This window comes from Gigantopelta aegis, chromosome 1 (assembly GCF_016097555.1).
Source record: "Gigantopelta aegis isolate Gae_Host chromosome 1, Gae_host_genome, whole genome shotgun sequence".
NCBI classification, from domain to species: Eukaryota; Metazoa; Mollusca; class Gastropoda; order Neomphalida; family Peltospiridae; genus Gigantopelta; species Gigantopelta aegis.
The window spans coordinates 7,313,347-7,457,525 of record NC_054699.1 but is presented as its reverse complement, the minus strand read 5'-3'; the positions used below and the strand labels follow the sequence as shown (position 1 = coordinate 7,457,525).

The window sequence follows — 144,179 nt, the reverse complement described above, 5'->3', positions numbered from 1 at the left end:
ATTTCCTTCATCAAAATGGGCACCCATTTCCCTTTGACTTAATCCTACGGGACATTCCAAATTACATAGCACCATACCACCTTGGTCCCTCCTCCACCCACACCAACCCTTTCCTGTTGTGGACGGAAGAATCAGTTGAGGCCGGTACCTGTGCGTGCACTAAAACAGCTTGCTCTGAATATGCACGTTAAACAATTTTCCAAGTTCCAAGTCCCGGCCCTCCCTATGGGCAACCTTGGGAGACATGTCAGCACCACATAGGTCCAATTAACGAGCTACTCTCGGCCTACTAATTTCCAAACATATACGTAGCTCCCTACCTTTCCATTTGGATCGACCGTTCAAAATTGCGCCTAAATTCCTTCATCAAAAATGCGCCACCATTCTCTTTGGCTTAATCCTACGGGACATTCCGAATTCCATAGCACCATACTACCCTCCGCCTGTTACCGGCTACGTTCGGACTGCTGGTTCTCCCTTGCACCTGCCAGTGCAGGCGGTCACCCCTCCTATCCACCCCACCTTCCCGGTGCCCAGGATAGGCGTACGCTACAGCAGCTTGCTCTGAGTGTGGACGTAAAACAATCATTCCATTCCATTGGAACTTCCTGTCTTATTCTGCCTCTTTTGGTTGTGGGAGCCAGGCCATCACCAGTGGGACTGTCCCAAAAGGCAAGCGTCCTTCTCGGATATAATGGGGGGGGGGGGGGGCCTAGAAAAGGCCCTGGGTGAAAAACAACACCACCCCACCCCAAGCCACCACCGCCGCTGACGAGTGTGACCCAGGTCTGGTCATAGACACAGATTCGACCCCCCACCACCCCCGACGAAGAATCAGACAAAGAGGAGACGAAAGAGAAGGCAAGGAAAGAAAAGAAGAAAGAAAGAAGGAAAAAGGAAGGAAGAGAGAGAGAGAGAGAGAGAGAGAGAGAGAGAGAGAGAGAGAGAGAGAGAGAGAGAGACACCTGTCCTCCTCAGAGGACGCATCGCCCGAAAAGGCATGCCACGTGCTCCCCCAGGCGGCTCCCTCCAGATCTAAGAGCTAAAAGGTCCACACAACTTTTGTGTACTTTTCCCGTTTTGCTTTCCAACCTATCTCGACACGGATTTTGAGCCTGACGACGATTTGAACCTTGCCTATGGACAACGATATGGACCCGGATCTTTTCTTCGCAATGAGACCAGGATTTAAAGTGTGTGTTTTCCTTCTGAGCTTGTTCAGTGTGTGTCTTCCTGTGTCTGTCACCAATTGTGGAATGTTTTGTGTTTTCGTGTTTTTTTGTGGATTTGTGATTTTCTGTGTTTCTGTAATATTCTGTGGATTTGTGATGTGTGCTTCTGTGCTTTTTTTATTTTATTTATATGTATTTGTTTCATGTGGACCCATGTTAACTGTTTTCGTCTTAGTGATGTGTGTAATCCGTACGTCTCGTCTTTATACGTGTAATCTGTGCCACCATGGAGAAGACTCAGGCCAACCCCACACTCTGCCGCCTATGAGATCAGGGTTACTAACAGACTTGGTGTGTTCTGAGGTCCCCGAGACAAGAACTGTATATAAATGTACTGTATATTATGTTTCATTATGTGTTGTTTATTTATGTGTTTGTGTATTATTGGTATATTTTTAAATGTCAGCACTCAAACCCACCATGAAAGTTGGCACACTAAACGTTAACGGCTTTGTGGCTTTAAATGATAAAGATAACATTAAAGATTTGCTTAAAGATTTTAAAGGGAAAGTTTTTCTAAATTCATGTAATATAAGTCGAAAATGGGTGGGTGGGGGGGGGGGGGGGGGGTAGATATTTTATTCAGAGAAGGGTTAGAAATGAAAGAGATTAACACTCTTAAAGATACAGAAGGGAAAGTTATAAGTTTACTTTGCCAATTTAAGAGCCAGGTATTTAACATAGTTAATCTGTATTGTCCGGAGAACATAGGCCACAGGGCTGAGTTTATTGCAAGCTGTGTAGATTACGTTTTCACGACATATGACCAACGAACCGTGATCAACCGCCTTCTGTGGGGCGACTTTAATTGTGTGGACAACGCTCCGCTCGACCGGACAGGATCGACTACCCCCACCCCCAATAGCTTTGGGGTAAAAGGGGTAATCACTGTAGGGGTAAAAGAACTCTACACAATAATAGACGAACATGCATTACATGACGCTTACATACATTTATACCCAGACAAGACCTCCTAAACATACCACAGTAAAACATACAAAACATATTCACGCATTGATCGCATCCTATTGCCCCTGGATCGGCCACTGGTGAAGTCAGAGACTGAACCCTGGGTGGGAGTGCCTGAACACTAGGGACATGGGCACGTGAAAAGAGTTCCCGATTCCCGATCGCATTCTACGGATACGGCGACGCTGAGGGACAGATTTCCCAATCAAGACTGGAAGCCACTGCCGGACGGGAGCTCTTGCGTCCGAGCTCCACACACTCAGGATACTTAACAACCGATCGGGACGCCAAGGGGACTTCCGCCAAGCAATCCTGCTTGTAGAGATGGGTAGCCACACCATACACAGGATTGTGAAGACCATCTGCGGCGCCGGTCACCATGTCGTCATCGCAGACTTGTTGACCAAGAGGAATCAAGTCCCGAACCTGAATGCCAGTTCGCTCCTCAGCTCGCCGTAGGCGTCAACCGTACCTAGGACAGGTAACCTCCTTTTTGGGGCTTGTCGGACTTTAAAATTTTGGGTTTTCATTCAAAATTTTAAGTTTATTTTTTTGTAAACAGTCCGCGCACTTTACTTTGGTAGCCCGTCCCAATTGCTCAAATCACCTTAAAATCATTTTGGCCGAACATTCTAATTTATTTTTGGAATTTTAGTTTTTTTGTTCAGACATGAGCAGAATCGAGCAAGCTTATTTTGGTCTTAGGTCTCAGACCTAACTTCTAAATTTTTATTGCAAATTCCGTCCACCTCAAACTCACCCCCACCCCTGGTCCGGACTTAGTCACTGACAATGTCAGAGGCTAAGCCCGTGACAGGCGTGTGCGAAACCTTCGTGGTACATGCGCACGTTAAAACTACATTCCATGGAATATTTTTATTATTTAAGCATATAGAACAGAAAATCAAATTACGTTTGGTGCATATATGACGCCGCACTCCGCATTGGTTTCACTACGCTGGCTTATCCAGGTCAAAAACAAAGCCATGATTTTGAAAGTGGAACTCTTTTGACGGGCTCGTACCGATCTCGGTTTTCATTGGCTTATCACAAGTATAGAATTCCCCAACAAGAGATCACGTGAGATTTCGCAATTTTTGAACAAATTTAACTGTCTTGATTGAGGGGTCGTCTCATATCTCCAAAACATATTTATATCCATAGAGGTATGGTACAACGCCTTTCCAGGGGTCGGTGGGTGGGGGATTTGCCTTGAAATTTTGACAGTGGCCAGCTGTTGGCATACGCGTTACATGTAAGAGGGTGTTACTAATTATGTAACGCTCTAGAGGTAGAGGAAGAGTGTACTGTGTTCGATTTACGTAACATTTTTCAAGACTATATGTTATTTTTATTCATTACTTAGACCTGAAAAGGTGCTTTTTTTGGAAATGCGCAGTCAGTCTAGGATCGATCCCCATCAGCGGGTATATAAAATACCATGGTATGTTATATCCTGTCTGTGGGATGGTACATATAAACGATCCATTGCTAAAAAAAATGTAGCGGGTTTCCAAGGCGCGTGTGCAGGGATTTCAGCGGGATTGGGGTTATAGACATGCCATGCTCCCCCAAAAAATACATTTCAATTTATTTTTTTTAAGCTTGGGCAAGTAAGGGTTTCGACCTCCAATACCCTCCCCCAGGACATGCACCCGATTCCTCTCTAAGATTATATGTCAAAATTACCAAATGTTAGCCATCCAACAGCAGATGGAAGGAAGGATAGGATGTTTTCTTTTAACGACGCACTCAACACATTTTATTTACGGTTGTATGGGGTCGGATGATTATTAAATCAATATGCTTTATCTTTGATTTCGTTAAACAACACCCCCCCCCCCCCAACTTTACCCTTTCCAAACGAAATGATATTTATTTGAATTTGTTGATTTTAACACGTAAAAATAAGAAGTGAAAACATTTTATAAAATGATATAACACTGATATGAAAACACTTTATAAAATATCAATTCTGAAATAGGAAGGTACGACTGTCGATAATATGTTGTCAAGATCAAACCGGTTTTAACTACAGCGCAAGATTTCTTTTTAAAAATTTTGAGATCGATTTGAAATCGGCAAACGCACGTGTTAACTGAAACTGACAACAGGCTGTGTCGTTTGTGCTTTTCCGAGCTATGGCGGCACAGGCGACGAATCAAGCGTATACGTTTGACAATATCCGTTCATAGCGAACACACACGACTTTTTTAAAAAGTGCATTTGAGCTTGTATTTCACATTTGTACATGATGCTATAATATGGTAACCAGATAATGTAATTTTAAATATTATCCGCTCCGCATTCTAATCTCAGGGCAGTTTATTTCTGGCCTGACAGAAACTGGTGTCTCTTAGTGTTTTTATACCGACCACACGTTTGTATGGACAGACTTTACCTTTGACAAGAATAACAAAGGACCGAAACTGTGGACATTTAACAATAGTGTTTTGAAAGACACAAATTACGTAAATTTAGTTAATGAATTTTGGCATACATGGCAATCGAAAAAAGGGAATTATATATATTTTTTTTTTTGGTGGGATTTGGGTAAAACATCAATCAAAACACTGACCACTGACTATTGTAAACAAAAACGTAGGACAGAAAGGACTTACATTAATAATTTAAAACAAGAAGAAATATTTCTAAACCAGCTAGATAAACTTGGACATTTGGGCGATTACTCAGAATTAATTATTTACAAAATAAGATTAAAGATTATGAACAGTTACAATTACAAGGGGCTAGAATTAGGGCCAGGGATAATGAAATTGAACAAGGTGAAAGATGCACAGCGTATTCCGTTAATCTTAAAAAACAAAAAAAAACTATAATAACTTCATTACTTCTTTAATAACTGAAGACGAAACTGTAGTTGACACACAAGACGAAATATTAAATGAAACTACACATTTTTACAAAACATTACACACATCTGAAGGGACGGACGTTTCAGCACAAAATTATTTATTAAATAAAATGACAAAGACGTAAAGTGATAAAAAGAAAGAAATGTTTTATTTAACGACGCTCTCAACACATTTCTTTTACGGTTATATGGCGTCAGCCATATGGTTAAGGACCACACAGATTTTGAGAGGAAACCCGCTGTCGCCACTACATGGGCTACTCTTTCCGATTAGCAGCAAGGGATCTTTTATTTGCGCTTCCCACAGGCAGGATAGCACAAACCATGGCCTTTGTTGAACCAGTTAAGGATCACTGGTCGGTGCAAGTGGTTTACACCTACCCATTGAGCCTTGCGGAGCACTCACTCAGGGTTTGGAGTCGGTATCTGGATAAAAATCTCATGTCTCGACTAGGATCCGAACCCAGTACCTACCAGCCTGTAGACCGATGGCCTAACCACGACGCCACCGATGCCGGTTTTAAGTGATGAAGACAGGGACATATGTGAAGGGAAAATAACTCTTGATAAAGTTTCATCCGCAATTAAATGTTTTGCCAATGATAAATCACCGGGCTGTGGTGGCTTGACTGCCGAATTCTAACAGAATTGTTTCGGCTTAGTTGGTAGTGAACTGGTAGAAGTAATTAACGATGCTTTTAATAAGGACAAACTAACTTTTACCATGCGCCGTGGTGTAATTGTATTCATTTGGAAAGGTAATGAAAAACAACTTCTCAATTTTACAAATGAAAGCTCAACATATCTAAACAAATACTACTACAACAGACCTAACACTTTCAAATTTTATCAGCTATTTAATTCTAGAAAGTTATCAACCACAAAGAAATTATGTATGTTCCTGATTGCTATTGACACTGTATAAACATGTACTCGTATATGCTATAATTATATCCAGTGTATTGTTATGTCATATGTATCACGTCTAGAGTACAGTTCTGTCTTTAAAATTATCTTTATATAATAATTATACCCATTTATGTATTATTGCTATTATTATATACCATAATTAATTATTATACAACATAAATTGTTAATAGTACACTGCACCTCAATGTATCCCCGTTTGGTGATGTGAAAGAAATAAAGTTCTGTTCTGTTAAAAAACTGGCGACCCATCTCTTTATTAAATCGTGATTATAATAACATATGGGGTTTAACTGTAAATAAAACAAACACTAAAATTATGATTTTTAGAAAAAGTCGTAAGTTACTAGATGATGAAAAATGGTCTTATGATGGTGACTCGGTCAAAGTAGTTGACCAATTTAACTATCGTGGTATCGTCCTACATTTTACCTGCAAATTCTCACCTGCTATACAATGTATATCTGAACAGGGAAGAAAGGCATGTTTTGCAATGAAGAAAAGTTCCAAGCCCTTGTTTTTAAATCAAAGTTCATTGTTGGCGTTATTTGATACGTATGTAGCTAGCGTACTGTTCTATGGTTGTGAAATTTGGGTTTTTCAAAATGCAGATTTAATTGAAAAAAATCATCTTGATTTTTGTAAAAATGTTCTAAAAGTTAAAGGATATACAACCAATATTATGAGTTATTTTGAATTAGGTAGATATCCATTAACAGAAAATTAACATTACATGGTAAAGTAGTTGCTGTAAATTCACTCGCCACTAGTGGTATTTGGTATTTATCAAACGTTTTGGAAATTCCAGCAAAATAAGCAAAACAAATTGGTACAATGATTTTTATTTTATTTGGAGATACAGAAAACATTTATTCTAAAAGAGCAAATTGAACTACCTAAGGAATTAGGTGGATTGGGAGTTGTGTAAATATTCGGCTAAAAATTAAAGCACAAAGAATTAAATTTGTAAGTAGACTTTTGAGTTTAGTGGGTGAGGGGAATTGGAAATCCTTAGCGGATTACCTTTTAGGCCAATACAAAAATTTAAACATTGAAAGACACATTTTAAAATGTAATATTATTAACAAAAAAGACAATTTTAACTTAATGACGAACATTTACAAAGATATATTACTAATTGGGGACGAACTCGACATTACATGCGGCACGGAGAGCTATCAACAGATTCTGTATGAACCTCTCCATGACAACCCGACGATAAGTAACAAACGATACAAAAATATACGTAGCGAAGGGCTAAATTTAGTCAGATATATATGGGACTTGGGAACTAACGACTTTATGGACTTCGCTGGTTGCTCGACTAGCGCGGCTTTCTATAGCCAAATAAAAGACCTACAGAACAACTTTCCGCGACCTTTCTTGTGGACGTTAAAAAACGTAACGTAAGCGATACGAACAAAGACGTGAGAGTCGCGAAAACTAGGGTCATATATGCAGTTTTGCTACTAAGAACTCACAAAGACGCATCGTTTAAGTCCAAATGGGAAACCATTTTTACTGAAAACATAAATTGGAAAAATGTTTGGTAAACACTAAATTCCGGATTAATTGAAAATCATGATTTTGACTTAATTTATAAAATGATTAGAAATGACATTGTAATTGCAGCTAGGAAAAACCTACATGTTTGGAAGCGTGCCTTGTGTGCAATGGACTGGACTCAGTCTTACGTGCCTTCTACCACTGCAATAAAACAAGAAACAATTTTCAAAAAACGTTTTGGCCACAAATTCAGATTAAACCCCTACACAATGATTTTTGGAGTCAAACATAAAATTGGCAACTATGTGTCGAACTTGGAAATTGTTCTCTGGAGTAAAGCATTAAGGGTAATTTGGACTACACGAATTTTTTTTAGAGGGAAATAATAATGAAATGGCACTTTTCAAATACTTAGTATATTCAAGGGTTGAAACAGAATATTTTGCCGCATTAGAACGGCCTAATAGAGGAAAAATATTCTTCAAACACTGGTGCTTCGTGCAATAACGCCTTCCGAGTTCGACATTACATATGAGTTGTGATAATTATTGGTCAAATATGCACAAAAATGTTGAACAATAGGCCTGGACCTCCCGACTTGTAGCTTTCGAGGCCAGGCCCGCAAACCAGATTAGAGTTTTGTAAATAATTTTTAATCAATTAAGAATTTAAAAGAAAACAAAAACACAAGCATACACTAAATAATTTATAATACAAGCACAAACACTTCTATATGTATATTAACATTCAACAAGAACCTTTTTTATTATTTTTTAAATTATTATTATTATTTGTTTTGTTTTTTATTATTGTCCCCAGTGCAATATGGCCATGCCAAGGTTGGGGTGCCTTGAGATTATGACCTTACAATGTCAAAATATCATCACATATACATTATATGGAAATAGTAATAATAATATCTTGATATATATTATTAACATAATGCAATATTGTTGAATATCTATAATATGTGAAGTTGAATGCTCTGAGTTCAACGTGAAAATGAAGAAAAGAAGAAAGAAAGAAAGCAAAAGGAGTAAGGATTAAAAGGAAAGGGAAAGAGGAATGGAAGAATCTAGCTAAAGGAATATAATGTGTACTGTATCTGTATTTCCAAGCAAGCTGTGTATATATATATATATAGATAAAAGATATAAAAGGAATATAATGTGTACTGTATCTGTATTTCCAAGCAAGCTGTGTATATATATATATATAGATAAAAGATATAAAAGGAATATAATGTGTACTGTATCTGTATTTCCAAGCAAGCCGTGTTTATATATATATATAGATAAAAGATATAAAAGGAATATAATGTGTACTGTATCTGTATTTCCAAGCAAGCTGTGTTTATATATATATAGATAAAAGATATAAAAGGAATATAATGTGTACTGTATCTGTATTTCCAAGCAAGATGTGTTTATATATATAGATAAAAGATATAAAAGGAATATAATGTGTACTGTATCTGTATTTCCAAGCAAGCTGTGTTTATATATATATAGATAAAAGATATAAAAGGAATATAATGTGTACTGTATCTGTATTTCCAAGCAAGCTGTGTTTATATATATATAGATAAAAGATATAAAAGGAATATAATGTGTACTGTATCTGTATTTCCAAGCAAGATGTGTTTATATATATATAGATAAAAGATATAAAAGGAATATAATGTGTACTGTATCTGTATTTCCAAGCAAGCTGTGTTTATATATATATAGATAAAAGATATAAAAGGAATATAATGTGTACTGTATCTGTATTTCCAAGCAAGCTGTGTTTATATATATATAGATAAAAGATATAAAAGGAATATAATGTGTACTGTATCTGTATTTCCAAGCAAGATGTGTTTATATATATATAGATAAAAGATATAAAAGGAATATAACTTGTACTGTATCTGTATTTCCAAGCAAGATGTGTTTATATATATATAGATAAAAGAGATAAAAGGAATATAATGTGTACTGTATCTGTATTTCCAAGCAAGCCGTGTTTATATATATATATAGATAAAAGATATAAAAGGAATATAATGTGTACTGTATCTGTATTTCCAAGCAAGATGTGTTTATATATATATATAGATAAAAGATATAAAAGGAATATAATGTGTACTGTATCTGTATTTCCAAGCAAGCTGTGTTTATATATATATAGATAAAAGATATAAAAGGAATATAATGTGTACTGTATCTGTATTTCCAAGCAAGATGTGTTTATATATATATAGATAAAAGATATAAAAGGAATATAACTTGTACTGTATCTGTATTTCCAAGCAAGCTGTGTTTATATATATATAGATAAAAGATATAAAAGGAATATAATGTGTACTGTATCTGTATTTCCAAGCAAGCTGTGTATATATATATATATAGATAAAAGATATAAAAGGAATATAATGTGTACTGTATCTGTATTTCCAAGCAAGCCGTGTTTATATATATATATAGATAAAAGATATAAAAGGAATATAATGTGTACTGTATCTGTATTTCCAAGCAAGCTGTGTTTATATATATATAGATAAAAGATATAAAAGGAATATAATGTGTACTGTATCTGTATTTCCAAGCAAGATGTGTTTATATATATATAGATAAAAGATATAAAAGGAATATAATGTGTACTGTATCTGTATTTCCAAGCAAGCTGTGTTTATATATATATAGATAAAAGATATAAAAGGAATATAATGTGTACTGTATCTGTATTTCCAAGCAAGCTGTGTTTATATATATATAGATAAAAGATATAAAAGGAATATAATGTGTACTGTATCTGTATTTCCAAGCAAGCTGTGTTTATATATATATAGATAAAAGATATAAAAGGAATATAATGTGTACTGTATCTGTATTTCCAAGCAAGATGTGTTTATATATATATAGATAAAAGATATAAAAGGAATATAATGTGTACTGTATCTGTATTTCCAAGCAAGATGTGTTTATATATATATAGATAAAAGATATAAAAGGAATATAATGTGTACTGTATCTGTATTTCCAAGCAAGCTGTGTTTATATATATATAGATAAAAGATATAAAAGGAATATAATGTGTACTGTATCTGTATTTCCAAGCAAGCTGTGTTTATATATATATAGATAAAAGATATAAAAGGAATATAATGTGTACTGTATCTGTATTTCCAAGCAAGCTGTGTTTATATATATATGGATAAAAGATATAAAAGGAATATAATGTGTACTGTATCTGTATTTCCAAGCAAGATGTGTTTATATATATATAGATAAAAGATATAAAAGGAATAATGTGTACTGATATTTCCAAAAGGAATATAATGATGTACTGTATCTGTATTTCCAAGCAAGCTGTGTTTATATATATATAGATAAAAGATATAAAAGGAATATAATGTGTACTGTATCTGTCTTTCCAAGCAAGATGTGTTTATATAAAAACAAAATCACTCATTGATATTTATTATAAATACTTTAATTAAAAAGGTCAAGCCAGGGGGTCCATTGTTTGATAAATAATTCATAGTTACAATTTTTAAAAATAATATATTTTTCTATATCAAATTTTGTTTGTAATATGTTAACGCTGTTAAAATGTAACAATTTTTTTCTGTACTTTCAAACTAAAAATATTATATTTGACGTTAATTGTTAACCAATTTACATTCAACAAGAACCTGGTTAACTGTGTATAGGTAGGGTTTTGATAAATACATGGGGAGCCCGGCTGAAAAGATAGATAGAGAGAGAGAGAGAGAGAGAGAGAGAGAGAGAGAGAGAGAGAGAGAGAGAGAGAGAGAGAGAGATGGGGAGAAAGAGAGAGAGAGAGAGAGAGAGAGAGAGAGAGAGAGAGAGAGAGAGAGAGAGAGAGAGAGAGAGAGAGAGAAATAGAGAGATGGGGAGAGAGAGAGAGAGAGAGAGAGAGAGAGAGAGAGAGAGAGAGAGAGAGAGAGAGAGAGAGAGAGAGAGAGAGAGAGAGAGAGAGAGAGAGAGAGAGATTCTGCCTCTTTTCCTTCTGCTGTGTTTATCTTTTGGGGAAATGTTTACCACACAGGCCGAGCACCTTAGTTGCTATCTGTGTTCTAGACTACTTTATTCTCTTGGCAGCCAAGCAATTTAAAGCGCTGCTTGCATCTTTTTACTTCCAAATCGTTTCACTGCCGAGCATTATTTGCTGCTTATTTGTTTCCTCTTTTGTGTTTGTAATGTTTGACCTGTTTGTGATTTTGTTCTGTAATAAATTAATTGTTACTTGTTCATCATTGTTCTTCTTCTGTGATAGCCAGTTGCTAATGGTTCATTCGGTACCTACGTCAAAAGAACCTGAGAAACGATCGAAGGTCAGGTCAGGTCAGGTCAGGTCAGAGGGTTTTACGTGCACATTCAGAACAAGCTGTTGTAGCGCACGCCTGTCCTGGGCGCAAGAGCCGGCCTCGGCCTGCTCCTCCGTCCAGGACAGGAAAGATCGAAAAAATGAAGGGAATGTTTTATTTAACGCCTTACTCAACACATTTTATTTACGGTTATATGGCGTAAGACATATGGTTAAGGACAACACAGATATTGAGAGATGAAACCCGCTGTCGCCACTACTCTTTTCGATTAGCAGCAAGGAATCTTTTATATGCACCATCCCACAGACAGGATAGCAGATACCACGGCCTGTGATATACCAGTCGTGGTGCACTGGCTGGAGCGAGAAATAGCCCAATGGGCCCACCGACGGGGGTCGATCCCAGACCGACCACGCATCAAGCGAACGCTTTACCACTGAGCTACGTCCCGCCCCAACTATATGTTGATGACCCGGTCACTATAGCCATATCAACCAATAAATTAAGGACGTCTGAAATTGATTATTCTGTGACGTTAATCTGGACTGCGTTCAACCAGACCGAGCGGAAAGAAACGTCCGCTAGACTGGTATATGCGTTGCACGGTAAACCAAATGGCTATGTTGAGAACCAATGAAACAGCTCGCGAACGTTAGCGAAACGTTTGGTGACTGAACTTGGGGCTGGATCTGTTTACTAGAAGTATTTACTGTGTGGCGCATATAAGTTAACTGCCAAATGAGTGCCGCAAATGTTGGAAAAGTCATTTAAATTTATTTTAAATCTGGTGTTGAAAGATATATAAGAAACAGAATATAACATTCGTGTCCGTTAGATACCATTTATCTTACAACTCGTTAAATAACGTATCCAACTCACTTTCACTCGTTAGGTCCTTTTAACCCCCCCCCCCCCCCCCCACCTCGTTCTAAGATAAATGGTATCCAACGACCACTCATACAGTATTCTTTATTGCTGAGGGCATGACAAACGGATATTGTCAAGGCCAGTTGTTCCCTTAAGGCAAAGACACACGATACGAGTACATCGTATGAGAATAGTCGATTGCATGGCATACCAGGCACTTATGGCGTGTGACAGCGCCTTTAGGGACAATTGAGGTTGCATTTCCATTAATGAGTCCCACACCCGAATTATTATTGTTTCGGATTTGAGTGGAAATTTTATATGCAACTAATGCCAAATTCTATTATTTTATTACTGATGGAAGGTGATATATACCTCATTATGATTGACACTACATGTATATTATAAACAAGAATGTTTTAGTGAATAATTTAGGTTACTGAAAGCCTATCCCCCATGTTATTAGTTAAGAAAACAAAAGGTCACTTGAAGAGTTTTGGACTGTTCATAGTTTTGTTATACCATACTGGCCTTGTAAAACAATATGTTGGATAAAGTAAAGTTTTTTTTAACGACACCACTAGAGCACATGGACATATTAATCATCGGCTATTGGATGCTAAAATACGTTGGATAAGAGACAGTGCTACAGTTATTACCAATGGCAGGACTTTGACTCAGCCGGATGTTATTTGATACGCTGCTAACCGAGTGTTCTGGTGTGTTGGTGATTGTGGACCGGCTTCGGTGGTGTCGTGGTTACGTCATCAGACATAAGGCTGGTACGTACTGGGTTCACAGCCCGGTACCGGTGTAGTATTTAATTTGCACTCTCCAATAATATGCACTCCCCAGTCATTATTATACGTATAATTTGCACTCCCCCAGTTACTATTATACGTATAATACACACTCCCCTTGAATTATTTGCACTCCCCCAGTTATTATTATACATATTATATGCACTCTCCACTACTATATTTGAATACTGAATCCATATTCATTATTAGTCCACTATCGGTCCAGGGGTGGGGCGTGGCTCAGTGGTATAGCGCTCGCTTGATGCGCACTCGATCTAGGATCGATTCCCGTCGGTGGGCCCATTGGGCTATTTATCGTTCCAGCCAGTGCTCCACAACTGGTGTAACAAAGGCCGTGATATGTACTATCATGTCTGTGGCATGTGCATATAAAAGATACCTTGCTGCTAATCAAAAAGAGTAGCCCGTGAAGTCGTGATGTACTTGCTAGAACGAGAAATAGCCGATAAGGCCCACCGACGCGGACCGATCCTAGACCGACCTCGCATCAGGCAAGCGCTTTACCAGTCCAAAATTAAATTATCTTTATTCGATCATCATTTGTTTTGTTGAGTAAAATAATTTTCCATCTTCAACGGAAAATCGTTTACAATGCCGTCTAAATTTCCGTTTTCTTCCTTTGTCTTTCATATCGTCCCTGTAACTTCCTTTAGTTAAATTATGTTTTACAAAGGTCTTTAAACAAGCAGATTCTGGGATCGCGATCACCACACATGATGAGTTATTTCTATTCTGCAAATTTGCAAGGGTGAATCAAGGAAAGGTTTGGTCCCCCTGGGTTCGCCCCTGATTCATATACCCAACACCCTCGTCTAAATTCGCCACTGAGATTTATATCAGCTTTTATAAACATCAAAAACATATAATTTTATGAGTGCTTAAAAATTATGATAGCCAGCGTGTAATATAATCCGGGGGAGTGCATATTATTCAGAGGGAGTGCTTATTATACATATAATATAGACTGGGGGAGTGTTTATTACATGTATAATATGGACTGGGGAGTGCTTATTCTACGTATAATGTTGACTGGGGAATACAAATCCATTGGGGAGTGAAAATTATATGTGATACCGGTTCCCACCCAGAGTGCGTTTTAACGACTCAATGGGTTGGTGTAATACCACCCACACACACCCGCACACGCACCGAATGACATAACCTTGCGCACGCACACACACAGACACACACAGGCAAACACACACGCACACACACACACATAATGACATAAACACGCGCACGTACACACACACACACACACACACACACACACACACACAGGGAAACACGCGCACACACACAGACACACACACAACAACGCACACACACACAGACATACATACACACATAATGACATAAACATGCGCACGCACAAACACAGACAAACACACAGGAAAACACGCACACACACAGAGATAGAATGACATAAACACGCGCACGCACACACACATACACCCCTACTGTGGAAAGGCAGAATGGAAGTCCAAACATTATCCTTGCCGTGTTAACACACCGACCGTAGATCCCCCCCCCCCCCACCCCCCCCCCCCCCCCCCCCCCCCCCCCCCCCCCCCCCCACCCCCCCCCCCCCACCCCCCCCCCCACCCCGAATCGTGGGGTGGACACGTTGCTCGAATGTCAGGCCCAAGGCAAAGAAGAGAATAAATGGCCTCAAAACTACTTATAACATTAAATTAAAATTGAGATTGTGTTGGTATGTTTCTTTAGAGAATGGATGAATGAGGGAGAGATAAATAGATAGAGATAGAATGAGAGAGACAGAGACAGAGACAGTGAGACAGAAAAAATATTATTGTATATAACATATTAGTTATTTTATTTCTGATTTATAACTAAATACGTATTTGTTGTTGGGTCTAGGATGTAGCCGTCATTTGACTTCCAACGGCTTTACGTCACTTGATCACCGATTGCTTAAAATGTAAGGTTAACTTTATCTTAATCATTATATCTATTGTACCAAAAAAAAAAAAAAATGCATGTAACTATTATTTACAAAACAAAAGAGGATAAACGGTCAGATATACAGAATTGTGATAAACCGACATTGCGTTTTACACTATAGATACTACTATTCATATTATGTAGCTGCCATTTTGAAGTTAATATGGCGGCTATAATTGTATAATATTTTTGTACGATTTCAACAATAACCTGTCAGACAGGTTGTTCATACGAGTAAAATGAAGTCACTGTCCTTTCTATCATGCATGGCTAGAATCACGTTTTAAAAACCTGCATATTTACCCCCTTGTTTTGGAGATTATCAAATGCGGGGAGACTGCGTAATTATTCACGTGACAATCAGGCCCGTTGTTCATTAGCTCATATGCATGATGAGTATTACATGCGATATATATCAGGGATCGACACCAGACTGTCTAGCTGCGGCCTTTGTGTCACCAAAAAAGAAAAAAAAAGAAAAAAAAGAGAAGGAACAGCGTAAGAGACCGCCCACAATACTTTAGTCTGACGTTGTGTGCTACCGACTTTTGAACAGGCGAATGAAAGATACGGTTAAAGTTTGTTTTGTTTAACGACAACACTAGAGCACATTAGTTTATTAATCATCGGCTATTGGATGTCAAATATGTGGTAATTTTGACATATAGTCTTAGCGAGGAAACCCGCTAAATGTTTCCATCAGTAGTAAGGTATATTTTATACGTATCATCTCACAGACAGGATAGCACATACCACGTCCTTTGATATACCAGTCGTGGTGCACTGGCTATAACGAGAAATAGCCAAATGGGAAATGTGCACAAATAAAAAGTGTTACACATGTTAATGTGTTTTGGCCATATTTGGGATTTGTATTTACTTTAAATGTACATAATGAATTATACTTTACAATTCTTTAAAACGGTAGCTTCAGATGAATATCAAACAGATTCCGAAAAGTACCACCCTCGTTTGCCTATTCGGGTTCCGTTCCACGAAACGATATTAGCACTAAGATCACTTTAAGTGTATAACTACCTTATGCACCCAGGGCCGTAGCTAGGATTTTTTGTTGGGGGGGGGGGGGGGAGGCAACTGAATAGTTAATAGTCTACAACTCCTTAAACAGTTAAGAACATAATTTTCTTTAAGTTTCTAGAATGCTTTCCGGATTTTTTTCGGGGGTGGGTGGGTGGGGACAACTGCCCCCCCCCCCCACCCTAGCTACGGCCCTGGCACCTAAGTTGATCTTAGTGCTAAAATTGCTTCGTGGTACGGGGCCCAGGGCCCCATTCCACGAAATAATTGTTGCTACGGTTAATTGTACTTGAGTTCTGACACTAGGAACTTTACAGACGATCCACAAACAACCTTACGGTAAGTGCCCCTTTAAATAATTATTAAAATAATTTTTGTGAAAAAGCGCGAATTAGTTAAATAATAAATTGGTTATCGAATTGTCAGCACATCCTGGATGTATTCATTGGTATCGGGCATCCATGAAGTAACTTTGTCAATTTATTTACTAAGTGATAATTGCCGAATGCATAAGATATGAGAGTTACCACCCGTATTTTCATGTGAAGGTCGTATGGCCTAGAATGTTTTTTATCGAACGTGGAGTTTCATAAACGATATTTGGTATATATTAGATCCATTTGTACACAAACAAGTTAGTATCCTTCTTAGAAAGTGATCAAATCATCATCCGCCATTTGTCGTCTACGATAGTGGCTTGCAACTGCCTCGTATTGAATGTCAATTTACACGTTAATTTACGACGATAGAAAGCTACGCCGTGTCGTGGAACGGGCTGGCGATCGTAGAAAAAAGAGAGAAAAGGTCGCGATGGTAGGTATTTATGGCGATAGTAATGCTAAGATCGTTTCGTGCAACGGTGCCCAGTACCCTAAATATTTTCCCCACGTTGACCATATAGCCAAGGACACTTTAATGATTTCGACTTTGCCCCTCAAATGACCTTATATTTGTGTTGGCGCGGCATTATTTCTGGTATAGATGGCGCTGTTGTAGCTACCGCTTCGTGCGAAGTCAAAGTCGACGCGCGCGATGTCCACAGACCCGCAATATTTTTTTTAGTGGCCTAACGGATTATTTTGAGGATTATTATTATTCCTACACGACAATTTTCGGGGCTTTCATTCTTTTTTATTTCTTTATTCCGGTGGAAAGAAATAAGGGATCACACCAACACTAACCGGAAATAGTGACCGCAACCATATTCCCCCATATATAGTATCTGGGCCCAATTTAACTAAACATCGTAAGCCTAGTTTTGCACGTAAAAGTAAATCTATGACTAAACCACAATTCTTACTGCTGTTATAGTACAGCAGAAATAGTTAGAAATACACATATTTCATTTCCATCGTCCTTACAATGCTCCATTTTCCGTGATGATGTGTACTTTTCTTCGTGAAATAGATGCCAAACACGTGTAAATGTATGCCCGGCATATATAACTGCTAGTCGCAGGCGTACATTTACGATGCTTTTCTTTAAATTGGCTCCAGGATCCTAGCCGTGTTACTGACCTCCACAACTGGTGTAACAAAGACCATGGCATGTACTATCCTGTCTTTGGGATGGTACAAATAAAATACCTCTTGCTATTAATCGAAAAGAGTAGTCCAGGAAGTGGCGACAGCGAGTTTCCTCTCTCTATATCTGTGTGGTCCTTAACCATATGTCTGTCGCCATATAACCGTAAAATAATTGTCGAGTGCGTCGTTAAATAAAACATTTCCTTCCTAGTTATTGACATTCAAATATTAATAGTAGTATTGATATTATTATTATTGTTGTTGTTGTTATTATATTTTTGTTATTATTATTCATTCATTTGTTTATTTATTTATTTTATTAAGAGGAAGTACTCCGTGTCTGTACATTCACAAATACTGCTATCATTACGTCTGCTGTCGCTTTCTCTTTGTTTCTCATTGGCTCTTAAATAACACATTTTTCTGCTATGAAATTTCTCTTTCCTTTCATCTTGGCGTGATTCAGATCATTACACGAAACGTTTAAAATGAAATATGTGCACAAATATTCTTCGTAATTGCTCTCTAACAAGACCATTTTTTATTGCAGGTTGGCTAGCTAATGATTGACGCTGACAACCCGACTTCCATAATTGAAAGATATGTTCATCATCTATTTTCAAAGACTGCAACACAATAGTCAGAATTAATACGGAAATACATATGTTTTTTCTTCTTCTTTTACACGACACGTATTAATTTTCACCAGACATTCTCTTCATTAATTAGAAATAATGTATCCACAAGTTGCTTCCTCAATTGTGTATCTTTCTTTGTAGAATCAGTGTACAGAATTGTCTTGTGATTTGTCAAATTACAGACGGCGCGTAACGGAGGACAACCAAACGCGCAGTTTCTTGTTAATTGAGTTATGACGTCGGCTACAGAGACACCATAATTAGGGTTGACCGTCGTAAAAGGACATGATATTGACGCTACTGATCAGATCCAGCAAAGATGAATTACGGATGGGTTATCTTAGCATTATTCTGTGCTGTTTACGCATCGGGGTGAGTATTCCAAGTCATAGTTATTAACTAGTACAATAACAAAAACCAATCGATATTGTAAAATGCTACTTTACAAAATGTCAAACAAGAAAAAAATAATAAGAAAAAAGAAAAAAGAAAAACATTAGAAAAAAAAAGAAACCAAGAAAAGAAAAAGAAAACCCACTTTTAAATGCATCTTACGCGCGAAATCACAATATTCATTGTATGTTTACAATCGTGCACCTATAAAATGGTGTACGTTATATATATAATTAACATAGACGACGGAGGATGGCAGCAATTGGTTGGCAGCTGTATATATTAATAATTTTCAACTGGGAGGATGCTTTAACTTCGCATTATCTTCAGAGTTGGTAAAGGCCGTGTCCTCCTCACACACCCCCCCCCCCCCCCCTCCTCAACCCGCTTTCGACGCCTATAAATATATAAACATATTTTATGTCAATTTATGGTGTATTTCTCTTTATAATGTAACTGTTAATCATGTATATTTTTGCACTGGTTTGCTAGTAAGTTTCATATGCATCATGTTATTAGAAATAGCCATTTGAAGGGACCAACCTGAGTTTGCAGCCATTGTAAGATGCTTCAGACTAACACATGTACGCTTAGTCACCAAACAGCAGGTGTTAGACATAGACAATTACATAGTACAAGCAGACAAACTCAGGACAGACCCTTTATTTCAATGTGTTGTTGATTTGTTTTATTTTAGTTTTTAGTTCGGTTTGGTTTGGTGTGGGTTTGGTTTATTTTTGGTTTGGTTTGCTTTGGTTTGTGTCTTGTGGGGTTTTTTTGTTTTGTTTTTTTGCATTGTTTTGTTTTGTTTTGTTTGTTTGTTGTTTTTGCTTGTTGATTTTGTTTGTCTGTTTCTTGTTTTGTGTTGTTTTATTTTGTTTTGTTTTTGTTTTGTGTTTTTTGTTGTTGTTTTTTTGTGTTGTGTTGTTTTTTGTTTTGTTTGTTGTTTTTACAAGGGAGGAGGTACCAAATTCAACAGACTCATGTTTCACTCAGTTGTAACTTTATCCAAATGTGTTACAGGTTTGTAGATTAACTAAACTTAGTGTTAATTTTCATGGTCTGAAACTAAGGTGTGTCCCGTTCGAATTTCGAATAAAAACGGTAGATTTGGGAGAAAACGGATTTAAAATTTAAAATTATATATTAAAAACTTTTAGTCAAACTCTTCTCACATGCCAAGTAACTGGACTATGACAGCCTAATAATAAGGAGATACATTTTATACTTTAATTAACTGTTCGTCTGTCTGTCCATTTTCAAGACAATTGTTATTGAGAACTGTTTTGCTTTGGTGGCTGGATATTACAGGCAACAAGGCTTTCAATACGTGTGGACTTAGTACGAGCGACTATCGCGTAGTCTTGCTACAGCCAGTGCTCCACAACTGGTGTAACAAAGGCCGTGGTATGTACTATCCTGTCTGTGGGATGGTGCATACAAAAGACCCCTTGCTGCTAATAAAAAAAGTATCCCATGAAGTGGCGACAGCGGGTTTCCTGTCTTAATATATCTGTGTGGTCTATAACCATATGTCCGACGCCATATAACCGTAAATAAAATGTGTTGAGTGCGTCGTTAAATAAAACATTAACTTCCTTCCTATCGCGTAACGTAGCGAAGCGATCTTATACTAAATTTGTGATTGTTATACATCGATAAATTCGCAAAAAAATGACGAACAATTCTTATAATTACAAACAGCACAACTTATTTAGTTAAAAGTACACATAATTCATAAATCAGTTTGTAACGTTCTTCTCATGATCTTCTTTACGTAACGACGTCCCATTTGACGTAATGACGTCATTTTCTGAGGTGTTTAGTTTAAAACCCTGCTTCAGTAAACTACGCAATTTTATGCAGTTTTTGACAGTTGTACATCGATAAATCCATTAAGAAATGAAAAACAGATTTTATATAATTACAAAGACAGGAGCTTGTGCAATGGGTGGGTTGCGGCAGTCGAACCCTCCCATTGGTCGAGCAAATGGTCTTTTTTTCAATACATGTCTTAACCGCTCATACATTTCGCTAGACACAGTTTAGCCCCTCGCCCTCTTCTAAAATTTATACACAAGCGCCTGGACACACCATATTTAGTGAAAATGCACATAAATCAGCTTCTAACGTCCTTTCCATGATCTATTTTACGTAATGACGTCCCAGCTGGCGTCATGACATCACTTTTTTTTAGGTTTATCGAAGGATAACATTCAGGTTTTTTTCGACGTCGTCCAGTCAGAATTGAGGAAATCGTATAAAAATGGAAAGTTTGTAATTATACCAGATTAAAGGGACATTCCTGCAATTTTTAAGATGTTATCGACTAACAAACTTTTTAACGATTGTATCTATATCAAATACAGTTTTTCTGCATAAAATATTAGTGGCTGTATAGTAAACGTGATGTATTACTTGTCTGAGTATTAACATGTAATTAAAGTAAGATAATGATGTTTGCTATGTTGTAACAAATGGCGTACGAACCTATATTGTCGTATTGGATTTGAAAATATAGTATTGGCCGCTGAGATATATCTGTTGTATGCAACGCATTTGAAAAATAAAACCGTAATTCATAATCACGGCTAATCTCTGCACAATGCAGACACGAATGTGCATTTGGCAGACAACTAGTTGATTCCGCGAATCTCTATCTAGCGTCTCGTATATAGCCACTCTCGACGAGATCCTTTAGTGGAGATTTCATCTCGCTTGCACCGCCACAAAGAGGACTGCCATTGAACACATGTCCTCGTATGCCGTAGAATACGGCCTGAGTGTAATAAATTCTTATCTTGTCTTGTCTTGCCACTCCAAGACTAGTTTACACAATCAAAACTAACACCAGACAGAGCTGGTTGGAATATGTACGGTTGTGATGACATGTAATCACGAATCATTGTCATAACAGTGGTGATATCGGGTGTTAGCAATATTAGAACATATTCTGCCACCACAGCTGGCGTCTGAAATTTCATCTAAAACGCTGGAAAAAAAATCATAAATGTGCCAGAGTTTCACAAAAGAGATGAACATGTTTATTATATAAATTTTGTAATTAAAACACTTTTATGTAGTATGCTGGTTTCTAGTGAATGTTAACAGTTGTATTTCGGTGTGTGTGATAGAAATGTGCCATATAATGACATATAGCTTAATAGAGAGAAGCGTCATTACAGTTTTAAAGTTTTACCCAAGGCTACTCTGCAAATAAAGTCCATCACGCTCCTTTTAGATCCAGATACATTTTCGTCCTCAAGTTGGGGTAGGGGCGCACAGGCCTATGAATGTGTTTGTGGTCAGTATTTTAAGACATGTCTGTTTGTCTACTTTGTGGAAAAAACAAATGAATCTTCGTTTAACAAGATCTCAGCACATGAATTGTTTTAAACTACAGCCTGTTTGGTATTTAACGTACTGGGGTGTTTGGTCGCTGTCTCGACAGAGTGCACTTTTATCGACACAGAACCTAAGAATCTTTAGTATGGACATTCTCTTATCACACAGACAGTACTGTATAGACCAAGGGTTTCTAATTGGAACGTGGTTAGAAAACAAACCCCACCCAAAAAAACCCACTGGACTACACCCTGGCCCACGTGTACTGGAGTGTCGTGAAACAAACATAATTTGTCAAGGGCGACATTGTTTTAACAATTTATTTACAATTTTCATTGAAGTGCCATATTCAGTGAATTGGTCCAAGCGACCTTTCACCCTAGGTCCCCACCCTGGAATATTCCCTGTGCCCACCCTTGTCATATCTTCCTTATCCTTTGGTATATCGCAACGTTACATTTCTTCGCTTTTTTCAGAAATCAACGGAACGATATGACTTCAAGAAAACACCATGTAAACACAGACTTCAAAACATCTGTTAATGGCCGCTACTTCGCGCAAGGTCACGTACCATTTCTCGACGACGAACAAAAACCAGTCTACGCTATGAAGCGAGTCGTTGCCTGGAACCAAAGGAGTCAAAAAAAGGCGGCTTTCGATGACATCTACTGGAAGGTTTTACTACAAAACAGCTACGATCGGGCCAGGAAGGTCCAGCAGAGAACAAGACATAGCCAACCGGGTCGACCCGTGAACCAACGATTACTGAAAACGACGGACACTGCCCTAGACGCCATGATTAACCGCCTGGTCGGAAAGCGGAGTCTCGTGTATTACCTGTTTAATGAGTTCTTCAGCGACTCTAGTTATAAGACAGGAAATCCGCTAGGAAGCCATTTTAAGAAAGAACAGTTTTCTAGATCGAAGCCAATGGAATATAAAAGCCGTCCCCGTGGGGAGATCCCGCCATCTCCACTTGACTCGCTGGCGGCTGGTATTCTGGGTTAATAATGGCGACACTTATACACTAGTACTAGGGACAGTAAATACAGTTCGTGGAACCAGGTATTTAACGCGATGACAGGCCAAACGTTTCCACATTACTGTTCAATATAATCACTCTTGACATCAATGCATTCAGATCATTTATCATTCAGGCTACTGGCGCCAGTGAAATAAAACTCCTCTGACTGGCTTGTCACCCATCCTTCGGTTGCAACTTTCAGATCTTCTCCATCTGCAAAGCTGAAAATACGAAACAATGCTTTTACATTTCTGAACAAATAGTTAATCACTCTTGGGCCATTTATCGTTCAGGCTACTGGTGCCAGTGAAATAATGCTATTCTGACTGGCATATCACCCACCCTTCGGTTGCAACCTCCAGACTCTCATCGTCTTTAAACCGGTAACATGAAGAAGGCTTTTAAATTTCTGGACAGATAGTACTTACCCGTGACCTCAATGCATTTGGACCATTTATCATTCAAGGTACTGGTGCCAGAAAAACAAAACTCTTCTGACTGGCTTATCAATCACCCTTCACCTGCAACCTCCAGACTCTCATCGTCTTTAACCCGTAACATGAAGAAGGCTTTTAAATGTCTGAACAGATAGTACTAACCCGTGACCTCAATGTATTTGGACCATTTATCATTCAAGGTACTGGTGCCAGAAAAACAAAACTCTTCTGACTGGCTTATCAATCACCCTTCACCTGCAACCTCCAGACTCTCATCGTCTTTAACCGGTAACATGAAGAAGGCTTTTAAATTTCTGAACAGATAGTACTTACCCGTGATCTCAATGTATTTGGACCATTTATCATTCAAGGTACTGGTGCCAGAACCCACCCTTCGCTTGCAAGCCTGATGCCATGAAGAAAGATATTTCAGTTTGTTTTTAAATTCCGGAACAGACACTAATCACTCGATGTTTGGGCTGTAGGGTGTTTGATTAACCTGCTGGAAACACTCTTGGGTAATCTTGTACATCTTTACTTGAACATTATCACGGAGCAATAGGGTACCAGCTGTAAACATCAGCAGTGTTATTCCCACTGATTCCTTGTCTCAGTTGTGTCATCAGTCTAGCATACCAGGAGACATGTAGTCAACCATTACAGCACCCCAGACTGAGGTACCTAAGACGTACCTGTTTGTGATTCAGTTCGATACGTCTTTCGATCATCTTCAAATTGGTTTCGTACTCGTTTGAATTCAGCAAACTATTTTGAAATTATTTAATAATTAAGAAATCCATGGCCATATACACCAAACATATATTTATGAATTTGAGTGACATTTTCACCTCCCCTGGTAATAGGTCCTGTGTTCTTAGTCAAGCCACACTGAATGTTTTAGTATGGTGCAAGGGTGTCGTAAGGAATTTGACAATGGGGCGGCGGAGATGGTGGGTGTGGGAGAGGTGTCCCTTGCAGATAGTGCTGTAGGGGTGTTTCCGCTTGAAACATATTCAAAGATATCTACTTTCAGGCGACATTGTCAAATATTGAAAAAAAAGAACACTAAAATATATACTGTTCACATGAGACCTAGCACACCTAACATTTTCTAGGTCGATTCGCCGTGTTCTGAAAGCATTCGGAAAGTGTTCGGAAAGGAAACCTTTCGAAGTCAACATGCGGGAAGTATTCGGTCTATTCTGAAAGCATTCGGAAAGCATTCGGAAAACAAACGGAAAACAAACGGAACGCATTCGGTGATACATTTGGGAAAACACATTCGGAGGGACATTCGGCCAGTTTAAAAAATCACACCACTTTCGTATACGGAAAACAAACGGAAGCTCATTCGGGCCAGTGTGATCGCCCCATTATGGAGAGGGGGTGGGATGTAGCCCAGCGATAAAGCGCACGCCTGATGCGCAGTCATTCTAGGACCGATCCCCGTTGGTGGCACCATTGGGCTATTTCTCGATCCAGCCAGTATACCACGACTGGTATATCAAAAGCCGTGGTATGTACTATCCTATCTGAGGGATGGTGCATATAAAAGATGCCTTGCTACTAATAGAACTATGCAGCGGGTTTCCTCTCTATGACTGTCAAAATTACCATATGTTTGATATCCAATAGCCGATTATTAATAAATCAATGTGCTCTAGTGGTGTCATTAAATAAAACAAACTTCTTCTTCTTCTTCTTATGGAGCGTTACAATAATTTACGTGTCTCACATTCAGAAAGAAAAATCAACGTTTCAATCGGCATGTGCACCTCGGGCCACAGTTGATTTGTGTCCTTGCTTTGTGAATCTTTTTGTTTAGGTCGATTGGTGGTAAAACGAATTGCTCTTACGAAATTTTAATACTAACAGTAATTTCACATAAAATATAACGTTAGTTAAAAATTTAGAGTTGTAAAAATGTGTATGCATTAAGCACAAAGAATTAGAATAATTTCACCTTCTCAGCATGTACATAATGTGACCGGTTCTGGAATCGAATTAATTCACATCTTAAAAACGCCTCTTCCAAAACAGTTCCTTTTTTTTTTTGGTTTAAATGTCGGTCTAAACTGAAATTAACGAGAGAAAAAAAAAAAAAAAACGCCCCCAAATACCCAACACTTTTACTACACTAAATACTTTTAGTTGAAGCTGGTGGAGGATAGAGGGTTAGTGCTTTGGTTCATTTATCTGTTTGCCCCACGACTGGTATATCAAAGGTCGTGATATCTGCTGTCCGGTACGTGCTGTTAAGGTAAAAAGGTAGTGCGTTTCCTCTAAGATTACGTATCAAAAAGAACAATCGTTTGACTTCCAATAGACGATGATTAATAGTTAATCAATGTACTCTAGTTGTGTCGTTAAACAAAGCAATATTTAAATTTGTACTGTCGTGACACTGAAACTCAGTAATAGTACAGATCATTATTAACGCGACAGTACATACAGTTAGCAAATAGGTTTATGGATGTGATAAATATTGATCAATGCTGTTTCTGCGGTGCTCCGAGATCAGCGGAGGAACCTACTTACAACGAACCGACCATACCATCAGCAAATAATACAGTTACATCACACCAAGTTGGTTTTACAAAATATATATCGGCCTTGGTGGTGTCGTGGTTAAACCATCGGACATAAGGCTGGTAGGTACTGGGTTCGCAGCCCGGTACCGGCCTTGGTGGTGTCGTGGTTGAACCATCGGACATAAGGCTGGTAGGTACTGGGTTCGCAGCCCGGTATCGGCCTCGGTGGTGTCGTGGTTCAACCATCGGACATAAAGCTGGTAGGTACTGGGTTCGCAGCCCGGTACCGGCCTTGGTGGTGTCGTGGTTGAACCATCGGACATAAGGCTGGTAGGTACTGGGTTCGCAGCCCGGTATCGGCCTCGGTGGTGTCGATGGTTGAACCATCGGACATAAGGCTGGTAGGTACTGGGTTCACAGCCCGGTACCGGCCTCGGTGGTGTCGTGGTTAAACCATCAGACATAAGGCTGGTGTCGTGGTTGAACCATCAGACATAAGGCTGGTGTCGTGGTTGAACCATCAGACATAAGGCTGGTGTCGTGGTTGAACCATCGGACATAAGGCTGGTAGGTACTGGGTTCACAGCCCGGTATCGGCCTTGGTGGTGTCGTGGTTAAACCATCAGACATAAGGCTGGTGTCGTGGTTGAATTATCAGACATAAGGCTGGTGTCGTGGTTGAACCATCGGACATAAGGCTGGTAGGTACAGGGTTCGCAGCCCGGTACCGGCCTTGGTGGTGTGTCGTGGTTAAACCATCGGACATAAGGCTGGTGTCGTGGTTGAACCATCGGACATAAGGCTGGTAGGTACAGGGTTCGCAGCCCGGTACCGGCCTCGGTCCTGTCGTAGTTAAACCATCGGACATAAGGCTGGTAGGTACAGTGTTCACAGCCCGGTACCGGCCTCGGTCCTGTCGTGGTTAAACCATCAGACATAAGGCTGGTAGGTACTGGGTTCGCAGCCCGGTACCGGCCTCGGTGGTCTCGTTGTTAAACCCGGTATCGGGCTGCGAACCCAGACAGGACCGATGCCGGTACCGGGCTGTGAACACTGTACCTACCAGCCTTATGTCCGATGGTTTAACTGGTGTAACACAGGCCGTGGTATGTACTATACTGTCTGTGGGATGGTGCATATAAAAGATCCCTTGCTGCTAATCGAAATGAGTAGCTCATGAAGTGGCGACAGCGGGTTTCCTCTCTCATTATCTGCGTGGTCCTTAACCATATATCTAACGCCATATAACCGTAAATACAATGTGTTGGGTGCGTCGTTAAATAAAACATTTCCTTCATTCCTTCGAATTTTTGCATGTAGATAAAATGTAAAGTACACATACTACACGATATATGAGTTCATATATTCTGATGCTCTATATGGTTTCAGTGTCACAAGCCTATTGATACACATTTTTGTAACACTTTTTAGCATCTGTTTGTGACTACAGACAACGTAGCGAGGCAGTGCTTGATATCACCACGGAAATGGCAAGTTATTAGTATGATTAAGTCTGAGAAATGTCATAGAAAAAAATTTGCGACACACTTTTAAATGAATTAGTGGGACTACCAGATAGTGGAACGTGCATAGACAAGGTAGCGATGTTGTGATGAATCAGTGTCATGGCTCACGAGAGTGATAACTACATCACGCGAAGATCATCAAATTCGAAAGCTCTCAAGGGGTAAGTTCAAATCATCATGCGGCATCAACAATTTCTTCAGGGCTTTGATGCATAGGCGAATTAGTGGTCGAACTATACGTACCAGCTTTAAATGTGAAGGTTTAAAATGTTGTCGTCCAGTTGATGGAATCAAAATTACAGCACAGTATAAGCGCTTAAGTTTCGAAATGTTTGTTTTGTTTAACGACACCACTATTGAATGTTAAACATTTTGTAATTGGTCTTAGAAAGGAAACCTGCAAAGGTTTTGCATTAGTAGCAAGATATATTTTATAAAACGTTTGTTTTGTTTAAAGTCTCCACTAGAGCATATTGATTTATTTATCATCGGCTATTGCATGTCAAACATTCGGTCATTCTGCCATATAGTCTTTGAAAGGAAACCCGTTACATTTGTTTTTCTATTAGTAGCAAGGGATCTTTTATATGCATCACCCCATAGACAGAAAATCATATACATAAATATAACGGCGGGATAGAACTGTTAAGCAAAAAGGGAAGACCCGCTCGAAAACGTTGTGTAGCAGGTATTCGTAACATGATGTGAAAACACTTGTCTTAACGGACGAGAAAGATTTCCCGTATGAGGTGGCACATTACCACCAAACGATAGGGTGTACGGTAGGAACAACAAGGAAATTCTTAACACAGGACTGTACCATGAAATCTCAAGGTTTACCAAGAAAATAATTGTTTCTGCAGGTAGTACTAAACCAAATAACTTCCGGCTGGGTCAAAGTTCGAGGTGCACCGAACGTTTGATAGAGAAGTGAACACCATAAGTCCTGTGATTGGTGATAAATGTGAGTGTGTTGGTTGTAAAAAGAAAATAGTTTCATCTGGGCAAAAAATGTAATATTGTATGCAATTTTATTTCATCTAGTACCCCTGTTTCAAGTAGCCTTGTGCTTGAAACATGTATGGGGTACCTGTAAAAAAAAGTACTCGAATTTTGTGCGGAACACGGGCAGTCTTAGACGCTACCCATTATATCAGAAATGTGCAGCTTGACCCCCAATTTTTCTGATTCACTTTAAGGGTGATGGTGGTAGTATTTATATCCGTGACGTTTATGTCGATTGATACGCTACAGGTAGGAGTTTTAGCCACATATGTTACTATTGTCATCTATGGGATTTGATTTGATAATATACATCATGCAGGTGTATCGTGGAATGGGAAAACGAAGCTTCATTTTATTGACTTTATTGAGAGTTATCAAAAACGTTTAGCAAATGGAGTCTTGTCTGATTGCCGTCGTCTCTACCCTGATTGAAATTTTGCTATCCAACAGGATGTGGCAACTTCTCACACTGGTAGAACTACGCAATCCTACTTGGATTAGTCTGTGGAGGAGTTCATTAAAAAGACGAGTGGTGCCACCAAAGTCCAGACCTTAACCCAATGGACTATTCCATTTGGAATTCATTGTCAGAGAAAGTATACAAAGGACGCACAGAGCTGTTTAATGAATGTTAAACTCAAAACAATGCTGGGACCAAATAACTCTTAGAGAGATCAGAGGTGTTTAATGAACGTGAACTCAAAACAATGCTGGGACCAAATATCTCTTAGAGAGATCAGAAGTAGTATTTCAAGTTAGGTAACAAAAAGACTCAGGACAGTTTTCGAAGACGACGGAGGCCGTATTGATCACTTATTTCAGTAAATTCAATATGCAGCTTTTTGGACTCTTCCATTGCATTTTTTGTTTACTTTTGTTTTTAATTATTAGACTGTAGCATTAGTATATGACATAGGGACTAGACGTTTTCAGAATATGTTAACACCATCATATACGTGACTTCTTTGATGTTTCATAGCAAAATAACGGTTAGTTGCAAAGTTATTAGCCCTTAAAGTTCGGAACGAGGTGGGGGGTTTTGTGGGGTTTTTTGCCACCCAATATAAGTGTTTAATACTGCAGCAGACACGTCAACGTTAACGTGGGTTGCGGTAACTGCGTCATTAGCGTAACGCCATTGTCGGCAATGAAGGAAGAAACGAGGAATGTTTCATTAAAGGACGCACTCAGCATATTTAATTACGATTATATAGCGTTGGACATGCACCAAACCTTTGGAAAGGCTGTGTTATATATGGCTGCCAATATTACAGATGACAGGCTGAAATGTATTGCGTTATTTACGGCTGCCAGTATTACAGATGATGTATCGCGTTATTTAACTGGGTTAGGTGTGTGTGTGTGTGTGTGTGTGTGGGGGGGGGGGGGTTATAAATACAGCGAGAGACGTGTGGTCGGCGTCTTCCACTGGGAACAGGTATTTAGGTAATATATGCCGGGTAATTGTTGCCTAGGTGTTACGTTTATTGAGGTTGGGGGTGGTTATCGTTTAGTGTAGGATTTATACATTATATTACTTATTTGACATTGAACACTGTCATTGTATAAGTCACTGAGCCCTACTGTAGAATTTAGGTTTAGTAAATATTAATATCTCGGTTGTTGTTTGTGTTTTTATTTCAGTGGCTATATATTATGATTTAGTTTAATTACGGCAATAAATACGAATCTGCGTGGCTGAACGCCCCTGAGGGAGCCTCTATCCCCTGTCCACATTCAATTGTTTAAAGTTGATGGGGGAAATTGACGCTTGTTCTTGGCCGTACCGTCCTAGTTGATGGTATTGTAGGTCTTGAACGGTTCCATACATACGGTTTAGGACCAAACAGATAATGAGAGAGAAAATCGACTACGGCCAGGTAAAGGCTACTTACTTTCTTCTATTAGCAGCAACAGTCTGGCAACAGAAGCCCCTTTTTTGTCTGACCCAAAATTATCTGATATATTTTTTTTCTATGCTTATTATTAACCATTGGGGTGTATATAAAGATATCCAGGGTTGTGTGGACTCGTCACTCTTGAGCAATTTTAAATTACTGATTTTGCTTTATTCACACTTATATGTCATAATTCTCCAAGGCCTCGTTCAAGAAAGCAACCATAGCGCTAAGATCACCTTAGGAGCATAACTATTTTATGCACTTAAGGTAATTCTAGTGCTAAGATCGCTTCGGGTGAACAAGGCTCAAGTGGCGAAATATAAAATAGTATATTTACGTTTTGTTTGATGTTTGATGACCCCGAGTCGCAACTTGAGGACTATAAAATAGTATATTTACGTTTTGTTTGATGTTTGATGACCCCGAGTCGCAACTTGAGGACTATAAAATAGTATATTTACGTTTTGTTTGATGTTTGATGACCCTGAGTCGCAACTTGAGGACTATAAAATAGTATATTTACGTTTTGTTTGATGACCCTGAGTCGCAACTTGAGGACTATAAAATAGTATATTTACGTTTTGTTTGATGTTTGATGACCCCGAGTCGCAACTTGAGGACTATAAAATAGTATATTTACGTTTTGTTTGATGTTTGATGACCCCGAGTCGCAACTTGAGGACTATAAAATAGTATATTTACGTTTTGTTTGATGTTTGATGACCCTGAGTCGCAACTTGAGGACTATAAAATAGTATATTTACGTTTTGTTTGATGACCCTGAGTCGCAACTTGAGGACTATAAAATAGTATATTTACGTTTTGTTTGATGACCCTGAGTCGCAACTTGAGGACTATAAAATAGTATATTTACGTTTTGTTTGATGTTTGATGACCCCGAGTCGCAACTTGAGGACTATAAAATAGTATATTTACGTTTTGTTTGATGTTTGATGACCCTGAGTCGCAACTTGAGGACTATAAAATAGTATATTTACGTTTTGTTTGATGTTTGATGACCCCGAGTCGCAACTTGAGGACTATAAAATTTACAGGGTTGGTCCTACTATATATAAGTATATATGAAAAAACAACCCTAAAACCAGCCGAAACCTCCAATGTATATAGATTATGACAAATGAAGCAATGTCAAAATAGTGGTTCATTCCATGAAACTCTATCTAGGGGCTCGTCTAGGGAGGACAGCCACTTCCGAGGGGATCATTTAAAGGACAATACATCCTCCCTGCACTGCTCAAAGAGGACTGCCGCTCCAAGACTAGTCTAAGCAATTATTAAGATAATAATAATGCAATAATAGTCTGTCAAGTCTCTCTGGATCCAATTCCAATCAGAAACATAAACTTTCATATTACTTTTAAATATTAAATGTTCAACAACAGGATAATAGGATAATTATACCTATTATATATGAACACAATTTTGAATTGCTTTTCAGATAGTTTTGACGCCAAATAACCATAATTAAAATGTGTTGCGTCATTAAATAAAACACCCCTTCATTCTTCCTATCAGATAGTACCTTATGCCTTATTTGCAAAAAACTGCAAAAAGGAGGAGCAAAATATCCAATTATATATATATATATCGAGAGAATATATTATTATGTATGACTTTTCATTGGAACTACCTTAATACAGTGCTTTTGGTACAACAAAATGAGATTACGTCAATGATTTCCCAGTCATCATCGAAATATCTATAATTTAATAAATTAGTCTTCGTAACAGTACGAGAATGACTATTCTTTGTAACAAAGTACTCTATGGTAGAAGACTAACGAGATCTGCCTGCAAGGAAAAAATTGCTATTATATGCTTTCGTTGTCTATCAATGATATGCTTCTTGACACCGCTGTGTGTGACCCAGTCAATGATCACTGGTGACAGTAGTTGGTAGATGATGATGGTTATGGTGACCGGCGAATGGTGGTGACGGGTGATGATGATGTTTATGGTTATCGACGAATGGCGATGACTAGTGATGCCGACGAACATATTCCAGAACATAGCATTCACATCTCAGGGGGGTTTAATGTGTATAGGGTTTCATTTGTTTATAGAAAGTAGTGCCCCCCCCCCCCCCCCCCCCCCCGGATTTTGATCAGGATACTGCCCAGTTATGACGAACGGTGATGACAAACTGTTAAATGTGTTAAATGTCATATTGCTTAATAAGTATTGTTTTTTTTTACGGTTATTACAGCACATATCGTAACCTGCAATATCAACAATATCAAAGGATCCTAATTTTGTCTCTACAAAACACAAATTGGTCGTAATTTTTAATAAAATCAATTAGATGTTAAACATTAGACAATTGAATATTATTTTACGAGGGACATAAACATGATACGAAATGGAAGCTCGTTTAATATCCTATAATTCCGTTACGCCATGTGCAGTATAATTAAAAATATGGTTCTGTGACAAATGTTTATGACTTGTAGCATCATGAGTTAGCACGGTGTCATTGTTAACAACATTAATTTTTATTTTAAAATTATTTACATTATTACCATTAACGATTAACTATACAATCTGAAGAAACAACATTATATTGAACATAGTAATGTGACAAATCATTGCCATTTTTAACGTCATGTGGCTTGGAATTACATAACACAACGTCACTACCTATAAAATCATATTGAATATTATTGTCACATACGTTATGTGTTCCAGCCTTTATATCGCCTGTGGTTTCCACACACCTGAAAGTATGATCTGTCACACAAAGCGGATCAACGTACGTTGACCACTGAACAAAACTGGTGTGCCCAAGCTGACATACATCATATTCTCTATTTAAAACAGATTTGTGTGGATAATTATGAGCTTGGTTAATGCTTAATGGCTGGAACAATGTTTGACACCTCTAGCCATGTTGACAAACATTATTGTTCTGCCGCGTCGGGGAAGAAGCCATAGGCCCATGTGTAGTGGGTTTAACTACATTTTGAGGGTAATATAATGGTTGAGTTGGCATTGGGCAGGGGTAGGACACATAATGACCTTGATATGAAGGGGGTGAGTGTCGGAATCGGGGTGCTGGTCTGGGTTGAGGTGTATTCGTATTGGGATAAAGAAGTATTTCATTTACAAACAGTTTGTCCTTCACAAGTCGGTATATTCTCCTCTAGCTTTAGCTTGACGTAGCAGTGGATAAGAGTTCGCGTCTTCGCTCCGCCATCTCACGTGGAAACTGTTCGTTCACTCCATACGGCACATCTCTGAGCTTCGTTGGTGCAGCCGAGCGTACCAGCTTCCTTTGTTTAAACTAGTGAAAGCGTGCAACGAGTGTACGAGGTCGTGACCTTGTTCTGTTTGAAGGCTCAGTACGGTGCGTAATATTTGAACAATAATGTCCTCCTCGATATCAAGTTTTTCTTTAATAAATGAATTTAGCACTGTATCGCAATTTCATCCTGTTCTGACAGTCCGCTATATAGGAGGGTATTATTCATGCTGTGGTGTTACAGATCTAACATATTTTCTTTAATAAATTAATTTAGCACTGTATCGCAATTTATCCTGTTCTGACAGTCCGCTATATAGGAGGGTATTATTCATGCTGTGGTGTTACAGATCTAACATATTTTCTTTAATAAATGAATTTAGCACTGTATCGCAATTTTCATCCTGTTCTGACAGTCCGCTATATAGGAGGGTATTATTCATGCTGTGGTGTTACAGATCTAACATATTTTCTTTAATAAATTAATTTAGCACTGTATCGCAATTTATCCTGTTCTGACAGTCCGCTATATAGGAGGGTATTATTCATGCTGTGGTGTTACAGATCTAACATATTTTCTTTAATAAATGAATTTAGCACTGTATCGCAATTTTCATCCTGTTCTGACAGTCCGCTATATAGGAGGGTATTATTCATGCTGTGGTGTTACAGATCTAACATATTTTCTTTAATAAATGAATTTAGCACTGTATCTCAATTTTCATCCTGTTCTGACAGTCCGCTATATAGGAGGGTATTATTCATGCTGTGGTGTTACAGATCTAACATATTTTCTTTAATAAATGAATTTAGCACTGTATCGCAATTTTCATCCTGTTCTGACAGTCCGCTATATAGGAGGGTATTATTCATGCTGTGGTGTTACAGATCTAACATATTTTCTTTAATAAATGAATTTAGCACTGTATCTCATCCTGTTCTGACAGTCCACTATATAGGAGGGTATTATTCATGCTGTGGTGTTACAGATCTAACATATTTTCTTTAATAAATGAATTTAGCACTGTATCGCAATTTTCATCCTGTTCTGACAGTTCGCTATATAGGAGGGTATTATTCATGCTGTGGTGTTACAGATCTAACATATTTTCTTTAATAAATGAATTTAGCACTGTATCTCAATTTTCATCCTGTTCTGACAGTCCGCTATATAGGAGGGTATTATTCATGCTGTGGTGTTACAGATCTAACATATTTTCTTTAATAAATGAATTTAGCACTGTATCGCAATTTTCATCCTGTTCTGACAGTCCGCTATATAGGAGGGTATTATTCATGCTGTGGTGTTACAGATCTAACATATTTTCTTTAATAAATGAATTTAGCACTGTATCTCATCCTGTTCTGACAGTCCACTATATAGGAGGGTATTATTCATGCTGTGGTGTTACAGATCTAACATATTTTCTTTAATAAATGAATTTAGCACTGTATCGCAATTTTCATCCTGTTCTGACAGTCCGCTATATAGGAGGGTATTATTCATGCTGTGGTGTTACAGATCTAACATATTTTCTTTAATAAATGAATTTAGCACTGTATCGCAATTTTCATCCTGTTCTGACAGTCCGCTATATAGGAGGGTATTATTCATGCTGTGGTGTTACAGATCTAACATATTTTCTTTAATAAATGAATTTAGCACTGTATCGCAATTTTCATCCTGTTCTGACAGTCCGCTGTATAGGAAGGAGGGTATTATTCATGCTGTGGTGATACAGATCTAACATATTTTCTTTAATAAATGAATTTAGCACTGTATCGCAATTTTCATCCTGTTCTGACAGTCCGCTATATAGGAGGGTATTATTCATGCTGTGGTGTTACACATCTAACATATTTTCTTTAATAAATGAATTTAGCACTGTATCGCAATTTTCATCCTGTTCTGACAGTCCGCTATATAGGAGGGTATTATTCATGCTGTGGTGTTACAGATCTAACATATTTTCTTTAATAAATGAATTTAGCACTGTATCGCAATTTTCATCCTGTTCTGACAGTCCGCTATATAGGAGGGTATTATTCATGCTGTGGTGTTACAGATCTAACATATTTTCTTTAATAAATGAATTTAGCACTGTATCGCAATTTTCATCCTGTTCTGACAGTCCGCTATATAGGAGGGTATTATTCATGCTGTGGTGTTACAGATCTAACATATTTTCTTTAATAAATGAATTTAGCACTGTATCTCAATTTTCATCCTGTTCTGACAGTCCGCTATATAGGAGGGTATTATTCATGCTGTGGTGTTACAGATCTAACATATTTTCTTTAATAAATGAATTTAGCACTGTATCGCAATTTTCATCCTGTTCTGACAGTCCGCTATATAGGAGGGTATTATTCATGCTGTGGTGTTACAGATCTAACATATTTTCTTTAATAAATGAATTTAGCACTGTATCGCAATTTTCATCCTGTTCTGACAGTCCGCTATATAGGAGGGTATTATTCATGCTGTGGTGTTACAGATCTAACATATTTTCTTTAATAAATGAATTTAGCACTGTATCGCAATTTTCATCCTGTTCTGACAGTCCGCTGTATAGGAGGGTATTATTCATGCTGTGGTGATACAGATCTAACATATTTTCTTTAATAAATGAATTTAGCACTGTATCGCAATTTTCATCCTGTTCTGACAGTCCGCTATATAGGAGGGTATTATTCATGCTGTGGTGTTACAGATCTAACATATTTTCTTTAATAAATGAATTTAGCACTGTATCTCAATTTTCATCCTGTTCTGACAGTCCGCTATATAGGAGGGTATTATTCATGCTGTGGTGTTACAGATCTAACATATTTTCTTTCAACTCCAATGTTTCGTTATGCAAATAACCAACTTGATGCGAACATTTTGAAAATGATTTTTTTTAAATATCATTCACTTCATCAGTTTGTCTTTGTAGAGATGTCTCCAATTGTATGCTATTATCATATTTCTCACATATAGAGGCAACATTATGTTCTATTTTACCTAGGCTGTCATCTGTCATGTCCAGCCTGTTAGTAAATTGGTTTAAGGAGATATTCACTTGTGTCACGGAATCGCTGATAAACTTCAAGTTTTGACAATTGCTGCATGGATTCCTGTATAACACTTAATTAGTGCCACCATATCTACGTATTGCGCTTGTGGAATACTGTATCCTATGATGTACCCCTTCACTCGGTGCAATGTTACGGGAGGGGGAGGGGAGGGTGGACTGTATAGGATGTGGATTCCAAACACTTGGTGCCATGCCATGGATAGAACTCTCTGGCGAAATCGTGTTTTCCTGTCTGTGGGAAAGTGCATATAAAAGATCCCTTGCTGCATTAAGAAAATGTAGCGGGTTTCCTCTGATGACTACGAGTCATAATTATCAAATGTTTGACATCCAATAGCCGATGTTTAATAAATCAATATGCTTCAGTGGTGTCGTTAAACAAACCAAACTTTACTTTGGCGAAGTCAGAGGTTGTGCCCACGACAGGCGTGCTTGAACAGTTCTCTGGTGGAAGCATGCCAACACACACAACACTTGGTGGTGACTGAATAAATGTTGCATAAGCATGTGGGGGGTGGGGTGCGGACGTGGCTAGATTTGCACTAGTATCGTGATGCATACTAGTGGCGAAATTATGATCATCAATAAGACGGAGGCTGCTAGATATCAACTTGGTAGAGATGAGGTAGATGTCCTTGAAATTTCGTGTTTACCCTGACACGATTGTTTCTGTGTGGGGGTTTTGTTTTGGCATATCAGAATGTTGTTTAGCTTTTGTGTAACAATAATGGGTCATATAGCCGGTAGCGGCAGATAACCCGCAGGAGGTAAATTTCAATGTTCTGAAACGAATATCCCGCTGGCAATACACAGTGCATTACGGTACTGTCCTATCTGTTGGATTTCATACTAAAGTAACCTTCTTGGTTGTTTGTCTCTTCCTTCCTCCATCTATATCCCTTCCTTCCGTCTCTTTCTTTCCTACTCCGCCCATCTCTCTGCACCTTATTTTGTCCTCTCCGACTCTCTTTCCCCTCCCTCCCTCCCTCTCTCACTCCCCCCCCCTCTCTTCTCTCTCATAAAAATATCTACGACTGAGCTCGCGTGAGCGCATGAGCGCAGGTGGTCCAAATGCGCGCTTGAAATGCGTCAGACTACAGGCCCCCAACACCAAAGCCCCCCCCCCCCCCAAAAAAAAAAAAACCCACGATAAACATAAAAACCCACAAAAAAAACTTAACTTTTAAAATAATGTTTTGATACTTTCTGCCACCATCCCACCCCCTCACTCGCTAGGTGTGGCCCTGTATGATATTCACGTGAAGGTGATGTCTTCGTATAACATTGTTAAAGCGTCCGATTGAAGACCGGTCGGTCTGGGATCGATCCCTGTTGGTGGACCATTGGGCTATTTCTCGATCCAGACAGTGCACCACGACTGATATATCAAAGGCCGTGGTATGTGCTATCCTGTCTGTGGGATGGTGCATATAAAATATCCCTTGCCGTTAATGGGAAAATGTAGCTGGTTTACTCTCTAAGACTATGTCAAAATATTACTAAATGTTTGACATCCAATAGCCAATGATTAATAAATCAATGTGCTCTAGTGATGTTCTTACCCCGAAAAAAAGAGAAAAAAAAGGTAACAATTTCTAAGTACGTGGTGATGTCCACACTCCGTACATAAATAGAGAACACTACGAGTGGCCGTTAGATATTTATCTCACAACGAGTTGTTTTAAAACTATCTTAACGATCGAAAGCAAGTGTTGCATTCTATTTATTACATATCCTAAAACAAAAGTTTTAAAATAAATTTAAATGTCTTTTCCAACGAAAACCTATTAAAAACCCTTTCGCTTCTACATTTAGTTAATATGTGTGTCACAGTCAAGTCATTTTCAGGTTATCTTGTACATCACGGATTGGTCAATTCAACCGTTCTTTTTTTTGGTCATTGGATGGTTTGGCATTGGTGACCCGGTCATCACCTTGTAGCAGCCAATCGTATGACTTCAAGCTTTTTACCGCACATGTATGTGTTAACCAATAGGTGTGTAGGAAATATCTGGACTCGGATTAATAACCACGATTTGGTTTTTGTAATATGATCGCCGTGCTTTTATAATTATGTGTTGATTACTCTGTTGTCAACAAGCCTGGCACGATTGACCTTTGTAATGACAGTTATAAGGATATTGGATTACCGAGTTCAACTTCGTTATCTGCTTGGAGTTTTACAATTCAACAGTTTAATGAACAGCATAATACCAAATATAGAAATATATACAATATAAACAGGTACAACACAACGGTGGGCGTAGTTCAATGTATATAAACATGTACAGATAAAAGTAATGTAATTTGTATTTCCAGTATTGGCTAGTTTCAATACATTAACGAAAAGGGTCAGTTTGCCAATTTGTAATGACAAAACAAACATGGTGACAGATTGTCGCAACTGCTTTTCTGGCTGGCAGCAATCACACAACTTGGAATGCACTACCTGTCAGTGTTGTCAAATCGAAGATATATATGTAAGCTCAATGCAAGCCTTACTTCAACCAATAACAAGTCGCCTTGTAAAATAAATGGCCGACGATATGATAGAGATATAAGACGTAAATATGATTAATGATGCACTGGAGCATGTATCTGTTTTAACTCAAATGAAACAATAACTTTATATTGTGACAAATAACAAATAGTGGTCATTGTAATTTTGTGGCTTATCTTCAGAAAGGGACTGCTAAATAACTGCTAAGTATGACGTCATACATATTACGACGTTACTGCAGTAGAAGGGGATTGATTTAATTACGTCATTGTTGCTTTTATCTAACGAAGAGCATTAAGAAGTGGACAAAACTTTGTAATAAAATACATTTCCTTTGTCTTTCTTTTCATTTCATCATTGGTATCTATGTGATAAAATGGGAAAATGGTGAATTTAATATCTTTTTGTGCCGCACATGTATTTAAATGTGAACTCAAGGGTATGCATCTTGTTTCAGGTTGTTTTATTTGCTGTTTGTGTACGCGTACTCTGGCTCTCAGCTGAGTGGTATGACCAGTGTATTGTTCTTTGCAACCTTGGCATGTAATTACATAAATAACATTGTTAACCGAACAATCCATATCCCTGTGTGCCCAAAATAAACCTTTGTGGTTGAATTCTATATGTGTGCCTTCTAAAATATGTTGGCTTGTAACACAATTACTTCGGTTACACTTTTTGACACTGCATTTATGTTCTACTGTTGTAGATTCAAATTATGCTTTTGTCAGTATCTGTTTCAAGATTTTGCTTTGTCTCTTACTATTTATAATTGAAATAGAGTCTAGTATAGATGACATTTTTTCATTTTGTTTTAAAATGTGCAATTCTGACAAGATCTTTATATATATATCGGGGTTCTGCGGGTTATGGGTGGATACAAATGCGAGCGGCCTTTTCGCTGAAACGATTTGTTGTGGTTTTAAAAGATATTTTCTGTCTAATACTACGGCCTATTCGATACTATATGCTATTAGCTCTTTTGGACATCCTCGCGTTTTAAGATACATGTTGAGTTCCCGGAGACGTTGATCACGTGTTTGTATATTTGACACAATCATACAGATACGCCGTGCTAGGTTATATGGTATACCTCTTCTCGTATGACTCGGATGGCAGAATGAGAAAGAAAGGTACTGTTTGCTATCAGTTGGTTTGCAAAATATATCAGTTTCTATTATGCGTCCACACTTGATTACTAAAGTGTCAAGAAAAGGAATTTTCTTTGCGTCTGTTTCCATAGTAAAGTTTATATTACTATTCAGTGTGTTGAGTAACTCGTGAAATAATTCCAAACAGTGTTTGGACAAAGACCACAGTATGAAACAATCATCTAGAAAACGTTTCCAATTCTTCTTGAAATAGAGCTGAAAGCCTGATCCAAATATATTAGTAATTTTAGTTTCTAAAATTGATATTAAAACATGTTGTTTTAAACCCATACCATCTCGAATAAAACAATTGAAAAATAAATCCAGTAAAAAAATCCAGTTTCTTTACAAAGTAACATTAAATTAAACATATTAAATCTAATTTTCAATACAGTGTAAAAGATAATGCAGTAAAGCCAGACTAAATTTAGAACTGCGCGTGCTTTAGTAAACTAGCCTGGGAGTGGCAGTCCTCTCTGTGGCGATGCAAGAGGTATGGAATAAACTTTGTGGTGATACAAGATGGTGAAATTCCCAGCAAATGATTTCCTCGGGAGTGGCTGTCCTCCTAGATAGAGAATCATCCACTGTTTTGCCAAATGCTCATTCGACTCTGCTTTGTGCAGAGACAAGGCCCTAATCATGTATTACGTTTGTGTCATTCAGATTACCTTGGATGTTCCATCAATTGCCTTAAAACCTGTATCACAAAAAAGAGTTAACCTATGCAGTTTGTAAAGAATTTTAGTTTTTTACAGTGCACATTTACCACCAATAAAATGTTATTTGAGACGATATGGGTTTAAAACTTTATTATATGAAATTTATATTTATTCATCATGTTGGCGCTGTAAAAATATAGAACCTTTTCTAGGTCTTCTGCTGCCAGCTTTGTAGTTCGCGCCAACATAGACGCGGTGTATTTTGTCACATTCAATTCAGTATTAGTTTCTTTTTTAACTAGTACCATACTCGCCAGGCACTAAATTCGATGGTCGCCCAACCTTTGTAAAATTCTTAGTCGTCCGTGGCGACCGGGAGACTGCTCATTTTCAATACTGGATACATATACACACACACACACACACACACACACACACACACACACATCTATCTATATATGTGTGTATGTATGCATGTGTGTGTGTGTGTGTGTGTGTGTGTGTGTGTGTATATGTATATATGTATATACATGTATATATATATATATATATATATATATATATATATATATATATATCGTTTCGTTTGATGTAAAAAGAAAAGTAAAAGTGCTTTGGAAATGATAATGTGTGTAATTTTAGAATACAATGGGCTCATGAATAATTTGTAGTACATTCCATAGTATGAAAAACAGCCGTTCCCGGACAATGATATATTATTAAAATTATATCGGCCACTCTCACCTTATATCTTTTTAATTTGTGCCGAAATTCTTTCAATTCTTGTGAGAAATAACAATGACATTAAAGGTATTTCTATTGAAGGCGAAGAATATTTAATAACTCAATACGCAGATGATACTACTTTTATTCTTGACGGGACATCCCAGTCTCTGGAAAGTACAATGGTTTTACTTGATTACTACTCAGATATCTCAGGTTTAAAAATAAATTATACAAAGTCTAAAGCCATTTGGATAGGCTGCAAAAAATATTCTAAAGAAGTATACCATCATACACGGTGGAAGCTAGAATGGGGTGGAAATAAATTTAACCTCCTTGGTATAAATTTCACAGTTAATTTAGATGAAATTATAGATTGTAATTATAATTCGAAAATTAAAGATATGCAGAATGTAATGAAACTTTGGTCAATTAGGAAATTGTCAGTACTTGGAAGGGTTACAGTCCTTAAAACCTTAATAATACCAAAAATCACACATCTTTTAATAGCACTGCCAAATCCACCAACACATATGATACAAGCTCTTAAAAACATGTTTTTTAAATTTATTTGGCAAAATAAACCAGAAAAAATCAAGCGAGATGTATTAGTACAAGATTATAAATATGGCGGTTTAAATATTCCTGATATAGTACACCTTGTTACATCTTTAAAAGCAACGTGGATACAAATAATTTTCCGACAAAGTACAAAATGGGTTACATTATTTGAGTCCACCACAAAGTTACGAACTAAAGACCTTGTTATATACGGAGATTACTTTCTTGTAATTAAAAAGGAAAGAGTAAGAAATATGTTTTGGAAAGATGTTTTGTGTAGTTGGGCACTAGTTCAAAAATATCAAAAGTTACAAACCACTGAAGATATCCAAGGATTGAATATTTGGTATAATACCAACATATTATTAAATAATAAACCATTTATGTATAAGAACTATATTAACAAAGGAGTCATTTGTATTAGCGACATACTGGACGAGGAAGGAGACTTTCTTACATTTGAATCCTTTACCCAAAAATATAACATAAGTACTAACTTTTTACATTATGCATCGCTAACAAACGCTGTAAAAGCCTTTTTACAAACACAAGATAGCTTAACTGTAACAGAGTTTAGCAAAATTAAAATACCAATTTTTCCTTTTAAACTGATTTTTCTGATGAACAAGAATACAACAAGTAAGGTTATGTACAATATTTTGAATAATAAAATCACCACTCCAAAGTCACAAACAAAGTATGCAAGCAAGGGTTTAATATTTGACCATCTTACATGGACAAAATATTATGTTTTACCTTTTAAATGTTTAAAAGACACTACATTAATATGATTTCAATATCGACTGCTGCACAGAATTCTTGCCACAAATACATTTCTATATATGATAAATTATTCTGAATCAAATAAATGCTCATTCTGCAATAAACTACCTGAAGCTTTACAACATTTATTTTACGATTGTGACAAGGTACGAGAGCTTTGGAAAAGTTTAGAAAATTGGATATTTCATGAAACGGGATTTCGCATTTCACTAACAAAACATTTAGTGATTTTTGGGATGACTGATGGAAAAATGGCCCAAAATATAAACTGGTTAATAATTAATACTAAATACTATATTTATACCATGAAAATACTTAAAAGAAATTTATGTATCAATGCGATTAAAGTTATTCTACGTAAAACATTTCAAATAGAAAAATATATATATTTTAAAAATTAACAACTGGTCCAAGTGGCTTGATCTTCTAGCTTAAACAAAATACATATTGACACAGACGTATACAATTAACAAACTATATTCTTTAAAAAAAAATCGGTCTTTTACTCCATCCAAACGTTTATTTCTAGCGCTACACACCTGTCCAAGCACTCGTCTAGTTCCTTTATCTTCTACTTCTCATTTCCTTTCTTCTCTTTTTCCTTTTTCTACCTCTTTTCTACTGTCTTCTTTCCTTCCAAACTTTCTTTTATTTTTGTCTCTCATTCCTCAGACCAAATGCTATTTAGAAATAACGTATGGGCGTGTCAACTTAATGTTTGAGTTTTAAAAACAAATTATGCCTAAATCTCACATTTATGAAAGATTATGCTATACAAAAAGTAAATATTTTTGGTACAATATATATGTATGTATGTATTTATATATATAAAGCTAAACCTCTATTCTATGTACATGAATGTTAGTGTATATGTGTATTATTGTAAATGTAGGTTTAAGATTGTATAATATGTGTATGTATTATGTACTATTGTAACCATTTGTATATAATATAATTATGTATATTAGCTCATTGTAAGGCAATGATGCAAGGCGCCCCACCCTTGTCATTGTTAAATTGATATGGGGGTAATACAAATTTATTTAAAAAAAAATAAAAAAACATGTTTTTGTTTTGTTTGTTTTTTTATATCGGCCACGGTGGTGTCGTAATTAAGCCATCGGGGCATAAGGCTGTTGGGTACAGGGTTCGCAGCCTGGTACCGATTCCCACCCAGAGCGAGTTTTACCGACTCAATGGGTAGGTGTAAGGCCACTACACCCTCTTCTCTCTCACTAACCACTAATGATTATCAACTAACCCACTGTCCTGGAAAGACAGCTCGGATAACCCAGGACAGCGTGCTTAAACCTTAATTGGATATAAGCACGAAAATAAATTAAAATTAATGAAATACAAGACCATTCAACATCAAAACTGATCGGCCTGTAACAGAAGGTCGCCATTACAATTCTCATGCTACAATGAATAAGATAAAGAAGGAAACACTACAGGAAAACTACCACAATAAAACAATAAAACACAATGGAAATTTTAACAACTTCTTTATTCATGTTTCAAATGTCGACCAGTAAATTACCAATAAAAATCAGAGTATTATTTTTGTTTTTCTTAAATCAGCTCCAGTATATTTCGTTCTAATCGGTGGCGTTTTGCTGAACTTCTTTTTAATCTCCCTTTTTGTAGGGATGGTTTCTTTCCACAACAAACATATAGTTTAAATATTCTTCATAATTGTATTTGTATTGAAAGACGCATGACGTACCAAGACAAAGGAATTAGATGGCATTTATGTAACATCAGTTATGGTTGGCGGGTACCGAATTCGTCAACCAATGAAAAACTTACTAGTTCACGTTTCCTCTTAGGATACCTTAACAATGGTGCGGAGTTGAACCGAGGGGGATATTTACAACACGAACGAAAATTAGCAGGTCTAACATAACACAATATTTTTAAAACAAGACATTTGTTTCTTTGAAATTTCAAACAAGTGTCTTATAGCTTTCGTTTAAATTAGATACAAGAACGACAAGCACACTTTTGTTTACCAAGTTGAGGTGCATGATATTCGAATACGTTTTTAATATTTGTATTAAATGTCAGTAGCATAAATGCACAAGGACGATTATTAAACATTCAGTTAATTAGCGCACTATTGACTAAAAGTGTAAGGCAACATATATGCATTTATTATATGCATTATATTTCAAGAAATAAGCAAACAAAGGAACAAATAAACTATATATATATATATATATATATATATATATATAATATATATATATATATGTTTTTACTACCCAACATCTCAAATAACTGTGTGTTTAATGACTCATATACCTATGTCCTAGACCTGATTTTTTTCTCTCAGCATCTCGAATCACTGTTCTGTATCTGTTTTTTCTTTGCTGACAACCATCTCATATTACTAAGCCCTGTATCTGTCTTTAATGCGCACCCCCTGCGTACCGTAGTCTCAGTGTGGCCCTGATTTATATATTTTAATTTAAAATACGTCATTGAATATATAAATATAAAACAAGAGAACATAAATAAATTAGTATCTTTGAACAGGCAAGAAATAAACAAAATAAATAAACACTATGTTGTTCTTCTTCGTGGCTACGGAGATCTGCTCAGTCTTGCATAAGCAGTGGCAATGTGAACTGGCTCAGAGGTTATTGTGAGCGTTTTCCAATCAGCCCACTTGCAAGAGAGTCAAAATGTCTTTTGTCGACCGTGTCCTTCGAAGACTCACTTCCATATGCCGTCGAGCCGTATTGGAGCTTTCCATTTAGTGCCCGTTTGCCAATCAAACCGTTTGCCAGTTGGTCGAATGGTCGTTTTCCAATCAAGCCATTTGCTATAGAGTCAAACGGCACACGTTTTCCAATCAGTCCATTTGCAAGTTGGTCGAATGGTCGTTTTCCAATCAAGCCATTTGCTATAGAGTCAAACGGCACACGTTTTCCAATCAGTCCATTTGCAAGTTGGTCGAATGGTCGTTTCCCGATTAAACCATTTGCCAGAGAGTCGAATGGTGCTCTTTTCCCGATTAGCCCATTGGCAAGTTGGTCGAATGGTCGTTTCCCGATTAAACCATTTGCCAGAGAGTCGAATGGTGCTCTTTTCCCGATTAGTCCATTGGCAAGTTGGTCGAATGGTCGTTTCCCGATTAAACCATTTGCCAGAGAATCGAATGGTGCTCTTTTCCCGATTAGTCCATTGGCAAGTTGGTCGAATGGTCGTTTTCCGATTAAACCATTTGCCAGAGAGTCGAATGGTGCTCTTTTCCCGATTAGTCCATTGGCAAGTTGGTCGAATGGTCGTTTCCCAATTAAACCATTTGCCAGAGAGTCGAATGGTGCTCTTTTCCCGATTAGTCCATTTGCAAGTTGGTCGAATGGTCGTTTTCCAATCAAGCCGTTAGCGAGTGAATCAAAAGGTGATCTTTTCTCCGTAGGTCCATTTGACATCTGATGGAAAGATCTTTTCGCGATAGATCCTGACTTTGACGTTTGTTTGTCTGTATGTTCTTTCTTGTCTTCAGCTTTTGCAAAACTGAAAAGAAAGCAGCAATAAAAACAAAATGTTATATCTGGAAAAGAAAGAACTATAGCGAAACTGGAAGGAAAGCAGTAATAAAAATAAAATGTTATATCTGGAAAGGAAAGAATTATGGCGAAACTGGAAGGAAAGCAGTAATAAAAATAAAATGTTATGTTTGGGAAGAAAAGAGCTTTAGCAAAACTAAAAAGAAAGAAGCAATAAAAACTAAATGTTATATCTGGAAAAGAAAGAGTTTTAGCAAAACCGAAAAAAGCAACAATAAAAATAAAATGTTATGTTTGAGAAGAAAAGAGCTTTAGCAAAAGTAAAAAGAAACCAACAACAAAAACAAAATTTTATATTTTGAAATAAAAGAGCTTTAGCAAAACTAAAAAGAAAGCAACAATGAAAACTAGATGTTATATTTGAAAAAAAAGAAGAGATGTTTGTTTAAAGCCACTCCAATCCATAGCTCGGGGGAAAACTGTTAATTTTAATATTTACGACGACCAAATGATCATTAAGTAATGCGTTTAAAACAAACATATCGTTTTACGTCAAATTGGAAGCCCCATGACATTACTCAGTAATATTAAGCTGATAGATAGATACTGTTATGAATAAACTCAAAAATTAACAGATTTACCTGTTGCAGCTTCTGCTACTTTTACTACTACTACTACTACTACTACTACTACTACTACTATATTAATTCTATTACTAATAATACCAACACCACCACTATTACTACTATCACCACCACCACTACTACTACTACTACTACTACTACTACTACTACTACTACAACTATTACTACTACTACTACTACTACTACTACTACAACTTCTACTACTACTACTACTAATAATAATAATAATACTGTAACTACCACCACCACTACTACTACTAATACTAATACTAATACTACGCCTACTACTACTACTACTACTACTACTACTACTACTACTACTCCTACTGCTAAATATAGGTCGCGTGACATAAGCCCGACTCGACTCGAGTATTTCAGAGTAGATTTTCAATAAACATACTCTTTAAATCATTTGTTGAAGTACAGTAAATACAAATAACTTTTAGTTTTGCGATAACAATACGAAACGTGTATAATTATTTATGAATGAGAGTTTAGAAACGCTTTTTTAATGTGACAGAATGTAGCTAGCGTCTTACAAATAATGACGTCATGTGTCTTGCATGACGTCATACGGCAAAAGCCTTGCTAGGTTGACAATATTCGATTTGCGTACACAAAACTGGAATAAATAACGATTTTTCAAATATTCCTGTAGGATTGCAGGATAAAAGAAATAACTGATTACTGCCTTAAGATATCGGCTTTATCCTGCTCAGGGCTAATAGCGAATTCAGCTCAGCAGAGCCTCGCTGCCATCGCCATTCTAACCTTCGCAGGATAAAACCGATATCTTAAGACAGTAACCAGTTATTCCCTATATATCTACTACTACTGATATTGTTGCCTATGCTACTTTACTACCAACACTATTGCTGCTGCTGTTACTGATATTATTATCCATATGGTTCAACATAACCGAGTTAATAATAATCATACGAAGCACACATGCAATAACAAGTGTAATGACGTAATTGTGGGAAGAGACGTCATACCATGACGTTGCTTCTCCAGTCCCAGCTCAGACTGTGCATTTGAAATATGACGTCATTTCTTCGTCTCCTTCTAGTATGTTGTGGTTGAAACATTTTGAGTTGGGCCTTGTTCATAAAGAAAACAACAATAATAATATGGATAATAAAGAAATTGTAATAATTTCTTTATTATCAATATTATTATTGTCTCGTGTCAGGATTCATGTATTACACTCGCTCTCGCTCGGGCAATACAAAAATCCTGACACTCGATCGTTTCGTAAAATCAGTACGACACACAAGCTCGTTTTATAATCTCTATTTATTACATCAACAATTACTACTACTACTACTGCTGTTACTACTTACTACTTCTACTAAAACGTCTACTCTACTATTACTACCACTTTTATATTTACTACTACAACTACTACTATTACTGCTACAACTACAACTACTACTACTACTACTACTACTACTACTACTACTACTACTACTACTACTACTACTACTACTACTACTACTACTGTATATGTCACAGAAACACAAACGAGTACATCAACTCACCATACAGCAAACGTGAGCGCGATCAAGAGCGTTACGGAACAGGCCCCTCCAGTTCTCATGGTTTCAGATGATTGTCTTCGTGGACTTGCTCTGACCACAGTCTAAAATGAAATGGCAATATCAAAAGCACTCAATATTTGATTTGAAGCACAGGATGGGTTGGTCGCGACAAAGAGATTACAGCCATGCTACCAGCTGCGAAGATGTAATGACGTACGAAGAGTAGGCAATTACGTTTAACAGTTACCAGCATTGCTCCCTGCATCTAGCTACCCACAGTGTTGCTGATGAAAGGACTACGCGATTCACGCGCAGATGTTTAGGGTATGTCGTAATAGTCATTTTATGGGGGCAAAAAAAAAAAAGAAAAAAAAAAAAAAAAAAAAAAAAGAAGTGGGTGTTTTTTGTCACATCGAATATTATCCAGATAGTGGTTAGTGGGATGGAATGTGAATGTTTGTTTAATGACACCGGAAACTGATTAATGAGAGTGTATTAGGATAGGGAAATTTGTTTAAGGAATCGCTGGAATATTTTCAAATATGTGTATCTCCAACGCCACCTCTCCCTCTCTCTGTGTCTCTGTCCCTCTTTCTGTCTCTCTCTCTCTCTCTCTCTCTCTCTCTCTCTCTCTCTCTCTCTCTCTCTCTCTCTCTCTCTCTCTCTCTCTCTTGATTACTATAAAGCAATCAATACGTTTTTTCCCCAGCTGTCTACTTTCATCTACTTTATATAATATGTCATAATATGTCGTGAGAAGTCTTAACATAGGCGTTCACGCCTGTTGAGTAATTCCACAGCCGATGTGATGAACTGTATGAATAATATCTAGCCCAGACAGTCCGCTAGTAAAACATTTACCTCAATCATTTATTGTGGTTGACAACAATTTGCAATAACATCTGGACTTCGGTGATTTCCCTTCTCACTGGAGGAAAGCGATTACTGTTCTGATGCTCAAGCATTGTAAGGATTGCACAAAACATCCTACTAGTTATCGCTCTATTGCTTTGTTAGAGCCCATATATAACCAAGAGCCTAGACGATGGCTGGATTCCTTCGATAATCTATCAATACATATTACGGTGACGCATAAGAACAAAATGCGTGTGCTAGAGGTGCACTGTTTTCTCTTTAGAATGAAGACTAAGTCATACTCATAAAGTGGTGTTTGAAAGCAGGTTTGTGAAGTTTGATGAAAGGTCTTCGGATCAAACAGTACTTTAACCATCAACTTTGTGTTTGATGTTGGGGTGGCGGTGTGTGTGTGTGTGTGTGTGTGTGTGTGTGTGTGTGTGTGTGTGTGTAGGGGGTTGACAAGTCAGTTTCTCTGTTACTCTGTTCAGAAGACTAAAAATGCCGTATTTTTAGCAATTGGAATGTTCTCTCTTGTTTTCCTTTAGGGGATAATATCATTGTGTTTCTTTGTTAACTATAAGGATTTATCACACAATTTGGATTTAGGGAGGATACGAAGTGATATTATCCCTATTCTAATACTAGACCTATTAGGAGTATCTGTAAGACATTTTATTGTATTTTTATAAAAGAAATCCCACAAATTTTAAAAAGATGATTATCTATTCTCGTTACTTAAGATAGTCATTGAAAACCCTTGTAGTAAGTAAAAGCACGACACAATATATGACGTCATTGACATAGAAGCGAAGCAAAGGCAAATTTATTAATATTGTGGTCGGTATATTGAACATGATTTATTGTAATACAGGTTACACTAAAATTATTTTTTGTTTGCTGTTAATTTGTGTTGCAAAAGGTATGCATATGATTGGACTTACATTTGTGAAGTGGTGTTTCAACCTCATATAGAATTATTTCGAGGAATTCGCCTCGATTAATTTTGACCAAGAACCATGTTGATGGAGTAGGGCTACAAGTTTGTAACTTTTACTAACATGTTTTCGCTTATTGTTTTTATAAATACATAAAACAATTTTCATTTACGAAATTGTAAGCATTATTTTCGTGAGTTTTTTTAAATGTTGCGATATTTTAAAGCAGTTAATGTTGTTTAAAACTACGTTTCCAAAATCGATAGTCAATAATTAGTCATTTCCATTTTGTCTTTATCAATTTTATTGTCCCAAAAGTATGTTCTAAACAAAAATAGAGTACTTCAGATTGTGTTACAATTATTTCTGCTGAACCTGCTTGTGCCATTTTGGGAACACAGACTAGAATAGCAGGCAATAAGACACATGATCGAATTGACTACTGCGATCGACGAGGGACCGACCTTACTCGGGGAGGGTGGGTGTTCATTCCTGCTAACGAAGTGTTAAAAATTACAATGGCACGAAATAATAATAAAATAACAACAATAACAGCATTTTAATCCGAAGTTAGTAATATTAAAAGCATATATTGATAACAACGTTTAAGTATAATGGAAGGTGCGGAATTAATATACTAACGAAAACACCATACATGAGGCTAAATAACAGCATATCGAACGAGTTTTCGGAATGTTGTCATCGTGATAAATCCTGGTTGCCCATGACAGCGTACATCAGATCTTTCGTCTGATTTTATCACAAAAATTAACCAATGGCAAAAAGGCTTATATGACAGTTGTATTAGAACTTCAAATACACGATGCGGGCCCACGTATAAACAAGATATCAGGAAAATTCAGGAAAATACATACCTGTTTATGTACAAGTATACTGATTCAGGAAAGGTCAATCCTGTTTATACCACAGTATATTAAATCTTTCTGGAAATATTTTCCGTTTACATTTTATCCAAGAATATTAGAAACTCACATAATATGTAGTTGAAGTCTTTAACTTTACTTTTGTTGATTAAAGTGGCAGACCCTAGTTTCAACTAAGTTTGGTTAATTTACAAACCTGTAACACACTTGGATAACGTTACAACAGAGTGAAACAAAGAGTCTGTGACGTTGCAATACCCCAAAATATAGACGATTAATACTGCTCAGATGCACGTGCGTTTTTCAAAATGTGAAGAAAAAAACATTTTGTGGTATTAAAACCACCATGATGACCAGAAACACTTTGGTTGTACAGAAATGGATAAACTAACCAATACAATATGAGTAATGTTTGATTTACGTGATCATAAACGGCTCTAATAGTGAAAAGTATGCTGTAGTTTTTAAAAAACAAGGGTTTGTCCTCTTAACACTGACATTTGAACTGAACAAATAATGACTACCCAATATTTAGACGGGTGTATCACAGAATAGGTTCTGGTATTCTGTGGGACCGACTCAATTTGTACTACCAAACTTTGGGTAATACTTACTAAACCCCTGTAGGACATTAAAGGAATGAAGAAAATGTTTTAGTTAACGACGCACTCGACACATTTTATTTACGGTTATATGACGTCGGACATATGGTTAAGGACCAGACAGATATTGACGGAGGAAACCCGCTGTCGCCACTTCATGGGCTACTCTTTTCGATTAGCACCGAGGGATCTTTTATATGCACAATCCCATAGACAGGATAGCACATACCACGGCTTTTGGTGTACCAGTCGTGGTGCACTGGCTGGTGTAATAGGACAATAAAGGAACAGTTCCTCAGTTTACAGTCGTAGTAAAATGTTTCCGAACAATCAGCGCTTCGTTTATACATGCACTGATATTATAAACAATAAAATGTATTTAATGTGTGAGTTTCGTCACCAAAAATCTGTATCAATGGCCGTGGCATGTGCTATCTTATCTGTGGGATGGTGCATATAAAAGTCGTCTTGCTATTAATGGAAAAATGTAGCGGATTTCCTCTCTAAGAGTATATGACAACATTACCCAATGTTTAACTTCCAATAACCGATGATTAATAAATCAGTTTGCTCTACCGTTGTCCTTCAAAACAAAACAAGACTTCTTACAATGGTTGCAAACTCTTGAATAGTCCCTTTAATGATTTGTGAGTATGCAGATATTTTGGTATCTCCAGGCACTGGTCTCTTCGTTATGATGGCGATGGCCTCGGTGGCGTCGTGGTTAAGCCATAGGATATAAGGCTGGTAGGTACTGGTTTCGCATCCCGGTACCGGTTCTCACCCAGAGCGAGTTTTAACACCCTCTTCTCTCTCACTAACCACTCACAACTAACAACTAACCCACTGTCCTGGACAGCCAGCCAAAATAGCTGAGGTATGTGCCCAGGACATCATACCTTAATTAGATATAAGCACGAAAAAAAAGAGAGAAAAAAAAAGTAATAGCATGTGTTAAGCCATGGTGTCAACAATGTTAGAAAACAGTTGTCAAATATTTGATTATTCCTACACAAAGACTTCAGAGGAAGCATGCTCTATTTTACCAGTTGCTGTTGTTGTTTATTTTGTTTTTGTTTTTGTTGTTGTTTTGTTTTAGTTGATTTTCCATTACTAGAATGGGGTCTGCACGTAAAGTGGAAGCAAAAGCTATAGAACATAAGAATCCATCGTATACAACCATGCCAGATACAACCATGTGAGATACAAACAATTAAACCTGTCGTGGCGATAATTTAAACCTGAGACTAGGTTTTTTCATCCATTTACTCAGTTAAAGTTTGTTTTGTTTAACGACACCACTAGAGCAGATTGGTTTATTAATCATCGATCACTGGATGTCAAACATTTGATAATTTTGTCGTATAGAGAGAAAACCTGCTACATTTTTCGGTTAGTAGCAAGAGGTCTTTCATATGCACCACAACTGGTCAAAGGCCGTGGTATGTGCTTTTCTGTCTGATGGAAATGCAAATAAAAGATCCCTTGCTACTAATGGTAAAATGTAACGGTTGTCCTTTCTATGACTATATGTCACAATTAGCAAATGTTTGACATCTAGTAACCGATGATTAATAAATTAATGTATTCTAGTGGTGTCGTTAAACAAAACAAACTTTATTTAAATAAAATAATATAATTTTAATTAATCGTTTTTATATGTTGAATGGGGAACTGAAATACCTTTATAACAATAATGGGATTTTCGTAGATGTGATCATAGAAAAGTCATGAATATTTGTTTTAAACCATTATTGAAAGTCAAGGAATTCTGTCTCATATTATGGACAGGGAACCTGACATAGGGAAAGGTCTCAACACCCACATTATAACGGTTCATAGACAAACCCCACCTATAATTAACACAGCTGATATAATTTTAAAAATGAATGAATGAATGAATGAATGTTTAGCGACACCCCAGCACGAAAAATACATCGGCTATTGGGTGTCAAACTATGGTAAATGCAAAAACAATGTGATGATCAACATCAATATAAAAATTCAACAATTAAATTACTGATATAATTAAAACAATGTACAAATCATAGATGTATAGTATTGTCCGATTCGAACGACTGTCTGTCTATCTGCGTTTGTCTGTCTGTCTGTCTGTCTATCTGTCTGTCTGACTGACTTACGCACTGACCCCAGGTGAAAGCTAACTTGTCTTATGCATCATCTTACCTCAATGAAGGGTTGAGTAAAGTGTTTCCGCTGTCTTTTATTTTTCGTTCGTTGCCTGGTACTTGTTTAGCGTGAGTACCTGTTTCCAAACTGGAAGAGAAAAACAAGATACGAAATGGAATCACTTAAAGGCTCGTACAAGCTGAACGCGGCGCGTGCGTGCGGCCCGACTGTTGCGTCTGTAGCCTCTGTCTGCGTTCCGACAGGCCGTAAGTTTATAGCAAACGCACGCATCACAACATCCAATATAGACGCTCTCGTTGAAATTAATGTATTTCGATGTTTTAGCCGTATCGCACGCACGCACCGCATACTATATATATATATATATATATATATATATATATATATATATATATATATATATATTCTGTACACATATATATATATATATATATATATATATATATATATATATATATATATATATATATATTAGTCTTTGCACAAAACGCACACACGCACACGCAATCTTTTACATATGCATTAGTGTCAATTTTCCATTTTGTATCAAGAAATAGAAATGTTTTATTTAACGGCGCACTCAACACATTTTACTTACGGTTACATGGCGTCAGACATATGTTTTTGTATCAAAAGCAAAACAATCCAGAGTACTTACTTATATCGATGTCGGAACCGCTTCTAAAACTATTGTATTATCTTTACGGTAGAAGTATCCTTACCTTTTAGCAAGACATGTGGAAAACGCAACTAGATTATTCCCAGCTCTTTCACGCTAACTTATATGACTTCACAAGTCGTATTTTGTATTAATTATAAAATAATACATCACGATTGGAAACGCAATAGGCGGCTCGGGACTGGCTTATCGAGATCAATCGATCGTTGGAACTAATAAGATATCAAGCAGTGCATATCTGTGAGACGAGAAACTGTTTGCATTAGAGGCAATTATTGGCAATCTTGAAAAACATTAATTAGACTAAAACGCAACACTTTCCGTGGACCCCGGCTTAAGCCTACGCGCACGATGGTTTGGATACTTGTTTGGGAAGTTTCTACCCGCGATACAGACTCTTTGGGAGATGTTTTGTTGTCGGTTATGGAGATAATCGGTTTAAAACAGACATGATGAAGCATTAATACGATCGAATACTATTGGCGGTTATTTCGGGTAGATAAGAGATACAAATCAGTTGTTATGTTGTAGATGATTCTCTGTTCGCTTCAAGAGATAGTAAAAGAAAAACCCCACCAACCCACACACACAACACACACAAAAAACCCACAGACAAAAAACACAGATAAAAAACATACACACAAAGACACAGAAAAATACAACCCCCCCCCCTCCCAAACAAACAAAGAAACAAAACACACCAAAAAAAACCTCACAGAAAACCCCACCCATCGAAGTCGTTAATGCAGTCATTGTGCTTTCTAATTCCATAGTTCAGTTGTTTTCAGTTATTTGTAATTGCTCCCTAAAATATATCGCACTTCACAAAAGAGAGATGTGAGTAAGTAAAGAAAAATACGATAAGATTAAATTTTCTGATTAAATTGCAACTCTCGACTTAGATGGAGAGTTAGGCTGGTACAATACATGGCATCTTAATTCTAGACTATATTCTATAGTTCAGCTAAGCGATCAGAGAAGCAGATCCAAAGCTTTTTCTTAAAATCTCTCCCTACATATCAAAATGACGAATGCTATTGAATAGATGCAAGAGAGAAAATAACAATAGACATAGAACTAATTATATTTGAAGAGATGAAGTGAAAGAGTGAACACGAGATAGCGAGAGGTAGAGAGACAGAAAGACAGAGAACTGGATTTTTGCACATTACGGACAGGTATATCATAAATAATGCGAAACGATTGTGGAATAAAACAAAATTCTATCTGTGTGGGTGGGTTTTGGGGTTTTTTTTTTTGGAGGGTGGGTTTCAACACTTAGCAGGCTACTTCTACGGTCAGCAAAGTAATTTCAATATTGGCACTGATATTCTAAAGACGAAAGTGTACGTAAATATGTCAGTTTGTTCTTTAAACAATTATGTTAGTTGAAATTGTATTTCACTGACACCAAAACCTAGAGCGGTCTGGGATCGATGCCCGTCGGTGGGCCCATTGGGCTGTTTCTCGCTCCAGCCAGTGCACCACGACTGGTACATCAACGGTCGTGGTATGTGTTATCCTGTCTGTGGGATGGTGCATATAAAAGATCCCTTGCTGCTAATGGAAAAGAGTAGCCCATGAAGTTGCGACAGCGGGTTTCCCCTCTCAATATCTTTGTGGTCGACGCCATATAACTGTAAATAAAATGTGTTGAGTGCGTCGTTAAATAAAACATTTCCTTCCTTCCAAAACCTAAATAGTGTCTTTTAGTCACATATGATGCTAGTTTTACCCCTATAAACCTGTAACTCGTTAGGATAAAGTTACAATAGAGTGGAACAAGAGCTCATGTCCATAGCCGGGTTTTTGTTTCTCATATAAAACTTATGTGCCTGAAAAAAACACCCCATAAAACCCAACACTTTGTGGTATTAGAAACTCCAGAATATCCAGAAGCACTTCGGATGTATGTACATTAATAATATAAAGAATAAAATCTAGGTAATGTCCAATTTTGATGATAAAAAACGGCACAAATATTGAAAAATTAAAAAAAAACCCTAGGGTATGCCACTTTTTGATATTTTATTATTTCCGTCTTGTCTGCGCGCGGCCACGTGACGGTCTCTTTAAGTTCTTCATGCAATTCGTCCTTAAAAGCGGCGGAGCGTAGCTCCAGTGGTAAAGCGCTGGCTTGATGCGCAGTCGGTTTGGGATCGATCCCCGTCGGTGGGCCCATTGTGCGATTTCGACAGGTATATCAAAGGCCGTGATATATTCTATCCTGTTTGTGGGATGGTGCATACAAAATATCCCTTGACACTAATGGAAAAATGTAGCGGGTTTCCTCTCTAAGATTATATGTCGCAATTACCGAAGGCTTGACATCCAATAGTCGATGATTAATAAATCAATGTGCTCTAGTGGCGTCGTTAAACAAAACAAACTTCTTCTTCTTCGTCCATAAAGCAGACCGGTGGCCCTTTCCTAGGCTTGGTCCTGGGATGTAGGTCATTTTGCGAAGGCTTTGGTCGTTGTCCACTCGAAACCTGAACTGATGCAAGTTCAATCTAGAGCATCGAACTAATATAGCTGTGCTAATTAATACAAAGCAAAATTAAAGCACGGTCTGTTCAACGACACCACTAGAACACATTGATTAATTAACCATCGGCTATTGGTAATTCTGACATATACATGTAGTCTTAGAGATGAAACCTGCCATTCTTCTATATGCACTTCCCCACAGACAATACAAGTACATGTAGTCTTAGAGATGAAACCTGCCATTCTTCTATATGCACTTCCCCACAGACAATACAAGTATCTATGTTGAATGCACGTTGTTTCTTCTGTCAGTATATAAAGCCATTTGTGTAACAGGGGGGAACATAGCCCAGTGGTAACACGCTCGCTTGATGCGCGGTCGCTTTGGGATCGATATAAAATATTTCGTATTTTTCTGTAGATATATTTATATCCATATATATATATATATATAGGACTATATATATATATATATATATATATATATATATATATATATATAGGGCAAGTGGCTACACGGTAAACATCCTAGAGAGGAACAACCCGCTAAAAAAAGGAAAAGACCCTCCATTAGTAGGGATCGTTTATATGGAAAATCCACAGAGGGGATATAATCAAAAGCATAAATGTACCACGGCATTATGATATATAGTCGTGGTGCACCGGCTGGAACGAGCAATAGTACAATGGGCCTGTCAAAATACATCTGGGAACTCAAACGAGCCTATCACATCAATATCTCAATACTATTTGAGAGACAAGCCTACTCAACAAAGGACAGAACTCATATCAAAATGCCGCCACATCTCTCACGACTGACGTACGTCAGGAGCGCATTCGCATTCCCTTAACTGTCATTATAAATGTCATCTGATGAAGGCGTAGCCTGAAACTCCGAGTAATGAGTTATTAGTGAATACTAAAAATTTAGTGTACTGCTTATAGTGATAACAAATATATTACTATATATATATATATATATATTCCTAGAGAGGAAACCCGCTAAAAAACCCTCCATTAGTAGGGATCGTTTATATGGAACATTCCACAGAGGGGATAGCACATACATGTACCACGGCATTTGATATACCAGTCGTGGTGCACCGGCTGGAACGAGCAATAGTACAATGGGCCCACCCAGAGCTAACAAAGTTCAAAACGAGCGCATATTCAGACGTCTCTACCTGCTTCGGCTTGGAGTTAAATGTGGACACGTAACTACTTATGTTATGAGTTGAGTGTTGACATGCCCGTATGTGTGTGTGTGTGTGTGTGTGTGTGTGTGTGTGTGTGTGTGTGTGTGTGTGTGAGAGAGAGAGAGAGAGAGAGAGAGAGAGAGAGAGTGTGTGTGTGTGTCTGTGTGTGTGTGTGTGTGTGTGAGAGAGAGAGAGAGAGAGAGAGAGAGAGAGAGAGAGAGAGAGAGAGAGAGAGAGAGAGAGAGAGAGAGTGTGTGTGTGTGTGTGTGTGTGTGTGTGTGTGTGTGTGTGTGAGAGAGAGAGAGAGAGAGAGAGAGAGAGAGAGAGAGAGAGAGAGAGAGTAATTTTATTTTAAATGAAACTATCGAAATCATATGACATTTGTCAAAATATAGCAGAAACACCTCTACGACTTATCTGCTAGTTTGTTTTGGAGAAAAGACTTGATGTTCATGGGAGACTATCACTATTTTTTTTACAATAAACTAAAGTGACTTGAGAAAGGTAAAGTATTATTGTTGTACGAAGTATTGTTTTTATTATATTTAACATTTTTGCTTATCGTATCGAAAACATATGACGCCAGGATAATATGATTTGAATTAGTGGCAATGCACCAACTACCATTGTGCTTGAAACATGTGCGGGGTCTTACTAAAATAGCGTAACAATGTTAGTGCGGAACTAGGGTAGTTATAGTCATTACCCGTTATGTATGAAATGAACTGTTTAACTCCCATTTTTTCTTGATTCACTTTAATGGTGAGGGATAGTAGTATTTATATCCGTGGTGTATACGTCCATTGATACGCTGCATGTCGGAGTTTTAGCCACATTATATTATGTCACTATTGTCGTCTACGAGATTTGATTTTTGGTATATACACCCTTTTATTACCTTTTAGATAAATTCCATGCGTTTTGATTGATCAATAGCCAATGCATACTACACGTACACCGTCTCATATGCGGGAAAATACAGAATTTGCCGGGGTGTACAAAATGTCACGTGACTTGTTCGACTCGTTGTACGAAAATACAAACTGCGGATGAGACCGTATATGGACTTGTTTGTCCGTGTCTCTGACGGACGTGAGCGCATCCCGTCGCACGTGTCAACACTTGGTTAATATCGCTAATATAGGACGAGGACATGTGTGTGGCATACATACCGATGACCGTCTTGGCATGGGCGTACGACCCGGGGGGGGGGGGCAGGGGGGGGCAGGGGGGGCAATTGCCCCCCCCCCCCCCCCCAATTCGGGCAAAACAGTTGGAAAAATTCGGGCAGTTTTTATCTGGGTAACATTTGGGGCAAATCAACCCCTCCAGCCCCCCTAAACCAATGCGTCTTGGCGACACTTTTGAATCTTTTCACCTAGAACAAAAATTATATAGTCATCTAGCCACAACTTAACATATATTTAAACTAGTTTGTATCCACTAGGAGAAATTAGTATCAAATTCCAAATAATAAAATATGATTTTCTATCACAGAAATATTCTATCTAGTAATTAATAAAAAATACAATTAAAAAAACCCTGTTTAACCTTAAGATGTCTTTAATTATCGTTAAACATTCATTCATTCGTTCATCCGTTCGTTCGTCCGTTCATTCATTCGTTTGTTCGTTCTTCCATTCATTAATTCATTTATTCTTTCATTCATTCACTTTCCGACTCGGTGTTGACGTGTAGGCCACTTGACCACAGCACAGTACCGGATGTTTTTCTAGGCTCTCGGTGACAAATGACCTGGCACAGTTTTTCGTTTCACCAGGTTCTGTTGGACCAAATCCAATCTTATTGTCGTTGATGTTTTTAGGTATTTTATCATTTTTGTATCGCATAAAACACATTTTCAGCTACAGATAAATCAGTAATGTAACTGTACACAGATGTTTTTTAGTTGGACATATTTCTACTAATGGAAACATGCAGCCGGTTTCTTCTAAAGAAAAACCTATATGTCAAAATTGCCAAATGTTTGACATGCAATAGCCGATAATTGATTAAAACAATGTGTTCTAGTCATGTTCTTAAACAAACCCAATTAAATACAATTATATGTTTTCTCTTATTTCATTCCATCGGTATACTACACTACATTACGTTTTATTCCGTTATTTACAACACAGCCTGCATGTACATTCTACTTAAAAACGACCACTTAAAGGGACATTCCCAAGTTTGTAAGATGTTTCCGACTAATAAAATAGTTCTACGACTAAACTTACATATTAAATATATTTTCTTGTTTTGAATATCAGTGTCTGTATATTCAATGTGTTTCTGGTCGTTTTAATATTTGTAACAAGCCGAAACTGGATTTTGTCTTCAAATAATTTCGTACGTAAGAAAAAAAACATATTTTAGGAAATAAAATGAAATTTAACCTAGTACACATATTAGAACTATCAGAAACACGTTTAGTATACAGCCACTAATATTTTATGCAGACAAATGTAGTTGATATTGTAATTACAATCGTTAAATAGTCTCCGTTAGTCGATAACAGTTGGCCGCTGAATATAGGTTGCCACTTTTACAGTCTTTGAATTTATTTTTGTTTTTAAACTGTTTGTGCCTTTAATTAATGGATATGTGCTCTATATTTTACTATACATCAAGTTTCGCCTTGGTGAAAATGAAAATGATTTATTTAACTGCTTGCAATTCATTCACGTAGAAGTTTTTTTTCTCTCTGTTTTAAAAAGTTAATTACTACTTTATGCGATGTATTGACATGGTAGAGACATTTATAAATGTCACGTTTAGCTTACCCTGAGGCAATTAGATGTATTCCACAGTCGCAATATAATGTCTTAATTGATACACAGTGGAAATGTCTGACTTTATGTGTTCTGCTGTCTGGTTCAATGATATAAAGTCTAAGCGATTTAAAAATATATATTTGTGATAATTGAACATTTAATTCCTACTCAGTATTGTTTTCTTTTCATACTCATGAACACAAAGCCAAACCACAAACAATCTGCATATACAATATTTCATCTAAACGTTTCGCGCTGGGCTGTCGTTAAACATTCATGCATTCATTCGTTCATTCATCTAAACGTCACGGAGTTTTATTATTTCTATCCAATACAAGTATCTCTCTATGTTAAAGGAAGGAAATGTTTTATTGAACAACGCATTCAACACATTTTATTTACGGTTAAATGATTAAGGCCCACAGACCGCACATCGAGTGAGCGCTTTACCACTAGGCTACGTCCCGCCCCCTCTGTGTTGAATGAATGAATGGATGTTTACGACACCCCAGCACGACAAATACATCAGCTATTGTGTGTCGAACTATGGTAAGTCAAATTATGAAGTCCTCTGTGTTGAATGAATGAATGAATGGATGTTTACGACACCCCAGCACGACAAATACATCAGCTATTGTGTGTCGAACTATGGTCAGTCAAATTATGAAGTCCTCTGTGTTGAATGAATGAATGAATGGATGTTTACGACACCCCAGCACGACAAATACATCAGCTATTGTGTGTCGAACTATGGTAAGTCAAATTATGAAGTCCTCTATGTTGAATGAATGAATGAATGAATGTTTACGACACCCCAGCACGACAAATACATTAGCTATTGTGTGTCGAAATATGGTAAGTCAAATTATGAAGTCCTCTATGTTGAATGAATGAATGAATGAATGTTTACGACACCCCAGCACGACAAATACATCAGCTATTGTGTGTCGAACTATGGTAAGTCAAATTATGAAGTCCTCTATGTTGAATGAATGAATGAATGAATGTTTACGACACCCCAGCACGACAAATACATCAGCTATTGTGTGTCGAACTATGGTAAGTCAAATTATGAAGTCCTCTATGTTGAATGAATGAATGAATGAATGAATGTTTACGACACCCCAGCACGACAAATACATCAGCTATTGTGTGTCGAACTATGGTAAGTCAAATTATGAAGTCCTCTATGTTGAATGAATGAATGAATGAATGTTTACGACACCCCAGCACGACAAATACATCAGCTATTGTGTGTCGAACTATGGTAAGTCAAATTATGAAGTCCTGTATGTTGAATGAATGAATGAATGAATGAATGAATGTTTACGACACCCCAGCACGACAAATACATCAGCTATTGTGTGTCGAACTATGGTAAGTCAAATTATGAAGTCCTCTATGGTGAATGAATGAATGAATGTTTAACGACATCCCAGCACGACAAATACATCAGCTATTGTGTGTCGAACTATGGTAAGTCAAATTATGAAGTCCTCTATGTTGAATAAATGAATGAATGAATGAATGTTTAAAGACACCCCAGCACGACAACTACATCAGCTATTGTGTGTCGAACTATGGTAAGTCAAATTATGAAGTCCTCTATGTTGAATAAATGAATGAATGAATGGATGTTTAACGACACCCCAGCACGACAAATACATCAGCTATTGTGTGTCGAACTATGGTAAGTCAAATTATGAAGTCCTCTATGTTGAATGAATGAATGAATGAATGAATGAATGTTTACGACACCCCAGCACGACAAATACATCAAATTATGAGCTATTGTGTGTCGAACTATGGTAAGTCAAATTATGAAGTCCTCTATGGTGAATGAATGAATGAATGTTTAACGACATCCCAGCACGACAAATACATCAGCTATTGTGTGTCGAACTATGGTAAGTCAAATTATGAAGTCCTCTATGTTGAATAAATGAATGAATGAATGAATGAATGTTTACGACACCCCAGCACGACAACTACATCAGCTATTGTGTGTCGAACTATGGTAAGTCAAATTATGAAGTCCTCTATGTTGAATAAATGAATGAATGAATGAATGTTTAACGACACCCCAGCACGACAACTACATCAGCTATTGTGTGTCGAACTATGGTAAGTCAAATTATGAAGTCCTCTATGTTGAATAAATGAATGAATGAATGGATGTTTAACGACACCCCAGCACGACAAATACATCAGCTATTGTGTGTCGAACTATGGTAAGTCAAATTATGAAGTCCTCTATGTTGAATGAATGAATGAATGAATGAATGTTTAACGACACCCCAGCACAACAAATACATCAGCTATTGTGTGTCGAACTATGGTAAGCCGAATTATGAAGTCCTCTATGTTGAATGAATGAATGAATGTTTAACGACACCCCAGCACGACAAATACATCAGCTATTCTGTGTCGAACTATGGTAAGTCAAATTATGAAGTCCTCTATGTTGAATGAATGAATGAATGAATGAATGTTTAACGACACCCCAGCACAACAAATACATCAGCTATTGTGTGTCGAACTATGGTAAGTCAAATTATGAAGGCCTCCATGTTGAATGAATGAATGAATGAATGAATGTTTAACGACACCCCTGCACGACAAATACATCAGCTATTGGGCGTTGAACTATGGTAAGTCAAAACATGAAGTCCTCCATGTTGAATGAATGAATGAATGAATTAATGTTTAACGACACCCCAGCACGACAAATACATCAGCTATTGGGTGTCGAACTATGGTAAGTCAAAACATGAAGTCCTCCATGTTGAATGAATGAATGTTTAACGACACCCCAGTACGACAAATACATCAGCTATTGGGTTTCGAACTATGGTAAGTCAAAACATGAAGTCCTCCATGTTGAATGAATGAATGTTTAAAGAAACCCCAGTACGACAAATACATCAGCTATTGGGTGTCGAACTATGGTAAGTCAAAACATGAAGTCCTCCATGTTGAATGAATGAGCGAATGAATGTTTAACGACACCCCAGCACGACAAATACATCAGCTATTGGGTGTCGAACTATGGTAAGTCAAAACATGAAGTCCTCCATGTTGAATGAATGAATGAATGAATGTTTAACGACACTCCAGCACGACAAATACATCAGCTATTGGGTGTCGAACTATGGTAAGTCAAAACATGAAGTCCTACGTGATGAATGAATGAATGAATGTTTAACGACACCCCAGCACGACAAATACATCAGCTATTGGGTGTCGAACTATGGTATGTCAAATTATGAAGTCCTCTGTGTTGAATGAATGAATGAATGGATGTTTACGACACCCCAGCACGACAAATACATCAGCTATTGTGTGTCGAACTATGGTAAGTCAAATTATGAAGTCCTCTATGTTGAATGAATGAATGAATGAATGAATGTTTACGACACCACAGCACGACAAATACATCAGTTATTGTGTGTCGAACTATGGTAAGTCAAATTATGAAGTCCTCTATGTTGAATGAATGAATGAATGAATGAATGTTTACGACACCCCAGCATGACAAATACATAAGCTATTGTGTGTCGAACTATGGTAAGTCAAATTATGAAGTCCTCTATGTTGAATGAATGAATGAATGAATGAATGAATGAATGTTTACGACACCCCAGCACGACAAATACATCAGCTATTGTGTGTCGAACTATGGTAAGTCAAATTATGAAGTCCTCTATGTTGAATGAATGAATGAATGTTTAACGACACCCCAGCATGAATGTTTAACGACATCCCAGCACGACAAATACATGAGCTATTGTGTGTCGAACTATGGTAAGTCAAATTATGAAGTCCTCTATGTTGAATAAATGAATGGATGAATGGATGTTTAACGACACGCCAGCACGACAAATACATCAGCTATTGTGTGTCGAACTATGGTAAGTCAAATTATGAAGTCGTCTATGTTGAATGAATGAATGAATGTTTAACGACACCCCAGCACGACAACTACATGAGCTATTGTGTGTCGAACTATGGTAAGTCAAATTATGAAGTCCTCTATGTTGAATAAATGAATGAATGAATGGATGTTTAACGACACCCCAGCACGACAAATACATCAGCTATTGTGTGTCGGACTATGGTAAGTCAAATTATGAAGTCCTCTATGTTGAATGAATGAATGAATGAATGAATGTTTAACGACACCCCAGCACAACAAATACATCAGCTATTATGTGTCGAACTATGGTCAGTCAAATTATGAAGTCCTCCATGTTGAATGAATGAATGAATGTTTAACGACACCCCAGCACGACAAATACATCGGCTATTGTGTGTCGAACTAGGGTAAGTCAAATTATGAAGTCCTCTATGTTGAATGAATGAATGAATGAATGAATGTTTAACGACACCCCAGCACAACAAATACATCAGCTATTGTGTGTCGAACTATGGTAAGTCAAATTATGAAGTCCTCTATGTTGAATGAATGAATGAATGAATGAATGAATGAATGTTTAACGACACCCCTGCACGACAAATACATCAGCTATTGGGCGTTGAACTATGGTAAGTCAAAACATGAAGTCCTCCATGTTGAATGAATGAATGAATTAATTAATGTTTAACGACACCCCAGCACGACAAATACATCAGCTATTGGGTGTCGAACTATGGTAAGTCAAAACATGAAGTCCTCCATGTTGAATGAATGAATGTTTAACGACACCCCAGTACGACAAATACATCAGCTATTGGGTGTCGAACTATGGTAAGTCAAAACATGAAGTCCTCCATGTTGAATGAATGAATGTTTAACGACACCCCAGTACGACAAATACATCAGCTATTGGGTGTCGAACTATGGTAAGTCAAAACATGAAGTCCTCCATGTTGAATGAATGACGAATGAATGTTTAACGACACCCCAGCACGACAAATACATCAGCTATTGGGTGTCGAACTATGGTAAGTCAAAACATGAAGTCCTCCATGTTGAATGAATGAATGAATGAATGTTTAACGACACTCCAGCACGACAAATACATCAGCTATTGGGTGTCGAACTATGGTAAGTCAAAACATGAAGTCCTACGTGATGAATGAATGAATGAATAAATGTTTAACGACACCCCAGCACGACAAATACATCAGCTATTGGGTGTCGAACTATGGTAAGTCAAAACATGAAGTCCTCCATGTTGAATGAATGAATGAATGAATGTTTAACGATACCCCAGTACGACAAATACATCAGCTATTGGGTGTCGAACTATGGTAAGTCAAAACACGAAGTCCTCCACGTTGAATGAATGAATGAATGAATGAATGAATGAATGTTTAACGACACCCCTGCACGACAAATACATCAGCTATTGGGTGTCGAACTATGGTAAGTCAAAACATGAGGTCCTCCGTGATGAATGAATGAATGAATGTTTAACGACACCCCAGCACGACAAATACATCAGCTATTGCGTGTCGAACTATGGTAAGTCAAAACATGAAGTCCTCCATGTTGAATGAATGAATGAATGAATGAATGAATGTTTAACGACACCCCAGCACGACAAATACATCAGCTATTGGGTGTCGAACTATGGTAAGTCAAAACATGAAGTCCTCCATGTTGAATGAATGAATGAATGAATGAATGAATGTTTAACGACACCCCAGCACGACAAATACATCAGCTATTGAGTTTCGAACTATGGTAAGTCCAAACATGAAGTCCTCTATGTTGAATGCACGTTGTTTCTGTTGTCGGATACAACGCTATTTGTGTAACACAGCGGAACGTAGCACAATGTTAAAACGCCGCTCGCGTGATGCGCGGTCGGTCTGGGATCGATCACCATGGGACTCGTGTAACCTGTTTTCTTTCTAGTAAGAATATCACATAATGTTGAAAGAAAGAAATGCTTTATTTAACGACGCACTCAACACATTTTATTTACGGTTATATGGCGTCAGACATATGGTTAAGGACCACACAGATTTTGAGAGGAATCCCGCTGTCGCCACTTCATGGGCTACTCTTTCCGACTAGCAGCAAGGGATCTTTTATTTGCGCTTCCCACAGGCAGGGTAGCAGAAACCATGGCCTTTGTTGAACCAGTTATGGATTACTGGTCGGGGCAAGTGGTTTACACCTACCCATTGAGCCTTGCGGAGCACTCGCTCAGGGTTTGGAGTCGGTATCTGGATTAAAAATCCCATGCCTCGACTGGGATCCGAACCCAGTACCTACCAGTCTGTAGACCGATGGCCTAACCACGACGCCACCGAGGCCGGTCACATAATGTTGAAATGCAATAAAACATTTTAAAATTCAACACAGCATGTTGAAAAGCAATAAAATGTGTTGAAATGCAATGAAATTAAGTTGTAAAGCTACACATTATATTAAAATGCAATAAAATATATTAAAAAGCAATGTACTATTTTGAAATGCAATGATGTATTTTGAAATGGAATGCAATATGTCAACAAACAATAAAACGTGAAACATTTGTTTTTTAAATTTTGATTAACGATGGAAAGGATATGATATGGTGTGATATGATATCACATGCCATGACATGACATGACATGACATGAGATGCGATGCGATGCGATGCGATGAGTTGAGATGATATATGATATGATATGATGAAAAGGAATGCATTATGTTGAAATGCAATGTTATATGTTAAAACGCAATGCTCTATGTTGAAATGCAATGTATTATGTTGAAAAGCAATAACACGTGAAACATTTGTTTTTAAAATTTTGATTAGCGACAGTTAAATGTATTAACAATTACTATTTATCGTTTTACAATTGTGTATTCTGATACTTGCTCAGTGAATCGCTATACGATATGGACTATAATATTTCTTGTAAAATATGTTCAAATGATAATAAAAGGTTATGTTCTCCATTCAATACGTTGGTGGGCCATTGAGCTATTTCTCGTTCCAGCCAGTGCACCACGACTGGTATATCAAAGGCTGTGGTATGTACTACCCTGTCTGTGGGATGGTGCATATAAAAGATCCCTTGCTGCTAATCGAAAAGAGTAGCCCATGAAGTAGCGACAGCGGGTTTCCTCTCTCAATATCTGTGTGGTCCTTAACCATATGTCTAACGCCATATAACCGTACATAAAATGTGTTGAGTGCGTCGTTAAATAAAACAGTCTTTGTTTCTTTCCATTCCACACAGGAGTCGTCTACAATGTTTCATATCAGAAGTGCTCAACTCTTCAAATTTTACATTATTAGAAAAAAGAATTAGCAAAAAATGGACAAAATGAATTTGCAAATTTAAAGGTTTGATAATACTAAATGTGTTTCTTGTTAAACTGATGGATCGTTTCCGGCCTCTATGACAAATTGTAACAGATCGAGACTAATTCCCATTTGGCCTCCACCAACCGGAAGTACTTCTTATTGACGTCCATTAGTTTGCGACTAAACCCATGATTTAATGTCGTTCGTGTTATTGCGTCGAGTCTAATTAAGTAATAAAAATACCGTCGTTACTAAGATACAGGATAATACGTTATGGATGTATCTAGTGATGGAGTGAGATTTGTTTAGTGACATAGTGTCCGGCTCAGGTGCAGTGGGTTGTGGGGTCGATCCTCCTTCGCTCACCAGATACACTGGCGTATTATTATTATTATTATTATTATATAAACTCAATTTTTATTTAGTTACTAGATGTGTGTTATGGATCAAAGTTAGCGAAACATTATAACATTGACAGAGAGTCCAGCTAAGGTTGGATGGGGGTTAAGATCGAGCTACATCAACAGACATATTGCTAGGCGGCTCTCTATCCCCCTCTCTCTTTCCCTTCCCCTATCCCTCTCCCTCCCTCTCTCCCTCTCTCTCTCTCTCTCTCTCTCTCTCTCTCTCTCTCTCTCTCTCTCTCTCTCTCTCCTATCTCTTCCCCCTCTTGTGTGCGTGCGTGTGTCTTGTGTGTGCGTGCGTACATGTGTGTGCGTGCGTGTGTTGTGTGTTGTGTGTGTTTGATGTGTGCGTGTTATGTGTGTGTTCGTGTGTGTGTGTGTGTTTGTGTGTGCGTGTGTGCGCGCGCGTGTGTGTATGTGTGTAACACACGGTGTCCAAAGCGGTAATATAGTAACCTATATAACGCCATTATCGCTAATGGTGGCATGCAAAACATCAAACACTGACCAAAGAGGAAGAACAAAAAATCCCACACAACTCCACACACACACACACACAAACACACAGACACACACACACACACACACACACAGACACACACACACACACACACAAACAAACCCACGTTTTTCAAAATGGAGCAAACAGGGTTTTTTAAATAATAATTATCCTACGACTCCTGTATTAACTATATTATCACCATCTATGTGTCTGTGCCCTCTGGCCCGAACCTTTCATCCATGCTAGATTTTCCGACTCCTGAATTAGCCCTTAACATGTTTACACGCACTAGCATTAAAAAATTAGAAAACCGTATAGCAATTATTCTAAATTCAAATTAATCGGCTAATTCGGTTATTGATGTCTTCGTGGCACGTGTCAAAAAAAATCTGAAACGAAATAAATACTCCCAAGCCATTCTACATTTCGATTTACGCAATAATTAGTAGTTTCATATCAGTCGGGAAATCATTTACGTTTGTCCGTGGGGTAATTATTTCCCAAGAATATTTCACAGCGACTAGATATTTATATCCAAACAAACCGCAATAGTTATATTCACGAACAGTGATGAATAAACGCAAAATTTCGGCGTATTTCACTTACACGTGATTTACAAATCTCACGAGATCATTGCCGCATGCCATATATGGAAGATATGCTACACTCGCAAAGCTAACATATTTTGTTTTCGTATTTTTAGCGAAAGTTTCGGATTTTAATTCAATAACCGCGATTGTCAACATCGTGTGTCTATTTCCGTTTATTCCTAGTCGAAGTCAAGACATGGTTAATGAACGAGACTCCTAGACATGTTTGGTGAACGAGACTTGTCATGAGTTTGTCAACAATGTTCGGATATTTGAATGAATGAATAAATGCTTAACAACGTGTGCGTTTTTTTTTTTTCTTGTTTGTGTTTGTTTGCTTTTCGTTTTTATTTTCGGGTTTTTTTCCCCCTTCGTTTTCGCGTGTATGTGTTCGTTTTTGTTTTTACTGTTTGTTTGTTTGTTGTTGTTTTTTTTTTTTGGGGGGGGGGGGTTTTGGGGGGGGGGGGGGGTTGGGGGAGTGGTGGGTGGGTGTCTTTTTATTTTATTACATTAAAGGAACTGGCTTGTGCTTTCTGTGGGAAAGTGCATATAAAAGAGCCAATCCTAATAGTGGAAAATGTAGCAAATTTCTCATTACAGCCACCGCTCCACGACTGATATATCAAAGAAACCGTGGTATATACGATCCTGTCTGTGGGACTGTCCATATAAACTATCCTTTGCTACCAATGGGAAGATGTGGCGGGTTTCCTCTCGGGCACCATATGTCAAAATTTCTAAATATTTAACATCCAATAGCCAATGATTAATAACACCAGTGTGTGCTCTAGTGGTGTCGTTAAACAAAAACAAACAATTATTGCTGGAAAACGGTTAATGTAAGTGTATTAGATTCCATAAAAAAAAGTCTTCCTGTCGTCCTCGGTATTACACACATTTAACGCGGGATTCTTAGTAATATAATGAAATGGTTAACATCTAGTGATCCCTCACAGTAACAAAGCATTCACTGTGCATTTCGGTATCAAACTGACATATTGCCGTGGATTGAATGCGTGCCAATATTTTACTTGTCGACTATGGAGTAACATCCTTGACAATCTTTTATGACTAGTTCTAGTTCTGTTTTGTTTAACGACACCGCTGGAGAACGTTGATTAATAAATCATCGGCTATTGGATGTCAAACATTTGGTAATTCTGACTCGTAGTCATCAGAGGAAACTCGCTACATTTTTTTCTAATGCAGCAAGGGATCTTTTAGATGCATTTTTCCCACAGACAGGAAAACTCATACCACAGCTATGACATTCCTATTAGTTAGTTTTTGTGTAGCAGTGAACTATACATAATTTAGAAGCATACTACCATCTAGGAACCAACTAACAAAGCTTTAATGAATTCGGACACTGGAATCTAGACTCTTCAAACCTTAAGGTCATCGGGTATACGGGCTACGGAATAACGGGTAGGGCTTGTACTGGGCATGATCACACCCCTTCCCCTGTTATTGAATTCGGAAGATTGAAAATGTCCTTCGTGAACATCTGCAGTTCACTATTGTCTCGGGTGGGGTTGGGGGTAGGAACCTAGATTTTAGACCTTTGGGCACTCATATTTCCATCCCGCGTGCCATTGCACTGGCAGTACCTCCCCTTCTCACCCCACCCCATATACACACTGCTGTCTCTCTAGTAACTAACGTCAATTCAGTTTCCAAAGGATATTGACCATATTGTTCGCCATGGTTCTATCTGACGTCAATGCAGTGTCCAAACGGATATTGACCATGTTGTTCACAAATTGACGTCCATCCCAGAGCCAATCCAAAAAAAAGGGAGAAACGTCTGCACCAAGGCATAAACTACTGCACATTGGTTAGAGACGGCACGGCACACGCCGGCCGTTCACCTATTAATAAACCAAAACAACATATATTGCCCCTTCTCTCTGGGTCCGGTCTCTCTCTCTCTCTCTCTCCTCTCTCTCTCTCTTCTCTCTCTTCTCTCTCTGTCTGTCTCTCTCCGTCGCTCTGTCTGTTGAGTGATCTCGCGTCGTCTATCTGTCCCCCCTCTCTCTCTCCGTCATCATACTAACAGGGAGTCTCTCCTATCTCTCTTTTAGACTCTCTACTCTCTTCTCTGCTACGCTATCTTTCCTTCTCTCTCTCCTCAGTCTCATTCGTCTCGATGCATCTCTGATATCTCCGATCGTCCCTCCATCTGTTATATGCATATCTCCTCTCGTCTCTGTTACTGCATCTCTCGTTCTCTCGTCTCTGTCATGCAGTCTCTTTCGTCTCTATCGGCGGATCATCTCAGCGTCTCTATCTCTCTCTCTCTCTCTCTCTCCTCTCTCTCTCTCTCCTCTCTCCTCTCTCTCTCTCTCTCTCTCTCTCTCTTCTCATCTCTCCACCATCACGTAGTACAACCCACTAAAACCAGCACCTGTGTCACACATAAAGCAACTACATTTGACCGTCAGAAAGAATCCGTTTGTATTACAATAAAAAAACTATTTACGGAGGTTCCAACCCTGTCATTACCCAGGTAGTTATAACAACGTAGAACTTGTTGTCAGACGGTCCAATCCCCATGTTCTTTAAATGCTAAAAATGTTTACCTTTCTGGGCCAGTGAAAACTTAATACAACTGAACTTTCTGTATAAATATCAGTAAAATCCTGATAACCGGTGTTAGTGTATGCGGACTCTGCCGTTCGAGAGTTTCACGCTCTAATTACAACAATAACCATATGTTTGATGTGTTAACACCCATTGCATTTCGAGTTCAGACGCCAATACACCCGCATTTACTAGTGTGTGTCTGTCTTTCTGTTTCTCTCTCTCTCTCTCTCTCTCTCTCTCTCTCTCTTCTCTCTTCTCTCTCTTCTCTCTCTCATCTCTCTCTCTCTCTCTTCTCTTTCTGTATAATTTGTGCACTAATTGAGGGGGGAGTTTTGCTCTTTCCACTGGGGAGGGGTGGGGGCAACTGCCCTGTTTTATACGCTTACGGCCCTGGACATACAGTACAGATAACTGGGAACTGTGTGCATGGACAGCATGCATGAACCTTAAATTGAATACAAGCACAAAAATACCAGTAAAAAAGACATTGAATGAAATGAGGCCGTGCCTCAGCAATGCTTCATCAGTTTATCCTTGGTGTAGACCGTTAAACCTTTTTTTTTTCTGGCACTTTTTGTTGCTGGACTTTACTCCTTCGACTTGGTGTTGGGATGGACGTCAATTAGCGAAGACTGTGGTGAATGTCTGCTTGGACAGTATACTGACTCGAGGTAACTGTGATAATGATGACAAGGACGGACGTGTCACAAACATAACCACACAGATCTTCTTAACTCTTCGGTCGTCGACCAAAGTGGGGCAGGTCTTGACAGTATCGCCAACAGCGTGATAAACTGAATAACTTTCTAGCTGATGTCTTTATATGGAGTGTGTGTATGGGCGGGACAATGTGTGCGTGCAATTGTACGTGCGTGTGATTGTATGTGTGTGTGTGTGATCGTGTGTGTGATCGTGTGTGTGTGTGTGTGATCGTGTGTGTGTCTGTGATCGCGTGTGTATGTGTGTGTGTGTGTGTGTGTGTGTGATCGTGTGTGTGTATGTGGGTGGTGGTGGTGTGATCATCAGTGTGTGTAATTGCGGTGTGTGTGAGTGTGTGTGTTGATCGTGTGTGTTGATATATGTGCGTCGTGAACACGGACAGAAGAGAGAGAGAGAGAGCGAGAGAGAGTGAGAGATCGAGAGAGGAGAGAGAGAGAGAGCGAGACCACACAGGGACAGGAGAGAGAGGATAGAGAGAAAGAGGGAGAGACAGTGAGACAGACAAACAGACGAGAGAGAGAGAGAGAGAGAGAGAGAGAGAGAGAGAGAGGGAGACACACAGGGACAGGAAGAGAGACAGAAAGAGATAGAGACAGTGAGACAGACAAACAGACAGAGAGAGAGAGAGAGAGAGAGAGAGAGAGAGAGAGAGAGAGAGAGAGAGAGGGGGGAGGGAAGGGGGGGGGGTAGCAAATTCGAGTAGAAAAACAAGCAAAAACAAAAAATAAGATAAAAAATCAAGAAAACAAACAACAAAACTAATAAAAGCAACAGACAAAAAAATAAAACAAAACCCCACCCCAGAAAACAAAACAAAAGAAAACACACACACACACACGCACACGCACGCACACACACCCACACCCACACAGACACGCACACACACACACACACACACACACACAAAGAAGAAAAAAAGACCTCAGCCTATTAGTATACATGTTTAATCAAGTAATAATTCGTTCACCCGTCTTGTTACGCTTAAATGGCTACTAAATATTGTATGTAATCATTTCACAGGTTTCGTTTAAAAATTCTCTCCGGGACAGCATATTGTGTGGACCTGCTGACATTTTTAATTGGACACAACATGTTTTTAATCACGCGTGTTTGGCGTTAATGAGAACGAGAGAAGTTGTCATTGGTTATTGTATTTGTTGTTTTCTTATCGCTTTATATTGACAAATTACTTTACATCTACATCTGATTTTTTTTTTTATCAGCCATTCACCATTAACTAATGGCATTGACAGAGCGAGGTTCCCAGGTATTATTTTCAGCGGCGGATCATGAAATAGTTTCAGGGAGGTGGGGTGGGTTCAGCTAACAGGGAAAAGACATATGGACTAAATCTTCAAAAAGGGCTTCCCAATGGGAGAAAAATAAAACAGGAAAAACGGATCGGGTCCCCTGCCCACTTTTGTAAAAACAGAAGACAGCGGTTTAAATCATATCAGAAGTTAGGAGACAGTTTTATTGGTTTTCCTCGTCCGCCTGTTTTTTCATGATCCTTAAAAGTTATATATCACCAAATCAAATATCATAGCCGACAGTACCTTTTAAATCAAAATATATACACCATGGATATCAATAAAGTTTGGTCAGTCTACAAGTTTGTATCATAACCCTTACAAAGTAGACAAGAGCTCGTTTTCATAACCATTACTTCTCCGAGATACGTGTGTTTTAAAAAGAGAAATATGAAAACTGGATTTTGTGGTATTAGAAACACCACGATTCTGCACAGCATGGAATAGTATATACTGATTAGACGAAAACCACACCAAACACATTGGCCTCGGTGGTATAGTGGCTAAGACACTGGACGCAAGGCTGGAAGATACTGGGTTCGCATCCCAGTACCGGCTTCCAGTTTGAGCGAATTTAACGACTCAGTGGGTAGGTGTAAGGCCACTACGCCAATTTATCTCTCGCTAACCACTAACAACTAATAATTAAACCACTGTCCTGGACATAGGCATACGGGTTCCCACTGTCCTGGACATAGGCATACGGGCTCCCACTGTCCTGGACATAGGCATACGGGCTCCCACTGTCCTGGACATAGACATACGGGCTCCCATTGTCCTGGACATAGACATACGGGCTCCCATTGTCCTGGACATAGACATACGGGCTCCCATTGTCCTGGACATAGACATACGGGCTCCCACTGTCCTGGACATAGACATACGGGCTCCCATTGTCCTGGACATAGACATACGGGCTCCCACTGTCCTGGACATAGACATACGGGCTCCCATGTCCTGGACATAGACATACGGGCTCCCACTGTCCTGGACATAGACATACGGGCTCCCACTGTCCTGGACATAGACATACGGGCTCCCATTGTCCTGGACATAGACATACGGGCTCCCACTGTCCTGGACATAGACATACGGGCTCCCACTGTCCTGGACATAGACATACGGGCTCCCACTGTCCTGGACATAGACATACGGGCTCCCACTGTCCTGGACATAGACATACGGGCTCCCATTGTCCTGGACATAGACATACGGGCTCCCACTGTCCTGGACATAGACATACGGGCTCCCACTGTCCTGGACATAGACATACGGGCTCCCACTGTCCTGGACATAGACATACGGGCTCCCACTGTCCTGGACATAGACATACGGGCTCCCACTGTCCTGGACATAGACATACGGGCTCCCATTGTCCTGGACATAGACATACGGGCTCCCATTGTCCTGGACATAGACATACGGGCTCCCATTGTCCTGGACATAGACATACGGGCTCCCATTGTCCTGGACATAGACATACGGGCTCCCACTGTCCTGGACATAGACATACGGGCTCCCACTGTCCTGGACATAGACATACGGGCTCCCACTGTCCTGGACATAGACATACGGGCTCCCATTGTCCTAGACATAGACATACGGGCTCCCACTGTCCTGGACATAGACATACGGGCTCCCACTGTCCTGGACATAGACATACGGGCTCCCATTGTCCTGGACATAGACATACGGGCTCCCACTGTCCTGGACATAGACATACGGGCTCCCATGTCCTGGACATAGACATACGGGCTCCCACTGTCCTGGACATAGACATACGGGCTCCCATTGTCCTGGACATAGACATACGGGCTCCCACTGTCCTGGACATAGACATACGGGCTCCCACTGTCCTGGACATAGACATACGGGCTCCCATTGTCCTGGACATAGGCATACGGGTTCCCACTGTCCTGGACATAGACATACGGGCTCCCACTGTCCTGGACATAGACATACGGGCTCCCATTGTCCTGGACATAGACATACGGGCTCCCACTGTCCTGGACATAGACATACGGGCTCCCATTGTCCTGGACATAGGCATACGGGTTCCCATTGTCCTGGACATAGACATACGGGCTCCCACTGTCCTGGACATAGGCATACGGGCTCCCACTGTCCTGGACATAGACATACGGGCTCCCACTGTCCTGGACATAGACATACGGGCTCCCATTGTCCTGGACATAGACATACGGGCTCCCACTGTCCTGGACATAGGCATACGGGCTCCCACTGTCCTGGACATAGACATACGGGCTCCCACTGTCCTGGACATATACATACGGGCTCCCACTGTCCTGGACATAGACATACGGGCTCCCAGTCTGTCCTGGACATAGACATACGGGCTCCCATTGTCCTGGACATAGACATACGGGCTCCCATTGTCCTGGACATAGACATACGGGCTCCCACTGTCCTGGACATAGACATACGGGCTCCCATTGTCCTGGACATAGACATACGGGCTCCCACTGTCCTGGACATAGACATACGGGCTCCCACTGTCCTGGACATAGACATACGGGCTCCCACTGTCCTGGACATAGACATACGGGCTCCCACTGTCCTGGACATAGACATACGGGCTCCCACTGTCCTGGACATAGACATACGGGCTCCCACTGTCCTGGACATAGACATACGGGCTCCCACTGTCCTGGACATAGACATACGGGCTCCCATTGTCCTGGACATAGACATACGGGCTCCCATTGTCCTGGACATAGACATACGGGCTCCCAATGTCCTGGACATAGACATACGGGCTCCCATTGTCCTGGACATAGACATACGGGCTCCCACTGTCCTGGACATAGACATACGGGCTCCCACTGTCCTGGACATAGACATACGGGCTCCCATTGTCCTGGACATAGACATACGGGCTCCCATTTTGGTAGGGGGCAGGCTGGCTTTTGCGCGAATTAAACGAAAATGCCCCAATCTGTAAAAGAAATATTTATCATATTATTAGCATTACTACCAAACAGCTATATAGGGCTGCAAACGAATCACTACGCATGTTTGTACATGGATTACAACTAATTATGAGGGTAAAATTATGGAAATACATAGTAAAAAGGTCTCGAGTTAGCACATTTTCCCCAAATATCTGTATAATTTTTGCCCGAATTTGAGGTTTTGCTCCATCAATAAGGGAGGGGTGGGGGGCAACTGCCCTGTATCGTATGCTTATGGCCCTGGACATACAGTCCAGATAACTGGGAACTGTGTGCATGGACAGCGTGCATGAACCTTAAATTGAATACAAGCACAACATTACCAATAAAAAGACATTGAATGAAATGAGCCCACGCCTCCAATATGTTCTATCAGTTTATACTTGGTGTAGACCGTTAAACCTTTCTTTCTGGGTTTTACTTCGACTTGGTGTTGGGATGGACGTCATTTAGCGAAGACTGTGGTGAATGTCTGCTTGGACATTATACTGACTAGAGGACAAGGAACGTTCGAGAAAGCTAACGGTGATAATGATGGCAAGGACGGACGTGTGACAAACATAACCGCACAGATCTTCGTAACTCTTCGGTCGTCGACCAAGAGATCGAGAGCGACCAAGAGATCGAGAGAGACAGAGACAGAGACAGAGAGAGAGAGAGAGAGAGAGAGAGAGAGAGAGAGAGAGAGAGAGAGAGAGAGAGAGAGAGAGAGAGAGAGAGAGAGAGAGAGAGAGAGAGAGAGATCGTGTTAATGTCTGTGTACGCCTTCAAGAAATCGCCAAACGCGAATTAAGGTTAAATTTGGCGAATACATATTAATATATTATTAACTGTTAATTCACCAAAAAGCAGATTCGAGAATGTATGTTACCGTTTGTAGATCTCCCGTCCGTTTGGTTGATTGTCATCAGATTTTATACAGGCTTCGGCTGCGAGTGCGCAGCTCTGCCCTCTAACAGTTAAAAATCAAATCCATATATAGCCGTCCCCCACCCCAGACTATCAAGACTATAACACATTTTGATCGACATGTATCAATTTCATTTACCCTTAAATAAATTTTTAATTTAAAATTGCAAGTTAACTGAGTATTTTGAATTGCAGCATAAATTAATTATCATCAGCATATTTTTAATATAAATTCAATATGAGTACATTAGAAATTTATACAATATTGCAACCACTTAAAGGGACATTCCTGAGTTTTCTGCAATTTTTAAGATGTTATCGACAAACGGAGACTTTTTAACGATTGAAATTACATATCAAATATATTTTTCTGCATAAAATATTAGTGGCCGTATATCAAATGTGTTTCTGCTCGTTCTAATATTTGTACTAGGTTAAATTTAATTTTATTTCCTAAAATATTGTTTTTCGTACGTACGTATTTGAAGACAAAATCCAGTTTGGGCTTCTTACAAATATTAAGACGACCAGAAACACATTGAATATACAGACACTGATATTCTAAACAAGAAAATATATTTAATATGTAAGTTTAATCGTAGAAATATTTTATTAGTCGGAAACATATTATAATGCAGCAAACTCGGGAATTTCCCTTTAAAGGTGATATATCATAGTTATAATTGAGCATCTGTTTCTGGTAAAGATTTTCCAATAAAAATGTATTTTCTATTAGTAGATAAAATTACTTTGTTATAATCATTTATGGGCTTATAGTTGAAGGTGTAGTCTTTACATTTTAAAGCGAAACTTAATTTAAAGAAATGTTTTGCTATATTTGTCATTATTTAACATTGAGATAGTACCTTTAATATTAATATAATAGATCAAACAGTCAGAATGGTTCTTGACAGTTTTGCTCAAAAGTTACTTAGAAATGTCTACAAATATTTTGTTTTGGGGAGGGATAGGGGTAAACCTTCATCAAGACGGTCCCTCACATACTGCAACAGCAATGAAATTAACACATCAATTTTTTTTATAGTCTGTTCCAATAAAGTGCACAAATCTCCTGTTTACCGACATTTTTATTTTAATTTCAAGAATAAACACCACCTTGTACATCGGGTTGCATGGTACCAAAGAAGAGAGTTCCCTGTCAAAGTTCGAGGTGTACCGTCAAATATTGATTGAGTAAAAACAGCTGTGGGTGTGGTTGGCAGTAATATGTGACATTAATTAATCATTTGTGGAAATACTATAATTCATTGACAATAAATAAATACACTTTTATTTGTTATACAGTTATTATGCAGTATATACCAGAGGTTGAAACTAATGCAGGGTGCCACCAAAAATGGAACTGCAATTGTCAGCAAAAATGACGGTTGCTAATAAAAACATTAATTAAATCTCTTAAATGGTATGTGACCCCATATTTCTTGCAGGTAGATTAGATGTGAGGTGTCACTCTTTTTATTGCTGTACCTCCTGGGGGTATTGATACGCTACTTATATTCGTTTTATTAGTAAACGTTAACATTGTCGGCAATAGGAATTGGTTTGGTCTAGTATGACATATAATGAGAGACCAAACATGTAAATGCTAAATTAGGTAGATATTTACAAAATATTTACTTGTCAGTGAAATATGAAAGAAATAATCGACGAAAATAAGTTTTATTATATAATGATGGAAAGAAATAAGGAGATACATCAAATTGTAGACCAAATTTAATTTACTACTAGCATAGTAATGTCTGTATTTCATACCAAGTTGTAATGTGGGACTGAATGTCTGTAGTGTTGAATATGCTGCCTATATGTTCCCAGTCAACTTCTGACAATATGAAATGATTTTCGATGCAGTCATTATTTCTTGTTGTAATCTGTGTGATCCTTTATTTCTTTCCATCAGTATATTTTCGACCCATGGGTCTGTCACTTTAACTGTCCAGGAGAAGAAACCCGATAGTTGAGACGAGGGCAGTGAACACTGTGATTGAGCCGTATTTAGATACAGACGTAAAATATTTAAAAGGCCAGGCATAGAATGGATTTACCCACCAGAGACTAGACATTCTCGGCGGGGGTAGGATTGGTTTATCGTGCTTTAAACACTTTAAAGTTAAAGGGACATACCCTAGTTTTCAAACACTAAGTCATATTGTTTACTATTAAAGCCGTTTTTGATAATTACAATCATACTTTACTTAGATTTTATGGTTTAGATTATCAATTTGCGTACAGTAGAAGTGTGTTAGGTCATCATGGTGTTTTTAATATCACAAAATTCATTTCTCGTATTTTTTAAAAACGCACGTGCGTCTGAGAAGTAAGAGTTATGGAGTCGAGTTTTAGTCTATTTTTGGAGGGAATTTCACCATTTCAAAGTCACTAGACTCATGTTTCACTCAATTGTAACTTTATCCAAATGTGTTACAGGTTTGTAGATTAACTAAACTTAGTGTTGATTTTCACAGGTTGAAACTAGGGTCTGTCCCTTTAAGGTTTGTTTTGTTATACGACACCACTAGAGCATGTTGATCTAATCATCGGCTAATGGATGTAACATATTTGGTAATTTTGACATACAGTCTGAAAGAGAAAACACGCTACATTTTTTTCCACAAATAAAGTTAAAATCTGTTTTGTTGAACGGCACCACTAGAGCATATTGATCTAATTATGAGCTATTTGATGTAACATATTTGGTAATTTTGACATATAGTCTTAGAGAGGACACCCAATACATGTTTCCATTAGTAGCAAGGGATATTGTATGTGTACCATCCCATACCACGGCTTTTGCTTGTAATAACATTTTTTTTAGTGGGTTTTCTCTCTAAGACTATACAGTGATATTGGCGAACATGGCCGTACAGGTAACTCTGTACAATGTAGTGGGTTTTCTCTCTAAGACTATACAGTACTCTCGGCGAACATGGCCGTACATGTATCTCTGTACAATGTAGTGGGTTTTCTCTCTAAGACTATACAGTACTATTGGCGAACATGGCCGTACACGTATCTCTGTACAATGTAGTGGGTTTTCTCTCTAAGACTATACAGTACTATTGGCAAACATGGCCGTACACGTATCTCTGTACAATGTAGTGGGTTTTCTCTCTAAGACTATACAGTACTATTGGCGAACATGGCCGTACACGTATCTCTGTACAATGTAGTGGGTTTTCTCTCTAAGACTATACAGTACTATTGGCGAACATGGTCGTACACGTATCTCTGTACAATGTAGTGGGTTTTCTCTCTAAGACTATACAGTGATATCGGCGAACATGGCCGTACACGTATCTCTGTACAATGTAGTGGGTTTTCTCTCTGAGACTATACAGTACTATCGGCGAACATGGCCGTACACGTATCTCTGTACAATGTAGTGGGTTTTCTCTCTGAGACTATACAGTACTATCGGCGAACATGGCCGTACACGTATCTCTGTACAATGTAGTGGGTTTTCTCTCTAAGACTATACAGTACTATTGGCATAACATGGCCGTACACGTATCTCTGTACAATGTAGTGGGTTTTCTCTCTAAGACTATACAGTACTATCGGCGAACATGGCCGTACACGTATCTCTGTACAATGTAGTGGGTTTTCTCTCTAAGACTATACAGTACTATTGGCGAACATGGCCGTACACGTATCTATGTACAATGTAGTGGGTTTTCTCTCTAAGACACACACTAGAAACAATTTTCAAAAAACGTTTTGGGCACAAATTCAGATTAAACCCCTACACAATGATTTTTAGAGTCAAACATAAAATTGGCAACTATGCGTCGAACTTGGAAATTGTTCTCTGGAGTAAAGAATTAAGGGTAATTTGGACCACACGATTTTTTTTAGAGGGAAATAATAATGAAATGGCACTTTTCAAATACTTAGTATATTTAAGGGTTGAAACAAAATATTTTGCCGCATTAGAACGGCTTAATAGAGGAAATATATTCTTCAAACACTGGTGCTTCGTGCAATAACGCCTTCCAAGTTCGACATTACATATGAGTTGTGATAATTATTGGTCAAATATGCACAAAAATGTTAAACAATAGGCCTGGACCTCCCGGCTTGTAGCTTTGGAGGCCAGGCCCGCAAACCAGATTAGAGTTTTGTAAATAATTTTTAATCAATTAAGAATTTAAAAGAAAACAAAAACACAAGCATACACTAAATAATTTATAATACAAGCACAAACACTTCTATATGTATATTAACATTCAACAAGAACCTTTTTTATTATTTTTAAAATTATTATTATTATTTGTTTTGTTTTCTATTATTGTCCCCAGTGCAATATGGCCATGCCAAGGTCGGGGTGCCTTGAGATTATGACCTTACAATGTCAAAATATCATCACATATACATTATATGGAAATAGTAATAATAATATCTTGATATATATTATTAACATAATGCAATATTGTTGAATATCTATGGGAAGTTCAACGTGAAAATGAAGAAAAGAAGAAAGAAAGAAAGCAAAAGGAGTAAGGATTAAAAGGAAAAGGAAAGAGGAATGGAAGAATCTAGCTAAAGGAATATAATGTGTACTGTATCTGTCTTTCCAAGCAAGATGTGTTTATATATATATAGATAAAAGATATAAAAGGAATATAATGTGTACTGTATCTGTATTTCCAAGCAAGATGTGTTTATATATATATATATAGATAAAAGATATGAAAGGAATATAATGTGTACTGTATCTGTATTTCCAAGCAAGATGTGTTTATATATATATAGATAAAAGATATAAAAGGAATATAATGTGTACTGTATCTGTATTTCCAAGCAAGATGTGTTTATATATATATAGATAAAAGATATAAAAGGAATATAATGTGTACTGTAAATGTATTTCCAAGCAAGATGTGTTTATATATATATAGATAAAAGATATAAAAGTAATATAATGTGTACTGTATCTGTATTTCCAAGCAAGATGTGTTTATATATATATAGATAAAAGATATAAAAGGAATATAATGTGTACTGTAAATGTATTTCCAAGCAAGATGTGTTTATATATATATATATAGATAAAAGATATAAAAGGAATATAATTTGTACTGTATCTGTATTTCCAAGCAAGCTGTGTTTATATATATATAGATAAAAGATATAAAAGGAATATAATGTGTACTGTATCTGTATTTCCAAGCAAGATGTGTTTATATATATATATAGATAAAAGATATAAAAGGAATATAATGTGTACTGTATCTGTATTTCCAAGCAAGATGTGTTTATATATATATAGATAAAAGATATAAAAGGAATATAATGTGTACTGTATCTGTATTTCCAAGCAAGCTGTGTTTATATATATATAGATAAAAGATATAAAAGGAATATAATGATATAAAAAGGAATATAATATGTACTGTATCTGTATTTCCAAGCAAGCCGTGTTTATATATATATAGATAAAAGATATAAAAGGAATATAATGTGTACTGTGTCTGTATTTCCAAGCAAGATGTGTTTATATATATATAGATAAAAGATATAAAAGGAATATAATGTGTACTGTGTCTGTATTTCCAAGCAAGATGTGTTTATATATATATAGATAAAAGATATAAAAGGAATATAATGTGTACTGTATCTGTATTTCCAAGCAAGATGTGTTTATATATATATAGATAAAAGATATAAAAGGAATATAATGTGTACTGTATCTGTATTTCCAAGCAAGATGTGTTTATATATATATAGATAAAAGATATAAAAGGAATATAATGTGTACTGTATCTGTATTTCCAAGCAAGATGTGTTTATATATATATAGATAAAAGATATAAAAGGAATATAATGTGTACTGTATCTGTATTTCCAAGCAAGCTGTGTTTATATATATATAGATAAAAGATATAAAAGGAATATAATGTGTACTGTATCTGTATTTCCAAGCAAGATGTGTTTATATATATATAGATAAAAGATATAAAAGGAATATAATGTGTACTGTATCTGTATTTCCAAGCAAGCTGTGTTTATATATATATAGATAAAAGATATAAAAGGAATATAATGTGTACTGTATCTGTATTTCCAAGCAAGATGTGTTTATATATATATAGATAAAAGATATAAAAGGAATATAATGTGTACTGTATCTGTATTTCCAAGCAAGATGTGTTTATATATATATAGATAAAAGATATAAAAGGAATATAATGTGTACTGTATCTGTATTTCCAAGCAAGATGTGTTTATATATATATAGATAAAAGATATAAAAGGAATATAATGTGTACTGTATCTGTATTTCCAAGCAAGATGTGTTTATATATATATAGATAAAAGATATAAAAGGAATATAATGTGTACTGTATCTGTATTTCCAAGCAAGCTGTGTTTATATATATATAGATAAAAGATATAAAAGGAATATAATGTGTACTGTATCTGTATTTCCAAGCAAGATGTGTTTATATATATATATAGATAAAAGATATAAAAGGAATATAACTTGTACTGTATCTGTATTTCCAAGCAAGCTGTGTTTATATATATATAGATAAAAGATATAAAAGGAATATAATGTGTACTGTATCTGTATTTCCAAGCAAGCTGTGTTTATATATATATAGATAAAAGATATAAAAGGAATATAACTTGTACTGTATCTGTATTTCCAAGCAAGCTGTGTTTATATATATATAGATAAAAGATATAAAAGGAATATAATGTGTACTGTATCTGTATTTCCAAGCAAGCTGTGTTTATATATATATAGATAAAAGATATAAAAGGAATATAATGTGTACTGTATCTGTATTTCCAAGCAAGCTGTGTTTATATATATATAGATAAAAGATATAAAAGGAATATAACTTGTACTGTGTCTGTATTTCCAAGCAAGCTGTGTTTATATATATATAGATAAAAGATATAAAAGGAATATAATGTGTACTGTATCTGTATTTCCAAGCAAGATGTGTTTATATATATATATATATATAGATAAAAGATATAAAAGGAATATAATGTGTACTGTATCTGTATTTCCAAGCAAGATGTGTTTATATATATATAGATAAAAGATATAAAAGGAATATAATGTGTACTGTGTCTGTATTTCCAAGCAAGATGTGTTTATATATATATAGATAAAAGATATAAAAGGAATATAATGTGTACTGTATCTGTATTTCCAAGCAAGCTGTGTTTATATATATATAGATAAAAGATATAAAAGGAATATAATGTGTATTGTATCTGTATTTCCAAGCAAGCTGTGTTTATATATATATATATATATATATAGATAAAAGATATAAAAGGAATATAATGTGTACTGTATCTGTATTTCCAAGCAAGATGTGTTTATATATATATAGATAAAAGATATAAAAGGAATATAATGTGTACTGTATCTGTATTTCCAAGCAAGATGTGTTTATATATATATAGATAAAAGATATAAAAGGAATATAATGTGTACTGTATCTGTATTTCCAAGCAAGATGTGTTTATATATATATAGATAAAAGATATAAAAGGAATCTAACGTGTACTGTGTCTGTATTTCCAAGCAAGATGTGTTTATATATATATAGATAAAAGATATAAAAGGAATATAATGTGTACTGTATCTGTATTTCCAAGCAAGATGTGTTTATATATATATAGATAAAAGATATAAAAGGAATATAATGTGTACTGTGTCTGTATTTCCAAGCAAGCTGTGTTTATATATATATAGATAAAAGATATAAAAGGAATATAATGTGTACTGTATCTGTATTTCCAAGGAAGCCGTGTTTATATATATATAGATAAAAGATATAAAAGGAATCTAATTTGTACTGTATCTGTATTTCCAAGCAAGATGTGTTTATATATATATAGATAAAAGATATAAAAGGAATATAATGTGTACTGTATCTGTATTTCCAAGCAAGCTGTGTTTATATAAAAACAAAATCACTTATTGATATTTATCATAAATACTTTAATTAAAAAGGAAAGAGGAATGGAAGAATGTAGCTAAAGGAATATAATGTGTACTGTGTCTGTATTTCCAAGCAAGCCGTGTTTATATATATATAGATAAAAGATATAAAAGGAATATAATGTGTACTGTATCTGTATTTCCAAGCAAGATGTGTTTATATAAAAACAAAATCACTTATTGATATTTATCATAAATACTTTAATTAAAAAGGAAAGAGGAATGGAAGAAGCTAGCTAAAGGAATATAATGTGTACTGTATCTGTCTTTCCAAGCAAGCTGTGTTTATATAAAAACAAAATCACTTATTGATATTTATCATAAATACTTTAATTAAAAAGGGAAGAGGAATGGAAGAATCTAGATAAAAGGAATATAATGTGTACTGTATCTGTATTTCCAAGCAAGCTGTGTTTATAGAAAAACAAAATCACTTATTGATATTTATTATAAATACTTTAATTAAAAAGGAAAGAGGAATGGAAGAATCTAGCTAAAGGAATATAATGTGTACTGTATCTGTATTTCCAAGCAAGCTGTGTTTATATAAAAACAAAATCACTCATTGATATTTATCATAAATACTTTAATTAAAAAGGAAAGAGGAATGGAAGAATCTAGCTAAAGGAATATAATGTGTACTGTATCTGTATTTCCAAGCAAGCTGTGTTTATATAAAAACAAAATCACTTATTGATATTTATCATAAATACTTTAATTAAAAAGGAAAGAGGAATGGAAGAATCTAGCTAAAGGAATATAATGTGTACTGTATCTGTATTTCCAAGCAAGCTGTGTTTATATATAAAAACAAAATCACTTATTGATATTTATCATAAATACTTTAATTAAAAAGGAAAGAGGAATGGAAGAATCTAGCTAAAGGAATATAATGTGTACTGTATCTGTCTTTCCAAGCAAGCTGTGTTTATATAAAAACAAAAAAATCACTTATTGATATTTATCATAAATACTTTAATTAAAAAGGAAAGAGGAATGGAAGAATCTAGCTAAAGGAATATAATTTGTACTGTATCTGTCTTTCCAAGCAAGCTGTGTTTATATAAAAACAAAATCACTTATTGATATTTATCATAAATACTTTAATTAAAAAGGAAAGAGGAATGGACGAATCTAGCTAAAGGAATATAATGTGTACTGTATCTGTCTTTCCAAGCAAGCTGTGTTTATATAAAAACAAAATCACTTATTGATATTTATCATAAATACTTTAATTAAAAAGGAAAGAGGAATGGACGAATCTAGCTAAAGGAATATAATGTGTACTGTATCTGTCTTTCCAAGCAAGCTGTGTTTATATAAAAACAAAATCACTTATTGATATTTATCATAAATACTTTAATTAAAAAGGTCAAACCAGGGGCTCCATTGTTTGATAAATAAGAGAGAGAGAGAGAGAGAGAGAGAGAGAGAGAGAGAGAGAGAGAGAGAGAGAGAGAGAGAGAGAGAGCGAGTGAGAGAGAGTGTGTGTGTGTGTTTGTGAGTGTGTATGTGTGTGTGTGTGTCTGTGTGTGTGTGTGTGTGTGTCAGTGTGTGTGTGGTGTGTCAGTGTGTGTGTGTGTGTGTGTGTGTGTGTGTGTGTGTGTGTGTGTGTGTGCTACTAATGAAACAAATGTAGCGGATTTTCTTTCTAAGAGTATGTGTCAAAATTACCAGATATTTCACATCCAATAGCCGATGATTCATAAATCAATGTGCTCTAGTGGTTTCGTTACTTTATATCCTCAAATGAATTACGTTGATTTGTGCGTGATGTTTCTTGTTAAAGACCCATCCTGACTCTCGACCTCCTTGAAGGTTTGGCATTCTGGGATAGTCCGACACGGTCGTTCCCTCGTTTCTGTGACACCAACACAGGATGTGACGTCACAGCACCTGATGATTTCCAGACATTCAGTGACCAGGCCTGGTGCTTATAAAGTTTTATAAGCATGGACCCAGTAACCTGGCACAGTTTTTCCTTTCCCCAGGATTCTCTTAAAACAACTCAAATTTTATTGCCGTTTAATATATGCATAATGCGTTTTCCCTAGCTTGTTTTAGCATGGTGCGGCACCATGCCTCAATAGTCTAGCACCATTTTGCCCCAATCAGTGCCATGCTGCCCCGAGTTTAAATAAGCTTTGTTCAATTATTAATTTTAAAATTGTTTTTATGCCAGTAAAACACTCATAAGGAATATTATTAATGAATAAGGGAATAAGGAAATGTTTTATTTAATGACGCACTCAACACATATTATTTACGGTTATATGGCGTCGGACATGTGGTTAAGGACCACACAGATATTGAGAGAGGAAACCCGCTGTCGGCACTTCATGGGCTATTCTTTTTGATTAGCAGCAAGGATTTTTTTATATGCACCATCCCACAGACAGGATAGTACATACCACGGCCCTTGTTACACTAGTTGTGGAGCACTGGCTGGAACGAGAAATAACCAAATGGGCCCACCGAAAGGGATCGATTCTAGACTGACCGCGCATCTAGCGAACGCTTTACCACTGGGCTACGTCCCGCACCTATTAATGAATAAAGTATGCCTGCTATATATGTGGTAATTCATTCATTACAGTAAGCACACTAATTACATTATTTTTATTTCAATTATCATTATTATTATTATTAGTATTAGTATTAGTATTAGTATTATTAGTATTAGTATTTATTTATTTATTTATTTTTTGTCTTCAATGAAAACGGTGCCCTTAAATGGTGAACATTATTCCAAAGTTTTTAATCTGTCATGTCATGCCAACGTTTTAGGGATAACATTATTAATGACATTATGTCAAAGATAAAGTTTGTTTTGTTTATCGACACAACTAGAGCACATTGATTTATTAATCATCAGCTAATGGATCTCATACAAATTCATGGAATCAACACATTTTTTGCCAAATGCCCATTGAACTTTGCATTGTGCAGATATACGGTCATGTTCACGGATAACGATGTTTTTCATTCTTATTTAACAAATAATTATTTATTGCATGAAACTCTAATATCGTCATTTTAGCCTTTTCGCGGCCAACCAAAAATCATAAATGTGCTCTGCTGAGAAAACGTAATTAACCTGGAAGTGTTACCCAAACTTATTCTGAAGACCTTGGCATATAGAACAAGAAAATTTAAGTTACCTCTCTAAAAGAGAAATGTATGCGAACTCCCCCCCCCCCCCCCCTCCCCGAGTCAGGACTATAGAGAGGAAACGCGATACATTGTTCCATATAGTGGTAAGGGATCTTTTATTTATTTAAAAAAAAATTTGGTTTGATTTCTTTAACGATACCACTAGAGCACGTTGATTCTTTAATCATCCGCTATTGGATGTGAAACATGTGGTAATTCGACATATAGTCATGAGAGGAAACCCGCTACATTTGTTTCTAATACAGCGAGGGATCTGTTATATGCACTGTCCCACAGACAGGGATAGCATATACCACCGCCTTTGATATAGCAGTCATGGGGCACTGGCTGGAACTTTTAAATGCACAATACCACAAATAGGACAAGACACACAACAGCCTTTGATATAGCAGTCATGGGGCACTGGCTGGAACTTTTAAATGCACAATACCACAAATAGGACAAGACACACAACAGCCTTTGATATAGCAGTCATGGTGCACTGGCTGGAACTTTTAAATGCACAATACCACAAATAGGACAAGACACACAACAGCCTTTGATATAGCAGTCATGGTGCACTGGCTGGAACTTTTAAATGCACAATACCACAAATAGGACAAGACACACAACAGCCTTTGATATAGCAGTCATGGTGCACTGGCTGGAACTTTTAAATGCACAATACCACAAATAGGACAAGACACACAACAGCCTTTGATATAGCAGTCATGGTGCACTGGCTGGAACTTTTAAATGCACAATACCACAAATAGGACAAGACACACAACAGCCTTTGATATAGCAGTCATGGTGCACTGGCTGGAACTTTTAAATGCACAATACCACAAATAGGACAAGACACACAACAGCCTTTGATATAGCAGTCATGGTGCACTGGCTGGAACTTTTAAATGCACAATACCACAAATAGGACAAGACACACAACAGCCTTTGATATAGCAGTCGTGGTGCACTGGCTGGAACTTTTAAATGCACCATACCACAAATAGGACAAGACACACAACAGCCTTTGATGTGTCAGTCGTGGTGTACTAGCTGAAACGAAAAATACCCCAATGGGCCCACAGACGGGGATCGATCCTAGATCGACCTCGCATCAGGCGAACGCTGTACCACTGAGCCACGTCCCGCACCTCGCATTGTATTAACGAAATCAAGCAGTTTCTGAATTAGTTTTAATGTGCCATCTCTCATTTAAAGGGACATACCCTAGTTTTAACACTAAGTTTAATTTATCTACAAACTTAGACACATTTGGATAAAGTTACAATTAAGTGAAACATGACTCTGTGACTTTGAAATGGTGAAATACCCTCTAAAATTAGACTAAAACTCTACTTTATAACTGTTTCTTCTCAGACGCACTTGCGTTTTTAAAAATATGAGAAATGCATTTTGTGATATTACAAAATCAGACCAGAAACACTTCGAATGCACGGAAATGGAAAATCTAAACAATATAATATAAGTAATGTTTGATTTTAGTTATCAAAAACGGCTCTAATAGTAGTAAAAAATATGCCTTAGTGTTTAAAAACTAGGGTATGTCCCTTTAATGTGTCACCTGGCATTTAAATACTTAAACTTAATAGAATATTTTTATTAGCAATTTGCTTCATTTTGGCAGAAGAATTTCCCTTCTATAATTCTGATAATTATGCATTTCAGCCTCTAGATAATAGTATATAGCTACAACTGTCAAATGGTACTAAATAACAGTTTCGAGAACCCGACCCTGTGGATGAAAGAACCAACCATAATTTTCTTAATTTTTTTCTTTGTTCTTCCTCTCTTTTTTGTTTTTGTTTTTGTTGTTGCTTGTTTGATGTTTGTTGCTGCTGAGTTTTTTGTTGTGTTTTTTTTTTTTTTTTTTTTTTTTTTTTTTTTAGGGGTGGGGGGGTGTTTGGTTGGTAGGTGAAAAGAGTAAAAATATAACAATTTATAAAGACTCATAGGGGTGAATGTAGTTGTTAAAAAAGCCGACCTAGCCTATCCTTTTTCTTTTGGCTCTTTCCCGGAAACAGATTTTTAGTCCTAAGAAAATATTTGTCTATTGACGTTTGTCTTAACTTCCCCAGGGGAAAATCTGTCGATAAATTCACTGGTTTAGAAAATCAGACAAGAAATCGACTGTCGCAATTCGGTTACTTTTATTGTCGATCTGTAAAACGAAGTCTGTCATATGCGTTTTATGGATAGGGACAGTCAGACAGACAGACAGACAGACAGACTCAAATATTGTATTTGAGTCTCAACCAGCGGCGGGATTTAGCTCAGTCGGTTGATTGCTCTCTTGAGATGCTTGGGTCGCAGGATCGAACCACCTTAGTGGATCCATTCAACTGATTGGGTTTTTTTTATCGTTCCACCCAGTGCACCACAACTGGTCAAAGGCCGTGGTATGTGCTTTCCTGTCTGTGGGAAAGTACATGATGGATGGAGGGAGGGATGGAGGGTTGGACGGATGGATGAATGAATGAATGAATGAATGAATGAATGAATGAAAGAATAAATGAAAGAATGCACTAATGTTAACGATATCAACCATAGCAAAGGTAAGTTCATGACTGAAGTGATTATCAAATCAATATAAAATTCAAGACAATACAAATGTAGTGTTAGCTTTCCTTAGTAACGACACAAAAACATAACACACCTAACAATGACATATAGAGTTTAGTTCACGCCTAAAAGACGGATCCTACAACGCTGAAATACAATTTAGTTCACACCTAAAAGGCGGACGTTACATCCAATAAAATTTAGTTCACACCTAAAAGACGGATCCCATTAGTAGCAAGGGGTCTTTTATGTGCACCATCCCACAGACAGGATAACACATACCACAGCCTTTGATATACCAGTCGTGGTGCACTTACTGGAACGAGCCCCTCAATGAATGTTGGTTCATCTGTTACGTAAATATCGTGTGATTCCACAGGGATAAATATTTTAACGTGACACCAGTCGGTGTTTGGTGTTTCGGTTTCTCAGACTATTAATCTATGGCGTGACACCAGTGTCAAATTGACTCTTAATAGGCGAGTCTCGAGACCCGTGTTCTGACGCAATACTACGTCGCTTTACGATTTCTATCAACGAAAATTGTATTTGCTAGTTCAAGATGGAATTGTGCTCTTAACTTCAAGAAATGTTCCTGCGGGGTTTAAGTGCTAGTGTGCTGTTCTGAACGAAAAGGAAACATGTGTTTGTTTATCGATACCTCAGAACAGAGACGGCTATGGAATTCGCGAGGCCTGTAGCGAAAATAACAGTGGGGTCCACTTACCAGTATATATATTTTGCAACCCCCTCGGGGAAAGGGAAAAAAATGGCCTGGGGAAAATAAATGTACACATGACCGCGGGGCCCCCTGAAGCGTGGGAACAGTAGCACGTGCTACAAGTGCTACTAGGCTAAGCCGGCTCTGCCTCAGAGTGTTTTAAACTACGGCCATTTAAAAAAGGAAAGACATTTCATTTAACGACATAGCATGCTTAAACTATGGTTATTTGGAAAGAAACACTAACGTTTTAATGGCACCGTAGCACACTTTAAACCGTGGCTATTTTGAAAGGAAATAAATATTTGTTTATTGACACATTTATTACTACGACTATTTGGGAAGAATAGACACTTTTTTTAACGACACTTAAGCACATTTTAAACTACGGCTATTTTGGGAAGAAAAGGCATTTTTGTTTAACGACACTAAAGCAAGTTTAAGCTACTACGGCTATTAGAGATGAATTTTTTTTTGCTTAACCACATCCCAGAACGCTCTAAACTGTACAGCTAGTTGAAAACGCATAGGTATATTTGTTTAACGGCACTTATGCAAGGTTTAAAATTAGAAGATTTGGACGTTTTTTGGTTTATCGACCCTTCAGCACATATTGTCTTAACGACACGTCAGCACAGAGTGATCCTTCCTTCACCACAAAGTGAGTCTCTTGTCACCTTTTTTTCTAAAAGTACTTTTTGTGGTTGTTTTAGTTGTGAAAACCATTTTCAAATCAAGCAAACAGTTCCAGAGACAGAAGTATTTGAACTTGGTACCTGTCCGTCATTCGGTTTTTGAGAAAAACGCACTGTTCTTTGTAACATTTTCCTTAGCAACCATTATTGGATATTCATGAAATTTAGCCTAGTTATCAAATTAGGTTCAATATAGTATGTCCAGTGTTTGAAGACAATGCATGTTTCCCTTTTGTACAGGATTTAAAAAAATAAGTAAAAAACCCAGCAAAACCCCCCACCATATTTGTATTATATAATTTTTGTTTTTAATATGTCTATTCATGTATAAACAGCTGATAAACATCAACAGGTTCACTGCTAACAATTCCTTAAATTTCTAAACGGATTTAACAGTAAACAATATACATATATCACCGAAAGCCTGGTATTATCTGAGTTTAATGACGTCCTTGCAGGTTTTAAATCATGGCTACTTGAGAAGGAAAGACATATAAATTTTGTTTAACAACACCTCAGAAAATTTTAAACTACGGCTATTTGGAAAGTGCAATCATATTTGCGTAACTAAAGTTAAGCAAGGTTTAAACTTCTAACATTTGGAAAGGAAACCCAATTTTGTTTATCGACGCCTCAGAACATGTTAAACTACGGCTATTTCGGAAAGAAAGACATATTTAGCGACACCCAAGTACGTATAGATCTCGGCAAAAGAACGACAAGAACCGTTATAGATTTACTACAGACGAAGACGGTGTTTAGTTCCCAATAAATAGAACCACGCTGGGTTTAGATAACAAACAGAAACATCATTAAAACTAATACTAACAAAGGCAATGGTGAACAACAGCTAGAGTCCGTTGATCGATTAAAACCTATTAGAGTGAGATGGCGAGTTTACATATTTTAATTACCGTTAATGTTTCTCGGTGTGTGTCCTGATGCTAACGAAAGACTGCTACCTGCAAACGAGGCCATTAATCTTATCCGCAATAACTAGTTAAAACATTTTTTTCTTCGTTTTTTCAAATAAGATATAGAACCTTTTCTGGCACATATTATACAGATGCGTGTTTTTTTTTGTTTTTTTCCCCTGTAAATCAAATAATGCCAGATATATTATATATTAAGCCTGGTTGCCATACAATCTGTACCGTAACTCGTTATAGACCAGCAGCAGGTTTTACGAGAAACTAGTCGCTGTCAGGAATATATGTTAACACGATATCTGCGTCTCGCGCCTAATTCTCAAAACTCTCTTAAGCTCGCTTAAACTTATAATTTATTAGCCGTAAACATACAGTTCGTAGGCATTACAAATATTAAAATATAATACATATATCATTACAACGTGAAAAAGGATTTATATTGTATGGAAAGTGATGAAAATATTCAATATAAAATGTAATAAAAATTTGCAAAATTAATAAAGTGTGTGTGTAATTAAGAACATCGCATGGTCGCAAGTTTTTTTTGACATCGCATTACAAGACTGCCCAGTTCGAGTGTTTAGTCAGTACGATCCCTGTTCTGCGACAATCTGCTCAAATGTTTGACATACAATAGCCGATGATTGATTAACTAATGTGCTCTAGTGGAGTCGTTAAACAAAACAAACATTTTGTTTTAGATGCTCCTCTTTAAACGATGCACTCCTCTCTGAATACTGCGCCATTTTTAAACGTTGCATACCTATCTTCGTTTCCGTTCCAGGAAATAAATATCTTTTTCTCTTTTTTTAAATTTCTTTTTTGATCTAGTTAAACATAAAGGACACATCTAAGCTAAATAACGTTTCATATTTTCATATCACTAACCCTCTTTTCTGCTAAATTATCACCCTGTCGTCACTAAAAGAAGTTAAAGTTAATTTTGTTTAACGCCACCACTAGAGCACATTAATTTATTAACCATCGGCTATTGGATGTCAAATATGTGGTAATTTTGAAATATAGTATTAGAGGGGAAACCGGCTACATTTTTTTCATTAGTAGCAAGGGATCTTTTATATGCACGATCCGTACAGACATGATAGCACACACCACGGCCTTTGATATGCCAATCATGGTGCACTAGCTGGAATAAGAAATAGCCCAAATGGGCCCTCCGACGGGGATCGATCCCACACCGATCGCGCATCCAGCGAGCTCTTTATTACTGGACTACGTCCCTTATGGCGCTATTGAAATCAAAGGTGAATCCAAAAGAGGATTGGGGGGGGGGGGGGGGGGGGTACCATTAGTTTAGTCAGTAAACAAATATCTCTCCTAAAGTGGTCAGACTAAATCCACAGCTAAAAGCTGAAGGGGAATACCAGATGTGTGTCACGGATAGCCACAAGAAACAAGCACATGTCGCGGTCGGAGAAACAAGGACTGGGATGTGGAGGTGGACAGCGAAAGCAGTTGAAAGATAGGAGGACTTTCCAGATGGAGATGAAATAAGATGGAATTCAAAGGAGTGAAAGGAAATGGGGCAGTGAGATAAAAATGTATAAAACAAGTGTGCCAATTTTCATTTGTTTCTATTTTCTTTGTTTTGTTGTTGTTGTTTTGGGGTTTTTGGCTGTTTTGGGTTTTTTGTTTTTTGTTGGGGTTTTTGTGGGGTTTTTTTTTGTTGGTTTTTTCCAGGGGTTTTTTTTTGGGGGGGGGGGGTTGCATTGGGATGCCCGTTTAAGTAGTTTGTCCATGAGTCCTTTTGCCGTTAGTACCCCCACCCCACCACACCCCCGCAAACTATTTCCTACGGTGTGCCTCTGAACATTTCGTAGGCGGTCACACGCTGTCCTCTGGATATTATTGGAATGATAAATAAAATATAGCATAAGTTCATCGCACATGCATCCATTTTTGCTTAATAAATATTTCATCGTCTTGAAGATGCCAATTAAAATGTTTTTTTCTTTTTCTAAGGTAGATTCAATCAATAATTCTATCCAATACTTAGCAACAACGTGACCTTGTAAAATGCAAAAATGATTTGTTTTCTGCGGGAGAGGGCACTCACCTGTTTTATATTAAATATATTTAATGGCGGCGTCCGCCAAAACACAATCTAATTAAAATTAGCTCCACTATTACATGTGGATCTAACAGCAGCCAGTTGTAGCTCATGTCCACCAATCAAAACCTTACTTGCAGAATCATGCCAGTGATTTAAAAATAATTTGAAAACATTCCGAATTATCCTGAGGGTATATGACATGATTTGTGTGAATAATTCGAAATAAAGTTTACATTTTTAAAAGATTAATCAGCGCGTTTCTTTGTTTATACTCATACAAAACATTGCAAGTAAATAATTTGATTTGTTAGTGGAAAATCTTTAGAGACTGACTATATACCGACGAAATTGGGGCCGCGATCACTTGTCACATGGGAGAGAGAGAGGAAGTGTGAGAGAGAGAGAGAGAGAGAGAGAGAGAGAGAGAGAGAGAGAGAGAGAGAGAGAGAGAGAGAGAGAGAGAGAGAGAGAGAGAGAGAGAGAGAGACAGACAGACAGACAGACAGACAGACAGACAGACAAAGAGACAGAGACAAAGAGACAGACAAAGAGAGTGGGCAATGTGTGACTGGAGCTCGTCTCCATAGCCGTTACGTATACTGGGGTACCACGATATCGCGGTACTTAACTATTTGGAAGAAATAAAGAATGCACTAATATATATGAAGGTAAATATACTTGGGTTGTAATTTTTGCTATATCTGCATCATGTCCGTGCCACTGTGTTGACAAATAAATGCAGTTCTAACATTAAAACAGTTGATGGAAGTACACCATAGCACTGGCTTCCGTTCAAGGGAGGTTACCACGATATCGCGGTAAATCGCAAACGTTACAATACGGTGGACCGCAAGGGTCAAAAATGGCTCTTTTTGTAAACTCATTTGTAAAATGTCTGGTTAACAAACTTCAACACAACAACGATGAAAACTCAACTTAAAACATTTCGTTTTTCAGTTGTAGTAACATATTTACATTTTCACATGGAAAAGTCGGTAATAATAATTAGAATTATTACGCAAGACAGTGTGGGCATTTTTTTAATTGTTCGTCATATTTGTAAGATTCAGCAGTTATATAATCAATATTTATCGAGTGAAACCAAGAATACAACATATTAAAAGTTATGTGTTTTGTTTAATTTGTCAATAAATATAGGCATGACCTTTAAATGTTTCCATACTTTTCTAGAGGTCGCGCGTTCTAAATATAGTAACACTTTGACCGTGTATAGCCTCGTTTTGGTTGTCAACAACCAGACGACAGTCGGATAGCTGTCAGAGCAGAATAAGTGTATGCGTATATGGTAAGTACTGAGGCTATTTATAAGCATGGGGGTGTCAGTAAAACACACTCTGTTATTTTATGACCAAACAGTAAAACCATGAATACTTACCCAAAAGTTTGACATTTCTTCAAATTTGTTAACGGATAAAACAATGTGTTGTCTGTCATCACATTTCTAATAATAAACGTGCCACCAGGGGGCGTTGCGCGTGCTAAACCGCAAAAATGTAAATGCCGCGATATCGTGGAATCCGCGATATCGTAAGCAAGGAGTATACGTGCGTTTTTAAAAACATAAAGAAAAAAATATATTTTGTGGTACTAAAAAACACCTGTATGAACATAAACAGTTCGGATTTACGGAAATAGATCATCTGAACAATGAAATTTATAAAATGTCTGATTCCAGTTATGACCCCCCCCCCCCCCCCCCCAGCAAAAAAAAAAAAAAAAAAAATTAAAAAAAAAAAAAAAAAAATTAAAAAAAAAAAAAATTAAAATTAAAAAACGTATTATTTTTTTAAAATGTTTTAATTTTCGGACTCTATTAGTCTTGAGTCTAGTTTTATAAGCACCACAAAAAAAAAGCGTTTAAAACCTAGTGTCTGTCGGTTTAATGCGCACCTCGCACCTCACATCTACTAGATCCGGTAGTAATCACATATAAAATAAAATTAAGACAAAAAAAAAAAATAATAATAATAATAATAATAATAAATAAATATTATTGACGGATTTCTTCTTCTTTTTTTTATATTTTTTTTATCTCATTGCTTGCGGCAATTACAAGAAGATTAAATACTTATTAAGTTTCACCTACTGCTGGCAGAGATAGGTCAAGTTGCAGTTTTCTCCGTTGATTGAATTCTGCCTATCAGTAATAGCTAGCGGAATTTCTTCAATAAAAGTTATTACAGGAGAAACAACCAAGAAGGAGAAGTAATTCAATTATATACTGAGCACGAAAAGAAACGCGAATATAATTATAACATTATAATATAACATATAATATATATAACATTATAATATAACATATAATATATAACATTATAATATAACATATAATATATAACATTATAATATAACATTAGTATTTTTAAGAAGGAATTAAAGTAGCAGACCCTAGTTTTCAAGACGTTAAAATGGATATTAAGTTTGGTTAGGGCTCAGTTTCACAAAACATCGTAAGCCTAGTTTTGCACGTAAACTTAAATCTACGACTAAAGCAGAGTTCTTGTTACTGTTAACAGTACACCAAATATCGTTTTACGTATACGTAAATCGCTTTCTTTCATCTTTACAATACTCTGTCTTCCGTAATGTTTTAATTGTCTGCGGGAAATAGATGTCAAACACGTGTAAACATATGCCAAGGTGTAACTGCTAGTCGCAGACGTTAACTTAGGATATTTAGTGAAATAGATGTCAAACACGTGTAAACGTATGCCAAGGTGTAACTGCTAGTCGCAGACGTTAACTTAGGATATTTAGTGAAATTGACTCCTGTACCACGTCTGGGCCCGTGCTTAAAAAACTTGTAGAGTCCACACTCTGAGACTCAATTTCTAATGACGTCACATGCATTCAATTTGTATTGGCGTTGCCATGACGTTAAATGTTCAGACTCTATTAGAGTCTTGTGTCTAGTTTTATAAGCACCTGGCCTGGTGCTTATAAAACTTTTAAAGTCTAGACTCAAGACTCTAATAGTCTGAGACAGTAACGTCATGACAACGCCATACAAACTGTATGCGTGTGACGTCATGTGAGATTGAGTCTGGACTCTAAAGGTTTTCTAAGCACGGGCCCAGGCCTGGCTAAGACTACACTAGTGAAAGAAGAATTTGTGACGATAAAAAGAGGAAATACTCTTTAAAATAGGGTAGATACCATTCTATAACAGAACCTTCTCAGAAGTACGTATGTTATTAAATATATTTAAAAAAAACTAAAACAACAACATTTTGTGGCATTTGAAACACCAGGATTACTGAAAACATTTCGGATGTGCGGAAATTGATAACGTAAACAATAAAAGCTGAGTAATATCTGAGTATAATTATGAAACATGGCTCTAATAGTGAAAAACAAAACCCGCCGTAGTGTTTAAAAGCTAGGTTCTGTCGCTTTAAAACATACTGAGAGTGAGAAGAATTGCACGTTAATATACAATTTATCATTGCACAGAACTCAACGTCTGTAGTCATGTAAACCTATTCTATTTTAAAACTAACGATAATCAAAATGTGCGTTTCTTTTGGTTTTCAGTATATTTATTTCCAGGCAGTTTACACAGTCAACATGGTTGGTTTACGTTTGTTATTTAAGCGACCGCACAAGGCGCGATCTTACTGCCTACCGCACCTCAGGCGGATACGTTTCCCTGTTTTACTACATGTTATATTCATGAATTGATCACCCGAGGCGGAGTAATGTTTTCCAAGTTCTATATTTGAAATGGAAATCTAATAATTTGCATTAGGAAACATTGAATTATCGTCGCTATTCGCATATTATGAACAACAAAAAATAAAATAAATCAATAAAAAACACAATTAAAAAGAGCAACAAAAGAATCCAGCACAAAACATTAATGCATTCATAACTGTCTCTGTACAAGTCAGATTCCAAATAATGTGTTTGACTGCTTCCATGAACAAATGTTCAGTGGTTTGTCTCTTTATGGAGAGAGAGAGAGAGAGAGAGAGAGAGAGAGAGAGAGAGAGAGAGAGAGAGAGAGAGAGAGAGAGAGAGAGAGACAGAGAGAGAGAGAGAGAGAGAGAGAGAGAGAGAGAGAGAGAGAGAGAGAGAGAGAGAGAGACAGACAGACAGACAGACAGACAGAGAGACAGAGTGAAACAGGCAGACAGACAGACAGAGAGAAGGGATGCAGACAGATAGAAAATGAGATAAAATAGGACGGTTAATACTACAAATCCTACCATTGATGATAAATGTGGTAGTTTTTGGGGGGGGTTGTTTGTTTTTGTTTTGTTTTGGGGGTTTTGTTTGGGGTTGGGGCGGTCTAGGGGGGTTGTTAGTTGTTTGTTTGTGTTTAATTGTTGTTGTTGTTGTTTTATTGGTTTTATGTGGACAATACATGAATGCTGTTTCATTTTATTCAGTACCCATGGGCCAAGTACCCTAAGTAATCTATTAATTTTTGTTTTGCAAAACTGGGAATTGTAACAACATCCTGTTATATTGGAAACAAGCCTTCTGTTAATAATTTGGCGAAAGGGTTATGGTATGACATAGTTTGGTTGATATACTGCTTATAGTATTTTAACACATGCATTAACCGTGTCACCTATGTGGGCAGGACGTAGCCCAGTGGTACAGCGCTCGCTCGATGCGCGGTCGGTCTGGGATCATCCCCGTCGGTGGGCCCATTGGACTATTTCGCGTTCCAGCCAGTGCACCACGATTGGTATATCAACGGTTGTGGTATGTGCTACCCTGTCTGTGGGATGGTGCATATAAAAGATCCCTTGCTGGTAATCGAAAAGAGTAGCCCATAAAGTGGCGACAGCGGGTTTCCTCTCATTATCTGTGTGGTCTATAACCATATGTCTGACGCCATATAACCGTAAATAAAATGTATTGAGTGCGTCGTTAAATAAAACATGTCTTTCTTTCTTTGTCACCTATGTGATCCTCTTTGGTGTGTTTCAACCTTAAGACTCACTCTGGCTTTAAGGGGATGCTAAGAACGGAACCCGCTACCCGTGAGTTAATGCCTTGCCTACAACATCAGGACTGGTGACGTTACTATTTCTCAAACAGCAATTTCGTACATGTTAATGATTGTGTTCACATTATTAGCACTCAGTCGACGTAGTAACAAGGCATGAAGCGTCGCCAATTCCCCATTGTGTGTTTAGAAACAATCCCAATTAAGATAGGTCACGTTTTTGATATACGCAATTGAATCTGATTGCATAACCCACCTTTCTAGCTAAGGATATTACCACAAACACGCCATACAAAACGTGTGATTAGGAATTGAATAACAGGTGTTTGAAAACCCAATAAACCGATATTGGGGAATTATTATCAGTGTTAGAGGACTCGCTTGACGTACGGTACATATTGTACTGTACTGTACTGTACTGTACTGTACTGTACTGTACTGTACTGTACTGTACTGTACTGTACTGTACTGTACTGTACTGTGCTGTACTGTACTGTAATGTACTGTACTGTATTGTATTGTAAGATTAATACCTCTATAACACGTGTTCCGCTACGAGTATATTAAAGGCCACCAATCAGCTATGGTGACGATGATGATGATGATGGTGATGGTGAAGTAGATGATGATGACGATAATGATGATGGATATGGTGATGATGGTGACAATGATGATGATGGTGATGATGACGATGATGATGATGGATATGGTGATGATGGTGACAATGATGCTGATGGTGATGATGACGATGATGATGCTGAATATGGTGATGATGATTGCGATGATGATGCTGAATATGGTGATGATGATTGCGATGATGATGCTGATGCTAGTGGTGTTCATGAAAGATAATGATTTTATGAGGATGATAACTGTGATGGTGATGACAAAATAATAAAAAATAATTATTATAATATTGTTGATAATGATAATGGTATTGATAATAAATTTAATTAATATTTCCTATATGTTTACTTTTGAAGAGCCATGATGATGTTTATGATAATAATGATGCTGATGGTAATGATGACGGTAGTGACGATAATAAATAATAATAAATATAATAGTAATAGTAATAGTAATAATAATGATAATGATGATGATGATGATAATAATAATGCTTCTGCTAATGATGATGGTGATAACGATGAAAAAAATAATGATAATAATAATAATAATAATAATAAAGAACGAAATGACGTTTCAACACATTTTATTTACGGTTATATGGCGTCAAACATATGGTTAAGGACCACACAGATAATGAGAGAGGAAACCCGCTGTCGCCACTTCATGGGCTACACTTTTCTATTAGCAGCAAGGGATCTTTTATATGCACCATCCCATAGTACATACCACAGTCTTTGATATACCAGTCGTGGAGCACTGGCTGGAACGAGAAATAGCCCAATGGGCCCACCGACGGGGATCGATCCCAGACCGACCGCACAGCGAGCGAGCGCTGTACCACTGGGCTACGTCCCGCCCCTAATAATATTATTAATCCTTCTGATGCTGCTGTTGCTGCTGCTGCTACCGATGATGTTGATAATAATAATAAGGATGATGATGATGATGATGATGGTTATGATGTTGATAATAATAATAATAAGGATGATGATGATGGTGGTGATGATGATGATGATGATGATTGTGGTGGTGGTGATGATGATGATCATCATCATCATCATAAAAGCTGCCGCTGAACTTTGGGAATAAGCATTTAAAAACACCACCACTATTATTATTGATAAAACACTGGTTTTGCCACCAGTAGTCGCTAATCTATTCCTAAGATTCAATAACTGTAGCCCGACAGTAACTAAACAGAACCGTTCCACAATGTTCGCTGTTTCACAGTTTTGATGACCACCGTTCATTGTTTAATGATTGCATGTTAACACAATGGACGGCAGACGTCGTTGATTCATTAACGCGTAAAGAACGCACCCCGGAATCGCGTTGTCAGTGTTATATATTGATCTGTTCAATCTCTGTAGAATTCACGTGGGTTTTCATAATGAGTGACATAGTAAACAATAAATTAATAAATAATAAAGAAAGAAAAAAAGAAGAAAAAAAAAGAAAAGAAAAAAGAAATGAAAAAAAAAGAGTATTATAAGTCGCCACCGTCTTGAAATATGTGTAGTTGGAACAGGGACTGGGTAAATAAACTTTGATTTCACTAGCCATTATTGTAACGTCAGTGTTATTGTATGCCACATAATATACTCCATGTGCTTGCTTCCGCCAGTGCACCACGACTGGTATATCAAAAGCCGTAGTATGTGCTGTCCATTCTGTAGGAAAGTGCATATAAAAGATTCCTTGTTACTAATGGGAAAAATGTACAGGGTTTCTTCTAAGACTATATGTCAAATTTACTAAATGTTTGACATCCACTAGCCGATGATTACTAAATCACTGTCTAATGGTGTTGTTAAAAAAATATAATAAAAAATTAATAATGAATAAAAAAAAAAAATAATAATAATAATTAAAAAAAAAAAAAAAAAAAAAAAAAAAAAAAATATATATATATATATATATATATATATATATATATATATATATATATATATATATATATATTAGTGTTGTTAAACAAAAGAAACTTGAACTGCATAGTCCGTTATAGTCCTTATCAAATATGGTACATTCAAAATATTCACGGCGTATTCCTTCAGCCACAACCACCCCCACCCCCCTCTAACCCCATCCCCATGCCATTATCATGGTCCATCACTGCAATATGAAAAATCCACTAAGTGGATTACGGGGACAAGTCTGCTTTCTCTTGCCAATTAGATAGCACACTTCGCCTTATTTAGTCTCTTTCGCTTGATTTCGATTGTAAACTCCCCGCCTCAGACCAACGTTTGCAGAAACCGTTACGTGTCTGCGGGAACTGTTACCCAATTCTCTGTCGAACGGAAGCCAAACACGGCTTCGTAAAACCGCCGCCTGAAGTGCCCAATTCCAACGACACAGTTCATGGTGTTATCACATAAAAGTTTCTTAATTTCCTAACTTGAAGCCAATTCAATAAGACCCGGTCGCGTCTTCCGTTTGAAAACAGGCCGAGCCGTCCGAGTTGAATGAAGGTCGATATATGGATACAGAAATCATTGTGTTTTCTCGTCGGACCGGATTAACATACAACAATATTTTTGAAACGATCCTGGATGTCTTATATGTCACGAGTAGTCCGCGGTCTCGTGTACTTATGGGGGAAAAAAAAGAAAAAAAGTCGAAAATAATAAACTTATAAAGGACCAGTAAGAATTTATTCATTCATTCATTCATTCATTCATTTATGTATTTATCTATTTATCTGTCGTTTGAAATATATTTTATTGCATATAATATACAAAGGGATTGGGCAACTTACGAGGCCCTCTCCTAATTACAAATATTACAACATTAAAGGCGACTACTGTTACTACAAATATTTGAAACCAAGTAAATACACAAAACAACAAGCAAGATAAATTAACAGTAAAGTGAAACCGGAAGAAAGACTACAATCAATATTCAGAACAAAGTTAATACATAGAATATCAAGCAACATAGATTTGTAGTGTGAATAATGCTGAAAAGGGAAAAGGGCACATAGAAGTTGTAAAACGATCAACCAAATGGAAATAAATAAAATAATTTAAAGCAGAAAAAAAAGGCACTTGAATATATTTAGGGGTACGGATCCCCTGGCCTACCCGTTGAATCCGCCTCTGTGTTGGGTAAAGTAACCCCAGTCGGTAGAGGGCTCGACTGAGACACTTGGATCAAAGGATCGAACCCCTTCGGTGGACTAACTATCTGACTGGGTTTTTACGGAATCAAGCCCAACGGGTAGGGAACTCGCCTTGGGGGGTTCGGTTCTCAGAATCAGACCCCCTCAGCGGACCCACTGTTTTCACCGCCTCGACGAGTGCCACGCCATTGATGTATCAAATATCGTGGTATGTGTTGTCCTGTATGTGTGGGAAAGTGCATATGAAAGATCCCTTTTGAGATTCCGCATTTTATGTTTTTGTATTTGGTCAAATGAGAAATCTTGTTCAGTGCAAGTACTGCCAAATGTTTAACGTTTATTCTATGGATATAATTACCTCCCTGTTATCAATCGACATTCGTGATCAGCCCAAATAAGAAAGACTTAGAAAATACCACAGACACACCGGCTCCCCATTTTTGTAGAGGGACAAGCTGGTATTTTGCCCAACTTGAATGAAAATGCCAGAACTTGGGTAACACCATTTATTCATATTAGCATTACCGCTAAACAGCTATTGGGTTGCAAACGAATCAGTACGCATTTGTTTACATGTATTGTAACTAATATGGTGGTTAAAATTATGAAAATACATATTTGAATTTGAGTATTTGCTTCACGCACGCACGCACACACGCACGCACGCACGCACGCACGCATGCACACACACACACACACAAACACACACACACACACACACCACCCTCACCCCGCTCCCGTCCACACACCCTTATGGAAAATACGAGATCTGTCTGGAAGAAGCAACTCTAAAGACCAAGGTGGCGGGACGTAGCTCAGTGGAAAAGCGCTCGTCTGCTGCGCGATCGATCTAGGATCGAGTCCCACCTGTGCTTCTCAACTGGTGTAACAAAGGCCGTAGTATGTATTATCCTGTCTGTGGGATGGCGCATACAAAACATTCCTTGCTGCTAATAAAAAAGAGTAGCCAATGAAGTGGTGACAACGGGTTTCCTCTTTCAATATATGTGTGGTCCTTAACCATATGTCCGACGCCATATAACCGTAAATAAAATGTGCTGAGTGCGTCGTTAAATAAATTATTTCTTTCTTTCTACAGACCAAAGTCTGGGGAACAGCCGTAGAGGTTATATGGCGTCAGGCATATGGTTAAGGAACCCGATGTCGCCACTACATGGGCTACTCTTTTCGATTAGCAGCAAGGGATCTTTTATATGCACCATCCCACAGACAGCATAGCACATACCACGGCCTTTGATGTACCAGTCGTGGTGCACTGGCTGGAACGAGATATAACCCAATGGGTCCACTGACGGGGGTCGATCCCAAACCGACCGCGCATCAAGCGAGAGCTTTACCACTGGGCTACGTCTCCCCCCTTCCTAGATTCAGCAAGTGTACGACTTTTACTCAGCCGCAAAATGCATACAAAGAAGATTAGAAAATACACCAGATTTAGTTTCATTCCTACCATCGTAAATAAACTAGACTAATTCCGATAATGTTCCTATTATTCTATACGCGCCATTCGTGGGTTTTTAAAAAAAATGAAATCTAGTCGTTTTTGTTTCGGTGCAGAAAGGAGTGGTTCGGTTGTTAAAAGATTCAAGCAAACGAAAATGATTCCATTGTAAGTACCAGCTTAATGATTTGTTTCGGACGAGGTAAAACGAGTTCTTCCGGAAACCGACGAAATCCATAATGAAATGCATCAATACAAGGACATACTATAGAATGCGTATTTCGCTATTCATCTTTTTATCATTTACATTAATTGCAGAATCTGTTTTGTGTGTGTGTGTGTGTCACGGGATATATGTTAAGCTCAGTTTTGTGTTTGTTTCTTTTACCATAGAGCCTGCGTGGAAAATCAAAGAACATAATTAGGTGTCTTCTTTTGTTCTGTTTGGACTTGTTCAATTCTATTTTGAATGGTCTTCGTATGTGTTATTGTAAACATGTCTTGAGAGACAGAGTGTCTGTGTGGCACACACAGAAAGAGAGAGAGAGAGAGAGAGAGAGAGAGAGAGAGAGAGAGAGAGAGAGAGAGAGAGACGTGGTCTCAGTATATGAGGAGAGAGGAGAGAGAGAGAGAGAGAGAGAGAGAGAGAGAGAGAGATAGGGGTAGAGAGACAGAGAGAGAGAGAGAGAGAGAGACAGAAAGAAAGAAAGAAAGAGAGACAAATACAGACAGAAAAATACTGAGAAAAATAGTAAGATAGAGCGAGGGAGGGAGGGAGAAAGAGAGAGAGGCAGAGATATAGAGACACACACACACACACACACACACACGAATAGAGAGAGAGAGAGAGAGAGAGAGAGAGAGAGAGAGAGAGAGAGAGAGAGAGAGAGAGAGAGAGGCAGAGACAGAGAGAGACAGACACATTTTGTGGTACTAAAATCACCTGGATGAACATACCAACTTCGGATGTACGGAGGCAGTGAGAGAGAGGAAGAGAGAGAGAGAGAGAGGCACAGAGAGAAAGAGAGAAAGAAAGAGAGAGACAGAGATAAAGAGATAGAGAAACACACACACACACACACACAGAGAGAGAGAGAGAGAGAGAGAGAGAGAGAGAGAGAGAGAGAGAGAGAGAGAGAGAGAGAGAGAGAGAGAGAGAGAGAGAGAGAGAGAGAGAGAGAGAGAGAGAGAGAGAGAGAGAGAGAGAGAGAGAGAGAGAGAGAGAGAGAGAGAAAAAGAGAGGGTTGAGGTATTGACGAAGTGCGTTGACGTAATCGTCACTGCTGACATCATACAGTATTCTGTCATACATTTTACCAATGTCCTGATCGGCTCATTGACTAGAATGTGTTTTGCATACTGTTTGCGTTGTTATTGTTACCCCCTGCGTGACCTGTCATTTTACACCGCTCTCGCAAAGAGTTGCCGCCTGACAGAACACCAGAACTCATTAGTCTAAGACATTTCTGAATTCCAGTGTTGTCGGTAGTCTTATATTTCTTTGTCTGGACATCATGGAAAATAACCCTTGACCAACATTCGATACACTCAAACAGTAGACTAAACAGACGAGGCTTTTGTAGCTGCCTCGTCACTCAAAGAAAGCCCAGGTTAATATTATACGTATCATACCGATTGTACAGACACCGATTGTACATTGGTCATACCGTAGCTGGGTCAGCCATATGGTTGTAGCGGAGGTGGTGGGGTCGTAAGATCGAACCACGTCAGCGGGCTCATTCTCGACCCAACCACTGTCCCACGATTGGTTTGTCAAAGATAGTGGTACATGCTGTCCTGTCTGTGGAAAACTGTGTGTAAAATACCCCTTGCTGGTAGCGGGAGAATGTAGCCAGTTTCTTCTGAGACAAGAGTGAGAGAGAAGTTTGTTTTGTTTAACGACACCACTAGAGCACATTGATTTATTAATCATTAAACATCTGGTAATTATGACACGTAGTCATCAGAGGAAACCCGCTACATGTTCTCGAATGCAGGACGGGCTTATTTATATGCACTTTCCCACAGACAGGAAAGCACATACCACGGCCTTTGACCAGTTTTGGTGCACTGGTTGGAACAAGAAAACCCCCAATTACTTGAATGGATCCACAGAGGTGGTTCGATCATGTGACGCATTCACCTCAAACGAGCACTCAACCGACTGAGCTAAATTCCTCCACCACTCCTCCACCCACCCTCCCAATTGAGACAAGTGTGAGTATGATCAATCTTTTGACATCCAATAGACGATGATTTAATATCTCAGTGTGTAGTGGTGTCGTTAAACAAAACAAATCGTAACTGTGGACAAATAGTTTAACATGTGTTGAGGTGTACGGCTGGTATATTAAATATTAAAACGTTTCTTTTGTTTAACGACACCACTAGAGCACATTGATTTAGTAATCATCGGCTATTGGATGTCAAACATTTGGTAATAATGACATAGTTTAAAAAAGAGAAAACCCGCTACGTGTTTCCATTAGTAGCAAGGAATCTTTTATATGCGCTCCGACGCCATATAACCGTAAATAAAATGTGCTGAGTGCGTCGTTAAATAAAACATTTCATTTCCTTTTTTTATATGCACCATCCAACATACAGGATAGCACATACCACGGCCTTTAATATACCAGTTGTGGTGCACTTGCTGCAATGAGAAACAGCCCAATGGGACTACCGACGGAGATCGATCCCAGACCAACCGCGTACCAAGCGAGCTGTTTACCACTGGGTTACGTCCCGCCCTCTACTGACACGGTGACAAGACAGGTTTGTATTTATTAGGAGCTGGGTGAGGGACATCGCATGTGAAGTCTTATCTGAACAGTAATATATCTACGTCCTGCCCTCGGAGTCAACTGACAAGGTGACAAGACAGGTTTGTATTTATTAGGAGCTGGGTGAGGGACATCGCATGTGAAGTCTTATCTGAACAGTAATATATCTACGTCCTGCCCTCGGAGTCAACTGACAAGGTGACAAGACAGGTTTATATTTATTAGGAGCTGGGTGAGGGACATCGCATGTGAAGTCTTATCTGAACAGTAATATATCTACGTCCTGCCCTCGGAGTCAACTGACACGGTGACAAGACAGGTTTATATTTATTAGGAGCTGGGTGAGGGACATCGCATGTGAAGTCTTATCTGAACAGTAATATATCTACGTCCTGCCCTCGGAGTCTACTGACCTGGTGACAAGACAGGTTTGTATTTATTAGGAGCTGAGTGAGGGACATCGCATGTGAAGTCTTATCTGAACAGTAATATATCTACGTCCTGCCCTCGGAGTCAACTGACAAGGTGACAAGACAGGTTTGTATTTATTAGGAGCTGGGTGAGGGACATCGCATGTGAAGTCTTATCTGAACAGTAATATATCTACGTCCTGCCCTCGGAGTCAACTGATAAGGTGACAAGACAGGTTTGTATTTATTAGGAGCTGGGTGAGGGACATCGCATGTGAAGTCTTATCTGGACAGTAATATATCTACGTCCTGCCCTCGGAGTCAACTGACAAGGTGACAAGACAGGTTTGTATTTATTAGGAGCTGGGTGAGGGACATCGCATGTGAAGTCTTATCTGAACAGTAATATATCTACGTCCTGCCCTCGGAGTCAACTGACAAGGTGACAAGACAGGTTTATATTTATTAGGAGCTGGGTGAGGGACATCGCATGTGAAGTCTTATCTGAACAGTAATATATCTACGTCCTGCCCTCGGAGTCAACTGACACGGTGACAAGACAGGTTTATATTTATTAGGAGCTGGGTGAGGGACATCGCATGTGAAGTCTTATCTGAACAGTAATATATCTACGTCCTGCCCTCGGAGTCTACTGACCTGGTGACAAGACAGGTTTGTATTTATTAGGAGCTGGGTGAGGGACATCGCATGTGAAGTCTTATCTGAACAGTAATATATCTACGTCCTGCCCTCGGAGTCAACTGATAAGGTGACAAGACAGGTTTGTATTTATTAGGAGCTGGGTGAGGGACATCGCATGTGAAGTCTTATCTGGACAGTAATATATCTACGTCCTGCCCTCGGAGTCAACTGACAAGGTGACAAGACAGGTTTGTATTTATTAGGAGCTGGGTGAGGGACATCGCATGTGAAGTCTTATCTGAACAGTAATATATCTACGTCCTGCCCTCGGAGTCAACTGACAAGGTGACAAGACAGGTTTGTATTTATTAGGAGCTGGGTGAGGGACATCGCATGTGAAGTCTTATCTGGACAGTAATATATCTACGTCCTGCCCTCGGAGTCAACTGACAAGGTGACAAGACAGGTTTGTATTTATTAGGAGCTGGGTGAGGGACATCGCATGTGAAGTCTTATCTGGACAGTAATATATCTACGTCCTGCCCTCCGAGTCAACTGACAAGGTGACAAGACAGGTTTGTATTTATTAGGAGCTGGGTGAGGGACATCGCATGTGAAGTCTTATCTGGACAGTAATATATCTACGTCCTGCCCTCGGAGTCAACTGACAAGGTGACAAGACAGGTTTGTAGTTATTAGGAGCTGGGTGAGGGACATCGCATGTGAAGTCTTATCTGGACAGTAATATATCTACGTCCTGCCCTCGGAGTCTACTGACCTGGTGACAAGACAGGTTTGTATTTATTAGGAGCTGGGTGAGGGACATCGCATGTGAAGTCTTATCTGAACAGTAATATATCTACGTCCTGCCCTCGGAGTCAACTGACAAGGTGACAAGACAGGTTTATATTTATTAGGAGCTGGGTGAGGGACATCGCATGTGAAGTCTTATCTGAACAGTAATATATCTACGTCCTGCCCTCGGAGTCAACTGACACGGTGACAAGACAGGTTTATATTTATTAGGAGCTGGGTGAGGGACATCGCATGTGAAGTCTTATCTGAACAGTAATATATCTACGTCCTGCCCTCGGAGTCTACTGACCTGGTGACAAGACAGGTTTGTATTTATTAGGAGCTGAGTGAGGGACATCGCATGTGAAGTCTTATCTGAACAGTAATATATCTACGTCCTGCCCTCGGAGTCAACTGACAAGGTGACAAGACAGGTTTGTATTTATTAGGAGCTGGGTGAGGGACATCGCATGTGAAGTCTTATCTGAACAGTAATATATCTACGTCCTGCCCTCGGAGTCAACTGACAAGGTGACAAGACAGGTTTGTATTTATTAGGAGCTGGGTGAGGGACATCGCATGTGAAGTCTTATCTGAACAGTAATATATCTACGTCCTGCCCTCGGAGTCAACTGACAAGGTGACAAGACAGGTTTGTATTTATTAGGAGCTGGGTGAGGGACATCGCATGTGAAGTCTTATCTGGACAGTAATATATCTACGTCCTGCCCTCGGAGTCAACTGACAAGGTGACAAGACAGGTTTGTATTTATTAGGAGCTGGGTGAGGGACATCGCATGTGAAGTCTTATCTGGACAGTAATATATCTACGTCCTGCCCTCGGAGTCTACTGACAAGGTGACAAGACAGGTTTGTATTTATTAGGAGCTGGGTGAGGGACATCGCATGTGAAGTCTTATCTGGACAGTAATATATCTACGTCCTGCCCTCGGAGTCAACTGACAAGGTGACAAGACAGGTTTGTATTTATTAGGAGCTGGGTGAGGGACATCGCATGTGAAGTCTTATCTGAACAGTAATATATCTACGTCCTGCCCTCGGAGTCAACTGACAAGGTGACAAGACAGGTTTGTATTTATTAGGAGCTGGGTGAGGGACATCGCATGTGAAGTCTTATCTGAACAGTAATATATCTACGTCCTGCCCTCGGAGTCTACTGACAAGGTGACAAGACAGGTTTGTATTTATTAGGAGCTGGGTGAGGGACATCGCATGTGAAGTCTTATCTGAACAGTAATATATCTACGTCCTGCCCTCGGAGTCTACTGACCTGGTGACAAGACAGGTTTGTATTTATTAGGAGCTGGGTGAGGGACATCGCATGTGAAGTCTTATCTGAACAGTAATATATCTACGTCCTGCCCTCGGAGTCTACTGACACGGTGACAAGACAGGTTTGTATTTATTAGGAGCTGGGTGAGGGACATCGCATGTGAAGTCTTATCTGGACAGTAATATATCTACGTCCTGCCCTCGGAGTCAACTGACAAGGTGACAAGACAGGTTTGTATTTATTAGGAGCTGGGTGAGGGACATCGCATGTGAAGTCTTATCTGGACAGTAATATATCTACGTCCTGCCCTCGGAGTCTACTGACAAGGTGACAAGACAGGTTTGTATTTATTAGGAGCTGGGTGAGGGACATCGCATGTGAAGTCTTATCTGGACAGTAATATATCTACGTCCTGCCCTCGGAGTCAACTGACAAGGTGACAAGACAGGTTTGTATTTATTAGGAGCTGGAAGAGGGACATCGCATGTGAAGTCTTATCTGAACAGTAATATATCTACGTCCTGCCCTCGGAGTCAACTGACAAGGTGACAAGACAGGTTTGTATTTATTAGGAGCTGGGTGAGGGACATCGCATGTGAAGTCTTATCTGAACAGTAATATATCTACGTCCTGCCCTCGGAGTCTACTGACAAGGTGACAAGACAGGTTTGTATTTATTAGGAGCTGGGTGAGGGACATCGCATGTGAAGTCTTATCTGAACAGTAATATATCTACGTCCTGCCCTCGGAGTCTACTGACAAGGTGACAAGACAGGTTTGTATTTATTAGGAGCTGGGTGAGGGACATCGCATGTGAAGTCTTATCTGAACAGTAATATATCTACGTCCTGTCCTCGGAGTCAACTGACAAGGTGACAAGACAGGTTTGTATTTATTAGGAGCTGGGTGAGGGACATCGCATGTGAAGTCTTATCTGAACAGTAATATATCTACGTCCTGCCCTCGGAGTCTACTGACCTGGTGACAAGACAGGTTTATATTTATTAGGAGCTGGATGAGGGACATCGCATGTGAAGTCTTATCTGAACAGTAATATATCTACGTCCTGCCCTCGGAGTCAACTGACAAGGTGACAAGACAGGTTTGTATTTATTAGGAGCTGGGTGAGGGACATCGCATGTGAAGTCTTATCTGGACAGTAATATATCTACGTCCTGCCCTCGGAGTCAACTGACAAGGTGACAAGACAGGTTTGTATTTATTAGGAGCTGGGTGAGGGACATCGCATGTGAAGTCTTATCTGAACAGTAATATATCTACGTCCTGCCCTCGGAGTCTACTGACAAGGTGACAAGACAGGTTTGTATTTATTAGCAGCTGGGTGAGGGACATCGCATGTGAAGTCTTATCTGAACAGTAATATATCTACGTCCTGCCCTCGGAGTCTACTGACAAGGTGACAAGACAGGTTTGTATTTATTAGGAGCTGGGTGAGGGACATCGCATGTGAAGTCTTATCTGAACAGTAATATATCTACGTCCTGCCCTCGGAGTCTACTGACAAGGTGACAAGACAGGTTTGTATTTATTAGGAGCTGGGTGAGGGACATCGCATGTGAAGTCTTATCTGGACAGTAATATATCTACGTCCTGCCCTCGGAGTCTACTGACAAGGTGACAAGACAGGTTTGTATTTATTAGGAGCTGGGTGAGGGACATCGCATGTGAAGTCTTATCTGAACAGTAATATATCTAAAGATGATCTCAGGAGTGCTTTAAAAAAAGCTGCTTGTAGTAGCGTATACCTTGTTTATAATTTTTACCCATTACTAAATTTACAAGAAACAAACCTGATGGTAAAAAACATATAACATTTTCATAATTTATGAATCAAATAGTTGATCAGTTACCTCCACACTAAAAACAAATCCCACAATAAATGTATTATTATAATTTATAAAAACTACCAGATCATTGATAAACTTCCACATGAATGATCTCAATCATCAACTATTTCCAGATAAATATTTCAAAACACATGCATAATTTTAACACATTCACTGATTCAGTCTAGATATCATGTTTCTTCGTGAACATATTTTACCAAGTCTGCATATGATATCATATCTGATAACATTTCTCTATTTGTTACAGTCATGTTCGGTCATTTCATGCTACATGCTACAAAACTATGACAATAAATATACAAGACGAAAACATTAAGGGGATTTATATTTAGAAAACTAATTAGAAAATGTCATCATTTTGGTGTTCATTTTGAATGATGAGCACTAAGAAATCATCTAAGGTTTTGATAAATATTTGATCAAATTGGCCATCATTAAATTGATATAAATCGATATAAAAATGTCAAAAATCGACCAATATTTACATATAAAAACAGTTTCCATGCCGAACTCTAACAAGTAACTGAGGTCCCGGGGTGTCATGTTGGACATATTTTATTTTAAAAATTGTTTTGCACTATCGAATTTCTTGGAAAACAGTTTCATTTAGAATGAACTTCAAACGTAAAGTGAGCACTTTCCTAAAGAGACTAACTCCAAAACGGACTATTGGGCAAATGGAAAACACTGCGTGATTATCACAGAGGGGCACTGTATTTAACAGCGACTTATACATTTACAGTAGCTTGCTGGGAAGGCTGTCCACCTAGGTTCTAATCCTGGATATATGTAGATATGATATTTAGTGGCAGATCTTTTTACAGCACGCCAGCTCAATTTTGGTTTCGAGAAAAAAAATGGTTTTGCTCCTTGGGTATATTTCCTTTTTTGTTTTTGTTTTGTTTGTTTTGTTTATTTTGGGAGTTTTTTGTTACAAGATTTCTTCAAAATACTGTTCAAGCTTGAACAATATTTTGAAGAAACCTTGTAACAAACAAAAGAGTAAAAGATGCACATATAGACATGCATACAGGGTACGTGTAACAGGTCACGATACAATAGCTCTTATAATACTCATCCTTTGATACATTGTTGACTTTAAGACTGATGGGCAGTGAGTTCGTATGACGTAATCCATTGAGTGTGCCTAGAGATAACACCATCATAGTAGCGATATTACCATTATGATAGTGAATAAGTTGGTATTTCCTGCCTTTTCGTGATAAAAAGACTTCCGTGCAGTAGGTGGTTTTCGTAAGTTGATACAATCAATATATTGTGTTTAGTAAATCTAGATGGTCGTCATGATATTGGTCTTCACGATTGAAGGTAATGGATTCGCGGCTCGGTACCGGCTCCCAACCTGAACGAGTTCTATCTACGTCGACTCTCTGTCTCTGTCTCTCTGTCTCTCTCTGTATCTGTCTCTGTCTACCGGCCTCGGTGGCGTCGTGGCAGGCCATCGGTCTACAGGCTGGTAGGTACTGGGTTCGGATCCCAGTCGAGGCATGGGATTTTTAATCCAGATACCGACTCCAAACCCTGAGTGAGTGCTCCGCAAGGCTCAATGGGTAGGTGTAAACCACTTGCACCGACCAGTGATCCATAACTGGTTCAACAAAGGCCATGGTTTGTGCTATCCTGCCTGTGGGAAGCGCAAATAAAAGATCCCTTGCTGCCTATCGGAAGAGTAGCCCATGTAGTGGCGACAGCGGGATTCCTCTCAAAATCTGTGTGGTCCTGAACCATATGTCTGACGCCATATAACCGTAAAATAAAATGTGTTGAGTGCGTCGTTAAATAAAACACTTCTTTCTTTCTTTCTGTCTCTGTCTCTGTCTCTCTCTCTCTCTCTCTCTCTCTCTCTCTCTCTCTCTCTCTCTCTCTCTGCCCCCCCCCCTCTCTCTCTATCTCTCTCTGTCTGTCTGTGTCTGTATCTCATCCTCTCTTTCTCTACCCCCTCTCCCTCTCCGTCTCTGTCTCTATGTCTGTCTGTCTGTCTCTCTGTCTGTCTGTCTCTCTCTCCCCCTCTGTCTCTCTGCTCTCTCTCTCTCTCTCTCTCTCTCTCTCTCTCTCTCTCTCTCTCTTCTCTCTATGTAGCTACAAGTCGTTTTGTGTGTGCGTGTGTGTGTGTGTGTGTGTGTGTGTGTGTGTGTTGTGTGAAAATGTTGCATCAGGTAAGAATACAGAAGGCTGTCGGCAGTACAATTCAAAAGAGAAGGAGCGGTCAGAACACTGTGAACCTGTTAAAACGGCCTTGCGTATTGTATTATAGATTTAATTTACCTGCAAAAAAATGAATTGTCGCGTGGCACTCATACTTATTAACCCTCAGTTTTAGAGTAAATTGCACTTACATTTTTAATTAACGTTACGCTAGTTTCGTCCTCTTGGGTATACTACACAACAGATGTGTACTAAATAAACGTATACTATTTGTTTGAAATAAATAATAGTATTTGCAGAAATAATCAATTACCGCCAATCAGAGATGCAGGTTCTTTTTACTCCATAAATATTTAACGCCGGGCCTACAATTTTGTCACGGAACTCTACGGTACAATTCAACCTATAGAACCGTAGCTCATAATAACCTCTTTTTTGTGTCATTCACTGTTTAATTGGAATTCTATTAAGATGAATATTAATTCATTTGACAAGTCGGATCAATTGTTTCACAAGACTATAACACATTTAAAAGGATATTTCCATACATTACTACACAACCATTAACTATACGAGTCGTTTCTTATTTTCTGCCGATAGACACAACTCTCTCAGTGTCGATCAACTGCTACTCGTTGTATTATCTATCTTCATCTTTAGAATTCTTAGAAAACGTTCAAACACAAACAATGAATTCAATAACAATAACAGCGTATTGCACCGAAATCCCCGAGAAGAAAGAAAAACAAATTTGCGTAAGATATAAAAGAAATTGTCATGCAATATTAATGTTTTTAAACCAGGGGCGTAATAATGGCAAATGTTGCGGTATACATTGAGCATACATTGAGTTCAACGGATATGTTGTAACTTTTAGATGTCAAAACGTTTTTTTTTTTTTTTTTAATTATTATTATTATCGATAAATTATTCTCTAAAAGCCAATTTACATAATAAGAAGAAGGTACACAAACTGTATATTTGTATACAAGATGAAATGAATGACTCCGTTTTACGAAGTGATCTCTTTGCTAAAATCATCTAAGATACCCAAGTACCTAAGGTAGTTATATTAACCCTGAGATCGTTTCTTCAAACAGGGCCCAGGTGATTATTATACATATATTCTGTCCAAAAAGATGAAAATGAAGTTTAAAAAGGTACAAACAAATTAGTCAGTGAGTGAGTAAGTGAGAGTGAGAGAGAGAGAGAGAGAGAGAGAGAGAGAGAGAGAGAGAGAGAGAGAGAGAGAGAGAGAGAGAGAGAGAGAGAGAGAGAGAGTGTGAGTGGGTGGGTGGGTGATAGTTAGAATGGGTGGAGTGAGTGAGTGAGTGAATGAATCAGTGAGTACGAAGGAACGAATCAATATTAATGATATAGGAGGTAGGTGACACGACGATTGATTAATTAAATTATTGTATAACTGAATGAATAAACGAATGACCGAATGAATGAGTAAATGGATGAATGAACGAACGAACTAACAAACAAATTAAACAATGATAAATTGAATGAATGAATGAATGAATGAATGAATGAATGAGAATATGAAAATGTTACCATTAATACACAACATAATAATCAAATTTTGTTTGCCTCTATTACACAGGGGCGAAATGCGAAAATGTACCCGGCGTACAGTAAAGGTTTGCCACCTAAACTCATATCTACATATATCTAGGAACACAACCTAGGTGGTCAACCTTGCCAACTAGCTACAGGAAATATCTAGGTCGCTGTTAAATATGGAGGGACGTAGGCCAGTGGTAAAGCGCTCGCTTGATGCACAATCGGTTTGGGATCGATCCCCGTCAGTGGGCCCATTGGGCTATTTCTCGCTACAACCAGTGCACCACGACTGGTACGTCAAACGCCGTCATATGTGCTATCCTGTCTATGGGATGGTGCATATAAAAGATCCCTTGCTGCTAGTCAAAAAGAGTAGCCCATGAAGTGGCGACAGCGGGTTTCCTTCCTCAATATCTGTGTGGTCCTTAACTATATGTCCGACGCCATATAACCGTAAATACAATGTGTTGAGTGCATCGTTAAATAAAACCATTCCTTCCTTCTGTTAAATATGATGAACTGCTACGAAATTCGCGCAGTGTTTTCCACTTGCCCAATAGTAAGTCTGAGATATGGCCTCTTCTTGGAAAGTGTTCACTTTATGTTTAAAGTTGATTCCTAATGTATTTGTTCTAAGGAATCCGATGGTGGTAACTCATATTTGATAACATGTCTCCAACATGACCTTTCAGACCCCCACCCCACCCCCAATTATTTCCAGGGGATTAGCATGAACACTTGCTTAAATATATGTAAATGTTGGTCGATTTGGGGACTGTTTGTCTCATTTATATCAAATCAAGGATGGCCAGTTCAATTAAATAATGTTCAAAATCCAGATGGCCATCATAATGCACAACATTAAAAATAGAATCGAAAATGGTGACATTTTCTGATGGGTTCAGCAAATCCATTTCAGATCTCCTTATTATCTTAATATAATTATATGTGATATATTAATTACCATAGCGTTGTAATTCATCGTAGTGCATTGGCTAGAAAGGGGATTGACCTAGAACGGCCATACAGAGCGAGCGCTTAATGACTGGGCTACGTCCTAACATTTTGGTGGCCATTTTGAATTTGAGCAATATGATGGCCATCTTGGATTTTGAAAATTATTTAATATAATTGGCCAACCTTAAATTGATATAAATCGATATAAAAATTTAACAAATCGATCAATATTTGCATATATAAGTTAGTTTCCGTGCTGACCTCTTAACAAATAACCGAGGTCCCGGGTGGGAGAAGGGGTCATGTTGGGCATATTTTATTTTTTTAAAATTGGTCTGCACAATCCGATTTCTTGGAAAACAAATTCACTTAGAATGAACTTCATATATAAAGTGAACACTTTCCTAAAGAGACCAACTGACTACTGGGCACGTGGAAAACACTGCGTGATTATCACAAGGGACATCATATTTAACAGCAACCTACACATTCACTGAGCTAGTTGGCAAGCTTTCCCCACCTGGGTCGTGATCCTAGATGTCTGTAGATATGATTTTAGGTGGCAAACCTTTTATAGCACGCCGGGTTCATTTTTGGAAGAAAAACACAAAGGTTTTGTCCTCTGGGTATATACACTTTATGACAATCTGATTGATCGAGAGGAGCTTACCTTTTTGGCGTTCATATCTCGATAAATAAAATAAAAAAAAGTCAAGCACATATCACGGCCTTTGACCAGTTGTGGTGCACTGGTTGGAACGGGAAAAAACCCAATCAGTTGAATGGATCCACCGAGGTGGTTCGATCCTGCGACGCAAGCACCTCAGGTCAGCGCTCAACCGACTATATTTAGTTTATAGTGAAATATAAACTAAACACAAAGCGGACAAATCCTTCCAACATAACAAAACAAGCTATCAAAATGAACACATCTAAAACTTGCGAAAATGGCGTCGCTTTTCAAAATTACGAGATTTACCAAATAAGGTCATTTGGCAATCACCTCATTCAAACAATAGAAAATGAACTTTTGCTTTCTTACGCGACACACGTATAAAAAAAAGAAAAAAAAAAAGGTTATATGGCGTCGGATACGTATCAATGAAGTTTACACAAATAATACTACAGGCGTATTTAAAAATAAATTTAATTCAATACTAGCGTAGTAATGTCTGTATTTCATACCAAGTTGTAATGTGGGACTGAATGTCTGTAGTGTTGAATGTGCTGCCTATATGTTCCCAGTCAACTTCTGACAATATGAAATGATTTTCGATGCAGTCATTATTTCTTGTTGCTATCTGTGTGATCCTTTATTTCTTTCCATCAGTATATATTTAAACGACGCGCACTCTCCGCGTAAGGGGTCCTACAAAAGTGTGCACATCGTTTTATCGGTTCATACTTGCATGAATTAAAAAATAACAATAATAATTTAGATAAATTCTTAAATAAACTGGATTTGTGCAAACTTTTAATATTTTACATTTCAAAAATGTCCCGCTTTTGAACTTTAAAAACTGCAAAATGTCTTTCTCTGTAACTTTTATTTGTATTTATTTTTTATTTATTTTTATTCTATTTTATTTTTAAATCACCCGATATACCGTATGACGTATATTATAATATTATGGAAGTCATATCGGGCACTTCTAATAATTATACCAAATTGAAAATGTTACTTTTTCTGAAACATGAAACACACACTTTTTTATCGTTTAATACACTAAACACGAGGATCAAACAGAGAAGGTGTTTCCCTAGTAATCTGTGAATTAATCTACAAAACTGTGACGCGAAGATCAAATTGACAGATAGTCTTGTGTCTCGTATCAAAGAAGTCCACAAATCTGTCCTCAAACAGGAGTTAATGGTTTTATTTTTATGGCAAACTTCTGGAGTAGCTCATATTCCTGGACATAACGGGCGGCTGAACATATTGGCAGGCGGCCTCGATACGCGGTGACAAAGAGACACCGGTTCGAATGTCTAGCTCTCGAGCTGGCTTCATATGCAACGTGTAGATATGCACACAAATCTGAATTGATTATGTCTACAATCTAATTAACATCTGCAACGAAGACTTGCAGGCAATTTATTCATAATCCCAGATCAATATGGTCGGGACAGGGTGGTGGAGAGGAAAAAAGAGATGGAGAGAAATGGGATGGAAGGAGCGACAGAGTTAGAGAGTGAGACAGACAGACAGAGAGAGAGAGAGAGAGAGAGAGAGAGAGAGAGAGAGAGAGAGAGAGGAGAGAGAGAGAGAGAGAGAGAGAAGAGAGGGGGGGGGGCGAGATAGACAGACAGAGAAAGTTGAAGATATAGGGAAAGTGAGAGAGATAGGGGCGGGGAGGGATCGAGAGAGAGAGAGAGAGAGAGAGAGAGAGAGAGAGAGAGAGAGAGAGAGAGAGAGAGAGAGAGAGAGAGAGAGAGAGAGAGAGAGAGAGAGATGGAGCGAGAGAGAGAGAGAGAGAGAGTGAGAGAGAGAGAGAGAGAGAGAGGGGGTGGTTTGATAAAATACACAGAGACAGATCTAGGCGGTTTATTTTGATTTGTTTGTTTCGTGTAGCGACATCATCACACACTGTTATTAATCATTGTTATTAATGATCGGCTACTGGATGCCAAAAACTTGTTAAATCTGACACGCTGTCGTCAGAGGATTAATATGCAGCGTATAAGAACAGATTTCTGAATTGATTATGTCTCCAATCTGTTTATTAAACATCTGCACTGGAGACTTGCATGCAATACCTGATCAAAGGTCAGTATGGTGGTGGGGAGAGAGAGAGAGAGAGAGAGAGAGAGAGAGAGAGAGAGAGAGAGAGAGAGAGAGAGAGAGAGAGAGAGAGAGAGAGAGAGAGACACACACACACACACACACACACACACAGATAAAGTGAGTAAGTGAAAGTGAGTACGTGTGTGTCTGTATTCACAGGACAGCTCGTACCACGGCATTATATTATATTATATCTGTTTATTAAACATCTGCACAGAAGACTTGCAGGTAATTTTATTTATAATCCGACCTGATCAAAGGTCAGTATGGTGGGTGGGGGAGAGAGAGAGAGAGAGAGAGAGAGAGAGAGAGAGAGAGAGAGAGAGAGAGAGAGAGAGAGAGATGTGTGAGGGGTGGGGGTGGGATGTGTGTGTGTGTGGGGGGGGGGGGGGGGTGACACGGAGGACACTAGATACACTGTAGTTGGTTCTTTGACTGACTGTCTGACTAAGAGGCAACCAGCGAACCAGACAATCAAACTATGCCGACAGAAAACTTCGATATACCAGATAAGCGATGTCCGAGGTTGCGCCTTCAACATTATATTATTAAACCTGTATGTGATTGCGTAGACGAGTGTCTCGGCTAAGTAACGGTCAATTCTACACAGATAGTTCACTGACAAGTGAATTAAGATTGGTCTACCTGATTGCGGAATTCAAAGGCAGAGAAAGCTTCGTATATTGGGAAAAACCCCAACGTTTTTACGACTGTTACATGTCCGTCCCCTCATATTAAATGAATGAATGAATGAATGAATGAATGAATGAATGAATGGATGAATGTTTAACGGCACCCCGGGACTCCCCCGCAAGTGCTGTTGTAACCTCGACGGGACATTCATTGAACAAATTGTTAAAAAAAAAGATCCCATTGATCACTTAGTGAAGAACAAGGAGGAGAATGTTTTATTTAACGACTCACACAACACATTTTATTTACAGTTATATGGCGTCAGACATATGGTTAAGGACCACACAGATATTGAGAGAGGAAACTCGCTGTCGCCACTTCATGGGCTACTCTTTTCGATTAGCAGCAAGGGATCTTTTATATACACACTCCCATAAACAGGATAGCACATACCACGGCCTTTGATGTACCAGTCGTGGTGCACTGGCTGGAGCGAGAAATAGCACAATGGGCCCAGTGACACATTTAAATATAAAAGTTTCGAGTTACCTTTGGCAGAATTATTTCAAATTTCGTTTGGCTCTTTGAAGAAATAATAAGTTCGTTAGTGTGGAATTATTTTAGACAAAAGTCAATATTGAGATATTATAAAACATTACAATGTTCAGAAATTAATTATAGAGATTTGTATATTGTAAGCACGAAAATGTAAATACATTGTAATTTTAACAATGTAAAAATGTTTTAATTGCAGAACACATTCTACAATTTCTACAAACTCATAATAATCCTTATAGGGTGTAAATCCAACCCCATATACGACAATAGTAACATATGTAGCTAAAACTCCTACATGCGGCGTATCAATCGTCTTATACACGACGGTAATAAATACTACCACACCTCGGCCTTAAAGTGAATCAGGAAAAAAAAATGGGGTTAGGTTGCTAATTTCACAGATAACGTATAACGTCTTTGACTACCCTAGTTCCGCAAACAAAAAATACCATGCTATTTTATTAGGAACACGCACAAGCAATGTCTCAAGCACAATGTTAGTTGACACTGGTTCAAATTAAATTACGGGAATTTACTGGTCAGGTGAACCAATATTTTCTCACAACAAACACTCTCACATTTATTTGGTACTACCTTTAAACGACTGAAGGCAATAAAGGGACACTGAGTTCGCAACCATTGTAAATTAGTTCCAAATAATAAATCATTTTTAACAACTAAAGTTTCATTATGAATACAAGTTATTGTTTAGAATAATTAAACACATGGCTGTTTACACACGTACGTGTGTTAATAATTTCAAGACATACGATTAGCTGCTCCTAGGTGATGACCAGGTCACCAATGCCATACGTCCAATAAACTGTGAGGTATAGTTAACCTGGCAATCATGTGTATGTGACGCTTAAGTCAGCAATAAGTGCAACGGCTGTAAATAACTTTCAGTCGAAAAAGATGTTAAAATTTGCTCAAAACGTGGGTTTTATTTGAGGATATGTAAGAAATAGAATAATACATTGATGCACCCTACTATAATGTCTCCACTATAAGAGTATCATATATCAAAGCATTTTCCGTGTAACAGATATTTAATAGCTTGCATTACATAAAATATACATAACAATTCACATTAAATTGTTTAGCCTTTCAACCTTCCTTTTAAGCGCATAACAAATGGTCTCTTGTGTAATAAATATTCTTTGTCATGTTTCATCAAAAGGTATTTTATTGTTTTTGAAAAACAAATGGGTTTGGGTACAAGCTTTCAAACTTACTAGGCCTTCTCCATTATAAATACATAGTTAATAGACATCAGTATATTTAAACAGATAACTTCAATTTATGAGGAAAAAAGTAATTACTTTCTTTTATCTTCACTATCGAGGTCGATCGTCAAATGATTCACTATCGAGGTCGATCGTCAAATGATTCACTATCGAGAGAGATCGTCAAATGAGTCACTATCGTGAGAGATAGTCAATTGATTCACTATCGAGAGAGATCGACAAATGATTCACTATCGAGAGAGATCGTCAAATGATTCACTATCGAGAGAGATCGTCAACTTATACATTACAATCGCCATTTTTCAAACAACATAAAACCAAACACGCTAGATATGTACATGTTGTTCATATGGCGAAAACGTTGTTGGTTTTGTTGTTTTCGCTTGAACAAGGTTGGCTATCACAGCGATAGGATCTGTTTTAAATTGACCAACCAATATCCCGTCACGTGCTGTATTCATTTACACATTCGTGCATAACCGTGCAGTCGGTTGAGGTGTTTGTGTATTCATTTACACATTCGTGCATAACCGTGCAGTCGGTTGAGGTGTTTGTGTATTCATTTACACATTCGTGCATAACCGTGCAGTCGGTTGAGGTGTTTGTGTATTCATTTACACATTCGTGCATAACCGTGCAGTCGGTTGAGGTGTTTGTGTATTCATTTACACATTCGTGCATAACCGTGCAGTCGGTTGAGGTGTTTGTGTAGTAGGATCGAACCACCTCGGTTGATCCAATCATCTGATTGGGGTTTTTCTTCTCATTCCAACCAGTGCACCACAAGTGGTAAACGGCCGTGGTATGTCTGTGGGAAAGTGTATATAAAATATCCTTTACTGTCAATGGAAAAATAGTTGACATCCAATAGCCGATGATTGATGAATCAATGTGCTCTAGTAGTGTCGTTAAACAAAACAAACTTCTTCTTTTTTCATTCGAATAATACCCATGCACATTTATAAGTTGTCAGTTTGGATTATTATTTTACTGTTTTGCTCTGACCTGTCTGTGGGAAAGTCCATTAAACCACATCCCTTGCTGCTAATGGGAAAACCAATGTCTGTAGCGGATTTCCTTCTATGTCTACGTGCCAGATATACTAATTCTATAGTAGCAGCCAATGGCTTAATCTATATGCTCTAGTGGTGTTGTTAAACGAAATAAACGTTCCATATTTTAAAGATATATATTTCAGACGCGTCCCTATCGGTGTGCGCTACAAGAGCTTGTTCTGAATGTGCACGTAAAACCCTATGACCTGACCTGACGCGTCCCTTTTCTACTGTCGTTGATGACTACAATAAAAATGTTCCTCAAGGGGAAACCTGACATATGCATCAATCAATGGACAGTCATAACATCGCCAACTTTGTTGCTGAGTGTTGTTTAATAATATCTTGAAAAAAAATCTTCAATTTTGCAAATTTGTCAAATGCTATCGTCATTCCTGGCGACGTAGCATTACGACTTTCTCTTGTACACAGAACAGAATGCGATTGCGTTAAAGGTGCTATATGTTACTTACACGTGTTATATTTATGTATGTTTGTTTTTATTTCTTTTATAAATAATTATTTGATCCAACACATTTTGTTTTGTATAAATAACTCCGGAAGCTTGAAATTGCAATTTTTTTGCATGCTGTGTAAACAGAGTCGCGTTCAGTACAACAAACATTTGTACGGTTATGATCGCTCTCTGTCGTCAGAGATAACTGTATAGCGAAGTGCCTGAACCTTCTTTGGATGTGGGCACGTTAATAGAGGTCCTATTGCATTCCCAGTATAGCAAAATTGCTATATAGCGAAATTGCTATATTATAGCGGAATTGCTATATGGGATGGACATACCCGAAACATTAGTGGTACATGGGCATGTTAAAAGGGTACTCTCTCACTCTCTCTCTCTCTCTCTCTCTCTCTCTCTCTCTCTCTCTCTCTCTCTCTCTCTCTCTCTCTCTCTCTCTCACAAATGCCGATGATTATTTCATCAATGTGCTCTAGCGGTGTCGATAAACAAAACAAACGTTTACTCTTCTGGGTTTTTTCCATTAAAAATAATAAAGCTGAAACATAATTTTAGTTTTTTTTTAAACCAAACATTCCTTTCTTTTCTATGGTCATTGGAATTTAAGACGATTCCAATATTTATCTACATGCTCCTATACCACTAGAGTTTCGAGCATTTAAGACGATATCAGTTTTATTTACACGGTTATTCCTGAAATCGATTAGTAGTATCAAGTAGTTTTATATATGTATGTGTGCGTGCGTGCGTGCGTGCGCCCTATTGTGCGTGTGTGTGTGTGTGTGTCCTGTTCCACATAACGCATACAATTTAGATCCTTTCACGAGAGGGACGCAGGGTGGGTGGATCCTACAGAACACGGTACCTCAGACAAGTGCTCTTTAAAACAAATGTTGTCTGAGCCATTAGAGATGTTTCCAGAGATAAACATACAAAGATTGACATATCTCTCAGAATCCACATGCTCTTTGAGACATTGAGACAGTTCCTCTCCAGCTCTGCTTGTTCTATCTTTAATGTGTTTGCGCTTGGTGGTTGTTCTTTTATCGTTCTTTCTCTCTTTTTAATTTTAATTTTTTTCTACTTTTTTTCTTTCTTTCCTTCTTTCTTTCTTTCTTTTCTTTTCTTTTCTTTTCGTTTTACACTCTTTTTACGAATTCCTGTGGCTTTTTAATTATATTTATTTTTTGTAATTACTTTGCTGACCATTTTGTGACGTTAGACATTAGTATAGTGTATTGGAGCTATCTGAAATTATTTTTTTTTAAATAAAAAAATAAAAAAAATAAAGACCTCCCTCAACAACAAATATTCAAACTCTAGCTTGGTAAATAGAAGATATTTTGTTCTTACTATTTCAATTTTTTAAATTACGAAACTCACTATATATTCACTAAATAAAACATTTCCTTCCTTCAATTTTTTTTTTTCTCAAGAATATCCATATCATTTGGCAAGTAGAATAATTGGCTCTCTCGTTAGCTCTCTATCTTGTACGCCCATATTGAATGTAATCGCGTTAATTTTAAACCACCAGTGGCGGATCTACAGGGGTATTACATGGATTCCGTGCCCTCACCCCACTGCATGTTAGATGTGCTCTCTCAATGTTGCTGTTTGTTTGGTTTTTTTGTTGTTATTTTTATTATTATTATTATTTTAATTTATCATCCATAATATACAACACTAAATTGCACCGAAAACGCGTCTCTCAGTATCTATATTTCAAAATGATACAGGAAGCATGATCCAGAACCTCCATGCAGTTCTTGTCCTTGGGTGATCTCGGCTCATTTACCCTCGACAAACTCAAATTGCCCTTCTTAGAATTCTGTGACCCATCCCCCTTTATAAAAACCTGTATCCGCCCAGACCACTTACCCTAGTTATTGGATAGTATAAAATAGTTCGGCTATTAACCGTACACATTTTTCACATTTAACAAAGAAAACTACTAACTTTGGCAAAGCCAACGTGTATATGTACACCCTGTTGTCTGTAGTAGCTCCAAATGAATCTGATTCTAAACAGAAAAGCAAGTACATCTTAAAAGTGTATCTCAAACAATTGTGGTCAGCGGTCTAAGGAACCAGAAAAAAAGGTAAATTAATTAGTACTTACGGTTGCTCCGTGAAGTTTGGAAAGTCGTTGCGGCGTGTTGCGGTGTTTCGCGGTGTCCGGGTGTTCATATGAACGCGGCGAGCTAATGACATACGAGTATCGATCGAAGGACTGCCAAATGATCTTCGTTCACAAAACACAACCCGTATGTTTCCTGTCTTCATAGACAACGTGCATCAGTCTGATTTGCCATGGCTATGATAAGGGACAGTCCTGAGTTCGTTGCCATTGTTAAAGTTAAAGTTTGTTTAATGACACTACTAAAGTACATTGGTTTATTAATCAACGGATATTGGGTGTCAAACATTTGGTATTTTTTTACATATAATCTAACAGAGGAAACCCGCTACATTTTTCAAGTAGTAGCAAGGGGTCTTTTATTAGAGCTGGGCGGTATTGAAATTTGATGTTCGGTATCGATATCGGTATTTTTGGGGTGATTTACCTCGGTATCGGTACGGTATTAGGTAATGACACTATACCGATATCGAGCGCTATTTTCGGTAGACTCCGCTTTAAATGCATGCCTGTGTTATGGCTCACCCGCTAAGTTCATCTAAATACAATTAAATTCCATACACAAGGCTCTCGTCTGATTTATACCAACCCATTTTTGCGTTCGTCAGATATATTATTAGTGTTTTCCGGGAAATATCTTTCAATACCGGAATTTCGGTATTTTGAAATTTGTTCGGTACGGTAAATCGGTATTGACATAATACCGATTCCGAACGGTATATACGGTATAACGTCCAGCTCTATCTTTTATATGCACTATTCCACAGACAGGATGGCACATACCACGGCCTTTGATATACCAGTTGTGGTGCATTGGCTGGAACGAGAAATAGCCCAATGGGCCCACAGACGGGGGCAGGGGTTCTGTGTTAAGGTGCCGGCGGGACGGAATCCAGTGGGCTATTTCTTGTTTCAGCCAGTGCACCTTGACTATCCAGGTCGTGCTATCCAGTCTGTGGGATGGTGCATATATCCTTAGCTATTAATGGAAATATGTAGCGGGTTTTCTCTCTGAGACTACATCTCATAATTATCAAATCTTTATACAGGCACTGATATTATAAACAATAAAATTTATTTAATTTGTGAATTTCGTCACCAAAAGGTCTCTACAGCCTGTGCGCCACGACTGGTATATCAATGGCCGTGGTATGTGCTATCATAACTTTGGGATAGCGCATATAAAAGATCGCCTGCTACTAAGGGAAAAATGTAGCGGATTTTCTCTATGAGACAATATGTCAGAATTAACAAATGTTTGACATCCAATAGCCGATTATTAATAAATCAATGTGCTCTAGTGGTATCGTTGAAACAAAACAAACTATAACTTTCACACTTTGATTTACTACTACCAGCTTAACCACTGCGCCACCGAGGCTGGTTGTGGTGTCTATTAACATCAATATAATTAAAATTAGCTCCACTATTACATGTGGATCTAACACCAGCCAGTTGGAGCTCATGTCCACCAATCAAAACCTTACTTGCAGAATCCCAATGTCCAGGTAACATTTCGTCAGTAAATAATAATTTAAATATTGACCAATCACACTTCGCCTTTTATAACGTTATTTGGGAGCATACAAATTCTAAAAATATCGGGCGAGTCTATTTTAGTGGCCGCAGTACAGCGAACCATACCAATACGTACGGGGTGGGTTATCAGTCTTCAATTTTACATTAAAAATTATTTATTTATTTATAAAAAAAACACCTAAATCAGTCTTCAGTTTTACATTACAAATTATTTATTTTATAAAATAAAACATGTTTTAAGGCATTCGTAATTCACACGAAACATGTCATATACCCTCAGGATAATTCGGAATGTTTTCAAATTATTTTTAAATCACTGGCAGGATTCTGCAAGTAAGGTTTTGATTGGTGGACATGAGCTCCAACTGGCTGGTGTTAGATCCACATGTAATAGTGGAGCTAATTTTAATTAGATTGTATTAACATTATCTACGTCTTGTGAACCTTGCTGGCCATTTTTTGACAGTCTATTTACCAAACTAATTGTATCATGAAAAACATAATATAATGACATATTTACAATTATTTTGCTGTACAGTATATTAAAGCAATAACAACAACAACATAAAAACTTTCGCTACATTTTATTAATCCTGTAATAGTCCTGTAAGATATCTTTTTACTTGCTATCAACCACCTAAATAAAATTTAATCAGTGTACCAATACTGGTATATCTAAGGCCGTGGTATGTACTATCCTGTCTGAAATGGTGCATATATAAAAGATTCCTTGTCATTAATGAAAAACAAATGTAGCAGGTTTCCTCTTTAAGACCGTATATCAGAATTACCTAATATCCGACATCCAGTAGCCAATGGTTTGCAAGCACTCGCACAATATTATAGTCGAATGCATATGACCGCCATGATAAAGTAATTAAAACCAAAAAACAGTCTACACGTACGTACGTTCGTACGTTTCAGTCTGATATGCATGTTTACATGTATGATTACTGCGATAGTCTCAACTGAAGCAGTTTTAGTAACGTCTAATGAGATTGGGTGATCATCTAATTTGTGTCATCTTGTGACGTGACAAAAGAGAGGCGGTCAACACCTATTAATTCAACGACACTCTGTGTGTTGGAGGGGATGTTCAGTGCTGTTGCCGTCACGGCATATTATTTTTCTGATCATCATCATCATCACCATCATAAACATCACCACGACCATCATCATCATCGTCATCACCACCATCATCATCATCGTTATTATCATCACCATCATCTTCATCATCATCACCATCACCACCACCACCATTGTAATCATCGTTATCATCATCATCACCACCATCACCATCACCACCACCATGACTACCATCATCATCATATAATATACATTCAAGTGTAGATCCATCGGAATATTTCATCATCATCATCATCGTAGTCGTCGTCATCATCATCATCATCATTACGATCACCACCATCATCATCATCACCAATCATCGTCGTTATGTACGTGAACATTTTGCAGCATTTTATCATTATCGTCGTCGTCATCATCATAGTTGTCGTCATCGTCATCATCATCATCATCATCGTCATCGTCCACACTATCATCAGCATCAGCATCATTATTAGCATTGCCGTCAACATCATCATCAGCAGCAGCATTATAAATTGTCGTCCACCACCACCATCATAATTACCACCACCATCATCATCATCATCATCATCATCATCATCATCAAGCCTTCGTCATCACAAATAATTTTCATTATATAACCTATACTCCAGAGTACTTCACTATCATCAGCTTTATTATATAATCTATATTAATATGTGTTCATACTTAACTGCGGTTCAAGCACGGTACCATGGGTTGTCAACTCAATAGTCTTAGCTCTATGTCCACGATGAAGAAATTTAATTTCTCCGCGTTCGCTGAAATCAATTACACCAATATGGGCCACAGTTGACGAAGATACCTGGTATTTCGCACGATTTCTGTAATACTTGTCATAGTGCCAGGCTTTTGGCGGCAAATAACTTATGTAACTCGGATCCACAGATAACCGACATATGATAGTATAAGACATAACATCTGACCATTATTGAGAACAAACAGAAAACCTTGGGGTGAAAAAAGATTCACTTATTGCTGACTGCTGAATTTTAAGGAGCATAAAGAAAACTGAACGCGAAAGAAGAAGAAGAAGAAGAAGAAGAAGAAGAAGAACCCAAAGATTTATTGTCTTGCCTATTGTAGGAAAATATTACTTTTTTCAATACTGGAACAGATGTCTTCTATATATTTTTCCCAACTCTGAACACAGATTGTTGCTTCAAACAAAAATGACGTTTTCCTATTTTCTATTTACTATTTACATAAATATACTGTTGCAATATTGAAGACAGACATACAGTCAGATTTCACGACAGACACTCACACACATTAAACAGTAACTGGCGTCAGTCTCACTGTATGTACCACACGTTTAGACCTGTAAAATAGGCGCTTTTTTAATTGCTGACATATTTCGATATGCTCCATATTTTAATTATGAATAGATGTAGATGTCCGCCTTTATGTGAAAATGCCAGCAACAGAGGGCAATGGGGTATATATTAATTTTCTACTGGGGGATAATGCATATTGTTCAAACATGGAGGCCAAAATCCTCTGCACACACACGTGCCGTTCTTGCTTCCATTAATAGATTGTTATTATTAAATCATTCGTTCGGTCATTTACAATCTTACACCGATCAGCCGTATCCTTTTCATTTTATTTCATTTCAACTTATTTTCGTGCTTATATCCAATTAAGGTTCAAGCACGCTCTCCTGTTCACACACACACACACACACACACACACACACACACACACACACACACACACACACACCACCCTACCTCAGCTATCTGGGCTGTCTGTCCAGGACTGTGGGTTAGTTGTTAGTTGGTTAGTGGTTAGTGAGAGAGAAGGCGGTTTAGTGGTCTTACACCTACCTATTTAGTTCTTAAAACTCGTTCTGGGTGGGAGCCGGTACCGGGCTGCGAACCCAGTACCTACCAGCCTTATGTCCGATGGCTTAACCACGACACCACCGAGGCCGGTATCCGTATCCTTACGCGTCTCATCGTTCGATACCTCATTCGTTCATTCATTCCTTCGTTTGCTTTTTTCGTTCTTCCATTCCTTCTTTCCTTTATTTCCCTCTTTCGTCCATTCTATTCTATTCGATCGTTGATTCATTCATTCATTCAAACATACATTCTATTCATTCATTCGTTCGTTCGTTCGTTCACTCGAACACTTATTCATTTATTCACATATTATATTTGTTCATCTATCTATACACCCATTCACTGCTTCATTCATCTATATATCCATCCACCCACTCATTTATTGTTTCATTCATTCGTTCATTCGTTTGTTCATTCATTCATTCATTCATTCATCCGCTCGTTCGTTCGTTCGTTTGTTCGTTCGTTTGTTCGTTCGTTGATTCATTTATTCGCTCATTCATTCCTTCTTTCTTTAAATCATTCATCCATTATATTCATTCATCCATTTATTCTACCCATTCATTCATTCATTCGTTCGTTCGTTCCGGCCTGACAACCTGATTATTGGTCATAGCGTTCTGTTTATAGCAAAGCTAAGTCTCGCTATCAGGAAATCCAGCACCGTAAAATTAATGAAACGAATAAAATGATCTTTGATCCTATTTTAATAGCGGCCTGTGTCAGTCATGAAAAGACAGCAAATTATCGTAAAAAGTCAAATTAGAGTGAAATAGGACAGTGACTTGTTTCAATGGATTCACCCCCCCCCCCCCCCCCCCCCCCCTTCCTCCAACTAGGAAGTAGTCTTATATTTGATATAGGCCTACACACACGCGCGCGCACACACACGCATACGCACACACAAACACACGTACACACACGCGTACTCACCCACACACACACACACACATCCCCATACCCACCCATACACAAACATCAAACACACACAGTGACATACACACACATACATACACACACGTACACACACACACACACACACACGTACACTCCCCCCATACCCACCCATACACAAACATCAAACACACAGTGACATACACACACACACACACACACACACGTATATACCCCAATACCCACCCATACACAAACATCAAACACACACAGTGACATACACACACCGAACACACACACACACACGCGTGCGCGCACGCGCGCACACACACACACACACCCATACACACATCAAGCACATACACAACACACACACACACACACACACACACACACACACAGCGATACACACAAATCAAACACACACAGTGGCATACATACACACCGAAGACGCACACGCACGCACACACACACACACACATACACACACAATACAACGAGTAACGACATGATTAATGGTGCAATGGTGTCATCAGGTTCAAGCACGCTATTGTGGGCTCACATCTCTGCTATCTGAATTGTTTCAATCAATGGCTTAGAATCAATAAGATCGATAACGATTGGTTGTAAAATGTGTATTGCCTTTCCGATTAGTATATCATGTAACATGCATCTTAAGTTTTATCCGAGGCAGGTATCGATATACCATTAGTGGACGTCAAATGCACATGGGGAATAGTAATTGTTTCTTTTAGTATCCATTCTCGAGATATTTATACCGAACACCGCCCACTAGCGTTATGCCCTGTCACGGACAGAACTCTCTGGGAAAGTCAGAGGTTGTGCCCACGACAGGCGTGCTTGAACAGTGATCTGAATGAAGCATGCCACAAAAATTACCCCCCCCCCCACACACACACACACACCGCTAGCTCATGGATGTAAATAAGTGGTAGGGCCCTCGCCTGTGGTTGAGTGGTAGGGCGCTCTACTGAGGTTGAGTGGTAGGGCGCTCGACTGAGGTTGAGTGGTAGGGTGCTCACCTGAGGTTGAGTGGCAGGGCGCTCGCCTGAGGTTCGATGGGTCGAACGAATTATCGCTCGTTTACCTGCTGTCGCAACCAGTGTCTCGCGATTGGTGCAGCAAAGGTCGTGGTATGTACTGTACTGGAAAGAAAAAAAAATGGAGACGGTTTACGGTAGGCGTAATCTGTATGAAGGTAGATGGATTTTGTTTTTAATCTCTGTGCCCATTGGGCTATTTTGTCGTTCCAGCCAGTGTACCAATACTGGTATATCAAAGGTCGTGGTATGTACTATCCTGTGTGAAATGGTGCATATAAAAAAAAATCCCTTGCCATTAATGAAAAAAAAAGGTAGCAGGTTTCCTCTTTAAGACTATATATCGGAATTACCAAATGTTTGATGATGATAGCCGATTATTAATAAATTAATTTGCTCTTGTGGTGTCGTTAAACAAAACAAACGTCTTTTTATCTGTTTAAACCAAGAGTCAAAATAATAACGTTAGACACCGAATAGCCCTAATTTAATATATCCTTAGATGTCGATTATCAATATTCGTTTCCTTTTCTCGTCTTCCCGCAGTAGGAGAATACATTAATGTAATATAAGATTCCTTGCTGCTAATCGAAGAGTAGTCCATGGGTTAGAGGCAGCGACTTTTCTCTCTTGTTATCTGTGACCGACCGACCGATCCATCCATCCATCCATCCATCCATCCATACATACATACATCCATCCATCCATCCATCCATCCATTCATTCATCCATCCATCCATCCATCCATCCATCCATCCACCATCCATCTATCCATTCATTCATCCATTCATTCATTCATTCATTATTAATCTATCCACCATCCATCTATACATTATTTCATTCATTCATTCATCCATTCATTTAACCAATCATTTATCCATTCATTCATCCATTCACCCATCCATCGATCCCTCCATTAGTTAATTTATTCATTCTGTCGCTGAACACAGACCAACAGTTAGTAGTATTAATACGGTAACCTATTCACCGAATTTGGCTTTGTTTTACATATAATCACCAATACATAGATTGGAAACCGTCTGTGTCTGTCAATACACCAATCTTCAAAGATTAACAAAGAAGGCTTCGAAACCGTGCCGGAGTTTCCGCTTACATATAATCCAATATGCACTAAAGAACCAGTTTTGTTTTGTTTTGTTTGTTATGTTTTGTTATTGTTGTGTTTTGTTGTTTCCTGTTTTTCTGGTGCTATTGAGATCATTTAGTGCCATGGGTTTTGTTTGTCCCAACGGAAATGTGCTCAATATAGAACAATACCATATAGTACAATATCACTGTACGATGACACGCAACAGTATGTTCGTTTTCACAGAGATAGCTTTAATACCTGAATAATGCTTCGTGATGTTTTATCTTCTATAAAAGGGGTTGTATTTAGCCCAGTCGGTTGAGTGCTCGCTTGAGGTGTTTGCGTCGCAGGGTCGAACCACCTCGGTGGATCCATTCACCTGATAGGGTTTCTTCTCGTTCCAACCAGTGCTTCCCAGTATGTGGGAAAGTGCATATATAAAAGATCCCTTTCTGCATTAGGAACAATGTAGCGGGTTTCCACCGATGACTACGTGTCAGAATTATCAAATGGTTGATATTCAATAGCCTATTATCAATAAATCAATGTGCTCTAGTGGTGTCTTTAACAAAATCAACTTTAACTTCATCATCTATAATGTATTTCGTTCTGCCAATCTCTCATTCAATTATCTATCTCCATCAGCCTCTCTGCCTTTCTTTCGTTCTTCCCTTCTTCCCCTATCCTTCTCTCTCTCTCCTCTCTGTCTCTCTCTCTCCATCTCTCTCTCCATCTCTCTCCATCTCTCTCTCCATCTCTCTCCATCTCTTTCCATCTCTCCATTTCTGACACCCAATAGCCGATGTGTATGTTTGTGCTGGGGTGTCGTTAAACATTCATTCATTCATTCATCTCTCTGTCTCTCTGTCTCTCTCTCTCTCTCTCTCTCTCTCTCTCTCTCTCTCTCTCTCTCTCTCTCTCTCTCTCTCTCTCTCTCTCTCTCTCTCTCTCTCTCTCTCTTAATCCGATGATTAATAATTCAATCTGGTCTATTGATGTCGTTAACAAAAGAACAAAATCATTCTACACACATACGCTCGCTCTCTACCCCACGAAGGTTTTCTGTGTTAATGCTGGTCCTACCGAACTGATGTATTTTACAAAGCAAAAAATACAGTTAACGCCATAATTTGTGAATACTCTAAATCTCACCAACCCCCCTCCCCCCCCCCCCCCAACCCCCCAATAACCGATGTATTTTTCGAGCTGGGGTGTCGTTAAACATATATTCTATTCTGTTCTGTTCTATTCTATTCTATTCTATTCTATTCTATTATATTCTATTCTCACCAACCCCACCATCACCCCACCCTTAACCCCCTCCGTTCACCTCCCACCCGCTCTGATATGATCATCTCTGGACGACGCGCGCAATAACTGCAGTTCAAGACGCGAATCAATGTTAACTAACTTTTACCGTTTGCTTCCCAAAGAACGCTTCCAAATGAAAAACCCTTCACAACCAGTTACTGTGACGCACTTAGCGGCGAAAATTCCATTTCTTTTTGTAATAGCTATTCGGTAACTGTTGTCGGCAGCTCGAGTGTATTTGCCGTAGTTTTTGTTACACAATGGCCCGGAATGTCAAGAAGAAGCGCTTGGCGTTTTTCCCTCTCCCCGGCGGTCTGTCAGCGCCATCTGTCGACAGTATTACTGGCTGAAGTGATTACAATTACTGCGGTTGCGACCGAGATGATGACAGCTAAATAAGTCATCGTAGTCTTAGGTAATTCAGAGAGCATTTAAATGTAGAATGTTTTATGTAGATAAAACGTAAAAAAGAGAGAAGAGAATATGATGGTCGGGGAAAGATCATTACATATACACAAAGGAAAGAAAGGAACGGGAAAACACAATAAATAAATATAATTTAACACTATTAACAGTAATAAAAATAAAAATAGGGTCAGCGGATAAGAAACTGTGTCTGCGACAATCTGTCAATATATATATATATAGTGCGTCACAGTATATCACAGTATATATATATATATATATATATATATATATATATATATATATATATATATATATATGTAACTTACGAGGAATTACGGATTATCTGTCCCGAGACTGACAACATAAATTTCACGAGGGACAGATAATCCGTAATTCCGAGTATCGAGTGGCGTATTGTATTTATTACCCATAGTGTAAATAGTTTAGAAACTTAAACTTTAAACTTATTACATGACACAAACTATATAAAATACAAGACGTAAAAGTCTTAAGAAAGTGATGACGTCACGAAAGAAAAGCAATGACGTCAAAAGCTATCTTTAGGTACACCAATCAAATGTAAGCAAGAGAGGTCACATTCGTAATGAACTGATGAAGTGAATGAACTACAAAGAAATTAGTTTAGAGCATGTTGCTTAAACGATTTCAACAAAAACTGAACAGGTAGAGCTAAATGTTTTGTAAAATCTCATCAACGAGAGACGACAGTCGAGGAAACCGATGACTTCGCCAAACTAACGTCATGATGTCAGCGGGAAAGATAGAACAACAACAAACAAATAAAAAGGCGTTCTAAGCAATGCTTGGATTGGATTTCACGAAACAATGTTTATCAGTTAAAGTTTGTTTTGTTTAACAAAACCACTAGACAACATTGATTTGTTAATTATTGGCTATTCGATAATTCGGTAATTCTGACATATAGTCTTAGAGAAGAAACCCGCTACATTTTTCCATTAGTAGGAAGGGATCTTTGTATGGACCATCCCACAGACAGAACAGCACATACCACGGCCTTTGATATACCAGTCGTCGTGCATTGGCTGGAGCGAGAAATAGCCCAAGGGGCCACCCACGTGAAACGATTCTAGACCGACCGCGCATCAGACGAGCGCTTTACCACTGGGCCACGTCCCGCCCCATGCCTTTTAGGGAGGGTCACAGAGTTAAAGTCCACGTGTTTTGTTTTATTTCTTTGGTTGGTTGGTTGCAAAGCATCTACATGCAAATAAATACAATGTGTATATGCAATGTGTAAAGTACACAGTAGGTTGTCATATGGAAGCTGACAGACACACAATACAAATATAAATATATATGCAATCTAAACAGAGATTAACTCAAATGAATCCTTAAATTATTTCCTAGAATTATATATTTTGCAAGGTCATTCAGCTCTTCAATTTTTTCAGGACTTACAACATGCTCTATATGTGTGTGGTTTTGGGGGGTGGAGGTTACAGTATCTACCAAATTCTATGTTTATATTATAAGTGCATATTTGAATCTTTGCTAACTCTTTGGGTGGGTGGGGGGTCTTGTTGTTTATGTAGGTTTACCACTTCGATTTGTTCAATACAATATTTACAAAGGCTTCCTCTTGATACAGGGGTGGGATGTAGCACAATGGTAAAGCGTTTGCTTGATGCACGGTCGATCTAGGATCGATCCCCGTCGGTGATCCCATTGGGCTATTTCTCTTTCCAGTCAGTGCTCCACAACTGGTGTAACAAAGGCCGTGGTATGTGCTATCCTGTCTGTGGGATGGTGCATATAAAAGATGACTTGCTGCTAATTGAAAAGAGTAGCCCATGAAGTGGCGAAAGCGAGTTCCCTCTCTCAATATCTGTGTGGTCCTTAACCATAATATTATGTGCAATGCCATATAACCATAAATAAAATGTGTTGAGTGCGTCGTTAAATAAAACATTCCCCTCTTCCTCTTGATACTGTATTTATTCTGCTGTAATACGTCTGCATCATAGCATCATGTACAATTATCTACCTGCTGTAACTTCCATATAGAATTTAAACCAAGTCTGGCGAGCTGCACTCTGACATTCATTACCCAACCATCTTCATATCACTGCATTTCCACAAACAGAACCCGTAAAATATAGGTATTGGTATTACATAGTTTTATCCAAAATGTAGAGAATACGAAACGCTGCCAAGCATGGTTATGGGTAGAAGATACGAAAGGGTATCTAGCCGTGTTAGAATCACTAATCTATAGATATGTTTCAAAATGAGACTTTTGTCATCAATTATATCTTACCGTACAACAGTTTGTTTGTTTGTTTAGCGACACCACTGGAGCACATGTATTAATTAATCATCGGCTATTGGATGTCAAATATTTGGTAATTCTGACTTGTAGTCATCCGAGGAAACCCGCTACATTTTTCCTAATGCAACAAGGGATCTTTTATAATGCACTTTCCCACAGACAGGAAAGCACATACCACAGTTGTGTTGCACTGGTTGGAACGAGGCTTACCATACACAACACGATAATAAGATGGTGTTGTTCAGAATTTCAATTGTCGGCACTGTATATTTCTATTTAACTTGTTAAAAATGGGACTTTTTTCTAGTCTTTTTTCTCTCGCTTTTTTCATTTCTTCTTTCTTTTTCGTAATTTGTTTTCTTCTTCTTCTTCTTCTCCCCCCCCCCCTTGAATCTCTCTCTCTCTCTCTCTCTCTCTCTCTCTCTCTCTCTCTCTCTCTCTCTCTCTCTCTCTCTCTCTCTCTCTCTCTCTCTCTCTCTCTCTCTATATATATATATATATATATATATATATATATATATATATATATAAATATATATATAAGTGTTACAACATTCTTAACAAACGTTAATGTTCCCGATTTGGTCGGTTCCCTCCCATTTTGCCCACAACCCAATATGCCAACACTCAGTTTGCCTACAGTATAACAAATCCCCAGTTAATAGTGGGACAATCCTATGATGCTGATTCCTTGTTTAAGATAGCTATGTGGAACCAGCATGGCAACATTGCTTCTAGAACCGATAACCACCTTGAAGGGTGGCATTCCAAGCTGAACCGTTCTCTTGCAAAAGCTGACCCTAACATTTACGAGTTCATAAATAAACTGAAGGCTCTTTAAGAGAAAAACAGAAGAACACTGGTCCAACCTTACCATGGGACAGCTCCAGTACCACGGAAAAAGGTGTATCGTGATACTGATACACGCTTTATGAGGTTGAAGGACCAGCTACAGCAAGGCCGCAAAACCCCTTATTAAGTTCTTGGACGCTGCCAGCCATTTGCTAAAAATGCAGTTGTAAATATGACTGAACTTTGTACGAAATATTTGTTTAACATTTCTGGGTCATTTTAATAGTTTAATCGTTTTTGTTGTGTAATATTAATCGTTTTTATTATAAAATATGTGTTTGTCATATTATTTTGTCATGTTATTGTATACATAGGGACCATACATGGAATGTTCCACTTTTAACTGGGGATGTCATCTTTTGATACTTAGTGTAGGCAAACTGGGTTGTAGGCAAACTGAGTGTAGGCAACGTGGGATGTAGGCAAAATGGGATGACACCATTTGGTCGATGGTAGGCTGGAACGGAAGACGATTTTGTTTCTTCTTTTTTATTCTTGCAAATGCACGCCTATAACATGGCAGTTTATTTAAACCAAAACAAACCAGACAAAGCTATAATTACGGCGTTCAGTTATGAAACATTAAAAAAAAATATTGGACCTAATTTTCGAAACCTGTTAATGTTAATGTGCGTAGTTACACGCGTATAAGACATAAACATGCTTTGTAAATTGGTTTGAATCGTCACAAATATTCCCAAAAAAACTAACACAAGGAAAACATGAAGTTGCAGTCGTATATAACTTGCTTGACGTCTAAAAATAGAAGAAGAAAAAATGACATAGGAATAATTCAAAGCCATCGATAACGTGACAGCAGACCGAGTGAAGAGATAGTAAACCGTTTATCTTGTTTACCATCACAATTTCTAGCATCAACTGTGACGTCATGTAATGACTTTATCACAGTTTGTTTTCGGTGATAAAATGACACTTGAACCAGACGTCAAGTATTTGGGGCTTCTATATTAAGGCAGATAATACGCTTATAGATGTTCGATTCTTTAACTAACACTAAGATGCAATTATAAGGCAATGAAAGTGTGTGTGTGTGTGTGTGTGTGTGTGTGTGTGTGTGTGTGTGTGTGGCAGAGAGAGAGAGAGAGAGAGAGAGAGAGAGGGAGAGAGAGAGAGAGAGAGAGAGAGAGACAGACAGACAGACAGACAGACAGACAGACATAGAGAGAGGCAGACAGAAATAGAGAGAGATAGTGAAATAATTTTCAGTTGCCACGAGCTATAGCGAGTAACAAATGACTCATTATTTCCCGAGGGACATACGTTTGATAATAATTGGTACAAAGCTTGTTATTCTATTTATCATCCCAGCAACTCTTTCTCTAAAAGTACATAACAACGGTGTAAATATAGAATACTATACGAGTTTTCTCTAGATATAATATTTACGAAACGAGTGAACTTCCCAAACGTATCTGACCGAACGAAAGTGAGGTACGATTGGGAAGTTCACGAGTTTCGTAAAAATTATATTTAGCGAAAACGAGTGTGGTATTTTTTTTATTACCCTCCTTTAAATCACGCAAATTATGAAAAAAATAAATAAATTGATTAATCAATTTTGCATTTCAAGCCGGTGCACGACTACATGCCGCCGCATTGAGAAATAGTTCGTTATACTTCCGCTACTTCTCAGTGACGTTTTCAGGGGAGTGGTATACTTCCCCCTAAATTTCCATTAGGTTTCTTTTTCTAATTTAAACAAAGCTGTAAGGTGCATGCATAATATATTTATTTTCATATTGGGTGAAAAAAGGGTAAAACTAATGCATAATTCCATATTTTAACAAAACGCCCCCAAGAAAGAAATGTCCCCGTTACGCCACTGGCTATGCTAATAATGATGAATTCACAAATTACAACTGACAATAACAATGTGTTGACCACAAATCCAAACAATAAGAGAATAACAAGTGTTTTTGCAGTTAAAAACGTGTAGCTTGCAAAAACAGCTGAGTTCACGGGAAAACTAAAGTTACAGTTTTAGTCAATTTTAACTTCAACGTTTTGACGTTTATCAGGCGGGTAACGGTGACTGATTATGTTTTTATTTATGGTGGATCCATAAATCGGTGCAGCGAAAATAGACAAAGTCACAGCGATTTTCTTTGGCCTCTGTTGTTGTTAAATTAACAACGTTTGACTCGTTGAAAGGGACGGTCATGTGAGGGGCTCTGTAACTGGGGCCAGTGGAAGAGGAAATTACGTTACTCAGTTGTCGATGTTGTACTGTGCATATATTGCTGTAGTTATTTATACTTTGCATGTTTCGATGGCCAAACATTTGCATTATTGCAGTTGGTGGGACATTATTTATTCTAAGTGTTTGGATCATCGTTTTTCTAGCCGAGTGGTTTGTTAGCCGTTTGCCTGTGAACCCAACTGAGTTCGCCATTCGTCTCATTATGGAGCCAAGTTTTTTTTTTTTCCGACCGGACCTCGTTTGAACCAGGGATGGTTGTTTGTAGGTGCAGTTTTTGCATTTGTGGCTAAATAAAACAGGGTATCAGAAGAACAAAAATCAGTTGGACGTAAACGAGCATAGAGTTTATAAAGAGAAACCGGTCATCGTGGATCAGCGGGGATAGTCAATGCACGAGGTGCTACGTCACGGGCATTCCGTGGGTCTACTCCAGTGCATGTTTTTGTTTGGCGTTCATTATATTCCATAAACTCTTTGCCATCTGAATCCACTTTAAGAGTGACATCGCTCCATTTCATTTTATGACGTGATGTGACACTTCGAAGTCCAAAATGTCTGGTGTTATTCCACCACAAAGTGTTCAAAATGGATTCGGGGTTATTCTGACCCAGACACCGGAATCCCACAGTGTTTGAATTCCGTCGCCTGACAGACTTTTGGTACGGTAAGGTAGGTTGACTAAACCTTCCATTTTCAGTACTTTTTGTTTC

The 144,179-nt window shown here is 38.0% G+C and overlaps 1 protein-coding gene across 4 annotated transcripts; it reads right to left on the bottom strand.

Annotated features, from left to right (window-relative positions):
* Positions 1 to 45,068: 45,068 nt before the first annotated feature.
* On the bottom strand, positions 45,069 to 128,862 carry LOC121370129. 4 transcript variants are annotated; one of them, XM_041495239.1, is made up of 4 exons: positions 128,796 to 128,862; positions 54,750 to 54,839; positions 49,284 to 49,384; positions 45,069 to 47,105 (listed from the first exon to the last, which is right to left on the bottom strand). In XM_041495239.1, the coding sequence occupies exons 3-4, from the start codon at positions 49,340 to 49,342 to the stop codon at positions 46,223 to 46,225; spliced, it is 942 nt and encodes a 313-aa protein (XP_041351173.1). In that variant the 5' UTR covers positions 49,343 to 49,384; positions 54,750 to 54,839; positions 128,796 to 128,862; the 3' UTR covers positions 45,069 to 46,222. The 4 variants fall into 4 exon arrangements, with proteins under 4 accessions (XP_041351173.1, XP_041351179.1, XP_041351187.1 ...); XM_041495245.1 differs by lacking the exon at positions 128,796 to 128,862 and adding an exon at positions 55,436 to 55,730; XM_041495253.1 differs by lacking the exon at positions 128,796 to 128,862 and adding an exon at positions 55,372 to 55,442.
* Between the last annotated feature and the right edge of the window lie 15,317 nt (positions 128,863 to 144,179).

What these genes read in the sequence shown, in the direction of transcription:
- LOC121370129 (XM_041495239.1), bottom strand. Translation starts at nt 49,342, where the DNA reads ATGAGAACTGGAGGGGCCTGTTCCGTAACGCTCTTGATCGCGCTCACG. An exon ending in GCGCTCACGTTTGCTGTATG is followed by an intron (nt 47,106 to 49,283) that starts GTGAGTTGATGT and finishes CTTTCTTTTCAG; the next exon opens with TTTTGCAAAAGCTGAAGACA.